Source organism: Pinus tabuliformis, chromosome 5_1 (assembly GCF_031772625.1).
Source record: "Pinus tabuliformis cultivar Carrire ecotype Pingquan chromosome 5_1, CPIR1, whole genome shotgun sequence".
Taxonomy (NCBI): domain Eukaryota; kingdom Viridiplantae; phylum Streptophyta; class Pinopsida; order Pinales; family Pinaceae; genus Pinus; species Pinus tabuliformis.
In genome coordinates this window covers 220502015-220646193 of record NC_142305.1, presented here as the reverse complement: position 1 = coordinate 220646193, position 144179 = coordinate 220502015, and the positions used below count along the sequence as shown (strand labels likewise).

General features: G+C 41.3%; 1 protein-coding gene across 1 annotated transcript; it reads left to right on the top strand.

The window, feature by feature from the left end:
- Window positions 1-78565: 78565 nt before the first annotated feature.
- On the top strand, window positions 78566-81628 carry LOC149164196 (transcription factor VOZ1-like). The gene is made up of 4 exons (XM_089431992.1): window positions 78566-79235; window positions 79636-79800; window positions 79922-80423; window positions 80624-81628. The coding sequence occupies exons 1-4, from the start codon at window positions 79032-79034 to the stop codon at window positions 80962-80964; spliced, it is 1212 nt and encodes a 403-aa protein (XP_089288118.1). The 5' UTR covers window positions 78566-79031; the 3' UTR covers window positions 80965-81628.
- Window positions 81629-144179: the final 62551 nt, after the last annotated feature.

Genomic DNA, 144179 nt, shown 5'->3' with positions numbered 1-144179 from the left:
CTAACTGCAGAATACACTAGTGATGAGTGATGTGAATTAATTGTTAATTAATTCACTAATTATTAACTCATAAAGCAACTAAATAATACATCAGTTAACTCAGTGCATGGACAGTTCAGTGGAGACAAGTGTTAGAGGTGAGTGAAAGGGCAAGACAGCTGTCAGATGTGACTATAGTTGTGCATGAGATTTTCACAATCAGTGGACTGAGTATTTCCAATGAGGATTGCGTGGTTTAGCCAAGGGAAATACGAGTTTGGATCAGCCATTCTCATCTATTCTCATGCATGATTGCGCAGTGGAGGTAGGCAAGCAATGAAGGAGATTTGAACCTGTGATTGATTCAGAGTTGAGCTAGTTTGTGTGTAACAGGTGGAGATAGTACTGAGTACTTGTGAGGAGTATTGTACTATGTATTGTTACATGTTCTCAATCATTATAATATACAGATAATGTGGGGTTTTCAGCTGTATGCTTTCCCCAGATTACATACACTGTTAATGTGCGCATGCGATTGATGTTTCATTGTTTTTAATTCCGCAAAATTGATGATCAACGTAGAGGAGGTTATGTATTATGCATGCATTCCACAATAGTGTATAATCAGGATAATCTCTGTGAATAAGTGTCATATTATTCAAACTTTCTACATTTTCCATTACGTATCTCCCAAAAGGCATGCTCGTTTATAATATGTCTATTTTGGGCTGCCAAATTCCACATTGTCGATCCTTTTGGGGGGTCTCGATATCTCAAGATATCCTCAGTTCTCTCAGGCATATTGTATTTTCTTGTCCATATTTGTTTCCATAGGTCCATCACCCCTCCAATCCATCGCCACCAGAGTTTTTCTCCCATTGTTTGATTCAAGATATAGGGATCTCTGAGACCTAACCCACCATCCATTTTATTTTTTTCCAAGCCTTGCCATGATACTAGTGCCCACTTCCTGATCTGTTGAGCCCCTCCCCATAGGAATTTCTTGAATATATCCACCATTTTGGAGCATGCCCCTTTGGGGATTCCATGCCTGAAAGTTGGTAAATGGGTATCGATTGCAGCACAGCTTTGAGAAGGATTGTTCTACCAGCTATGTTGAGGAATCTGAAGGCCCAACAACTTAGATTTCCTTGTAATTTTTGGAGGATGTGCTGCCAGCAGGATAATCTTAAAGGGTTATCTAATAGGGGCATACCCAAGTATTTGGATGGGATATTTCATGTGCTAAACCCAAGGATATTGGCTAGATGGGTCTTGACAGTCCCTTGTGTATTGAAGAAAAAAATACAAGATTTTTCGTTGTTTATCCTTGTCCTCGAGGCCTCAGTGAAAGGGATGAGAATTTCCTTTATTCGGCGAGCTTCCTTCAAGGAGACCTGACAGAAGAGCATGATATCATCTAAAAACTATTGGTGGGTGATGGTTAATTCATTCCCCCTTATCCATAGGCCTCGAATCCTAGATTCTCTAACCTCATTTTTTATGTACCGGCCTAGCCCTTCCACCACAATGATGAACAAGAAAGGAGATATAGGGTCCCCCTGCCTTAGGCCCCGAGTTGGATTGAACATCGATGTAGGAGTCTCGTTTAGCAGAAGAGAGAAAAAAGGGGAGGATATCACGGCGAGGATCCAGTTTATCCATCTTTGGGTAAATCCATAGGATTTGAGGATGCCCGACAAGTAACCCCAGCTAAGCCTATAATAAGTCTTGGATAAGTCCAGCTTTATCATCATACCTGGAAACCTTTGAGCCTTGAGGGAGTGGACAACTTCTTGAGATGTGATGAATCTGTCTAGGATTTGCCTACCTTCTACAAATATTATTTGCTCCAGAGAGATGAGGCTCGATAGTAGAGGTTTTAGTCGTTATAAAATAAGAGTAGCAATGATTTTGTAAATAGCATTACATAAGGATATATGTTAGAATCCTTGAGTATCTTCAGATTTTGAAGTTTTAGGAATGAAAGCTATAAAAGTAGAGTTCAAACTGGGGCATACATTTTGGTTTCTGCGCGATTCCTTGACTACCTCTAGGATATCCTGTCCCATGAATTTCCAGGTGGCTTGATAGAATTTTGCAGTGAGCCCATCAGGTCCTAGGGCTTTGTTCTTTTGCATTCCATTGACTATCTCTTCCACTTCATCCAAGGTAGCAGCACGCATCAGGGCCATGTTTTAATCTTGAGTTATTAGTTGGGGAATGTGTTGCGTAATTCTTTATATGGATTCCTTTCTATTTTTGGGGGGATATGAGAGTAGCTCTTTGAAGTGGTGTACAAGGATCTCCTCCATCTCTTCATTTTGGAATATTTGTTTCCCTTCCTCGTCTTTCAAGGAGTATATTTTGTTATGCTATCTGTGGTGCACCATGGATTTGTGGAAGAATCTTGTGTTTCGTTCACCTTTCCACAACCATTGAACACAAGATTTTTGTTTCCAGAGAATCTCTTCTTGTTTTCTTCTTTCCTCCATATTGTTTATTAGTGTTCCTTCTTCTCGAACAAGCTCTTTGGATCTCCCTTCCTAGATAATTTGTTGCTAGACTTTCGTCATATGCTTGTTTATATCGTTTCGGTCCTTAATAATGTGTCCAAATTCTTCTTTATTCCATTTCCTAAGTTTCATCTTTAACTCTTTGAGTCTCAGCTAGAAGGTATGCATACAATTCCTGCCATGCTATTCACTCATTTTCCACCATTCCTCGATTCTTTTAGTGAGTCTCATATCTCTTAGCCAAAAGGCTTCGAACCTGAAGGTTTAGTTCTTAGGTCTCGCCTTTAGGTCCACTTCCAGTTGTATCAGCTAGAGATCTGACCCCATAAATGGGAGGATCGAGGCTTCCATGAATACATATTAGCTTATAACTTGCTCCAAGAGGAGGAACCGATCCAGTCGAGATGTGATTTGATGTGCCCCTCCTCTTCGACTATTCCAAGTGTGAACACTGTTGATTGTTGGCATGTCAATGAGGTGCATATTTCTATGGTTTCGGTAAAGGTTTCCATATATACATCCACCCTTCGCCTTCCTCCCTTCTTTTTCAATAAGGTTGTGGTCATGTTAAAGTATCCTCCAACTATCACAGGTCCTCCAGGTAAAGGTTTCTCAAGTTTTCCAACTTTTGTAAGAAGGCTCCTCTTTCTCCAGGGATATGAGGCCTGTAGACCCCTGTAAGCAACACCCATTCTTTGGAACCTATGTTTCAGAATTTTCCTGATAGAATTCTTGGTAGGCTGACCCAGTCTTCGACTTCGTCAGGATTCCATAAGATCATCAATCCCCCTGCATTGCCACTTGCGTCGTGGGCCATGACCTAATACTCAGGTTTAAAGTGTTCCAGAATCTCTTTCAGTTTTCTTTCACTGATTTTGGTTTCTTGAACTATCATAATACTGGGTGTATCTTTCTTCAATCTCTATTTAAGGTACCTCTGTTTGACTCTACTGTTGAGGCCTCTAATTTTCCATGTTGTAATCATCATTTCAACAATTTCAAAGGCTTTTGGAAGACTTCTGACAATGGAACTACTCTTCCATAATTTACTAGCAGCTTTCCAACCATCTGGATGGATTCATTCATTTTTCTCCTTCCCCACTTCTTCCCCCTTTTCCTTGTGTTCCTGTGCCTTGCCCTTGACTGACTTGAGACCCTAGATGGTATGGCTGGGTTATAATCATTAAGCCCTGTTTGTCTTTATACTGTTTGAAAGTTTCCTTATAGAGTTGTTTCTGGTCTTTGGGAATGAACTATTCATCCAAATGCCTCCATTCCTGCAACAAATGTTTCATCACTTGCTCCTCAGCACTTAGGTCCTCTTTCTGGTTATCGATCTCCATTAGGTTTTGCTCCACCATTTTCACGGTATCCTCCTGATCCGGATTTAAACAGGAACACAACAAATTACAGAGATAACCATATACACAAAGATGCAGCGGAAATAATACTTCATTTCATTAATGGAAAATACTGAAATATGCTTACAACCAGAAATGGAAATAAACCAGCTAGGGCGATGGTAGCTTATCTCTGAGAAGAGATGTGATGGCTACCTGCCTCTGAACTGTGTTACAATGAGGCTCGAAGGCCTATTTATTGTTGAGAAACAATGGAAAACCCTTAACATTCCAAAACCTAACCGTAGGAGATGAAAAGCCAAACTTGTGGGCCCCGTTTGGGGGTAAGTTGGTACATCAACTTCCCGGAGTCGTAACTTTGGCATATGATCTCCGTTTGACGCATACAATAGCTCCTTAGAAAGATCTATCCGAGCACTATCATTGTTGGAACGGGCAACATCAATCCATTCCATGGACCCATGTTGCCCCGGATTCCCCAAAAAACGTCGTTTAGGGCCTCAAAACGGCTCCGGAAGTTCAGGACCTGAAAAACTGCTAAAAATAGTAAGTTGTGCTACAATTAAGGAAACTGAAAATGTTGAGAAGGACAATGGTGGGGGTCCAGGTGGACTTGGCAGGTGGCCACCAATATCCACCTGGATCATTCCTCCCCCCTTAGGAAGCAATGGTCCCCATTGTGTTGAGCTCCTCCATGAGATGAGGAAACTTCTGCTGAACTTGTTCCCTGGTGAGCCACTTGTCCTGCTGAAGAAGTTGGCCTGCTTTGACAACTCGATACAGTTGGATATTCTGTTGGCGAGTGTTCTTGATCTGTGTGTCCATGATCCGATCAGTTGCAGCTTGTTCCATGCAATCTGGATTTAATTCTGTGGGTTTGAGCTGTTCTGCAATGTCGGATGTGTCTAGCAATGGTGGAAAGTATGGCCGAAGGCGGTCCACATTGAACACTGGGTGCAGGCCAAGGAATGGGGGAATGCTGAGCTCAAATGCATTGTCTCCCATAGCCTTAGTAATGGTGTAAGGACCATATCGGAGTGGTCTCAATTTCCGATAGGCTCCAGTAAGGCGTTCCTTTTGCAAATGCAACCAGACTTTGTCGCCCACCTGAAACTTGTGTGTCACCCGATGTTGATCATGTCGCTACTTGTACTTGGCATTTGATTTCTCAAGAATGTCATGGACCTGCTGGCAAATATGTTGGATGCGCTCAATGAAGCTAGTGGCCTTATCTGTTTCGGACTGGACATGAGCTGAATTCATGTGAGTAGCTGCAAGTGGCATGGCCACATCAATGGGGCATAGTGGCTGGAATCCCAAACCCACCTGAAAAGGGTTATGGCCAATGGAGCTGTGAAGAGCTTGGTTGTAGCTGTGCTGAACATAGGGGAGGTTCTCGTCCCATGTGCGTGGATGCTTTGAGTTATACATGCGCAGAATGTGCACAATCATCCTATTGACAACCTCTGTCTGGCCATCAGTTTGAGGATGGAAGGCTGTGGACTTCGTGAGTTTGGTGTCCAGCATTGACCAGAGACTGGACCAAAATGTGCTGAGAAACCAACTGTCCCGATCTGAGATGATAGACTGTGGGATCCCAAAGTGCACCCACACTCGTTCAAAGAAGAGTTTAGCAGTGGCTTCTGCTGTGATATTCTTCTTGCAGGCCACCATAATGGCCATCTTCGAGAACCTGTCGATGTTATAGACATTTTTGTGCCTTACAGCATAGAGCATGAAATGTCAATAATCTGAGGGATCCAAAGTCCCTAAACAAGTTGTTCTTACCCTTAGAGGAACAAGGTCAGCAAACCACAGCACTGCAAAACAGTTCTCCACTGAAAAACACTCAAAAACAGGTCAGTTTTGGATCATTGCAGCTGCTCCACTAGGCATCTGCGCTGCATAGCAGGTACAACAAAGGCTACCTGCGTTGCATAGCAAGTAGAACAAAGGCTACCTGCGTTGGGCGTACTTGGACATGTGGAGGAATCTTTTTCTCAAAGTGCCAGTGCCCAGGAAGCTTCTAAAAAGACACTTGATGATAAGATTCGCCTAATGATGAGTTAAGAGCTTCTAAAACTCCAAGTGGAAGACAGAAACTCTGAGTGAAGAATTGAAGAACAACTGGAGTTGAAGAGGACAACAAGTCACACATCAAGCTGACTTATCTTCACTCCAAAACTCTATATAAGGATCTCATCCCATGGGATCTGGGAGGCCGGAATTTTGTGCAAAGAATTGCTGTTGGTTTGCAGTTGAGAGTATTGGGTGATTGCTTGAGGGAGGTGAAGAAGAGATTTCTCTCCGTCGGGAAGGTGATGCTGGATTGGACCTCTCATGGTTGTATCACCGCCTGAACCTTACTTCCATATATTAATAAAGCTTTTGAGGTTCTTCTATTCGCATGTGTTTCAATGATGTATTGTCTTACTTGCGTATTTGATTTATGCTAATCCTTGAATCAGTTATGCATGCATGCTTCTTGTAGTTTCCTTTTCTTGTCTTATTTGCAGGATCTCGTGTAGCTGGGCCCGTGAAAAGACTTGGAGCTGGGAGCAAGCGGCAATCAAAGGAGATTGGATCGACCATTTGCGCAAGACATCGGTAAGTGGATCTCTTCCTTTTATCTCTTGCATGTCATAAAGAAGAAACTTTAGATAGTTTTGCTTTCAGCTGTTGCTAAGGAACTGTCACCCTTAGAGTGGGTTAGGGTCATTCCGAGTTGGATACTTTCCCCCACAACAGACTGGCGACTCCGCTGGGGATCGTGTCTTGTTGGTAGCTTGTGTTTCTTGCTATTCTTTTCTTAAACAAAAGGGTACCGAATCGAAAACTGCATTCGAGTTCTTCGAATGCAAAGTAGAGGGCAGCTACTCTAGCCCAGTGCTGGGCATGTTTATGATTTGAAGAGCTGATCCACAAGGACTCTTTTTAGCTCTTTGTGATAGTGTTCATCTTCCTTTAATCATCCTCTAGAGTATACTTGACTGATAGCAACTGATTTGGCCAAAAACCGCTCATTTTTTAGCAAACTGTGAGCCGGAATCTGAGAGAGACGAGAGTTGTCTCGTTCAGTGCAGCTGCAACAAAGGCTACCTGCACTGCAACGCAGGTCCCGAAGGGGCTACCTGCGCTGCATCTCAGATTGACAGTGCAGCACCTGCGCTGATCCAGTCTTGCCTTGTGCAGCTGGGATTCTCCACTGTCTGTTGCCCAGTTTTCAGTACTGTTTTTGCAGCCTGTTGTCAACCTGTATACCCAGCTGAAACCACTTCTCTTTGCCTTCATTCCACCTCAGTTGTGTGAAGAAACCGTGATTGTTCTTATTGTATTTCTTGCTGTCATTCACAGTTTCCCATAGCAAAAGTGAACTAGTCTTGCTATGACCTCTTGAATCTAGACCTGTGAGAAAGTGTCGTTGTGATTCTAAGAGTTAGTTTATTGTTGTTCATAGCTGCTTGAGCATTTGCTTTTGTTATATGGTTCGAATCTCAGTATTTCTTGTGATTGAAACGAGTAAATCTTAAGGTGTTCTTTTGATTATTGGACAATACTTGTTTGTTTTCGCTTGAAATTGAATTCGAAATCGTACAACAGCTTTCTTTTTGTCATACACCAAACATTAAGAAAGAAGAAAAGAAATACTTGCATTGTGCATGTGCATTTTGACAGTTTGCATGTCGATTTAGGAAAAGTGCATCAGTGTGTGCTCTATGATCTGTTTGAAAAGATGATGTCTTTCTTTTCCTTCAGTAGTTAAGGTTTTCATAAGTTGAAAGAATTGAAAAAGCTTGCTTATCATTCTTAGACTGCATTTAGGAGTTGTCTCATACATCACGTGGTGATCCATAAAGGCAAATTGCTAAGCAAGATCAACCTAAAAAGAACTGAATTTATCTAACAACGCTTTGAAACATAACGAAACACAGTAGAGGTCTAGGTAGAGACGTGAACCGGCGTCGTTAAACATAGTGACTGTCGATCTCTACGAAGGTGGGTGATTCCTCCTGAGGGACGATAGCACTAATACGGACTTGTGCCCCCGCGTACCGTCGCGTATATTGGGGGACCCCTATAGGAACAAAGCCTTTATCCATAGGAAGCCGTGTCGGCCACCCTACTGATCGCGATGCAGTGAACACAGCATTCACGAAGATCGACCACTCGTACCGTAAAACGTATTCTGTGGTTTCGCGAAAGGTCTGGCACACCCTTGCCTAGAACTCCAAAGTAGTTTCTTTTGGCCTTTTTCAAACTCTATAACTGAAAAATTCCATCCGAGCATTTGTCACTTCGGGCTCGTTAATACATCGAAGGAGACTAGAGTCATCTTTAGCTTTTTCTCGACTCTTAAAACATGAAAAAGCAAGTTGTGTCTTAAAAGCGTCTAAAATTAATTCAATTCGAAAACACATTTTACCCTGTGCATTGTTGGTTGATCAAGTAATCCGCAATCGTGGAAGAAAGTCAATCGATGAACCGTCGTTCGCGGAGGAATACGAGACAAACGTCTTTGTCCCCGGAATCGAAAACAACCCGGGCAAAGCGACCTCGTTCAACTGGTTCCAAATCACCTGTCAAAGTTAGAACGAGTGTTCCAACGACATCTGAGGTTCCGGTTACTCCAAACATTTCTGGAAACCCTGCCCCTATTGAAGAAGTTCAACAGCCCCAGAAGGACAGTAACACTGATCCTAGTCTGAGAACAAATACTTGTGTTACTGAATCAGGTCCATCAGTGATCGGTTCAGAGAGTCTTGCTCCTCAGACAACTGTCGCTGTCGAAACAACCCCTTCTTCGGCACCAGAAATATTCTACGGACCTGACGGTCTTCCTCTTCCACCCGGTCTGATCGCAATAGAAGAGATTGTAGAAGATCCGCAAGCAACTACTCCAACACATTTTGGAGCAGGGATCACTCTACTTCCTACTGCATCAAAAGCTAGCCTACCACCCAGAGAAGTTCCTGAAGAATCACTAGGCAATCTACTGGATAGACTAAAAATGTCTGAACAACCGTAGACATCTAGGACTGTGCCAAATGACACAGCGACAGCAGAACTCCCTGCAGTCACTTCGACAATGTTCGCCGGCATACCATCTGTCCCAAACTCTCAACAGCTGGGAGGGGTCCCTTCGGGGGCCATGACGACAGTGTGGTCTGTTCCTGTTTGTTCTCCCGGGATAACACCCGGTAACCCCTATGTTGGAACTCAACAGATTGATCCTTTTGGAAATCCGTTGGGACAATCTGGTCCTCGAGGTGTATTAAATCCTCTCAGTGCTGGACCACCACCGTATGGGGGGCAATATGCTTTTTCATTACCCCCTCCTGGAGGGTACCCATACGGGAGTTCACAACCATACCCAAGTTATACTGGAATAACTGCAAGTGGTTGGATACCTATGCTACCCCAGCAACCAAGAGTTGTGTATTCTATGCAACAATAGATGCCTGTGACGAACATCCCGACGACACCAGCAATTGTGACTATGTCGCAAGTTCAAACGATACCTGTTACATGTCAACCTCAGTTTTCTCAGGTTGTAATGCAACAACCCGTTGACCCTGCAACCCAACCGCAATCGCCGGCTAGCGAGGCGTCACAAACACAAACGGGTACCCTTACCCCTCATCTTGGCCCAGTGGTAAGCATCGCACAACAACCAATGGTATCACAACCATGGTTGGTGCAGTATCAACAACCGCAGTTCCAGCAAGTGTACCAAGGTACTGAGCAACAAATTTTTGCGAATAATGGACAACCGTACCTACAATACGGTCAAAACCAACCACTCTATGGTGGAGCAGTCCATCAACCGTATCAATCATATCAGCATCAATTACATTATGCTGGTATGCAAAGACCAACTGCTCAGGCGATTCCGTCATATCCTGGGTACGCTTCACCTAACTTGAGTCAACAGCTGCCATTCGTGGCAACTCTGGAGTTACCCGATCTACATCGGTTGACAAACGGTCCTATCGCCTACGCCCCTTGGTGGCCCATGATTCCTCACAAACTTCCATCGGACATTCCTAAATTCAATGGAAATCCAGGTGAAGACCCGTCGAATCACGTCATGACCTTTCATCTGTGGTGTTCATCGAACACCCTGAACGATGATTCGATAAGACTCCGCCTCTTCCAGAGGACATTGACAGGTCCGGCGGCCAAATGGTATATAGAATTGCCAAGAGCCTCTTTCGACAATTTCAGCTCCTTAGCCACGACTTTCTTAACCCACTTTCAATTACCTATCAGGTATGAAACAGGAACCGAGACACTGACCAACTTCAAACAGACGATAGCTACTCACATATCTGACCATATACATGAGTGGCGTCATCGACGTAGGATGGTCAAAGCATACGTTCCTGATCAGCTACTAGCTGAATGGTTTATAAAGTCATTACTTCTGGCTATAACAGAAGATGTGGCCAAGGGGGGGGTCGTAACGAAGGAGCAAGCAATTGCTCGTGCTCAGTATTTAGACTTGGTATATACTCAGTCGGGCACGCTCTATGACAAAATACCTGATGCCCCCAGACCTGAATTTTCAATTCCTCCCCCTCCTAAATCGAATATTGACTCTCATGCCGGAGATGGCGTGATTGGCACTGCAAGCGCGAAGTCGAGAAAGGCTTCACCTCAGAAAGCCCGTAAGACTTCAGAAAGAAATGCCCATGAAGAGATTCTTGCTTCGGAAGTAAATACCATATCAGCAGATAAAGGCAAAGAAACCAATCAACCAGGAAGCAAGAAGAAGCAAAACAAAGGGAAGAAGAAGCAACAGGATGATCCGTCACCTGAGAAGGCTTCTTCAAGCTCTCCTAGGAAAGGGAAACAGAAAGAGAAGTCACCTGGTCCATGTTCTATATGTGACGAGGACCATTGGACACGAGATTGTCCGTACAAGGCTGAGCTCAAGAGATTCTTTAAAAGTCCAAAGAACCCAGCTGTGTTGACTGACCCGTTTCCCAACCCAGGTAAAAATATGGTTGATAGTGGAAAAGCTTCCCCGTCGCAAGTACTGATGTTGTCGATCTCTAAGCACCAAAATGATGCTTTGGTTTCGACAAGGAACAAAGATTACGGGAATCCGCAACTGTCAAACGAAAAAGGTAACGATCAACCTAGTAGTTCGACAACAACTTCGTCAAAAGTTGTCCCTCCCATAATGCCGGAATTAACGATAAAACCACCTAAGGGTGTGGTACACAAGTCGACTTTTAATCCTCGTGCCAGAACGGTGCAGCATTATAACATAGTGGAAGATTTGGCTCAATCGCCATTCGCTATGTCGACTCTAGAAGTACTACAAAATTGTCCATCCCAAAGGCAGGCATTGTTATCGGCAATAGGGGGGGTTGATCCTAAGGATTCCAATCTTGTGTCCTTTGATCACAAAGGGTATGACCCTCAGTTACCAGCTCAGCTAGCTTTCCTGATTCAAGTGAAGGCCCTCAACAAAACTGTTCACAGAACAATTATTGACGAGGGAGCATCGACATGTATTATGTCGATGAGCTGCTGGAAAACGCTAGGGTCACCAACCTTGTCGAGATCTTCGACAACACTAAAGGCTTTCGACGGTAGGACATATACCCCTTACGGTATCCTAAGTAACTTGAAAGTTGAACTAGGTGGAAAAACGGTAGAGATTGATGTTGAAGTCATAGATGGAAATCTAGATTACAACATCCTACTGGGAAGACCATGGATTTATGCCATGGCAGCTGTCGTGTCGACTTATTTTAGGAAGATCGCTTTCCCGTTTGAAGGAGGGATTACGGTCGTCGACCAATAGAACTTCCTCCTTAATGGTTCACAAGTTACGGGAAGCATTCCCATGATCCATGAAAGCGACCATTCAATTCAAGATATAGGAGTAGGACTGTTGAAAGACCCCACGATGATGGGGACTTTCTCGCTACCAAATCATATGTACATAGGAAATGTACCATTGGTGGCCACCTGCAACATGATATCTTCCACGAAGGTCGCAAAAGACAAAGTCATCATGGATCGGGCAATGGTGTTACACCCGAGCCCAATCGAAATATTGTAGCAATCAATGTTTCAGGCATGGGAGGCGAGCCCAAATCAATGCTCGTCAAGCGTTTGGGTAGATAGGTCAGGAGAATGTGGAACCCCCTTTGATCCTTTGTCACGAGTGCATGCAAGTGACGAAGGAATCCTCCAATCAATGTGGATTGAGGGGGCGCCATGGGAGGATAACCACCATCGTTCCCTTCCTCAGGAAGATACTCAAGGCAACCTATATCACCCTTCAGTATTTGAATTCCTAACAAATACTGTAAATACGGTGGATTCCGAGAGAAACCTATCCAATATAGAAGAGACTATAGCCATAAATATCTCGACCAAAACAGACATTGTAGAGAATATTTATGTCGGCAAAGGTTGTTCCCCTTCAGAACAAGAAATATATAAAGCTCTTTTCCGCGAATTTAGAGATGTCTTTGCTTGGTCATATGATGAAATGCCAGGCATCGACGCGAGTATAGTTGAACATAAAATTAAGATGTATCCTGATGTCAAACCAGTAAGACAACGGCTTCGGCAGGTGCACCCCAAGAAAGCCGCTGCCATCAAGGCAGAAGTTGAAAAGCTCCTCCATGCTCGTTTCATCTACCCGGTTCCTCTAACCGATTGGGTATCGAATATTGTCCCTGTTATGAAGAAACAAGGAACAATACGAGTGTGCGTCGATTATAGGGATGTAAATCAAGCTTGTCCAAAGGACAACTACCCTACACCCTTCATCGACCAGATAATTGATGAATGCGCCGGATGTGAAATCTTTTCATTTATGGACGGATTTTCCGGGTATAATCAAATTAATATCCGCCCACAGGACCAGTCAAAGACTGCATTTATTTGTCCGTGGTGCACATTCGCTTATCGAAAATTACCCTTTGGTTTAAAGAACGCAGGGGCGACATTTCAGAGAGCAATGAATTATGCTTCCCATGACATCAAGAACATCGTTCAACCTTATCTTGACGATCTTCTGGCTCATTCGCAAAAGTGGACTGATCATCCGCATCATTTAAGAGCAATATTTCTACGTTGCCGACACTACAAGATAAGACTCAATCCACACAAATGTGTGTTTTGCGTTGGTTCTGGTCGTTTACTTGGCTTTATAGTCTCGAAGGATGGGATTCGTCTCGACCCTTGCAAGGTGCAGGCAATCATTAATTTGCCTCCACCTTCGAACTTGCTTCAGATTCAGAAACTCCAAGGGAAAGCAAACTTTCTGAGGAGGTTCATTCCAAATTACGCAGAACTTGCTAAAGGTTATACCCGTCTCCTGAAAAAGGATGTACCTTTCGTCTGGGACTAGGTTGCACAAGCTTCCTTTGATGCTTTGAAAGAAGCGCTAGTCAAAGCATCATTAATGTATGCCCCAGACTATCTAAGGGATTTTAACCTGTATCTGGCTGCAGCAGATACGACCATTGCAATGGTTTTGGTTCAAGAAGTCGATGGAATTGAACACCCTATATATTATTTAAGTAAAAACTTAAATGATACGGAAAGTAGATATTCTCATGTTGAAAAGTTGGCATTAGCAGTTGTTCAAGCGATTCAAAGATTTCGACATTATGTCCTCTTTAGGAAGACCACTGTATTGTCAGATTGCAACCCCATGACTTATATATTGTCGCGACAGTTGCTTGGGGGCAAATATTCAAAGTGGATAGCTATCCTTCAAGAGTTTGATCTGGAATTTGTGAAATCCCAATCAAAGAAAGCTTTAGTTTTCGCAGAATTATTATGCGATCTCCCGTCATCGTACAAAGATGTAACGTCCAAAGAATCGATCGTGGACGAAAGTTTGTTTCTGATATCAGCAAGTGATGAGTGGTATGGAGATATAATAATTTATCTCCAAACCCAAAAGTTTCGGCCAGACACCTCTCACTCAGAACGAAAACGCATTCGATACCAAGCAAAAGACTACATGATCGTCGGTGATACACTTTACCGTCGTGGTGTCGATACGGTCCTGAGAAGGTGTCTAACCCATGAGGAAGCCGAAAAAGCCCTGAATGAATGTCATTCAGGCACCTGTGGGGGGCATCAATCTGGATATGCTACAGCACAAAGAATCTTACGAGCAGGATACTTCTGGCCAACCATGTTCAAAGATTGCATAACTGCGTTAGAAGTTGCCATGCATGTCAGATTTTTGATAGCAAAACCAGAAGACCCCCCGCTCCTTTACAGCCAATAATAGCTGTGGGGCCTTTCGCCAAGTGGGGCATCGATTTCATGCAATGTAACCCCACCTCGACCGGGGGCATGGGTATATTATAGTCGCAGTTGACTATTTTACCAAATGGGCCGAGGCGATGCCTACATTGGATAACACTGGTGAAACAGCAGCCCTATTCTTTTTTAATCATGTAGTCGCCAGATTCGGCGTGCCACAGGCCATAGTAACAGATCATGGATCGCATTTTCGCAATCACATGATGGTTGAATTAACTGCCAAACTAGGATTGTCTCACGACAGCTCTACTCCGTACTATCCGCAAGCTAACGGACAAGTTGAAGCGATCAACAAAGTCCTGAAGCGCATGCTGCAAAGGATGGTGGGGGTTCACAAAAGAAGATGGCATTTGATCCTATACTCAGCTTTGTGGGCCTACCGAACATCGGTAAGGAATGCCACTGGGTTCACACCGTTTCAACTGGTGTATGGCCTGGAAGCGATCCTACCGATCCAGTGCGAAATTTCGTCCCTTAAACTCGCAATTGATCTCCTCCCCGGAACCTCAGAAGAAGAAGCTCGTTTCTTAGAGTTAATCTAGTTGGATGAAACTCGTCGTGATGCCCCCTTGGCCAACGAAGCCCATAAGAAACGAGTCAAAGCGCAGTTCGACAAAAATGTCAAACCCCGTGTCTTCTCGGAAGGTGATTTGGTCTTGCTTTATGACCAAGAATCCGATAAATTGGGAGCTGGGAAATTCAAGTCCTTATGGATGGGCCCTTATATTGTTAAAAGTGTATTAGCAAAGGTGCCTACGAGTTGGTAGATTATGACGGAGTTCCACTGCGCAACCTCGCAACGGGTTGTACCTTAAGCGTTACTATGCCTGTAGTAACCTGTATGCTTTTGTTACATTTTTGTTTTCGCTAAAGCGTTTGTTCCGGTTTAAGTAATCCACTTTTTACACTTATTGCAGATGTCAAATCCATTGGAACCGTGGGTCGGATATGCTGACGGAGCGAGTCGTAGTTCGAGGAACCTATCCTCTGCAGCATGGGCCAGTTTTAACCCAAGCGGCGAGTTAGTGAGTTTCAGGGGGGTATGATTATTGGTCAATCAACAAATAATATCGCTGAGTATAGCGCGTTGATAGAGCTCCTCTCTGATGCCATCACCCCATTAAGAAAGCAAAAGAAATACTTGCATTGTGCATGTGCATTTTGACAGTTTGCATGTCGATTTAGGAAAAGTGCATCAGTGTGTGCTCTATGATCTGTTTGAAAAGATGATGTCTTTCTTTTCCTTCAGTAGTTAAGTTTTCATAAGTTGAAAGAATTGAAAAAGCTTGCTTATCATTCTTAGACTGCATTTAGGAGTTGTCTCATACATCACGTGGTGATCCATAAAGGCAAATGCTAAGCAAGATCAACCTAAAAAGAACTGAATTTATCTAACAACGCTTTGAAACATAACGAAACACAGTAGAGGTCTAGGTAGAGACGTGAACCGGCGTCGTTAAACATAGTGACTGTCGATCTCTACGAAGGTGGGTGATTCCTCCTGAGGGACGATAGCACTAATACGGACTTGTGCCCCCGCGTACCGTCGCGTATATTGGGGGACCCCTATAGGAACAAAGCCTTTATCCATAGGAAGCCGTGTCGGCCGCCCTACTGATCGCGATGCAGTGAACACAGCATTCACGAAGATCGACCACTCGTACCGTAAAACGTATTCTGTGGTTTCGCGAAAGGTTTGGCACACCCTTGCCTAGAACTCCAAAGTAGTTTCTTTTGGCCTTTTTCAAACTCTATAACTGAAAAAGTCCATCCGAGCATTTGTCACTTCGGGCTCGTTAATACATCGAAGGAGACTAGAGTCATCTTTAGCTTTTTCTCGACTCTTAAAACATGAAAAAGCAAGTTGTGTCTTAAAAGCGTCTAAAATTAATTCAATTCGAAAACACATTTTACCCTGTGCATTGTTGGTTGATCAAGTAATCCGCAATCGTGGAAGAAAGTCAATCGATGAACCGTCGTTCGCGGAGGAATACGAGACAAACGTCTTTGTCCCCGGAATCGAAAACAACCCGGGCAAAGCGACCTCGTTCAACTGGTTCCAAATCACCTGTCAAAGTTAGAACAAGTGTTCCAACGACATCTGAGGTTCCGGTTACTCCAAACATTTCTGGAAACCCTGCCCCTATTGAAGAAGTTCAACAGCCCCAGAAGGACAGTAACACTGATCCTAGTCTGAGAACAAATACTTGTGTTACTGAATCAGGTCCATCAGTGATCGGTTCAGAGAGTCTTGCTCCTCAGACAACTGTCGCTGTCGAAACAACCCCTTCTTCGGCACCAGAAATATTCTACGGACCTGACGGTCTTCCTCTTCCACCCGGTCTGATCGCAATAGAAGAGATTGTAGAAGATCCGCAAGCAACTACTCCAACACATTTTGGAGCAGGGATCACTCTACTTCCTACTGCATCAGAAGCTAGCCTACCACCCAGAGAAGTTCCTGAAGAATCACTAGGCAATCTACTGGATAGACTAAAAATGTCTGAACAACCGTCAACATCTAGGACTGTGCCAAATGACACAGCGACAGCAGAACTCCCTGCAGTCACTCCGACAATGTTCGCCGGCATACCATCTGTCCCAAACTCTCAACAGCTGGAGGGGTCCCTTCGGGGGCCATGACGACAGTGTGGTCTGTTCCTGTTTGTTCTCTCCGGGATAATACCCGGTAACTCCTATGTTGGAACTCAACAGATTGATCCTTTTGGAAATCCGTTGGGACAATCCGGTCCTCGAGGTGTATTAAATCCTCTCAGTGCCGGACCACCACCGTATGGGGGGCAATATGCTTTTTCATTACCCCCTCCTGGAGGGTACCCATACGGGAGTTCACAACCATACCCAAGTTATACTGGAATAACTACAAGTGGTTGGATACCTATGCTACCCCAGCAACCAAGAGTTGTGTATTCTATGCAACAACAGATGCCTGTGACGAACATCCCGACGACACCAGCAATTGTGACTGTGTCGCAAGTTCAAACGATACCTGTTACATGTCAACCTCAGTTTTCTCAGGTTGTAATGCAACAACCCGTTGACCCTGCAACCCAACCGCAATCGCCGGCTAGCGAGGCGTCACAAACACAAACGGGTACCCTTACCCCTCATCTTGGCCCAGTGGTAAGCATCGCACAACAACCAATGGTATCACAACCATGGTTGGTGCAGTATCAACAACCGCAGTTCCAGCAAGTGTACCAAGGTACCGAGCAGCAAATTTTTGCGAATAATGGACAACCGTACCTACAATACGGTCAAAACCAACCACTCTATGGTGGAGTAGTCCATCAACCGTATCAATCATATCAGCATCAATTACATTATGCTGGTATGCAAAGACCAACTGCTCAGGCGATTCCGTCGTATCCTGGGTACGCTTCACCTAACTTGAGTCAGCAGCTGCCATTCGTGGCAACTCTGGAGTTACCCGATCTACATCGGTTGACAAACGATCCTATCGCCTACGCCCCTTGGTGGCCCATGATTCCTCACAAACTTCCATCGGACATTCCTAAATTCAATGGAAATCCAGGTGAAGACCCGTCGAATCACGTCATGACCTTTCATCTGTGGTGTTCATCGAACACCCTGAACGATGATTCGATAAGACTTCGCCTCTTCCAGAGGACATTGACAGGTCCGGCGGCCAAATGGTATATAGAATTGCCAAGAGCCTCTTTCGACAATTTCAGCTCCTTAGCCACGACTTTCTTAACCCACTTTCAATTACCTATCAGGTATGAAACAGGAACCGAGATACTGACCAACTTCAAACAGACGACAGCTACTCACATATCTGATCATATACATGAGTGGCGTCGTCGACGTAGGATGGTCAAAACATACGTTCCTGATCAGCTACTAGCTGAATGGTTTATAAAGTCATTACTTCCGGCTATAACGGAAGATGTGGCCAAGGGGGGAGTCGTAACAGAGGAGCAAGTCATTGCTCGTGCTCAATATTTAGACTTGGTATATACTCAGTCGGGCACGCTCTATGACAAAATACCTGATGCCCCCAGACCTGAATTTTCAATTCCTCCCCCTCCTAAATCGAATATTGACTCTCATGCCGGAGATGGCGTGATTGGCACTGCAAGCGCGAAGTCGAGAAAGGCTTCACCTCAGAAAGCCCGTAAGACTTCAGATCGAAATGCCCATGAAGAGATTCTTGCTTCGGAAGTAAATGCCATATCAGCAGATAAAGGCAAAGAAACCAATCAACCAGGAAGCAAGAAGAAGCAAAACAAAGGGAAGAAGAAGCAACAGGATGATCCGTCACCTGAAAAAGCTTCTTCAAGCTCTCCTAGGAAAGGGAAACAGAAAGAGAAGTCACCTGGTCCATGTTCTATATGTGACGAGGACCATTGGACACAAGATTGTCCATACAAAGCTGAGCTCAAGAGATTCTTTAAAAGTCCAAAGAACCCAGCTGTGTTGACTGACCCGTTTCCCAACCCAGGTCAAAATATGGTTGATAGTGGAAAAGCTTCCCCGTCGCAAGTGCTGATGTTGTCGATCTCTAAGCACCAAAATGATGCTTTGATTTCGACAAGGAACAAAGATTACGGGAATCCGCAACTGTCAAACGAAAAAGGTAACGATCAACCTAGTAGTTCGACAACAACTTCGTCAGAAGTTGTCCCTCCCATAATGCCAGAATTAACGATAAAACCACCTAAGGGTGTAGTACACAAGTCGACTTTTAATCCTCGTGCCAGAGCGGCGCAGCATTATAACATAGTGGAAGATTTGGCTCAATCGCCATCCGCTATGTCGACTCTAGAAGTACTACAAAATTGTCCATCCCAAAGGCAGGCATTGTTATCGGCAATAGGGGGGGTTGATCCTAAGGATTCCAATCTTGTGTCCTTTGATCACAAAGGGTATGACCCTCAGTTACCAGCTCAGCTAGCTTTCCTGATTCAAGTGAAGGCCCTCAACAAAACTGTTCACAGAACAATTATTGACGAGGGAGCATCGACATGTATTATGTCGATGAGCTGCTGGAAAACGCTAGGGTCACCAACCTTGTCGAGATCTTCGACAACACTAAAGGCTTTCGACGGTAGGACATATACCCCTTACGGTATCCTAAGTAACTTGAAAGTTGAACTAGGTGGAAAAACAGTAGAGATTGATGTTGAAGTCATAGATGGAAATCTAGATTACAACATCCTACTGGGAAGACCATGGATTTATGCCATGGCAGCTGTCGTGTCGACTTATTTTAGGAAGATCGCTTTCCCGTTTGAAGGAGGGATTACGGTCGTCGACCAACAGAACTTCCTCCTTAATGGTTCACAAGTTACGGGAAGCATTCCCATGATCCATGAAAGCGACCATTCAATTCAAGATATAGGAGTAGGCCTGTTGAAAGACCCCACGATGATGGGGACTTTCTCGCTACCAAATCATATGTACATAGGAAATGTACCATTGGTGGCCACCTGCAACATGATATCTTCCACGAAGGTCGCAAAAGACAAAGTCATCATGGATCGGGCAATGGTGTTACACCCGAGCCCAATCGAAATATTGTAGCAATCAATGTTTCAGGCATGGGAGGCGAGCCCAAATCAATGCTCGTCAAGCGTTTGGGTAGATAGGTCAGGAGAATGTGGAACCCCCTTTGATCCTTGGTCACGAGTGCATGCAAGTGACGAAGGAATCCTCCAATCAATGTGGATTGAGGGGGCGCCATGGGAGGATAACCACCATCGTTCCCTTCCTCAGGAAGATACTCAAGGCGACCTATATCACCCTTCAGTATTTGAATTCCTAACAAATACTGTAAATACGGTGGATTCCGAGAGAAACCTATCCAATATAGAAGAGACTATAGCCATAAATATCTCGACCAAAACAGACATTGTAGAGAATATTTATGTCGGCAAAGGTTGTTCCCCTTCAGAACAAGAAATATATAAAGCTCTTTTCCGCGAATTTAGAGATGTCTTTGCTTGGTCATATGATGAAATGCCAGGCATCGACTCGAGTATAGTTGAACATGAAATTAAGATGTATCCTGATGTCAAACCAGTAAGACAACGGCTTCGGCAGGTGCACCCCAAGAAAGCCGCTGCCATCAAGGCAGAAGTTGAAAAGCTCCTCCATGCTGGTTTCATCTACCCGGTTCCTCTAACCGATTGGGTATCGAATATTGTCCCTGTTATGAAGAAACAAGGAACAATACGAGTGTGCGTCGATTATAGGGATGTAAATCAAGCTTGTCCAAAGGACAACTACCCTACACCCTTCATCGACCAGATAATTGATGAATGCGCCGGATGTGAAATCTTTTCATTTATGGACGGATTTTCCGGGTATAATCAAATTAATATCCGCCCACAGGACCAGTCAAAGACTGCATTTATTTGTCCGTGGGGCACATTCGCTTATCGAAAATTACCCTTTGGTTTAAAGAACGCAGGGGCGACATTTCAGAGAGCAATGAATTATGCTTTCCATGACATCAAGAACATCGTTCAACCTTATCTCGACGATCTTCCGGCTCATTCGCAAAAGCGGACTGATCATCCGCATCATTTAAGAGCAATATTTCTACGTTGCCGACACTACAAGATAAGACTCAATCCACACAAATGTGTGTTTTGCGTCGGTTCTGGTCGTTTACTTGGCTTTATAGTCTCCAAGGATGGGATTCGTCTCGACCCTTGCAAGGTGCAGGCAATCATTAATTTGCCTCCACCTTCGAACTTGCTTCAGATTCAGAAACTCCAAGGGAAAGCAAACTTTCTGAGGAGGTTCATTCCAAATTACGCAGAACTTGCTAAAGGTTATACCCGTCTCCTGAAAAAGGATGTACCTTTCGTCTGGGACCAGGTTGCACAAGCTTCCTTTGATGCTTTGAAAGAAGCGCTAGTCAAAGCATCATTAATGTACGCCCCAGACTATCTAAGGGATTTTAACCTGTATCTGGCTGCAGCAGATACGACCATTGCAATGGTTTTGGTTCAAGAAGTCGATGGAATTGAACACCCTATATATTATTTAAGTAAAAACTTAAATGATACGGAAAGTAGATATTCTCATGTTGAAAAGTTGGCATTAGCAGCTGTTCAAGCGATTCAAAGATTTCGACATTATGTCCTCTTTAGGAAGACCACTGTATTGTCAGATTGCAACCCCATGACTTATATACTGTCGCGACAGTTGCTTGGGGGCAAATATTCAAAGTGGATAGCTATCCTTCAAGAGTTTGATCTGGAATTTGTGAAATCCAAATCAAAGAAAGCTTTAGTTTTCGCAGAATTATTATGCGATCTCCCGTCATCGTACAACGATGAAACGTCCAAAGAATCGATCGTGGACGAAAGTTTGTTTCTGATATCAGCAAGTGATGAGTGGTATGGAGATATAATAATTTATCTCCAAACCCAAAAGTTTCGGCCAGACACCTCTCACTCAGAACGAAAACGCATTCGATACCAAGCAAAAGACTACATGATCGTCGGTGATACACTTTACCGTCGTGGTGTCGATACGGTCCTGAGAAGGTGTCTAACCCATGAGGAAGCCGAAAAAGCCCTGAATGAATGTCATTCAGGCACCTGTGGGGGGCATCAATCTGGATATGCTACAGCACAAAGAATCTTACGAGCAGGATACTTCTGGCCAACCATGTTCAAAGATTGCATAACTGCGGTTAGAAGTTGCCATGCATGTCAGATTTTTGATAGCAAAACCAGAAGACCCCCCGCTCCTTTACAGCCAATAATAGCTGTGGGGCCTTTCGCCAAGTGGGGCATCGATTTCATGCAATGTAACCCCACCTCGACCGGGGGGCATGGGTATATTATAGTCGCAGTTGACTATTTTACCAAATGGGCCGAGGCGATGCCTACATTGGATAACACTGGTGAAACAGCAGCCCTATTCTTTTTTAATCATGTAGTCGCCAGATTCGGCGTGCCACAGGCCATAGTAACAGATCATGGATCGCATTTTCGCAATCACATGATGGTTGAATTAACTGCCAAACTAGGATTGTCTCACGACAGCTCTACTCCGTACTATCCGCAAGCTAACGGACAAGTTGAAGCGATCAACAAAGTCCTGAAGCGCATGCTGCAAAGGATGGTGGGGGTTCACAAAAGAAGATGGCATTTGATCCTATACTCGGCTTTGTGGGCCTACCGAACATCGGTAAGGAATGCCACTGGGTTCACACCGTTTCAACTGGTGTATGGCCTGGAAGCGATCCTACCGATCCAGTGCGAAATTTCGTCCCTTAAACTCGCAATTGATCTCCTCCCCGGAACCTCAGAAGAAGAAGCTCGTTTCTTAGAGTTAATCCAGTTGGATGAAACTCGTCGTGATGCCGCCTTGGCCAACGAAGCCCATAAGAAACGAGTCAAAGCGCAGTTCGACAAAAATGTCAAACCCCGTGTCTTCTCGGAAGGTGATTTGGTCTTGCTTTATGACCAAGAATCCGATAAATTGGGAGCTGGGAAATTCAAGTCCTTATGGATGGGCCCTTATATTGTTAAAAGTGTATTAGCAAAAGGTGCCTACGAGTTGGTAGATTATGACGGAGTTCCACTGGCGCAACCCCGCAACGGGTTGTACCTTAAGCGTTACTATGCCTAATAGTAACCTGTATGCTTTTGTTACATTTTTGTTTTCGCTAAAGCGTTTGTTCCGGTTTAAGTAATCCACTTTTTACACTTATTGCAGATGTCAAATCCATTGGAACCGTGGGTCGGATATGCTGACGGAGCGAGTCGTAGTTCGAGGAACCTATCCTCTGCAGCATGGGCCATTTTTAACCCAAGCGGCGAGTTAGTGAGTTTCAGGGGGGTATGTATTGGTCAATCAACAAATAATATCGCTGAGTATAGCGCGTTGATAGAGCTCCTCTCTGATGCCATCACCCATGGCATACGCCGGCTAGTCGTCAGGCTAGACTCACAGCTCGTGGTACTACAGCTCAATGGTACCTACTCTGTCCGAAATCCAGCTATTTATCGCAAGTTCCTAAGAGTTAAAATCTTGGAAAGACGGTTTGATTTTATCTAATATCAACACATTTCCAGAAACTTAAACACATTAACCGACTCGTTAGCAAACTATGTGTTAGATAGACATCTGCAAAATTGATAAAAAGAGAAGCATCATCGATGTTTCATACATGGATCACATAAAAACTGGAATAAACTCCGAAAATCAAAAATATACACAACTGTTTACGGTTTACATGTAATGTTCTGTAACCAAGACAAAATCGGTCATATGACCCCAAAACTCAAAAATGGCTGGGGGGCACCCTAGCCTAGTGATGCTCATGATAACATGCCACGGCCTGTGCAATCATGCGCAGAAGACGAGACCATCGTCTGGGAACACCAACAGTATGTCGCTGCAATCGTAGAGGCAACTCGTCGATCCGTACATCCGGAATCCCAAGGGTAAGACCCTCGACATGTTCCTGCACAGCTGTAAGAGTCTCGGCCAAGTCAAGGTCACGGAGAATAGCTCTCCCAGGAGCCTCCCCTGCGGGGGTAGCGGCCGGAGCGCTCGGACGAACTGCTGGACGGACAGGGCCCACATCTGCATGCGCACATGAGTTTGATTAGAGTCTTGATAGAGTAAAGCACAAGGACATTATAAATAAAAAACAGTAAACAGTGATAAGGTCAAAATATTTACCAAGATCACCCCACTGCTCGCCATCCGGTAGTACCAAATCCGGATCACCTCGGAAGTCCATGCCAATATATGGATACTCGGAAAAAGCCATATCCTGCCGCTCAAACCACCTAAAGAAGGCATCAGTAAAAGTAATCTTAGATTGACCCGCATGCCTAGCCATGTGGTCAACCCACCTCTGCATGCGTGGCTCAGTAGGAGATGGCAAGTCGAGAATAATGTACTGAGGTTGCATCAGGGGTATCTTCTCCAAAGCGAAGGCAGTCGAAACTGAACCGAAGCCAAAATTCTTCAGTTTCCCGTCCTTTACTTTGGTCAACTGGTTTTTCATCTGAACTAATACTGCATCACACCAGTTAAAAACTTTCGGCTGAAGACACTCCAGGGCGTGCTGCACATATGACCTGTTGGCAACATGAGGGGATGCACTACCGGCCATCCTACAAATCGTGTACAGAATAGACCTGAGAGACCTGTCAGTGACATCACAGATAGAAATCTTGCCGTCTCTGCTCGGCTGAGATCCCTCCCTGCAATACTGACGGATATAATCTTTCACGGAATCACTCCCTCGGGCCGAACCGGACAAGGAAACGGGGGCACCCCGCCTTGACAAACCAGTCAAGAAGTAGATGTCCACTATGGTCAAAGGGATGGACTTGCCCCTAATCTGGAACACTTGGTTAACAGGATCCCAAGCATCAAGCAGGTACTGCAGTAAACGTATCTGTGCCCTCATGCTAGATATGCGGAAGAATTTTAGCAAGCCACAGTTCCGCAACGCGCTCACAGTAACAGGATCATGGAGGGAAATCATGTCCTCCTCTTCATGCTCTCGTTCTCGCCACATAAGAGTCATTCTGCTCCAATAAACTCTGCAAAACAAACAAGAGGAGGAGTAAGATCCCTGACTCAGTGAAGAAAATGGCAAAAATCTCATGAAAAATTGTGCAACCAAGAAGTTTTCTGCGCCCAACGCAGGTAGAGAAGGGTCTACCTGCGTTGGGGAACAAACTGCCTTTGAAAATGAAGGCCCCAACGCAGGTTTCGATATAAGGCACCTGCGCTGATGGCAGAGCGCCCTAGAGAAACCCCAGGGGCTCATGGGGGCAGGAAAACAAGCATGAAACTGAGAAATAAGACCATGAAAAGATAGAGCTGAGGTTTAGCTCCTACCTGGTGAAAACGGCGCTGAAAATCGTCCACAGAATCTCCCGAAATCAGCTGGTGAAAAATCAAGAGGAAGAGGCACCTCCAAAGCTCCAACAAACCAAATGCACATGAAATGGTAAAATGAGGGTAAAAACATCTTTTAATTGCTTTTTACGTAGTTCGAAGTGAAATATTAGTATTTTTACTTCATGTTATCCGTTTCTAACAAAGTTTGTTGCAGCAATTGATGATACAGTACTATCTCTGAAAAAGAAAAAGCCAGTCATGGTAAAATATGAATTTGATCTTATCAAACGAGCAGTTTTGGCAAAGTTCATGCTCGTTAAAAAATAAACGCAAGAACCGAGCAGTTTTAGCGCATAGTTCATGCTCGTTAAAAAATAAACATAAGATTGAGCAGTGTTTTGGCGCATTTAAGCTCTTTAAAAAAAAAATGAACCCAGTACTGGTAAATAAACATCTGAGACCGTAAATTCATCAGCCATAAAAGCCTTGGTCGTGTTTGTGCACCATCACCTCCACTTCTCATTTGGCTGATCATTCACATCCACTTGATTGTTTACCTATTTTGAGGAACAGCTGCGAAGAGTGATTCCACCTAGCCATCCTTGTAATACTGCCGTGATTGGAAAATTCCAACCTGTACCTGGAATCTGCTGCTATCCCTGTTTATCACTCGTTCCTCAAAAGACGAGTCTTCTTTGAGCTCTTTTCACTGACTCGTAAAATATGAAAAGTTTGCCGAGTTTTGGCCTTCCAGCTCGTTAAAAGGACCGGAAGAGCTATCCCTCCTCTAGATTTTAATCTTTTTGGACCTGAGGGATTATTGCACAAAAAGATCGAGCGCTTGTCTAGTTCGGCTCGATAAAGATATCGAACATTCATCCCTTTTGTATTGTTTTATACTTTTTCGGACTTAAGGGATTAGATGACGAAAAAGGACCCCTTGGAGTCTACTTTATGTACACTTTTCAGACTCTCTAAAAATGAAAAGGACCGAGTTGTCTTGTCGCTGGGCTCGTTAAAAATATTAGATAGTGACAAACTTGTCCTTAGACAAGAACGAGTTTCCCTATCGCTAGGCTCATTAAAAACATAGCGATGGGCTTGCCCGAAGGGCAGGTTATAGATCAAGCATATGTTATCCTCCTCAAGCTTGTCAAAAAATAAAGAGGTATTGGTCAGAAATGACTGGGGAAAAATTGGGAAGAACCTCAAAGCTTAATGGTAGCAAGTCGCTCTTGAACATGACACTTTTGCCTCCGTAAATATCGGGTTGGGTTATTATCATTCACCGGTCCCTTCACCATGGTCTCGCCATACCATCCATACATGGGGTAATGCTACCGATCCATCACATCAGTGTCGTTATATGTTCAAGAGATGTCATTCAGAATGTGTCAACCGGGTCCCATCCACTACCATACATCATCTTTCATCCTTCCATGACCGCCACCCTGAATCATATTTCACAAATTGTTTTCACCAATCATCACTAGCTCCGTTCCGTGTCACTGATGTGGGATTCATTAGGGCCCTCCTTTGACGGATCACTTCTTGTCGACATCAGCTCATTATCCAAGAAGTTGATCTAGGAACACCCCCTCAGTACTTTGAAGCTTGCATGCCTCAATGGCAAGTTTCTCACTCCCGGCGATAGGTATACATTAATGACCTTCGACCAGGAGACTTTGCGTGGTGTTCGACGTCAGATCCTATATTCACACCACGTGAATTGTGCTGCAGTACCTTGAGGGTCATCATCATTATCGGTGATTCCTCTCGTGCTTGTTAACAGTTTACATTATTGACTGGTAATCAAGCGATGTCTTTCCATGTTCGACTTCAAGAAATTCTCACATGGATCGACTTGTACTAATGTGAAGATCGGACAAGTTTGAAGACCCCGGATCTAGTTTCATCCATCCGGGCTGCGATATATATTCAGGAGATAAAGACATAGACATGTGCAGCAGATGATCATCCTACTAAAAGGATGATAATTAAAAGCAGAGAATTATCCGTCTATTATCAGACGATCGTCTGTTTATGTACAGCAAATGTATTTATAAAGCTGAGCATGGGAAATGCCCGCCTCAGCTAGATCATGAAAAGAAAGTATGAAAAGATAATGTATTGTATTGTATTTTGTTACAGGTCACCTCCCGGCGATTGAATGAACTTCGGATCCTCCTAATAAAGCATTTCACCCGATAAACGACCTCATACTTTAGGGGGCAACTGTTATAGACATTTTTGTGCCTTACAGCATAGAGCATGAAATGTCAATAATCTGAGGGATCCAAAGTCCCTAAACAAGTTGTTCTTACCCTTAGAGGAACAAGGTCAGCAAACCACAGCACTGCAAAACAGTTCTCCACTGAAAAACACTCAAAAACAGGTCAGTTTTGGATCATTGCAGCTGCTCCACTAGGCATCTGCGCTGCATAACAGGTACAACAAAGGCTACCTGCGTTGCATAGCAAGTAGAACAAAGGCTACCTGCGTTGGGCGTACTTGGACATGTGGAGGAATCTTTTTCTCAAAGTGCCAGTGCCCAGGAAGCTTCTAAAAAGACACTTGATGATAAGATTCGCCTAATGATGAGTTAAGAGCTTCTAAAACTCCAAGTGGAAGACAGAAACTCCGAGTGAAGAACTGAAGAACAACTGGAGTTGAAGAGGACAACAAGTCACACATCAAGCTGACTTATCTTCACTCCAAAACTCTATATAAGGATCTCATCCCATGGGATCTGGGAGGCCGGAATTTTGTGCAAAGAATTGTTGTTGGTTTGCAGTTGAGAGTATTGGGTGATTGCTTGAGGGAGGTGAAGAAGAGATTTCTCTCCGTCGGGAAGGTGATGCTGGATTGGACCTCTCATGGTTGTATCACCGCCTGAACCTTACTTCCATATATTAATAAAGCTTTTGAGGTTCTTCTATTCGCATGTGTTTCAATGATGTATTGTCTTACTTGCGTATTTGATTTATGCTAATCCTTGAATCAGTTATGCATGCATGCTTCTTGTAGTTTCCTTTTCTTGTCTTATTTGCAGGATCTCGTGTAGCTGGGCCCGTGAAAAGACTTGGAGCTGGGAGCAAGCGGCAATCAAAGGAGATTGGATCGACCATTTGCGCAAGACATCGGTAAGTGGATCTCTTCCTTTTATCTCTTGCATGTCATAAAGAAGAAACTTTAGATAGTTTTGCTTTCAGCTGTTGCTAAGGAACTGTCACCCTTAGAGTGGGTTAGGGTCATTCCGAGTTGGATACTTTCCCCCACAACAGACTGGCGACTCCGCTGGGGATCGTGTCTTGTTGGTAGCTTGTGTTTCTTGCTATTCTTTTCTTAAACAAAAGGGTACCGAATCGAAAACTGCATTCGAGTTCTTCGAATGCAAAGTAGAGGGCAGCTACTCTAGCCCAGTGCTGGGCATGTTTATGATTTGAAGAGCTGATCCACAAGGACTCTTTTTAGCTCTTTGTGATAGTGTTCATCTTCCTTTAATCATCCTCTAGAGTATACTTGACTGATAGCAACTGATTTGGCCAAAAACCGCTCATTTTTTAGCAAACTGTGAGCCGGAATCTGAGAGAGACGAGAGTTGTCTCGTTCAGTGCAGCTGCAACAAAGGCTACCTGCACTGCAACGCAGGTCCCGAAGGGGCTACCTGCGCTGCATCTCAGATTGACAGTGCAGCACCTGCGCTGATCCAGTCTTGCCTTGTGCAGCTGGGATTCTCCACTGTCTGTTGCCCAGTTTTCAGTACTGTTTTTGCAGCCTGTTGTCAACCTGTATACCCAGCTGAAACCACTTCTCTTTGCCTTCATTCCGCCTCAGTTGTGTGAAGAAACCGTGATTGTTCTTATTGTATTTCTTGCTGTCATTCACAGTTTCCCATAGCAAAAGTGAACTAGTCTTGCTATGACCTCTTGAATCTAGACCTGTGAGAAAGTGTCGTTGTGATTCTAAGAGTTAGTTTATTGTTGTTCATAGCTGCTTGAGCATTTGCTTTTGTTATATGGTTCGAATCTCAGTATTTCTTGTGATTGAAACGAGTAAATCTTAAGGTGTTCTTTTGATTATTGGACAATACTTGTTTGTTTTCGCTTGAAATTGAATTCGAAATCGTACAACAGCTTTCTTTTTGTCATACACCAAACATTAAGAAAGAAGAAAAGAAATACTTGCATTGTGCATGTGCATTTTGACAGTTTGCATGTCGATTTAGGAAAAGTGCATCAGTGTGTGCTCTATGATCTGTTTGAAAAGATGATGTCTTTCTTTTCCTTCAGTAGTTAAGGTTTTCATAAGTTGAAAGAATTGAAAAAGCTTGCTTATCATTCTTAGACTGCATTTAGGAGTTGTCTCATACATCACGTGGTGATCCATAAAGGCAAATTGCTAAGCAAGATCAACCTAAAAAGAACTGAATTTATCTAACAACGCTTTGAAACATAACGAAACACAGTAGAGGTCTAGGTAGAGACGTGAACCGGCGTCGTTAAACATAGTGACTGTCGATCTCTACGAAGGTGGGTGATTCCTCCTGAGGGACGATAGCACTAATACGGACTTGTGCCCCCGCGTACCGTCGCGTATATTGGGGGACCCCTATAGGAACAAAGCCTTTATCCATAGGAAGCCGTGTCGGCCGCCCTACTGATCGCGATGCAGTGAACACAGCATTCACGAAGATCGACCACTCGTACCGTAAAACGTATTCTGTGGTTTCGCGAAAGGTTTGGCACACCCTTGCCTAGAACTCCAAAGTAGTTTCTTTTGGCCTTTTTCAAACTCTATAACTGAAAAATTCCATCCGAGCATTTGTCACTTCGGGCTCGTTAATACATCGAAGGAGACTAGAGTCATCTTTAGCTTTTTCTCGACTCTTAAAACATGAAAAAGCAAGTTGTGTCTTAAAAGCGTCTAAAATTAATTCAATTCGAAAACACATTTTACCCTGTGCATTGTTGGTTGATCAAGTAATCCGCAATCGTGGAAGAAAGTCAATCGATGAACCGTCGTTCGCGGAGGAATACGAGACAAACGTCTTTGTCCCCGGAATCGAAAACAACCCGGGCAAAGCGACCTCGTTCAACTGGTTCCAAATCACCTGTCAAAGTTAGAACGAGTGTTCCAACGACATCTGAGGTTCCGGTTACTCCAAACATTTCTGGAAACCCTGCCCCTATTGAAGAAGTTCAACAGCCCCAGAAGGACAGTAACACTGATCCTAGTCTGAGAACAAATACTTGTGTTACTGAATCAGGTCCATCAGTGATCGGTTCAGAGAGTCTTGCTCCTCAGACAACTGTCGCTGTCGAAACAACCCCTTCTTCGGCACCAGAAATATTCTACGGACCTGACGGTCTTCCTCTTCCACCCGGTCTGATCGCAATAGAAGAGATTGTAGAAGATCCGCAAGCAACTACTCCAACACATTTTGGAGCAGGGATCACTCTACTTCCTACTGCATCAAAAGCTAGCCTACCACCCAGAGAAGTTCCTGAAGAATCACTAGGCAATCTACTGGATAGACTAAAAATGTCTGAACAACCGTCGACATCTAGGACTGTGCCAAATGACACAGCGACAGCAGAACTCCCTGCAGTCACTCCGACAATGTTCGCCGGCATACCATCTGTCCCAAACTCTCAACAGCTGGGAGGGGTCCCTTCGGGGGCCATGACGACAGTGTGGTCTGTTCCTGTTTGTTCTCCCGGGATAACACCCGGTAACCCCTATGTTGGAACTCAACAGATTGATCCTTTTGGAAATCCGTTGGGACAATCCGGTCCTCGAGGTGTATTAAATCCTCTCAGTGCTGGACCACCACCGTATGGGGGGCAATATGCTTTTTCATTACCCCCTCCTGGAGGGTACCCATACGGGAGTTCACAACCATACCCAAGTTATACTGGAATAACTGCAAGTGGTTGGATACCTATGCTACCCCAGCAACCAAGAGTTGTGTATTCTATGCAACAATAGATGCCTGTGACGAACATCCCGACGACACCAGCAATTGTGACTATGTCGCAAGTTCAAACGATACCTGTTACATGTCAACCTCAGTTTTCTCAGGTTGTAATGCAACAACCCGTTGACCCTGCAACCCAACCGCAATCGCCGGCTAGCGAGGCGTCACAAACACAAACGGGTACCCTTACCCCTCATCTTGGCCCAGTGGTAAGCATCGCACAACAACCAATGGTATCACAACCATGGTTGGTGCAGTATCAACAACCGCAGTTCCAGCAAGTGTACCAAGGTACCGAGCAGCAAATTTTTGCGAATAATGGACAACCGTACCTACAATACGGTCAAAACCAACCACTCTATGGTGGAGCAGTCCATCAACCGTATCAATCATATCAGCATCAATTACATTATGCTGGTATGCAAAGACCAACTGCTCAGGCGATTCCGTCGTATCCTGGGTACGCTTCACCTAACTTGAGTCAACAGCTGCCATTCGTGGCAACTCTGGAGTTACCCGATCTACATCGGTTGACAAACGATCCTATCGCCTACGCCCCTTGGTGGCCCATGATTCCTCACAAACTTCCATCGGACATTCCTAAATTCAATGGAAATCCAGGTGAAGACCCGTCGAATCACGTCATGACCTTTCATCTGTGGTGTTCATCGAACACCCTGAACGATGATTCGATAAGACTTCGCCTCTTCCAGAGGACATTGACAGGTCCGGCGGCCAAATGGTATATAGAATTGCCAAGAGCCTCTTTCGACAATTTCAGCTCCTTAGCCACGACTTTCTTAACCCACTTTCAATTACCTATCAGGTATGAAACAGGAACCGAGATACTGACCAACTTCAAACAGACGACAGCTACTCACATATCTGACCATATACATGAGTGGCGTCGTCGACGTAGGATGGTCAAAACATACGTTCCTGATCAGCTACTAGCTGAATGGTTTATAAAGTCATTACTTCCGGCTATAACGGAAGATGTGGCCAAGGGGGGGGTCGTAACGGAGGAGCAAGTCATTGCTCGTGCTCAGTATTTAGACTTGGTATATACTCAGTCGGGCACGCTCTATGACAAAATACCTGATGCCCCCAGACCTGAATTTTCAATTCCTCCCCCTCCTAAATCGAATATTGACTCTCATGCCGGAGATGGCGTGATTGGCACTGCAAGCGCGAAGTCGAGAAAGGCTTCACCTCAGAAAGCCCGTAAGACTTCAGATCGAAATGCCCATGAAGAGATTCTTGCTTCGGAAGTAAATACCATATCAGCAGATAAAGGCAAAGAAACCAATCAACCAGGAAGCAAGAAGAAGCAAAACAAAGGGAAGAAGAAGCAACAGGATGATCCGTCACCTGAGAAGGCTTCTTCAAGCTCTCCTAGGAAAGGGAAACAGAAAGAGAAGTCACCTGGTCCATGTTCTATATGTGACGAGGACCATTGGACACGAGATTGTCCGTACAAGGCTGAGCTCAAGAGATTCTTTAAAAGTCCAAAGAACCCAGCTGTGTTGACTGACCCGTTTCCCAACCCAGGTCAAAATATGGTTGATAGTGGAAAAGCTTCCCCGTCGCAAGTACTGATGTTGTCGATCTCTAAGCACCAAAATGATGCTTTGATTTCGACAAGGAACAAAGATTACGGGAATCCGCAACTGTCAAACGAAAAAGGTAACGATCAACCTAGTAGTTCGACAACAACTTCGTCAGAAGTTGTCCCTCCCATAATGCCGGAATTAACGATAAAACCACCTAAGGGTGTGGTACACAAGTCGACTTTTAATCCTCGTGCCAGAGCGGCGCAGCATTATAACATAGTGGAAGATTTGGCTCAATCGCCATCCGCTATGTCGACTCTAGAAGTACTACAAAATTGTCCATCCCAAAGGCAGGCATTGTTATCGGCAATAGGGGGGGTTGATCCTAAGGATTCCAATCTTGTGTCCTTTGATCACAAAGGGTATGACCCTCAGTTACCAGCTCAGCTAGCTTTCCTGATTCAAGTGAAGGCCCTCAACAAAACTGTTCACAGAACAATTATTGACGAGGGAGCATCGACATGTATTATGTCGATGAGCTGCTGGAAAACGCTAGGGTCACCAACCTTGTCGAGATCTTCGACAACACTAAAGGCTTTCGACGGTAGGACATATACCCCTTACGGTATCCTAAGTAACTTGAAAGTTGAACTAGGTGGAAAAACGGTAGAGATTGATGTTGAAGTCATAGATGGAAATCTAGATTACAACATCCTACTGGGAAGACCATGGATTTATGCCATGGCAGCTGTCGTGTCGACTTATTTTAGGAAGATCGCTTTCCCGTTTGAAGGAGGGATTACGGTCGTCGACCAACAGAACTTCCTCCTTAATGGTTCACAAGTTACGGGAAGCATTCCCATGATCCATGAAAGCGACCATTCAATTCAAGATATAGGAGTAGGACTGTTGAAAGACCCCACGATGATGGGGACTTTCTCGCTACCAAATCATATGTACATAGGAAATGTACCATTGGTGGCCACCTGCAACATGATATCTTCCACGAAGGTCGCAAAAGACAAAGTCATCATGGATCGGGCAATGGTGTTACACCCGAGCCCAATCGAAATATTGTAGCAATCAATGTTTCAGGCATGGGAGGCGAGCCCAAATCAATGCTCGTCAAGCGTTTGGGTAGATAGGTCAGGAGAATGTGGAACCCCCTTTGATCCTTGGTCACGAGTGCATGCAAGTGACGAAGGAATCCTCCAATCAATGTGGATTGAGGGGGCGCCATGGGAGGATAACCACCATCGTTCCCTTCCTCAGGAAGATACTCAAGGCGACCTATATCACCCTTCAGTATTTGAATTCCTAACAAATACTGTAAATACGGTGGATTCCGAGAGAAACCTATCCAATATAGAAGAGACTATAGCCATAAATATCTCGACCAAAACAGACATTGTAGAGAATATTTATGTCGGCAAAGGTTGTTCCCCTTCAGAACAAGAAATATATAAAGCTCTTTTCCGCGAATTTAGAGATGTCTTTGCTTGGTCATATGATGAAATGCCAGGCATCGACTCGAGTATAGTTGAACATGAAATTAAGATGTATCCTGATGTCAAACCAGTAAGACAACGGCTTCGGCAGGTGCACCCCAAGAAAGCCGCTGCCATCAAGGCGGAAGTTGAAAAGCTCCTCCATGCTGGTTTCATCTACCCGGTTCCTCTAACCGATTGGGTATCGAATATTGTCCCTGTTATGAAGAAACAAGGAACAATACGAGTGTGCGTCGATTATAGGGATGTAAATCAAGCTTGTCCAAAGGACAACTACCCTACACCCTTCATCGACCAGATAATTGATGAATGCGCCGGATGTGAAATCTTTTCATTTATGGACGGATTTTCCGGGTATAATCAAATTAATATCCGCCCACAGGACCAGTCAAAGACTGCATTTATTTGTCCGTGGGGCACATTCGCTTATCGAAAATTACCCTTTGGTTTAAAGAACGCAGGGGCGACATTTCAGAGAGCAATGAATTATGCTTTCCATGACATCAAGAACATCGTTCAACCTTATCTCGACGATCTTCCGGCTCATTCGCAAAAGCGGACTGATCATCCGCATCATTTAAGAGCAATATTTCTACGTTGCCGACACTACAAGATAAGACTCAATCCACACAAATGTGTGTTTTGCGTCGGTTCTGGTCGTTTACTTGGCTTTATAGTCTCCAAGGATGGGATTCGTCTCGACCCTTGCAAGGTGCAGGCAATCATTAATTTGCCTCCACCTTCGAACTTGCTTCAGATTCAGAAACTCCAAGGGAAAGCAAACTTTCTGAGGAGGTTCATTCCAAATTACGCAGAACTTGCTAAAGGTTATACCCGTCTCCTGAAAAAGGATGTACCTTTCGTCTGGGACCAGGTTGCACAAGCTTCCTTTGATGCTTTGAAAGAAGCGCTAGTCAAAGCATCATTAATGTACGCCCCAGACTATCTAAGGGATTTTAACCTGTATCTGGCTGCAGCAGATACGACCATTGCAATGGTTTTGGTTCAAGAAGTCGATGGAATTGAACACCCTATATATTATTTAAGTAAAAACTTAAATGATACGGAAAGTAGATATTCTCATGTTGAAAAGTTGGCATTAGCAGCTGTTCAAGCGATTCAAAGATTTCGACATTATGTCCTCTTTAGGAAGACCACTGTATTGTCAGATTGCAACCCCATGACTTATATACTGTCGCGACAGTTGCTTGGGGGCAAATATTCAAAGTGGATAGCTATCCTTCAAGAGTTTGATCTGGAATTTGTGAAATCCAATCAAAGAAAGCTTTAGTTTTCGCAGAATTATTATGCGATCTCCCGTCATCGTACAAAGATGAAACGTCCAAAGAATCGATCGTGGACGAAAGTTTGTTTCTGATATCAGCAAGTGATGAGTGGTATGGAGATATAATAATTTATCTCCAAACCCAAAAGTTTCGGCCAGACACCTCTCACTCAGAACGAAAACGCATTCGATACCAAGCAAAAGACTACATGATCGTCGGTGATACACTTTACCGTCGTGGTGTCGATACGGTCCTGAGAAGGTGTCTAACCCATGAGGAAGCCGAAAAAGCCCTGAATGAATGTCATTCAGGCACCTGTGGGGGGCATCAATCTGGATATGCTACAGCACAAAGAATCTTACGAGCAGGATACTTCTGGCCAACCATGTTCAAAGATTGCATAACTGCGGTTAGAAGTTGCCATGCATGTCAGATTTTTGATAGCAAAACCAGAAGACCCCCGCTCCTTTACAGCCAATAATAGCTGTGGGGCCTTTCGCCAAGTGGGGCATCGATTTCATGCAATGTAACCCCACCTCGACCGGGGGGCATGGGTATATTATAGTCGCAGTTGACTATTTTACCAAATGGGCCGAGGCGATGCCTACATTGGATAACACTGGTGAAACAGCAGCCCTATTCTTTTTTAATCATGTAGTCGCCAGATTCGGCGTGCCACAGGCCATAGTAACAGATCATGGATCGCATTTTCGCAATCACATGATGGTTGAATTAACTGCCAAACTAGGATTGTCTCACGACAGCTCTACTCCGTACTATCCGCAAGCTAACGGACAAGTTGAAGCGATCAACAAAGTCCTGAAGCGCATGCTGCAAAGGATGGTGGGGGTTCACAAAAGAAGATGGCATTTGATCCTATACTCGGCTTTGTGGGCCTACCGAACATCGGTAAGGAATGCCACTGGGTTCACACCGTTTCAACTGGTGTATGGCCTGGAAGCGATCCTACCGATCCAGTGCGAAATTTCGTCCCTTAAACTCGCAATTGATCTCCTCCCCGGAACCTCAGAAGAAGAAGCTCGTTTCTTAGAGTTAATCCAGTTGGATGAAACTCGTCGTGATGCCGCCTTGGCCAACGAAGCCCATAAGAAACGAGTCAAAGCGCAGTTCGACAAAAATGTCAAACCCCGTGTCTTCTCGGAAGGTGATTTGGTCTTGCTTTATGACCAAGAATCCGATAAATTGGGAGCTGGGAAATTCAAGTCCTTATGGATGGGCCCTTATATTGTTAAAAGTGTATTAGCAAAAGGTGCCTACGAGTTGGTAGATTATGACGGAGTTCCACTGGCGCAACCTCGCAACGGGTTGTACCTTAAGCGTTACTATGCCTAGTAGTAACCTGTATGCTTTTGTTACATTTTTGTTTTCGCTAAAGCGTTTGTTCCGGTTTAAGTAATCCACTTTTTACACTTATTGCAGATGTCAAATCCATTGGAACCGTGGGTCGGATATGCTGACGGAGCGAGTCGTAGTTCGAGGAACCTATCCTCTGCAGCATGGGCCATTTTTAACCCAAGCGGCGAGTTAGTGAGTTTCAGGGGGGTATGTATTGGTCAATCAACAAATAATATCGCTGAGTATAGCGCGTTGATAGAGCTCCTCTCTGATGCCATCCCCCATGGCATACGCCGGCTAGTCGTCAGGCTAGACTCGCAGCTCGTGGTACTACAGCTCAATGGTACCTACTCTGTCCGAAATCCAGCTATTTATCGCAAGTTCCTAAGAGTTAAAATCTTGGAAAGACGGTTTGATTTTATCTAATATCAATACATTTCCAGAAACTTAAACACATTAACCGACTCGTTAGCAAACTATGTCTATATAGCATGCTTAGATCTGATCTTGACGATTATGGATCACAGAACTAAACTCTATTAGCAAACTATGTGTTAGATAGACATCTGCAAAATTGATAAAAAGAGAAGCATCATCGATGTTTCATACATGGATCACATAAAAACTGGAATAAACTCCGAAAATCAAAAATATACACAACTGTTTACGGTTTACATGTAATGTTCTGTAACCAAGACAAAATCGGTCATATGACCCCAAAACTCAAAAATGGCTGGGGGGCACCCTAGCCTAGTGATGCTCATGATAACATGCCACGGCCTGTGCAATCATGCGCAGAAGACGAGACCATCGTCTGGGAACACCAACAGTATGTCGCTGCAATCGTAGAGGCAACTCGTCGATCCGTACATCCGGAATCCCAAGGGTAAGACCCTCGACATGTTCCTGCACAGCTGTAAGAGTCTCGGCCAAGTCAAGGTCACGGAGAATAGCTCTCCCAGGAGCCTCCCCTGCGGGGGTAGCGGCCGGAGCGCTCGGACGAACTGCTGGACGGACAGGGCCCACATCTGCATGCGCACATGAGTTTGATTAGAGTCTTGATAGAGTAAAGCACAAGGACATTATAAATAAAAAACAGTAAACAGTGATAAGGTCAAAATATTTACCAAGATCACCCCACTGCTCGCCATCCGGTAGTACCAAATCCGGATCACCTCGGAAGTCCATGCCAATATATGGATACTCGGAAAAAGCCATATCCTGCCGCTCAAACCACCTAAAGAAGGCATCAGTAAAAGTAATCTTAGATTGACCCGCATGCCTAGCCATGTGGTCAACCCACCTCTGCATGCGTGGCTCAGTAGGAGATGGCAAGTCGAGAATAATGTACTGAGGTTGCATCATGGGTATCTTCTCCAAAGCGAAGGCAGTCGAAACTGAACCGAAGCCAAAATTCTTTAGTTTCCCGTCCTTTACTTTGGTCAACTGGTTTTTCATCTGAACTAATACTGCATCACACCAGTTAAAAACTTTCGGCTGAAGACACTCCAGGGCGTGCTGCACATATGACCTGTTGGCAACATGAGGGGATGCACTACCGGCCATCCTACAAATCGTGTACAGAATAGACCTGAGAGACCTGTCAGTGACATCATAGATAGAAATCTTGCCGTCTCTGCTCGGCTGAGATCCCTCCCTGCAATACTGACGGATATAATCTTTCACGGAATCACTCCCTCGGGCCGAACCGGACAAGGAAACGGGGGCACCCCGCCTTGACAAACCAGTCAAGAAGTAGATGTCCACTATGGTAAAAGGGATGGACTTGCCCCTAATCTGGAACACTTGGTTAACAGGATCCCAAGCATCAAGCAGGTACTGCAGTAAACGTATCTGTGCCCTCATGCTAGATATGCGGAAGAATTTTAGCAAGCCACAGTTCCGCAACGCGCTCACAGTAACAGGATCATGGAGGGAAATCATGTCCTCCTCTTCATGCTCTCGTTCTCGCCACATAAGAGTCATTCTGCTCCAATAAACTCTGCAAAACAAACAAGAGGAGGAGTAAGATCCTTGACTCAGTGAAGAAAATGGCAAAAATCTCATGAAAAATTGTGCAACCAAGAAGTTTTCTGCGCCCAACGCAGGTAGAGAAGGGTCTACCTGCGTTGGGGAACAAACTGCCTTTGAAAATGAAGGCCCCAACGCAGGTTTCGATATAAGGCACCTGCGCTGATGGCAGAGCGCCCTAGAGAAACCCCAGGGGCTCATGGGGGCAGGAAAACAAGCATGAAACTGAGAAATAAGACCATGAAAAGATAGAGCTAAGGTTTAGCTCCTACCTGGTGAAAACGGCGCTGAAAATCGTCCACAGAATCTCCCGAAATCAGCTGGTGAAAAATCAAGAGGAAGAGGCACCTCCAAAGCTCCAACAAACCAAATGCACATGAAATGGTAAAATGAGGGGTAAAAACATCTTTTAATTGCTTTTTACGTAGTTCGAAGTGAAATATTAGTATTTTTACTTCATGTTATCCGTTTCTAACAAAGTTTGTTGCAGCAATTGATGATACAGTACTATCTCTGAAAAAGAAAAAGCCAGTCATGGTAAAATATGAATTTGATCTTATCAAACGAGCAGTTTTGGCAAAGTTCATGCTCGTTAAAAAATAAACGCAAGAACCGAGCAGTTTTAGCGCATAGTTCATGCTCGTTAAAAAATAAACATAAGATTGAGCAGTGTTTTGGCGCATTCAAGCTCTTTAAAAAAAAAATGAACCCAGTACCGGTAAATAAACATCTGAGACCGTAAATTCATCAGCCATAAAAGCCTTGGTCGTGTTTGTGCACCATCACCTCCACTTCTCATTTGGCCGATCATTCACATCCACTTGATTGTTTACCTATTTTGAGGAACAGCTGCGAAGAGTGATTCCACCTAGCCATCCTTGTAATACTGCCGTGATTGGAAAATTCCAACCTGTACCTGGAATCTGCTGCTATCCCTGTTTATCACTCGTTCCTCAAAAGACGAGTCTTCTTTGAGCTCTTTTCACTGACTCGTAAAATATGAAAAGTTTGCCGATTTTTGGCCTTCCAGCTCGTTAAAAGGACCGGAAGAGCTATCCCTCCTCTAGATTTTAATCTTTTTGGACCTGAGGGATTATTGCACAAAAAGATCGAGCGCTTGTCTAGTTCGGCTCGATAAAGATATCGAACATTCATCCCTTTTGTATTGTTTTATACTTTTTCGGACTTAAGGGATTAGATGACGAAAAAGGACCCCTTGGAGTCTACTTTATGTACACTTTTCAGACTCTCTAAAAATGAAAAGGACCGAGTTGTCTTGTCGCTGGGCTCGTTAAAAATATTAGATAGTGACAAACTTGTCCTTAGACAAGAACGAGTTTCCCTATCGCTAGGCTCATTAAAAACATAGCGATGGGCTTGCCCAAAGGGCAGGTTATAGATCAAGCATATGTTATCCTCCTCAAGCTTGTCAAAAAATAAAGAGGTACTGGTCAGAAATGACTGGGGAAAAATTGGGAAGAACCTCAAAGCTTAATGGTAGCAAGTCGCTCTTGAACATGACACTTTTGCCTCCGTAAATATCGGGTTGGGTTATTATCATTCACCGGTCCCTTCACCATGGTCTCGCCATACCATCCATACATGGGGTAATGCTACCGATCCATCACATCAGTGTCGTTATATGTTCAAGAGATGTCATTCAGAATGTGTCAACCGGGTCCCGTCCACTACCATACATCATCTTTCATCCTTCCATGACCGCCACCCTGAATCATATTTCACAAATTGTTTTCACCAATCATCACTAGCTCCGTTCCGTGTCACTGATGTGGGATTCATTAGGGCCCTCCTTTGACGGATCACTTCTTGTCGACATCAGCTCATTATCCAAGAAGTTGATCTAGGAACACCCCCTCAGTACTTTGAAGCTTGCATGCCTCAATGGCAAGTTTCTCACTCCTGGCGATAGGTATACATTAATGACCTTCGACCAGGAGACTTTGCGTGGTGTTCGACGTCAGATCCTATATTCACACCACGTGAATTGTGCTGCAGTACCTTGAGGGTCATCATCATTATCGGTGATTCCTCTCGTGCTTGTTAACAGTTTACATTATTGACTGGTAATCAAGCGATGTCTTTCCATGTTCGACTTCAAGAAATTCTCACATGGATCGACTTGTACTAATGTGAAGATCGGACAAGTTTGAAGACCCCGGATCTAGTTTCATCCATCCGGGCTGCGATATATATTCAGGAGATAAAGACATAGACATGTGCAGCAGATGATCATCCTACTAAAAGGATGATAATTAAAAGCAGAGAATTATCCGTCTATTATCAGACGATCGTCTGTTTATGTACAGCAAATGTATTTATAAAGCTGAGCATGGGAAATGCCCGCCTCAGCTAGATCATGAAAAGAAAGTATGAAAAGATAATGTATTGTATTGTATTTTGTTACAGGTCACCTCCCGGCGATTGAATGAACTTCGGATCCTCCTAATAAAGCATTTCACCCGATAAACGACCTCATACTTTAGGGGGCAACTGTTATAGACATTTTTGTGCCTTACAGCATAGAGCATGAAATGTCAATAATCTGAGGGATCCAAAGTCCCTAAGCAAGTTGTTCTTACCCTTAGAGGAACAAGGTCAGCAAACCACAGCACTGCAAAACAGTTCTCCACTGAAAAACACTCAAAAACAGGTCAGTTTTGGATCATTGCAGCTGCTCCACTAGGCATCTGCACTGCATAGCAGGTACAACAAAGGCTACCTGCGTTGCATAGCAAGTAGAACAAAGGCTACCTGCGTTGGGCGTACTTGGACATGTGGAGGAATCTTTTTCTCAAAGTGCCAGTGCCCAGGAAGCTTCTAAAAAGACACTTGATGATAAGATTCGCCTAATGATGAGTTAAGAGCTTCTAAAACTCCAAGTGGAAGACAGAAACTCCGAGTGAAGAACTGAAGAACAACTGGAGTTGAAGAGGACAACAAGTCACACATCAAGCTGACTTATCTTCACTCCAAAACTCTATATAAGGATCTCATCCCATGGGATCTGGGAGGCCGGAATTTTGTGCAAAGAATTGCTGTTGGTTTGCAGTTGAGAGTATTGGGTGATTGCTTGAGGGAGGTGAAGAAGAGATTTCTCTCCGTCGGGAAGGTGATGCTGGATTGGACCTCTCATGGTTGTATCACCGCCTGAACCTTACTTCCATATATTAATAAAGCTTTTGAGGTTCTTCTATTCGCATGTGTTTCAATGATGTATTGTCTTACTTGCGTATTTGATTTATGCTAATCCTTGAATCAGTTATGCATGCATGCTTCTTGTAGTTTCCTTTTCTTGTCTTATTTGCAGGATCTCGTGTAGCTGGGCCCGTGAAAAGACTTGGAGCTGGGAGCAAGCGGCAATCAAAGGAGATTGGATCGACCATTTGCGCAAGACATCGGTAAGTGGATCTCTTCCTTTTATCTCTTGCATGTCATAAAGAAGAAACTTTAGATAGTTTTGCTTTCAGCTGTTGCTAAGGAACTGTCACCCTTAGAGTGGGTTAGGGTCATTCCGAGTTGGATACTTTCCCCCACAACAGTCGACGACCACAAAAACACATTCATTTCCATGCTTAGTGGAAGGAAGGCCTGACATGTAATCCATGGAGATGGATTCCCAAGGTCGACTAAGGGTAGGCAACGGGGTATAGAGGCCGTGCTTCTTAATGGCCGGTTTGGCAATGGCATAGGCAATACATGATCGGATGTACTTCCCAACATCCTATCGAAGATTCGGCCAATAGAAATAATTTTGCAGTACTGCCACTGTTTTCTCGACCCCGAAATTCCCAGCAGCCCAACTGTAGTGTGCTTCCCAAATCATCTTGGCACGCTCGCTTGAAGGAACACAAAGGTGACCTAGGTGGCATAATAGGGCATCCTGGAGGTGAAAATCTGCAACCTGCCGACCCTCCAAGAGTGTCTGGTATGTGTGGCCGAATTCTGGGTCGCTTTTGTAGAGAAGTGGCCAATCAGAAGTCTCGTGCCCACAAGAGTTGAGCACGGTGGTTAGCGCCATGATCGGTGGTCGACTGAGGCAATCTGCAACATTATTGGTGCTGCCCTTTTTATACTTTATATTCAAGTGAAACTGTTGCAGGTATGTAGACCACTTCTGATGGCGATCATTCTGCAATTTCCCTTAGGTCTGTATGAACTGCAGAGGCCAGTGGTCTGTGTGGATGATCGTTTCCTTCCCCAAAATGTAATGCTTCCATTGTCGGCAGGCCTGTACAATGGAATACATCTCTTTATCATAAGTGGGGTACTTCCGGACTGTGTCTGAAAGTGTTTCACTGTGATATGCCACTGGATGTCCATGTTGAGTAAGGACTGCCCCAATAGCATAGTCAGAGGCATCTATCTCGACCTCGAATGGTTGTTGTAAATCTGGCAACGCGAGCACTGGTGTCGTGCAGAGGCGATCCTTCAACTCCCTCAATGCCTTCTGTTGAGATTTAGACCAAAAGAATTTTGCTTTTGCCCCGCCCTTGGTGACTTGACTCAAGGGCCAAGAAATATGAGAAAACCCCAACACAAACCTGCGGTAGAAGTTGGCAAGACCTAGAAAGCTACGGAGCTCTGTTAGAGTGGTTGGAGAGGGCCAATCCCGAATGACTTGGATCTTGGCTGGATCGACATGCACCCCCCGTTCATCAATGATGTATCCCAGATACTGAACCTGGGTCATGCCAAAAGTGCATTTCTCCAAATTGGCACATAGCTTGTGTTGCCGCAGTGTTTGGAGAACCTGTCGGATGTGGTGGAGGTGCTCTTCCCAACTCTGGCTGAAGATCAGAATGTCATCCAAATATACTACTACAAAGGAGTTGGTGAATGGCCACAAGATGTCATCCATTAGCCTCATAAAGGTTGCAGGAACATTCGTCAATCCGAAAGGCATGACCAACCATTCGAAGAGGCCCTCCTTGGATTTGAAGGCAGTCTTCCACACATCGGAGGGTTCGATTGGTACCTGGTGATATCCCGACTTCAGGTCGATCTTGCTGAAATATTTCGCCCCCTTTAGTTGGTCTAGGAGGTCATCAATTCGCGGGATCGGGTACCTATTTCGGACAGTGATCTTGTTCAGCGCCCGATAGTCAATACAGAGTCTCCATGTCCCATCCTTCTTCTGTACCAACACGATCGGGCTCCCACAGGGCGATGAACTCGGACGGATGTGACCTTTCTGCAGGAGCTCCTGAATCTGCCTCTTGATTTCATCGTTCTCCAGAACGGAGCGCCGATAAATTGGTCCATTGGGTAGCGGCACACCTGGGGTCAGATCGATGGAGTGCTTGACTTGACAGTGCAGAGGAACCCCTGCCGAGGAGGTGAAGATGTCCTCGTACTCCTCCACAATCTTGTCCATCTGTAGTTGTCGTGCAGAGGGGCCCCGTTTGGAGGTCGCGGCCACTGTCTTCTTCTTTCCTTGAGGGCGTATCATCAGGAAAAAAAATTTCCTGGTTTTGGAAATGATCTTACTGCATTGTTTTGCAGTAATCAAAGAGAGGGTGGCAGGTGGTGCTACCTCTAGTATCCTGAACAACTTATTTCCCAATGTAATAATAACAGCATGGGGCCTTGATTCATACACAGCATGTCGCTTCCACAAGTATGGTTGTCCTAGTAATACATCACAAACTTCAAGGGGAGCAATGTCACACAATACCTCATCCGTGAAGGGCTTGATGTTGTATGGAAGGCGACACTGCTGGCTCACGCGAAGATCTCGTCCTTGGTGAAGCCACCCAATGGTGTATGGTTGTGGATGTGCTGTGGTCGGTAGGCCCAACCGCTTCACGACCTCTGCCGAAATGAGGTTCTTTTGACTCCCGCTATCAACAATGAACTGTATCGGGGAGCCCTTTACCCACATCTGGGAGTGGAAGAGACGCTCCTCCTCCTCTGGATCTTCGGGTTCATTTTTCTGGATCTTTGCGGTAGCAACCGTGGCGCTGGGGTCCGCATCAATGATCTGCTTCCCTTTTTCATACCCCTTATTGGGTTCTGACTCAGAGTCGGAACATGCATCTGATTCTGAAACCTTTAGCTCAGCCACCAGTGACTGCTTGGCCCGACACTCACTTGTGTTGTGAGTGGAGCTCTTATGGAACTCGCACCATTTTCCAGTGTCCTTTCTCGGCTTCGCGACACTGTTCTTTGCTTGCAGCTTCGGCTGGTTGTCTTGGGCTATCCCGCCTTGGCTTTGTCCTTTATTCTGTGGTTTAGGGGCACCTTTCCCCTACTTTGGATTTGCAGATCCAAAGTCTCGCTTCTTTTGTTTAAACTTCTGCTCGACCTTGACGACATACCGGTATGCTGCACCGAGCGAGGGGATGTTTAGGAATTGTATTTCTTCCTGGATGTACTTGTGCAGGCAGCCACAGTATTTGAGTATCAAATGTTGCTCCGAATCCTTGATACCCAACTTTGTGCGAAGGGTATGGAAAAGATTGGTGAACTCCGGCACGTCTTGGTCCCTTCCCTGCCGCAGCGTGGTCCACTTTATGTATTCATCCTCATAGCTCCCGACAGGGTAGTACTGCTCCTTGATGGCATCCCGGAACGAATCCCAGGTGGGTGCGGCTGAAAATAGTGAGCCAGTACTTTCATCCTTCTGCTCGCAGTAGGTTTCCCACCAGTCCTTGACGTGGGGGGCTGCTTTGAGGAGAGCAAAAACAATCTTTTCCCGACTCGAAAATTCATGAACAGAAAAATAACCCTCTAGAAGATTTAACCATTTATATACGGCATCTGCGTCTATCTGACCCTCGAATATGGGGATTTCAAAATTAACTTGTACCTTAAAGGGTGTGGCGTTTCCAGAGTAGCTGCTGGAAGCCGATGCGTTGCTTCTGGGTAGCCGCTGAAGGATCTGGGCAAAGCTGTCCATCATCGCGTTCCGTTGTCGCTCGAGGGCTTCTTCGAGCAAGATTTTGATGGGATCTCCTGCCCCCTCGTCTTTCTTCTCGTCCGCCATGGGAGGCCGTCGGGATTTGCGAGGCTGGTCTTGCAAAGGTTCAACCAGTTCAAGCCCTAACTCCTTATATCCCGACCTTGTTGGGGACATGCAAAGAAAAACAGAGAAAAAGCAGACCGCTCTGATACCACTGATCCGGATTTAAACAGGAACGCAACAAATTACAGAGATAACCATATACACAAAGATGCAGCGGAAATAATACTTCATTTCATTAATGGAAAATACTGAAATATGCTTACAACCAGAAATGGAAATAAACTAGCTAGGGCGATGGTAGCTTATCTCTAAGAAGAGATGTGACGGCTACCTGCCTCTGAACTGTGTTACAATGAGGCTCGAAGGCCTATTTATTGTTGAGAAACAATGGAAAACCCTTAACATTCCAAAACCTAACCCTAGGAGATGAAACGCCAAACTTGTGGGCCCCGTTTGGGGGTAAGTTGGTACATCAACTTCCCGAAGTCGTAACTTTGGCATATGATCTCTGTTTGACGCGTACAATAGCTCATTAGAAAGATCTATCCGAGCACTATCATTGTTGGAACGAGCAACATCGGTCCATTCCATGGACCCATGTTGCCCTCGGATTCCCCAAAAAACGTCGTTTAGGGCCTCAAAACGGCTCCGGAAGTTCAGGACCCGAAAAACTGCTAAAAATAGTAAGTTGTGCTACAATTAAGGAAACTGAAAATGCTGAGAAGGACAATGGTGGGGGTCCAGGTGGACTTGGTAGGTGGCCACCAATATCCACCTGGATCACCTCCTTTCCTTTATTCGCTCCTACCTCCATATTCTTCAGCTTATTACCCTCCAGTTCCTTTTCTTTTTGGCTTTCTATCTCCATGGTACTGTCAGGAGTGAGCTCCCCCATTTCATCCTCCTGAAGAAAAGCAAACCGATTAGGGGTTCTTTATTCTTTCTCATTTTGGTTTGCTCTCTGGTTCGATGTTTGTCTCTGATTCTGTTTCCTCCGTTGCACCTCTGGAAAACATTCCCCATCTTCCTTTCCCATCGATCCCCCTGCCCTTTTCTTTGTAGAGGGGTTCTCCTTATGGTTGAGCTGGCATCCCCGATACAAGTGTCCATATTCATGGCATCGATGACACCTAAAAGGAATATGTTCATAGCCTAAAGGTTGTTGCCATATCTCGTCATGGTATTCATGTTCTATATAGTCTGGAAGTGGCTATGTGATATTCATGTACACACAGATCCGGGCATAGGAAGTATATCTACCTTTTTGTGTCGAATCTACCACTTTGACAAAGGTTCCAATAAAGTTACCAATTCTTTCCAAGATTTCTGGATCCCAGAAATCCATTGGTAAGCTAAACAACTGTACCCAGATTGGGGTGGACAAGAGCTGTTCCTGGTCTGGGTTGTAGCATTCCTCCCAATGTCTAATGAAGAGTCCTACATTATCTTCGAAAACCCTCTCTTTATCTTCCAGATTAGAGAAGATCACTGTGAAAAACCACTTTTCCCCCAACTTGAGATCGATGTTCCCTTTCGGCTGCCACCGTTGCTAGATCCATTTTATCAGCTCTCTCTATGTTGGCCATGCCCAGATGACCTTGCAGATAAGGGCATGGTCCTTCATGTATTTTCGATATTCCTCTAGCTTGTTGTTTGGGATAACGAATCTTGGTTTTTTAGCAGCTCTCAGCAAGCATTTCCCTCCCAAGCCTGCTTTCCATTTAGCTCCCAAGACCAGTATTCCTTTTCCTCTTCCTCCATTGTCGTCGGTTGCTCCATGCTTGCTAGATTCACCTGCTGCAATATTCCGATAGGAGGGGATCTCTCCCCCCTGCCATTCCACTCGTTGCTTCTTCAACAAATTCTCCGTGGGTCGATTTTGCAGTCCTTTGTCCGGTTGTAAGCTCGTAGGGATGTCAGGGCGAATCCGTAGAAAACCTGCCTACTTCTGCTATTCGCCATTTCCGCCATCTCAGTGGTGCCCAAAGTGTGTGTGTGTGTCTATATATATATATATGTGTGTGTGTGTGTGTGTGTGTATTATTTTATTGTTATTTTAATTATGTTCTTTTGGATATTTTTTTATATTTGATTTTTTTTATAGGTTTTTTTTTTGTTTTTTTTTTCTTAAATTTTTTTGTAGCGTTTTTTTTATAAAATTTTTATGCTTGATTTTTTTTTGCCATTTTAATTGTTTAATTATTATTATTATTAATTTTAGTTTTTATTATTAAAAAAAGAAATCTTTGTTTGTTTTAATTTTTATTTATTTATTTATTTTTAATCTATTTATTTGTCAATTTGATAGTTGATTTTAAGTTTTTTATTACAATAGATCAAATATGCCCCTTCTATGTGTTAATTTCATGGTTTATTTTTAAGTTTTCATTGCAATGGGTTAAGTGCGCACCCATTGCGCGTCAATTTAATAGTTGATTTTAATTTTTCATTGCAATGTGTCAAGTTTTCTTAAGCTAAGGTTTTAAAAGAGCTATACATTTAGCATTTTAAAATAATTTACTCTTGGTATAACAACTCTTGATTTAGGTATTCCTTTTAAGGTTTTCTTTTAGTCATGATATTTCACTTTAATTCCATGGTTGAAAAATGTCAAAATTTTAAGGTTTTTCAGAATTGTGATATTTTATCTTTAATGTTATGGTGAAAAATGTCAAAATTTTAAGGTTTTTCAAAGTTGCAATATTTATCTTTAATGCCATGGCTGAAAATTGTTGGAATTTTTAGGTTTCTTGGATTTATCATATTTTATATTTAACGCTAATGTTGAAACCTATTGGAATTTTAAGGTTTTTTAGAGTCATGATACTTTTTCTTTAATGCCATTGCTAAAAAATGTTGGAATTTTACCTCCCCCCCATGATATTTTTTCATGTTTATTGCACAAAAATAGGGGTTTTTAGGCTAGAGTTTTCGTTTTGTGGCTACAATTCTCATTAAGTTGGTAACTTTGTTGGGGATGCCATCCAGAATAATGACTTTATCTACAACATTCTCAAAGAGAAAGGTATAAGATCCTCACTACAATGGTCAGATCCCTTCCTTCCCTTTCACAAATGCACTCCATAGCAAGATGATCCATGGAACCAACTTAGTGATATGGGGTTTTACCTACTAAAGTACCCAATCAATGCCCTTTGAGCTAATTCCTTAGCTCCATTGATAAGTCATTCAACTAACAAATAAATATTGAGAGATTCGAACAAAGGAAAGCATGGATTCCTTCTAGAATCTTGCTTCCTTGCAAACACTAGATCCTCCTCACTCTTATTTTCTTCTTCTTCTGTCTCCCTCTCAATACCTCAATCTATACAAATTTATTGTTGGTACAAGGATAAGTGTATCGATTATTTATTTATTGTATTAAGTTTTTTAAAATTAAATTCATAGTAACTATTAGCTTAAAAATATATATGGTTCATTTCACATTTCCATGGACCTTTCTTTTCTTACCAATGTAGTATATCCTCAGAGTTTAATGATAGTAACAAAGTTTTGCAGAGAAATTTGGAAGTTATGCACTTTCTTTCATCTCCCTAAAGCACCATACATCACCCAAGGTCTAGAGGAATATGTTTAGCTATTGGAAGATGTTCAAAAGGAACATTTAAGGTATGGTTACATGAACTCCATTATCTTTTTATTGTTACATCATTTGATGGACAACCTTATCCCTAGCATCAAGCAAAGGCATTGGATGACATGGATGGAAAATATGAGAAAGAATGATGCCTTAGAAAAAGAAAAAACTACCATATTGGAAATCCAAAGCATAACTTATCATGAAGTCAAACAAAGTCTTAGAAAATGAATGCCCTTGATCAAAAGTTGTCCAAGGATGAACATTAGAAAGCCAAAGGATCAACTATAACATAAAGCAGATACTCCTTTAAGGAAAAGGGGTGAGAAATAACTCTAACGGAGGAGTCTCCAAACATTTGAAGGTATATTTCACCTTTTTGAGATATTTGAGATAAAAGCACATTGTTGAAACTATTTTCTATATATTTGTCAACAAAGCTTTTTACATGAAGAGATGCCATGTGACATATGACATGATTAAGCCCTAAAAAAGGAAGTGTGTTTTGCTTATAAGAGTGACAAGTGGAATTATGATCCATTATATTGATACAAAGGCAAAAGGAGGAAAATGTATTGTATTAAAGGAGGCCTAAAACATAGTGTGTGTCAAGAAAAAAACTAAAAATATAATGCCCTAACTTAAAATGAAGACATGTGACCATAGACATATTTACATGGTTAAAAGGAAACCCTTCAATAATATTTATTGAACAACTACCATTTTTAATATCTTATTAGTACATGGAAGACTAAAAATAAAATGCCCTAACTTAAAATGAGGACATGTGACCATAGACATATTTACATGGTTAAAAGGAAACCCTTCAATAATATTTATTGAACAACTACCATTTTCAATGTCTATTGGTACATGGAAGACAAAAATATCTTTTGAAAAAACACACTTTAATAAACCATATTAACTAGACCAAATAATACTAATATAATTAATTTGAAAAACATACTTACTAAAATATCTCACTTATACTAATCGAATAAATATCTATTTAATTTCTAATCAAATATTAGTAATTAATTTAATTAATATTAAAAAAATCATGAATATACCTAATTAACAAAATTACCTAAAATATTGATCACTTATTAAATATCCATATTAAAAAAACACAAAATCATCTTGACCACTGAGAACCTTCCCGAACATTCAACCAAATTATGCCTCCAAAAATAAAGTGAAAAATATTCCAATCCTTCTCATATATAATATAAATATTTTCACTTTACCACGTATTACACTTTATTCTCTACCCTTGCTTTATCAAAAGGCTTGTCGTTTGGCTCAATGGGTGGGATTTAACTTTTTAAATCTAGAATCTTCGAAGCAACACGTGTTAAAAAGTTAAGTACATTTCAACTAAAACTAATAAAATAAAACCATAAAATAAGAATATACGTGAAAAGAAGTGTTAAATTATATATATATATATATTTTATTTATTGATTTTATGACACTTTTAAGTGGACCTCCTCTTCGTTACCTTCGTGTGCTAAAATTGGTATCTTTCTCCAAAAACCTATGCATTATATTTCTTGGGCCCTTGCTTTTTCATGGGGTGGACCGTATCATATTCCCATTCTCCAATCAATCTCAACTTTGTATGCAGACAAAATTTAAAAGAACAAATATTCTTCAACTTTTTTGGATTTTATTTTTTAATTATTAATTCATAATTTAAAATTTTAATTATAATTTGTATATGCATAGAAGTTTATAAGTATAAATTAGCATATATAACAAATCCAGTAGAAATTAGCATATAAGGCACATTAGGATGGGTTGTATGGAAGATTTTGAAATAAATATTTAATAAAATATAAAAATGTGAATATAAATTAATGGTTTAGTTTAATTTATAGATTAAACAGGTGTTTTTATTTGAATTTACTGAAATTTGGCAATACAATTTTAAGATTTTTCGTTATTTAAAATATATTTTTGAATGGATAAATAAATTCAACATACTTGAAAATTCTTAGAACACTAGAATTATGTAGATTAAACAATTTAAACTCAAATTTTAAAAATCTGAATTCCTTTTTTATTAAAATTAACCAAAAAATAATCCTTAAAAAAATCATTTCGTAACTTAAACTATATCTAAATTAATTTATTATTATTATTTAAAAAATAATATTTATCATTATTACTTAAAAATTTAATATTATTCAAAATAATTTATTAGTAATTTAAAATAATAATAATAAGAATAATATTTTTTAATTTCTTTTAAACTTTTTTCCTTTTGAAATCAAACTTACTCTTAACCACAAATTTAAACCCTACTACAAAATCAAAAAATAATTTTAATTTAATCAACATTACAAAAAACCAATATCCCTTCCCTTGTATTTATTATTTCATCTCCCTTTAAATTCATACAATAATTAAATATTACTTCTATTTATTATACAACTTTTTATTTCATATACTATATAAATCATTTTTATTTTAAAGTTTAATATTTTAACAACATATTGTTTTTATTAAAGGTTTTTAACTCATATTAATTTTAAAATATTTACTAAAATAATTTAACATTTACTAAAATAATATTTTTTTTTTCATTTTAAATTAAATTATTTTTTAAAAAATTACTATCTTGATAATTTAAGTTAAAATTTAACAAAAAAATTAAAATCTCGACCAATATATTAACATATAAATACCAATCACATCAATATCTTTAACAATCATGAGAATGTAATATTAACAAAATTTTGATAAAAAATAAAATATCAACAAATATATTAATAATATATAAATACCAATCACATCAATATCTTTGACGATTATGGGAATGAAATATTGACAATCCTCGCAAGTAATGGATAAGATCAGCTTCCTTTAACTAACATTATCTTTGGAATATTGGAATATTTGGTTTATATTCGATCTTAAATAATGTTATTTTAGAATTTAATATTTTAAGAGATGTATGTTTTTTTTGTTTTTTCCTGAGTTTATTAAAATAATGTTTTTTTACTTTTTATTAAAGTAGTGTTTTTTTTGTTTTTTTTAATCCCTTGAACTGTTGTGCGCTTCTCTAAACAAATAGTGTTCGGTTTTTTTTGTACGCAGTCCTCTACGTTTGCCCCTCTGAGAATCCCCTCCTCACATCCATGGCTTCAGAGGGAGGCTCTGAGCCTCCCTTCCCCCTCCCTTCTGAGCTTCTTGCCTTTAAGAAGCTAGTGGGCGACTGCAGCAAGTGTCCAATCTCAACCACCCAACAGAAGTTCGTCAAGAAGATGGAAGCAATCCCAACCGTCGCTCTTCCAGCTGAAGAACTCTGTCGGGTTGCCCTGAACATCGCAGAGAGAGGACTCATCGGCCAACTCACTGGGCTATGGCCATCACCAAGAGCCATCGAATCGTGGGTGCAACGCAACTGGCGACCACTGGTTTCAGAAGGAATAAAATGCCATTTTGTTGGTAAGGGTTGTTTTGTTTTCATATTCGACTGCATTGAAGATAGTGTCAGGCCAGGGTAACTCCAGAATGGCAGAGAAAAACTGATTGCATAATTTATTAGCTAACTATCATTTATATACATAAATGGGACGGATAAGTTCATCTTCTTGATGACTGTTTGCGTTCCAGTTTACCCATCCGTTGAGGATTAGGTGTCAACATTCCCCCCCTTAATCTGAAGGGATGTTGGTGAGTCCAAGCATCATTCTGAATCTTTCAAGCTTTTCTCTTCCAAGCGCTTTGGTGAAGATGTCTGCAATTTGCTCGTTTGTGGAACAATGACGGAGATGGATTGTTTTGGCCTCAACATGATGTCGGATCAGATGATATTTAGTATTGATGTGCTTAGTACAATCATGGAACTTTGGGTTCTTGGCCAACTTTATTGCAGAGGTGTTATCAATCATGAGTGGAGTTGATTGTATTTGTTTTACCTGCAAATCTTCAAGAATTTTCCTGAGCCACACAATTTCTTTCGTTGCTTCAGCTGCTGCCACATATTCTGCTTCTGTTGTGGAATCTGCTGGTACTGATTGTTTGCGTGATCTCCAGGAGACAGCTCCTGATCCAAGACTCATAGCATATCCTGAAGTAGATACCCCAGTTTCTTTGTCTCCATCGAAGTCTGAATCAGAGTATCCAATCAAGTTGAAGTCGTCCACCTGTGTATACTTGATTCCAAGGTCTTGAGTTCCCTTCAAGTACCTTAGAACTCTTTTTGCAGCAGACCAATGTCCCTCACAAGGCTTTTGCATAAACCTGGAGAGGATTCCAACAGCAAATGAAATGTCTGGTCTGGTAGTAGTGAGGTAGATGAGACTTCCTACAAGCTGTCTATACTTTGTTGCATCCTCAAATTCCTTTCCTTCAATAGATGTGAGCTTCAAGTTTTGTTCCATTGGAGTAGAAAGAGGATTGCACTCTGTCATGCCAAATCTGTTTAACAAATCCCCAATGTATTTCTTTTGAGAAAGAAATATGGACTTTGGATGTTGGGTTACTTCAATGCCAAGATAGTAATGAACATAGCCCAAATCAGTCATTTCAAACAAATTTCCTAATTCTTTCTTTATGGATGCAATATAGCTTTCATTGTTCCCTGTCATTAAAAGATCATCTACATATACCACAAGATATACAACTGTTTTGCCAACTTTCTTGACAAATAAAGTTGCATCATCAAGATCAAAATGATTGAAGTTGAGTTTCAGAAGATGCTCAGTTAGTTTTTAATACCAAGTGCTTGTTTGAGGCCATACAAGGACTTCACAAGTTTGCATACTTTATGTTCATGTCCTTTCACAGCAAATCCTTCAGGCTGGGACATAAAAACATTCTCTTTTAGATCTCCATTCAAGAATGTAGTTTTTACATCCATTTGATGGACTTTCCAACCGTTCTGAGCAGCTAGTGCAAAGAGTGTCCAGATGGTGGCCCATTTTGCTGTGGGGGCAAAAGTTTCCTCATAATCGACCCCTTCCTTCTGTGCAAAACCTTTTGCCACAAGCCTAGCTTTGTGCTTGTCAAGTGAGCCATCAGCTTTGTATTTGTTCTTGTAGACCCACTTGCAGCCAATTGGTTTGGTTCCAAATGGAGGATCAACCAGCTTCCAAGTGCCATTCTTTATGAGGGCATCATACTCCTTCTGCATCGCTTCTTTCCATTCATCATGAGAAGCAGCTTCTTTGAAGGAAGTTGGTTCAAAATCTGTAGACAAGTTCAATTCACAATCATAAGTAACATCCATATCAACAGAATCTAGAGAATTCATGGAGGACGCTCTGCTAGGGTTATGCTAGGGTTCTGCGCGATCCTTCAACGACGCCGACAGTCCACCAGGAAAATTCTTCTCAGAGAGCGAGCAGGTAGCTGCAGAGCCCCAGATCTGCAGCGCATCAGGGCTTCGTAATGGCCCAGCCCCTGGGGGGGGCGTCAGAGCCCTCCCCGTCGCAGCAAGATCCTGCGCAACAAGTCATTTTCGGTTCAGTGGACAAAGAGATCCTGAACAGGGGAAAAAAACCCCAAAACAACTCCAAAGGAGATGGAAAACGTAAAGAAGGAGATAGCGATCCACAAGAAGGAACTGATAAGCCGGGAGAAGGTCCGAAGATTACCTCAACCACGTGCAGACCAGTAGCTAAGGAAAGACCAAGAATCGAGCTGCCTGGAGACAAGATTGATCAAAGAATAGAGTTCATGAGAGATCATGCCCTCATTGGGAAGTTCATAGGGTTTTGGCCAACTGAGAGAGCCCTATATGGATGGATAGCGGCAAAATGGAAACCAAAAGGGGATGTCACGCTGCAGCTAGGGCCGAAAGGCTTCTTCACTGCAATTTTCTACTGTTTGGAGGACAAACACAGAATACTGGTAGGAGGGCCCTATTTTTTCAATTCGGCTGGATTATACTTGCGAGATTGGATCCCCAAGTTTAACCCGGACAAGGAGGATTTAACTTGGGCACCAGTATGGATCAGGTTGTATTCTCTCCCGGATGAGTACTGGGAGGAGGATTTACTCAAAAGGATTGGCAATGGGGTGGGAGAATACATCAGAGTGGCAGAAGAAACCTTATCTCGTAAGTACATCTCCTACGCTCGAATATGTGTATTCATTCGCCTCAATGAAGCTCTTCCAGAGTCAGTAACTCTTGCCCACCGTGATGAAGAATGGATCCAGCCTCTCGACTATGAACATGTTCCTTTTCGTTGTAGAAAATGTCATACCCTAGGCCATCTCTTTAGGGACTGCCCTCAAAATATCCAAAACAGTTCACCTGACTCCTCTGATTCCCCTGCCCAGGATGGCTTCACTAAGGTCTCAAGCAGGAAGCGCTCTCACAAAAAACCCCATAATGGGTTCAGATCCCAGCCCAACAAATCTCATGGTCCAGTAACCAAGAACAGCTTCGATATTCTTGGCCAATCCTCGGAGGATCCCCCTTCCATTAACGATGCCATCCCTGATCACCCCTCCTCTTCTTCTCAGCCCCCCTCTTCAAACCCTCCTCCCAAATCTGCCGCCCCTGTCATCAGCCCTTCCATCCTTCAAAGGGATCAGAGCAAAACTGCTGAGAATCTCAAAGAAATGGAAGTAGATGGTAAAACTGACCCCCCCCAGAATCCAGAGAACAGCATCGAAGACAACGATCAAGTGCAAATAATGGATGAAGAGCCAGAGAGTATAGATCTGCATGGCTTAGATCTCTTAGAAATGGAGGCGGCTTGCAGAAAGAAAGCTTATGATTCAATCCCAGAGCTCCAACTCAATAAACTCGAACTGGTCATTTCCCGAGCCTACTATCAGAACCAACTCGGGATACAACCAGGCAGCCAATGGGATGGAACTTTGTGCCCAAAGGACTCGAAAAAAAGAGGAAGAAAGACAGATCTACAAAGAACGATAGAGATTGGGAAAATCCTGGTAGACTCAGGCAGATATGCTAAGTTGACAAAGTATTACAAACCCTCTGTCAACGGTTAATCATGAAGCTGGTATCTTGGAATATAAGAGGGCTTAACAGCCCCGGAAAACTCAGGATGTTAAAAAACATGATAAAAAAGGAAAAGCCACAAATATGCTTTCTCCAGGAGACTAAGTGTAACAGTTCAACGCTAGGCAGCATTCTTACGAAAGCCTGGCCCGGAAGTCGTTCAGTAGCGGTAGACGCCTCTGGAGCCTCGGGAGGGCTGGCTATAGCATGGAATACCCAAGCGGTCTTCCTAACAGACTTTCATGCAGCGCACCATCTGATACAGGCTACCTTCCACATTCTAGGAACCAATATTCGTGGCAACCTATCAAATGTTTACTTCCCACAAGACACAGGAAGTAAGGTGGCGCTCCTTGACACGATTGAAGCTCTAAGCAACAGCAGAAAGTTCCCACTCTGGATCGCTGCAGGAGACTTCAACATGATAACCAAATCTGAAGAAAAGCTAGGAGGAAGGAGGCGAATGGAGCCTGAAGTCAACCGCTTCAAGGATTTCATTCAATCTACATCTCTTATCGACATGCCGTTCTGCAATGGCACCTTTACATGGAACAATCGCAGGGCAGGCAAGCACCAAATTGCCTCCAAACTGGATCGTTTCCTCCTCTCAGACAATGCGGTCCACTTAGGAGGAGATATCTCTGCAGCCATTCTCGCTCATACTGGATCGGACCACTGGCCAATAGCTCTTCAATGGCAAAGACCAGGTAACTTAACCAAAAGACCCTTCAGATTTGAAGGATTTTGGCTCACGCATCCCACTTTCAAGGAGTTTGTCAAGACAACCTGGGCCTCGTTCATCCCCCCAGAAGGAGCGAAAATGTATCAATTCCAGCAAAAACTAAGATTTCTTAAGAGCCATCTGAAAAGATGGAATAGGGAAACTTTTGGGAATATCTTCGAGGAGAAGCAAAAGCTTACTCAGGACCTGGAGACTCTTCACCAGAAGATCATTACGGAGGGGCACACGGAAGCCACGCTGGAGCAGGAACGTCTCATCCATAATCAATTGGAGGATAGAAGGCAGCAGGAAGAAATCTATTGGAAGCAAAAGTCAAGAGTCAGGTGGTTAAAAGAGGGTGAGCGTAACACCAAATTCTTCCATAGAACCACAGTTCAACGAAGAATGCATAACAACATACCCTTCATCCAAAACCAATCAGGGGCAAAGGTAGAAACTCATGAGGAAATTGAAGAAGAACTCCTCAATCACTTCCAACAGGTCCATCAAGAGCAGAGAGAAGATAGGCGACAAGCCATAAGCAAAATCACCAGCAACATTCCAAAGATCATTACAGAGGAACAAAATGAACTCTTAATGCGCCCTATCAGTACTCAGGAAGTGGATGAAGCTATGACACAGCTCAAAGAAGGCAAAGCTCCGGGACCAGACGGATTTACAACCACTTTCTTCCACGCTTTCTGGGACATGTTAAAGGAGGAAGTCTGGCAGATTGTAGAAGAATCCAGAGCAACGCGTTGGCTTCTCCCCTCTCTCAACTCTACCTTCATCACTCTCATCCCCAAAGAGGAGGAATCCATCACCCCTGATAAGTTCAGGCCTATCGCATTATGCAATGTCATCTACAAAGTGATTTCAAAAGTCATAGCAAATCGGCTCAAACCTCTCCTTCCTGCACTCATCTCAAAGGAGCAGTCAGGGTACGTGGAAGGTCGGCACATAATGGATGGCATCCTACTCTCTCACGAAATCATTCATTCTCTCAAGAACTCAAAGCAAGCAGGTATGCTTCTCAAATTAGATCTCTCTAAGGCATTTGACAAACTAAGCTGGAATTACATCCATCATATGTTAAAAGCTTTTGGTTTCTGTTCTTCATGGATTCGGTGGATCATGAGCCTGATTACATCCACCCATTTCTCAATCCTTGTTAATGGCATTCCCTCCCGTCCCTTTAATCCCTCCAGGGGTATCCGGCAAGGGGACCCCCTTTCCCCCTTTCTTTTCGTCCTTATGGCTGAAGGGCTTGGGAGGCACATTAAACAAGCCCTCCATTCACATCAGATCAAAGGCATCTCGGTGCATAACTCCCCTGCCATCTCCCATCAGCAATTTGTTGATGACACGATGCTTTTCGGCTACCCCTCTGCTCAAGAGGCCCGTCGTCTGAAATCCCTCCTCCAGGATTTTTCCATTGCCTCTGGCACGCATATCAATTGCTCTAAATCACAGATTTTCTTTTTCCATACTCCGCCCTCTGTCAAAACTGCTGTCTCTCGTATCCTGGGCTTCCCCTCAGCGTCCCTTCCTTCCAAGTACCTGGGCGCCCCTCTCACGGCTTCAGCTATCAAACATCCTGCATGGCGCATCCTTCTGGAGAAACTCGAAAACCGTCTCAACCTCTGGACTTATAGATCTCTAAATCTAGCAAGTCGAATTGTCCTCATCAAATCGGTTTTGCAGGCAATGCCTCTGTACTTGTTCTCTACATTAGCTGCTCCAAAATGGGTTTTAAAAAGTATTAGAAACCTTCAGCGAAATTTTTTGTGGAGCAGCTCTGCCACCAATCGCAAATGGGCCTTGGTGAAATGGTCCAATGTTTGCATGCCCAAAGACAAGGGTGGCATTGGGTTAAGGGACCCGGAGCACAGCAACTCCATCATGAATGCCAAGATCTGGTGGCAGTGGATTACCAATCCAGATAAGCCATGGGGGAAAATATGGACAGCCAAATATGCAGGAAATAGACCTCAAGAAGATCTCATAAGATTCACTCCCACAGAAAAAGGATCTATAATATGGAATGCAGCCAAGCAGCACCATCAGATAATACAACAACACAGCTTCTGGGAAATCAGGAATGGATGCAATGCAAGATTTTGGACGGATGCCTGGAATCAAATGCCTAAACTCATAAATATTCTTCACCCTTCTCTGATTCCAGATAGGCAGGAGCAGCAGCAGGAAAAAGTTCACCATTTCTGGTTGCCGGCAATAGAACATGGCTTCAGAAAATGGAAACCAAGCAACCAAATTCTCAACAGTACAGATGCCAGGATGGAAGCGGAGCTGGGGACCGAGCTACGGAAAAGAAGTATTAGACAGGATAACGGAGAGGATATTCTCAGATGGGGATACCTGCCCAAGGGATCCTACACCACCTCAGAAGCCTACAAGCTACTATGCAACTTTTCCGCTCCTCCAGACCCTATATGGAGTAAAATATGGGAGCTCGGACCCTGGCCAAAAATATCCTACTTTCTCTGGTTGACAGGACATAAAAAGATTCTCACTTGGGATAAGCTTAGGAAGCGGAATTTCCATGGCCCCTCGATCTGTCATAACTGCTTTCAAAGTGAGGAAACTCTCCAACATCTCTTGGACACCTGTCTCCTAGCCAAGCTACTCTGGGACAAGGTCAGTTTCAGATGTCAAAGAAGATGTAAAGAGGAGGAAGACATCATCAACTCCATAAGACAATGGCCAAAGCATCCCTACAAAAGCAAGATTCTCAACCAATTGTGGAGCATCATTCCGGGGATCGTCCTTTGGAATATTTGGAAGGAAAGAAATCAGCGCATCTTTAAAAACAAAAGATCTCCTATAGATGTAATCTGGAGCAGGATTCAGAGGAACATTCAAGAGACGATGGCGCTCCAGGTTTGGACTAAAGAAGATCTCCCATCCATGGACAATGAGCATAACATTCTAAGTAATTGGCAGTTGCAGATACCTCAAGACTCTCTGAAGATCAGCACTCCTAACAGCAACAGTAAGAACGTCTGCCATTGGAAAGCACCCCCCAAAAATTCATACAAGCTGAATTTTGATGGGGCTTCCAAAGGCAATCCAGGAGCCGCTGGATTCAGAGGAATATTCAGGAATCATGAAGGCACTCCTATGCAAATCTACTTTGGGAACATAGGGTGGGATACCAACAACTCAGCAGAGTTGGAAGGGCTTTGGCAGGGCCTTCAGCAAGCCTGGAATCTCAACCTCCAACCCTTGATCGTCGAAGGTGACTCCCAGATTCTTATCAACATGGCTACTCGTATTCAGAATGGCTCGCAAGCAAGGAAAATAGCACCCAGTTGGAGGCTAGAAGCAAGGTTAAATGACATAGCACAAAAGCTCAGTAACACTAGAGCCATCTCATTTACACATACTAAAAGGGAAGGCAACAAAATCGCAGACCTTCTGGCCAACATTGGAGTAGAGACTGATCTACCCCTGGTTTTTGGAAGCACAAACATCATCCCCAATAGGCAACAGCTCCAGGAATGCGAGAGCTTGATCCAAGAAGAGGCTGTCGCCCCGGATGCGGGTGCTATCTTGCCAGCTCAGGGAGAGCCACTTGCCCAGCACGGGCTGCCACGTGAAGGCTGGAGGTCTTTAATGCCTCTCGCCGCCAACACTCCAAGCCGGGAAACGCAGAGTAATTGCCTTAATGAAGGCGCTGGGAGCGATGGAGAGTACGCAGAACGCATTCAATGCGAGCGAGTTTCAAAGGAATGTTGATGGGTTTAAGAAGGTGGGAATGTTGGCGTGCGGAGCTCAGTTCGATGTGGAATTTGCCCAGAACCCTGAGCAAAGCTGTGTTATTGCTGTTGAGAGCTTGGGCGAGGCTTGTCCCTTGCTGGTTATTCCCGGTTCTTGCCTGTGTTCAATTGAGCTCTGTTTCGAGCCAATTTGGAGGGGAAAATTATTTGGGGAGGAACGCGGAGAAAGCAGGCCCTCATCCGCTTTGGAGAAAGTTAAGGAAGCCGAGGACAGCATGGTGCGAGAGAGGATGCCTAGCAGAAGAGGAAGGAGCTCAGGGCGTGGTAATTCCTCCCGCTCACCTGCAGCGGACACTCACCACCACTGCTGCTGCTGTTATTGTCATCGAAGAGTGGGAGCTTCCCCTGTTCAAGCTAGTCAGTTTATGGAGGCAGGTGGATCCAGTGATGGTGCGCCTAGACTCCCTGCGTTCGGATCAGTTATCTTCACCTTGGGTAGCTCCAGGGACAACGCCGGCATTAATGCCCACATTTCAGTACTATTTACCAAGGTCCCTGAGGAGAGTGAAGAAGGAATGCAGCGGCTCCCTGCTGAGGAAAATCAAGAGGTTGACAGAGGGAAACGTCCAATGGGGGAGTCTTCGAGTGCGGGGGGCAACTCACTGCAGGGGCCTCAGCAAGCACCTTCCCGAGCTCGCGAACCAGAATTGCCAGCCCCAGCGCATAATCCCATGGCAATGTGGGATGGATACCCAGAGGGACAAGGCTGGGCTACAATCGTGGAAGAAGAACCAGAGGAGTAACCCCCAGCGGCACTCCCTCGCTTTTTTCGGACGGATATGGGATCGCGGTTGGTTTCTGATTTACACCTCTTGTCTTATGTCTTATGTCTTCTGTCTTATGTCTTAGGTCGATACTTGTTTCTTTCTCTGTTTTGGGTCATGTTCACGGCCAATGTAGTCTTTCTGTTTTGGGTCATGCACGAGGCTTATATAGACTTCTGGGTCATGTGTCATTTGAAGGATGCCCCTGCGTGGGCTTTTTTAGTACTATATGGGATCATTACTGTGGCTGGTGTACTGGTCAAAACTGGAAATATAACCCTGTGCAAGAGAATTTTGAGTCTGTTAGAGCTGCCCACGGAGCCACAGTTGGACCTGGGCAGCCAGTCCTCTTGAATGTAAGTTTTACCTGTACATATTAATATAAAAGTAGTTAGTGTTGCTGAGAAAAAAAAAACATCCATATCAACAGGTGAATTAGAGTTATCTACATCACCTCCATCTTGTCGGTTTGTATTTCTGGTTCCTGTTTTTCCAATTTCATCAGGATGAACACTTTCAAGTGTCTTTGTCAGCCACTTTGGGGGACCTTTCTGAGATGGTCCAGGCTGCTCTGTTGATTGAGTTGGGTCTGAATCAAGATTGAGTCTCCCAATTCTATCAATTACATCACTTAAAGCATCATCCGTTGTTGGAGTGTCATGAAGGGGAGATTGTTCTTCAGAAGAAGATTCCACATGTTGATCTAGTATAGGAATCCCCCCTTCAAGATGTGGAATCTGATTATCAAACTCTTGGAATGATTTCAGTTTTGTGAATCTATCCAAGCGATCAAGTTGCCGCTCAACAACGCTATCAGATTTGGATGATTCAAGAAAAATGACATCTCTAGATACAACAAAATTTTTATTTACTTCATCATAGAGACGGTATGCTTTAGAGGTGTTTGAATACCCCATGAAGATACACTTACGACTTCTAGCACCAAGTTTGTTTCTATGTACCTTTGGTATTAAAGCATAACAGGTGGAACCAAAAATCCTGAGATGTTTTACTGAAGGAACATGTCCATACCACAATTCATAAGGAGTCTTGTTTCTTATAGCACTAGATGGACATCTATTCTTTATATATGCAGCACATAGAACAGCATCAACCCAAAACATTATCTTTACATTTTTGAAGAAAAGCATGGATCGTACCATATTCAAGATTGTTCTGTTCATTCTTTCAGCTACACCATTCTGTTGAGGATTATAAGGCACAGTTGTTTGATGTTTAATCCCATGTTGGCGAAGATAGTGTTCAAATTCATTTGATGTATATTCTTTTCCATTATCAGTGCGAATAGACCCAATATGAGATTGTGCATCATTTTCAATCCATTTATGAAAATTCTTGAATGTTTGAAAAGCATCAGATTTGTTCTTCAATAAATAAACCCAACACATTCTGGTGTAATCATCAATAAATGTCATGATATATTTATTTCCATTTGCAGAAGGAACAGGCATTGGACCACATAAATCTGAATGAATGAGTTCAAGCTTCCTATGTGCTCTTGAATGTGAATCATGAAAAGACTGTTTGCTATGCTTTCCTAGAATGCAAGCATCACATTGCTTATGTTTTCTAGGAATTGTAGGCAAACCAGCAACACCATTTTTCTTCAACAAGTGGAGACTATCATAGTTTAAATGTCCAAATCTAGCATGCCATAATAAACTTGACGGAAGTGTACCTTCTTCATGATGAGAAATATATGAGAAATGTTGTGCATGAGCAGAGGTTCCTTGCAGTTTAAGAAGTCTTTCTTCTTCTATACCCCTCATGACAAGTGAGTGGTCAGATGCCTTTCTTACCTCAAGCTTTCCATAGAACATATGAATGGAGTGACCTTGCTGGCGGATGTGGACCAAGGACAGCAAGTTTCTCTTGAGCTGTGGGAGATATAGAACATGATCCAGAAGAAAGTCTGGAAGACCAGGCAGTTTAAGCCTGATTGTGCCAAGCCCTGATGGCTTGATTTTTGACTGATCTGCAAAGTATACTGCTCCATCAACATTGTCAGTGAAATCTTCAAAAAAATCTTTCCTATGAGTCATATGACAGGTTGCTCCTGAATCAAGCAACCAATCATTTTTTGAAGAAGCAAGTGAAGCATTAAACAAGTCTTCATTTACTCCAATGTTACATTGTGCCTCAATATACTGAGCGGATTTAGGTGCTTTACCTTTGTCTGTGTCATCAGTTTTACCGTTCTGCCGATTTCTTCTCTGCTCAATTTTGTCCCATGGTAGCTTGCATGTAGAAGCATCATGTGATCCATTTCGTTTGCAGCGAATGCAATGCAGATCTGCCTTTTCTACTTGAGAATGTCTGCCCCCCCTGCCTCTGAAGTATCTTCCTCTTCCTCTTCGTCCACCTCTTCCTCTTGTAGAATCTTGAGCATGATGCTTTTCTTTATGAGCAAGGCAAACAGTCTCTTCAAAAGATTTAGGGACTGTTTTCTTTCCAAAGGCTTTCTCTCTTTCAGCAAACTTTTTCACAAGAGACTCAAAGGTTATGTCTTTAAGATTTCCATTTGCTTGTAAAGACTCAAGATAATTGGAGTAGGTAGGATAGAGTGCTTTGAGAAAGGCAATAAGAGAGATATCCAGCTCAACCTTAGTGGATTTAATATCATGCATTATAGACTTTATTTCAGATGCAAGAGCAAGAGGATCATTATTTTTCAGTTCAAGAGTGAAGAGTTTAATCATGAGCTAAACAACTTCAAGTGCAGAATGTGAATCATGGAGTTCTTTCAGCTTTTGTAAAGCTTGAAAGGCAGTGGAATAGAATGAAATATGACGACTTACTTCTTCATTTACAGATGCTGCGATCAATGCATAGGCTTTGCTGTTCTTGTTTTCCCAAATGACAAGTTCTTTATTTGATGTAGGCTGCACAGGGTCTTTGTCTTCTTCTCCGACACACACTCCTTTCCACAACTCATTGTAGATGAGGGTGTGTTTTACCATCCGAGACCATTCAGAATAGTTCTCCTTGCCAGTGAGAACTATTCCTACCATAGAAATGATTGAATGCATTCTGTAAAAAAAATACTCCTGCTATAAAAAAAACTTCTGCTGATAAGAAATTTCTGCTGATAAAAAACTTTACGTTACAGCCTTCAAATCCTTCTGATATTTGCTAAAAGCATCAGCATTTCATCACTGTAATACTACTATGTTTTGAAAAAAAGCGCAATGGATCACTTCAATCTATTAATATATCACTTCAATATATTAAAAATGCGCAAGGGATATATCACTTCAATATATATATCAATGCAAAACTGTTATGAAAGCAGCGCAATATATAAAACTTTTGAATGATACAAATGTTTTGAACAATACTGAACACTTTCAACTATCCCAGCAGCTTCGTGTCAAGAATGCATGGAAAACGACCCTCTCGATCCTTTCCGCTCCAAGTATAAGCATCTGTGTGGCATAGATGATATTGCATACTATAATCTTCAATGTCTATACAGCTGACAGCTAATAACTCGTTTCAAATACATAGATGATAATGCATACAATAATATCATCTTTATGAATCACATACAATATCTTTATGTGTCAGGGTTATATACACAGAAGGGGCTCCTCTGAATGTAAATTTAAGCAGAGATTGTTGACGTTTCCTAAGCGTTTTCAAACCGCATATCACATAATGCAACACAATACACATACCACTGCTCTTCTGGATACACAGAGCACGACTCTCTTGGAGACACAGGCTTTCGACTCAACATATCACAATTAGATTCAGCCCTCACACCGCACTCCACGACATGTTTGAAATCAAGACAATTATGAGGTTCAGTACCACATTTTAACAATTATAAGGTTAGCTCGAGTGTTATTTCACACCTCCTCGCAGAAGGAAATGCGCTGTCTCAGATCCAATACCTCCTCGCTGCGGAACTTTCAATTCAACGATGAAAAAGACTGCAGCTCAAACTAATAAATCTCCGAGCATCATTCACCCGTGAATAAAACTTCAATCAGCCGCTTTAGAGGAAAATTTGAGTTTTTCCACCAAATCCCGTGCCCGTGAGATCTCAGGTCACTTATGAACAAGAGTTCGATGACGATGAGGTTACAGTGAGAATTGAGTGAGATTAGAGATAGGTGCCAAGAGGAATCGCGGAGTGTGATACCAAGAAGTGATACCAAGAAGGGATTCAAGGCGGTATTGGGACCATCCCTGGTTTTTCGTGGTGTATACGGTGTGGAGAGGCAGCAAAAACGGATGCGCAGAGAATCAATGTCAGACCAGGTAGAGGCAGAGCAGGTGTGGCAGATGCAGGTCAGAGGTAGAAACGCTCAGGTATTCAGCGCAGAGACTGAAACGCATGATAGAGGCAGCGCTCAGGTATTCATGCGCAGAGAAAAGGAGTTACGACTATTCTAAGGACTGGGACCTGTGCTCTGATACCATGTCAGGCCAGGGTAACTCCAGAATGGCAGAGAAAAAATGATTGCATAATTTATTAGCTAACTATCATTTATATACATAAATGGGATGGATCAGTTCATCTTCTTGATGACTGTTCGCGTTCCAGTTTACCCGTCCGTTAAGGATTAGGTGTCAACAGATAGGAACCTCATATTTAGAAACAGGCCATACTTCATGGGCCCCCAAGGTCTGTATCTGAATAAATGGACACCAGACTTTGACCGAGGCCAAGATGTGCCCTCGGCAGTCCCAATCTGGGTGCGCCTTCCTCATTTATCACTGCACTGCTGGAGTCCGAAGACCTTAGAATCCATCGGAAACACCCTTGGAAAATACATTGACAGAGCAAACAGGAAGGGACAATACTCCTGTGCCAGAATATGTGTTGAGGTTGACCTGGAAGTGGGGCTTCCAGAAGCCATAAAACTAACAGTGGCAGAATGGTCTCACGTGCAAGAACTGGATTATGAGCAATTGCCTTTCAAGTGCAGGCACTGCCATGGATACAGACACTTTGCAAGAAACTGTAAAAAGAAAACTGAGGAAGAAGCAGAGAAAAGGAAAGGAGACCAATGGACAACAGTGCAGAAGACGATCTCATCAAAGCAGCCTAGCAAACCGAGAGGGAAAGGGGCTCAAGCAGGACCCATAGCACCATCCACAGAGCCACAACCGGAAGGGGCAGCAACCCCTAGAACAGACTTCCCCTCAAACTCCTTCGCAGCCCTCAGCACACAGGAAGAAACCCCTGTTATAACAAGTGACGCAGAACAACAGGCTGATCCCCCATTAAACGAGGAAGGAAACACAGAAGCTTCCCTTGCCCAAACTGATTCCTCAGAAAGAAGCTCTTCATCAACCTCTTATGCAGACATGATAAGAAAGAAGCCCTCGGAAACGACAGGCTCATCGGAAGAGGAGACATTTGAAAGACCACCAAAGCGGACAGGGAGGAAATCCCTCAAGGAAGCAAGAGAGGAAGAAACAGAGAGGCAAAAAATGCAAGGAAGTCAATCCACTCTAGAAATGTCTATAAGCCGAAATACCAGAACATGACCACCAAAGGGAGGCCTCTCCTCCACTACCCCAATTAAATAATGTGTATAGTCTCTTGGAACTGTAGAGGCTTGGGGAACCCCATGAAGGCAGCAGCTGTTAAAGATCTTATGAAAATAGAAACCCCAGAGATCCTCATGCTCCAAGAGACAAAAATTGAAGGGGAAGCCCTTCTAGATTTAAGCAGAACAAACTGGAAGACCAAAGCTAGGATGGCCGTAAGCGCAAGGGGAACCTCAGGAGGAATTTCCACGGTCTGGATGGAGGAAATGTTCCAGCTGGAAAACTCTTTCGAAACTCAACATTGGATTTACACCGAGCTTCGACATAAAGCAAGTAAGCTCACTTTCGCCCTGTTTAATCTTTATGTTCCCACTCTTTACCTTGAGAAAAAAGAGTGTTGGCAAACACTCTTCGACTTTGTAGATAGCTATTCTCCTATGAACATCGTAATAGCAGGAGATCTAAACATCGTCCTAGATCCAAAAGAAAAAAGAGGGGGTAATAATAGCAGAGATCCTTTGTTACCCTTTGTGGAGGACATAATTCAGTAGTGGGATCTTCTTGATCTTAAACCCAAGAAAGGGAAATACACTTGGACCAACAACAGAACAGGGATAGCACACATCTCAGCCCAACTAGACAGATTCCTAGTGCAGAGCACTCTTCTGATGGAAAAGAGAATAGTGTCATCGAGAATCCTACCAAAGCTCACCTCGGACCATAAACCCATCCTCTTACAACTGGATGAGGAAGAAAATATGGGGCCTATACCGTTCCGCTTCAACCCTTTGTGGATAAAGCAGGAAGGGTTTATGGAAGTTGTTACCAAGGCCTGGTCTATCATGGTCACCGGGTCACCCAATTATGTATGGGAGAAAAAACTGAAAGCAACCAAAATAACTCTGAAAGAATGGGTCAAAATGCCTCCCAACACTTTCACCACACATAGAAAAGAAACTGTCCAACAGTTAGCAGAATTACAACTGGAGATGGAGGCAAAGATATAACCATGCAAGAATTGGAGAAGGAACAAGCTGCCCAACTTGCTTCTTTCAGCTCCTTCAGAAAAGAAGAATAATTTTGGCAGCTTAAGTCCCAAAGCCTATGGTTGAAAGCAGGTGACCGTAACACAACCTTCTTCCACAGGCAGTTCAGAGCCCGCCTCTCCCGGAATCACATTTCAGAAATCACCTCAGCAAAAGGGACAGTCGTCAAAGGTTTTGCCCAAGTTAAAGAAGCTGCTGAAAATCACTTCCAATGGTTATATACAGAGGATGGAACAGGAGATGAGGCGATCTCCAATGACTTCCTCTCCCAGATCCCTTCCTTGGTTAATGAGGAAAATAACTCAAATCTTATGAAGCCCTTCATGGAGGAAGAAATCAGTAATGTAATATGGGACATGGAGCCTGACAAAGCCCCAAGCCCAGATGGTTTCTCAACACATTTCTACAGGTCTTGTTGGACAATCATAAAAAATGACCTTCTAAGAATGGCAAAGGCTTTCCAGAAAAAGGCAAAAGTGGGAGGCAGCACCAAATCCACCTTTCTTGTTTTAATACCCAAAGAAGTGAATACAGATACCTTTAACAGATTTAGACCCATTTTTTTATGTAACGTCTCTTACAAAATACTAGCTAAATTTCTCGCAAACAGAATGAAGCCCCTGCTAAGAAAGCTTATTTCTCCCAGTCAAGGAGGGTTCGTGGCAGGAAGGCATATTTTGGTCAATGTGATACTTGTACAGGAAACCATGCATTCCAAACATCAAAGGAAGGAGTAAGGGATGTTGATCAAGTTGGACATGACCAACGCCTTTGATAAAGTAAAACTATCATTTCTCTACAAAGCCCTCATCTCCTTTGGATTCAGCCTAGCCTTTGTGAACCTGATCAAGGCCTACACTGACAAACCTTGGATAGCCTCGCTAGTAAATGGTCGACCTGCATCTTATTTCCAAGCTTCAAGGGGGATAAGGCAAGGATGCCTGCTATCACCGTTTATGTACATTATAATGGCAGACACCTTGAGTAGGAAACTAATAGCGGAAAGAAACAAAGGTTCTCTCTCGGGCATCCGACCAACGACCGGAATAGAATCAATCAACCATGCCTTGTTCGTAGATGATTCTCTTCTATTGGGAGGAGCTTCCACACGAATAGCAAAAGAATTCAATGAGACCCTGCAAAGCTTCTGTATCATTTCAGGAGCACTTATCAATAAAAGAAAAAGTGCAGTGTATAGTTGGAATATAGAGGAACAAACCATCCTTCGAATTGCTAGAATCCTGGACTTTTCGGGCTATGCCTCCTGGGACAAAATACAATACCTGGGACTACCTTTAACCCTAGGGACTAACCGAGCCTCACTCTGGACTGAAGTCATCAACAAGATCAAAACCAAGATAGCTATTTGGGGTGGGAAGTAGCTCAACTATGCTGGGAAGCTAATCCTCATAAAGTTTGTCCTTTCCTCCCTCCCCACCTATCAGGCCTCTTTCCTCCTGGCTCCAAAGACAATCACGGATCAGATTTCACAGCTACTCAGAAACTTCCTATGGCAAGGAGGCAAAGGAAACGAGAGGAAATTCCACTTAGTCAGTTGGGACACAGTGAAAAGGCCAAAGCTGGAAGGAGGTCTCCAGATTAGAGACCCTAGCCTGGCCAATATTGCCTTAGGTGGAAAAATCCTTTGGCAGATCTACTCCAACAAAAACCATCCAGTCAGCTAATTACTTCGGAATAAATACTTCAAAGGAGTCTCATTGAGAAACCTCCAAGCAGATAGTATTCCCAAAGGCACGCCGCTGTGGAACCTATGTAGAAAAGGGCTTGCCACCTTCCAAAACCAGCTTTACAGAGTGCCTAGAAAAGGAGCAAATACTTTGATATGGCAAGACAAAATCATGGGCAATCCCCCTCTAAAACATTCAGTGGAATTAGCCAACCTTCGTGATTGGCTCTCCTAGAACGGCCTGCTAAGTCTTGTCGACATTTCTGCCTGGGACAGACAAGGAAAATGGGAGGACTGGGTCCTCCCCAATCTACCAACACATTTACTTCACCAAAAGAACCTTCTCTTGGACAATTTGAAGGGCTCGACACATGTTAACATACATGCTTCGGATCTTTGGAGGTGGGGGAAGACTGGAGTCTACAACCCTGCGCTTGCTTTTGGAGCCTTGCTTCCCACACAAAATCAAGTTCGCAACCCTTCCATCTAGTAGCGTACATGGGACACATACGGAATCCCCAAGGTGAATTTTTTCACTTGGCTTCTCATTCACAGGAAAGTGTTGACAGGTGAGAATCTTGCCCACAGAGGCATAATAGGGCCGCATTGGTGCACCATGTGTAAATCCGCACCTGAAAACGTGGACCACCTCTTTGTAAGTTGTGCCTATGCCCAAACGGTATGGGCCCTTGTCCTTCATGGCCTCAACGCACCCGCCCCTCTCCAGGGTACAGTCGTGGACCTCTTCTCCACCTAGACCGCAAGGTATCCTAGGACTCTTAGCACACACTCACTGTGGAACTAGATCTGGCACTCCATTCCGAAGTTCATTTGCTGGAAACTTTGGCTCGCCCGAAATAACTAGATATTCAACAATGTAAAGTCCTCACCCTTGATAGTGGTGGCCAGAGCTAAGGCATCCTTGATGGAAGCTCTTGTAAACTACCCCAACAAGTTAGATGACAATCTCATAATTGAGGAACGAAACTGGTTGGGAACCCTTCTCGTTCGGAAAAATAAAAAAGCACCTACCTGCCCCACATTCAACCCTGACTGGAACAGTAGAATAATAGATGCAAAGTTCCAAACCTAGTAGAGGAAGCAAGGAAAGGTAACAGTTTTCTTCGATGGTGCCTCTAAAGGCAATCTAGGGATCTCTGGTGCAGGAGGTGTGGTTTACTCTCAGGACAACTCCCGAATAGACAACTACAGTTGGGGACTAGGGCAGAACACAAACAACCAAGAGGAAATTCTCGGGCTTCTTAAAGGCTGCCAGATCGCACAGGAATAGGGACACAAAGCTCTTTAGGTCTTCGGGGACTCAGAACTCTTGATAAAAACATTAAACTCAGAGGAGCATTTTAGCAATCCGGCTCTCAACAATACTCTCCAGAGGCTGCGGGGCCTGCTGGTTCATTTTACCTCCTCCTCCTTTTTTCACATCCTCCGCAGCTCAAACAAGGAAGCAGACATCAAAGCCAATGAGGGATGCAGGCTGGCTCAAGGTTTTAAAAAAAAAACTCAGAAGAACCAGTGTGGACAACCATACCATAGCTCAATTAGCATTGCGTAGACCAAACTTCACAGATATCGAATACTTCGACTTCACACTCTGGGTCATTTTGGTTCAAAACAAAGAAGGGAAGGCTGCTTGGTGTATTATGGATTTGTGTATTCATGCCTCCATGTAATGTTGGTTGATTAGGTTGCGGCCCAACCGTTGATCTATCAATATATTAACCGTTTTAGTTAAAAAAAAAGTAGTGTTTTTTTACTTTTAATTTGTAGGTTGATGCTATATTATATATGATTACATAGTTTACCCAAAGAGAATTTGAACCCAGAATTTCGGGGACCAAAGCCCTCACACGGTCATAGCCAGTTGAAATGCCTCACTTGGAAGTTCATTAAAATATTGGTTATATGGATATGTAAAGTATATAATCTTGGATTTCAAACTTTTGTGATTAGTAAAAAAAATCCTAATGATAGATCCCCTTTGGGATTCAAAATGTCGACAAAATATGATCACTATTGTAGATAGCTCCAGTATATAATCTATTTTATTTTAAATATATATTTTATATGCACTAAAAAGTGGGTTATATATATATATATATATATATATATATATATATATATGAGTTATAATAGTGTTTTTTTCAAGTTTGAAAATTCATACAAAATTTAAAAAGTTGTTACCTATGGTTGGTGTGTTATATGATAAACCATACTCATGGTAATATAACTATATAGTCGTAATAAACCATTTAAGTGTTGAAAGTAGTTGTAATTGCTTATAGAATTTAATAAATTTCCCTATTGTGAAAAAACTAGCTCGTAACAAAACAAAAGTTGTAAGTATAATCTTAGACTTTATAGGGAAACATAAAAATATTGAAACATAGAAATCAAGAGGACAATGAGGCTGCTACCTCGATTGAGCAACACCATTAATGTGAGGACCTGAGGTTGAGCCTAGAGGTGAACCAACCTCAATATGAGCTAGGTGCCCTTCGATATCCATCAACAACATTTTCATATTGTTCATTTTGGTCAGAATTTGCTCCCTAACATCCCCATGATCCAACAATACCTTACCCAGTAGAGTTTTTCAGATGTCAATATAGGTCAATTGAATATAACTAGTGATTTTTCCTTTGTTGTTCCTAATGTCTTGTATTCAATATTCCATCATTCTAGTACCAAAATTCCTTGTCTTTTGTGCCTAACTTCTACCTCAACCACGTTAAGCTCATCCTTGACCTCAAGAGGGATTTGAATATAAAAATGGTGATTTGACACCTCAGCGCTACACCAAGCAGGAAAACCACCTGTAGCACCATGACTTCCACCACCCCTAAGATAGTGAGCGTGTTGACCAATCATGGCCATTGAGGGAAGGAAGAGATGTGTGTAGTTGGAAGTCCATAAATATGGAGGTCTAAGAGAATGAGACCATGCAAATACTTTTAATCCTTTTGAGCAGGTGAGCAAGTCAACAACATTAGTATAGGAATGCGGGCTCTAGATTACAAACTCTGCATAGGGCGGGAGGAAAGAGATGAGAAGGCTAACATGAAAGGTTGTGAAGAGAGTAAATGCAGAAAAGAAATCCATGGCGAATAAGGGAAACAACTACAAGGTAGATGGAAAATTGACAAACATCATCAAATTGGAGATCACTACCAAGAACCCCTTGTCAAAGACTTTGGAGGGTGAGACGATTCGTGTGATATTAGATTGTGAACCCATGTGAGTTGATCTGCAAGTCAGCCAAGGTTGGGACCATAAAAGCATCGGGTTGCTTGGCACATTGTGGCATTATAATTCATAAGGATGAGGTTGTCCGACCCTCCACCACCTCTGTGCCAACATTAATCACCCACATTGAGGATTTTAAAAAGGGGGACATGGGGTGGGCTTTGATACAGTTATGTATGCACAACTACACATTTGACCACTACCTCAAGGTGCCCCTATGGCTCCAGGCTAAGCCCTCGTAGGCATTGAACCTTTCCTAGTGATGAAAAACTCTTAGCTTTCCACTATTGAATCTAATCCCTTTGGACTACAACTCATGATAATTAATCACTTTATTAAATATAAATAATATATAAAAATTAATTAAATCCAATATATATATATATATATATATATATATATATATATATATGAAAGAGAAATTTGATAAATATATATGATATAAATTGTCATATAAAAATGAAAGTATAAATAAACATATTTATCTAATATAAAACTATTATAAACAAATATTTGCATATTGTTATTTTTTTTCATTTGATCTTTTATCCATATTAAAAAAATAAAAAATAAACAAAATAAACAAAATAAACAAAACAAAACACACATTTCAAAAGCTTTGAATCCTTTTTATGAATTTAAGATGAATTTATATTAGTTTTACTTTTACATTGATTTTGATTTGTTTTTAAGATGAAATTGACTTTAATGAAAATGATATATGATATTGTGTCCATTAACAACCTATCCCATTAATACTGTAAGAACTTATTATTGGCTCATTGAACCGAGAGACTCATTCTACAACCCAGTATGAGGGGATGTGTAAGCATGTCCGTCCGTAGAGTTGACATGTGCCCCTTTAAAATAAAAATAAATTATGCTCTAAATAGAAAAACAATGTTGGCTATAATAAAACAAATAATTAGAAGTAAAAACAAATGTGTGATTAAGATGTTTAAACCTTATACTTTTCAAAAATATTTCAACAAGAGATTTAAATAAACTATTTGAAGATGTATGTTAACTAATTTATGCCAATATCAACTTCGTATATATCTATATATAGAAAAAATTGTTAAATAAAACATTTTAATGTTGTATAAAAAATTATTCAATGTGGGTTATTAATAAAATATTTTAATACGAATTAATATATATATATTTTTTGTAAGTCAACATTCTATTCATTCAGAAAAAAATTTGATACTTCAAAAAGCATGTGGTCTCACCCTGACCGAGTTTGTTGACCATAGTCTGCAGAAGGTGGCAAAAATACAAAAGAGATGCCAGTAACATTGTCCACAAACGAGAGGGCCATAGGCTCCAATAGACAAACAAAACATAAAGAAAACCAGAGGACATACTAATCATCTAAGGTGACTGAAGTTGGGTTGTCTAGCGCAGTGCCTGGAGGAGGCGCAGGACGGAAGTTGCACTGAATGTTCCCTTCGAAGTGCGCCATCCAATTATTTAGTTGTTCTACATTCTCCGCTAGATGGTTTTGTCCCCACCATACTACCACCACTTGTTCCCTGACCTGGCACTAGAAGTAATGCATGTGTTCTAATGTTTCCATCAACTCATCATGATTTTCCCGATTAATTCATTATACCGCATCTACCCGGTCCACCAAGGATTGGATTAGGCCTCAATAGTTTTCCAAGCAGTAGTGTTGTAATCCCTGTGGGTCCAGGGGGTCACAACAACCATCATTTTGAGTTGCATGAGCCCTCCTGCCCCCACCACCTCTCCAAGAGACAAGAGTCTGCGTACTACTACCAGTGTGGGATGTTTCGTGCTACCACTATTGCCACGATGAGTCAATTGCCCCTGACTTCTTCCACCTCCTTGGGAGGTCGAGCGTCGACCACCACGAGGTCGGCCACCTCGCCCTCCGCACACTCCAGTACCTACACCCCGAGCCTTGCCCACTGGTTTGCTCCCACTTCCATCCACCATGGTTGCCAATGCAAGGGCCTCCTCCCTCCCCGTCCCTGGCTTCGCTGGGAGGCTAGACCACCCCTGTCGAGGATTAAGACACATCTGTTGCCGCCCAAGCACGCCCAATTCCACGGTAGTGCTGCGCCATCTACTAAATTGAATTGTTGACCCCCCGTCCACCAGACTGCACTTAAGGCACCATCGTTTGCACCACCTTCACATTCCTTGCCACACCAGTTCCTCCACTGTGCAGAGCCGACTACCAGGAAGACGACAGTTCTCCAGAAGCTTAATGCCTCCCAAACACCGCCCTCACCATGACACTGCCAGCTTTTACAGAGACACTCCTTACCCCAAATGAACCATAAATAACATTTGCCTTCACACAATGCCTGCCAACCTAGTCAAACCCTGCAAGATCCGAGAAAAACAAGGAATTGGGCTCTGTTATATTTAGCAAACCACAAGTCCCCAAAGAAAATCAAGAAACCACCAATTATGTCTCGCCTACAACGCCTCTTTTGTCATCGAGCACTGAAACTAGTTCCACCACCAAATCTGAGCACTGAAACGAAATCCCGACACCTTCCTCATCCCGCTTATCAACCCGTTGTCGCTTTCCATTCCCAATGCACCGTAAATACTCACACCCTTGAGATCTAAGGCTCTTGTACACCATCCCCTCCTCTGCATGGTATGAGGGACCGAGAGGTACAACCGTCTCCAACTACCCATTTGTCACTCCTCATGGAGCTCGATGACCATGTTAGTCTCGGTACTCACTCCATCGGGGTAATACGAATTAATATTGACATATACTTAAAAATATATTAATAATAAAAAAATCATTTTAATTGATAAAATGTCTCGATGTACATGTCATGTAAAATATTTTAATGGAAATTATGGATATATTATATATCATTTAAAAACAATTATATATATATATATATATATATATATATATCTTGAATTTTTTTTTTTAATGGTTAAAACGTTTATTTAGTCCTATATATACTATATATAGGATTCAAAAATACAATTTAAGCAATGAGAAATTACAGATTGTATTTTACACGCTAAAGAAGTCTGCATGTGACGAAATTTGATCGCTCAACTCATGTTAGATTGGTAATTAAGATGGATCTATGCTAGTATAAATATAATGAAAATGACAATATAATTTATAGATGAAATGGTCTTTTCACCGGAATCTAGCTATACAATTTCTAGCAAGATTGTGATTTTTTGTTGTTTAAAATACATTTTTGAATGCATAAATGGATTTAGCACCCTCGGGGAACTCAAATTTTACAGATTAAACAACTTAAACTCAAGTTTTTAAAAATCTTTAGATTTTGATTAAAATTAACCAGAAAAATGCAAGCTTTCAAAAATCTGTCAGATTTTGATTAAAATTAACCAGAAAAATGCTTTGAAAAAAGGTCATTCGTCTATAAGTTAGACTATGCCATATATTTTTTCTTATTTATTAGAGTTAAAATAATTTTATTTAAATAAAAAAAAATTATATATATAAAATTCAAAATTATTAACTTACAAAACAACATGTCATAATGTGAGCTTTGAATGCAAATAGAAAAATAATAACAATTATTTCAAATTTTAGAAACTCAATTTAAAAAAAAAAAAAAAAATTCATATTTTTTCAAAAAAAAAATTCTCATTTTTCCTAAATCATTTTCTTAAATTATATAAAATAAACTTAAGTATTTTTAAAAATTTCCAAAATTTTATAAAAACTATATAGTATCATTAAAATTTGAATATCTTCACCAAAAATTTCTCTATACATTTTTCAGCATACATATTTAAAAATAATAAAATTAATCAATATAGTAATTATATATTACAATATATAAGTGTAATATGCTTCACCTCTTATTCAAAAAGTAGAGAACCCTTATGGGGTGCACAGAACCTTTATGGGGTGAATGTAATTATATAACTTAATTATATTAAGTGAATGATTTAAGCACCACAACTTTGGTGGAGGGGAATCAAATTGTTAATAATCTACTAGTATATGAAAAATCTATATATTTAAATTTTTTTTGGGTAATTCATTTATAGCACTTGGAAAAGAACTGTCGCACTATGAGTTCTCCGGAAAGGTAATAAAGAATTCTTATCCAGCTCATATCAATTTTTTATGAATTCTGTTAAAATTGTTGCACTTGATTATAACGGATGTTGGCAAATTTGACTTTTTTTTTTCTAAAATTTTCAAATTAAAAATAATTGAATTTTGTTTTTAGTGGAAATAGATTCAACATCATCAAAATCTTGGAACACCCAAACTCTTAAATTTAATACTAGATTTATAAAAATTTCCATTATTTTCACAAATTTAAATCCTGATTAATCCAAAATCTTAAAGCTAGATTTTAACAAAATCATATAAGTATTTCCATTATTTTCCCGGCAAATTTAAATCCTCGTTAGACTACGCGATTATAAGGTACATTTCAAAACCTTGGCGGTCTCCAGATACTCGCACATTCGCCCTTTCTCCACGTACATAGATCCTACGAAGACGGCAAAATACACCGTAAAATCACGCCCGAAATTCATGCGTACATACAGAGCTCCGATCTCTGCGTCCCGCGGACCTATTTTAACCGGCGAGTTCGGCACTCTTTTGCGTTAGATCCTGCGTTCGAATTTTTATCATTTGAAAGCGTCTTTCACTTGTTTACATCCTGAATTTCTTCTTGGATTACGGAAGAAGGGATTCATGGTCGCGAAGGAGAAAGCTCGGAAAATGGAGCAGAGCAACCACAATACGAGGTTCTCCGTTTTGTTTTTCAAGTCTCATTTATTTCTCCAACTGAGTTTTTGGGATACAAAAGCTCAAAGTTGTTTTTAATTTGTATAGGAATTACCCCGGATTCAAATCTTGATTTTATTTACATTATCAAATCCTGAAATAATCGTTACGAATGAAGCCAAACTGATTTTTTTTGGTTTTGTATAACAGTCTAATGTTTTGAAAAGGATTTGGTATTTTATGGGTTTCTGCTACCACAGACTGATACAGAGTTGGCCTCAGCAGATTTTTTTTGGCTTTTATTTCGAGTCCCAGAGCAGTTTGAATTACTTGTGGGTCTTGGATTAAAAACTTGTTATAAGGTTGTAATAAATTGGAGTGTATAGTGGCACTGGTTTTTGAAGATCATTTCTGAGATTGTATGTATATTAGCAGTGGTTTGTGAAGACCTTTGCAAACGTGTATGAATACCTGAGGTGGGTTATTGGGGTTATGTCTACAACATATGCTACTGCTCCCTCATGTGCCAAAAATTTCTATCTTTTTGAAATATTTTTGGTCATCCAAAAGCAAGGGGATTAATGCATTGAAAAGACCGATTCAGGCACCAGTCGATTTTAACAACCTATTGAATACTCGATAATTCAGGCCGAAGATTAGTCAAGCATCTTGCACAGATTATATCAGTGGGTAGCAAAGTTTGCATCAGTGTGGTGTTTTTGGGTTAAGAACACTTGAACATCAGTCATTTAGCAGAGCAGAGTTGATGTGCGAATATCATGAATAGTTCGGGTAGGAATTTATGAAGATCTGCTGAAAGCTGCCTCAAGACAGATCAAGATCAATAACCCAATAGAAATTGTTTTGAAGAAGAGATGAATATGTCTAAGTAACAATTTTGCAGAGGTTGCATGGCAATTAGACCAGTCAAATCAAAGGGATCAGAGTTCATTTCCACTAGAAAATTTATTAAGAAATTTGCAGAGACCAATCTCTGAGAGAGTCTCTAAGGTGTTAAATAGATCATCAAACACCTTAAATGAGGAGCAGTATCTGGTGCTAGTACCGTTTCAGTAAGATTCTTCTAATGTTGTGCATTTCATAGTAGTTTTAGATTGTGCAAGAAGGAATAAGGTTCAGCTAATAGGGAAGAGATCGAAGAGCATGTCAAAATCAACAGCCCACCAGTTACTAAAGACTAAGGCCAAAAATAGGGTTGATGACTTGCAGGGAATGTTCACTGACTTGCAGCAGGCCAGGAAAGAGAGCCGAGTCAGCGATGCAGTAGTTTTGGAGGAGCAGGTTCATCAATTGCTGCGGGAATGGAAAGTCGAGCTACATGAAGCATCGCCTGCTACATCTCTGCTGGTCACTTTCTAACATCCTTTACGAACTTTGCTTATTCTTATTTGTTTTCATTCACTGAAAAGAACGAAGTGTCAATAAATTTTAGAATAATTCCTCGAATTGTGTTGGTAGCCTATTTAAGTAAAGTTTTTAAGCTTCTTGAGTTAATGGATTTCGGTCTTCAGATGAAGGTACCATTGCGTTGTTTCGCTTGTATTTTTTGTTTGTTCTGTTAACTTCTTCAATCTCCATTCAACCTAAAAGATAAAGTACAGAGTTTGCGACAAAGAACAGAATATGTTATTTTGACTCTTGAGAAATCAAACTTCATAATTTTTTTTGTATTCTTACGGTTTGAGATTGATACCAAAAAGTAACATGGCAAATATTTCGATATTATAATTGGGAGTTTGTTATACAGGCAGCGAGCCTATGTTCATCAGATTTGTCTTCTGATATGTGGCGTTTGTTGCAACTTCATGAAGAGGAAGATGATGCTACCAGTGTTCTTGCAGAACCATGCAGCCCCAAGCTTCAGCTTAGTAAAACTATCCATGAAGCTTCTAATCCTGCTAGTCTACAGGAGGTATATGCCTACCCATGAATTAAGAAAGGCGTTTCCAAAGGATTCTTCAGAATCTTAATGCATTGTTGTTGGCAATAATTTGAGATCTTTATGACTAATTTTACATTTTGGTTGTCTTCAGGACTTCTTTGTAGATCACGTGAGTATGCAAGCACAAACCATCGATGGGACTAGTATGTCTGAAAATATTCATGCAGAATCATTACTGCAAAGTATTGATGAGGGCTTCGAAGCAGTGGCTCAGATGGATCGAGATTTTAACCATAACCTATGCCTCTCTTTTGACCCCGATGTTGAGGAAGAAACTATACATGAATTTCAAGGTCCATGCCCTGGAATTTCTCTTCCACCTGTGGCTTTCCTAGGCCCCAAATGTGCGCTTTGGGATTGTCCCAGACCCGCTCAACGATCAGAATGGTGCCCCGAATATTGTAGCATTTTTCATGGGATTGTGGCATTGAATGAAGGCACACCAGGGATTGGACCTGTTTTACGACCTGGAGGAATTGACCTTAAGGATAGCCTTCTCTTTGCAGCCCTTGGTGCCAAAATTAAGGGAAAAGCTGTTGGGATTCCTGAATGTGAAGGAGCTGCAACAGCAAAATCGCCTTGGAATGCACCTGGTATGTTATTCACATTTTGCAGTATGACGTACCTATTATATGTACTTACATGTTTATGAAAAACTACGAAGAAACAGGACTGTGTGCGTCATGGATAACGTGAATTTTTTAGGAGATTTAAGTCTTTAGAGAATAAATTTGTTGATACGTGTGGTCTTACAGTTTCTTCATTGACTGGTATAATTGTCTTATTTTTGCAGAGCTCTTTGACTCTTTTGTCCTTCCAGGTGAAGTTGTGAGGGAGTGGCTCTTTTTTGATAAGCCACGAAGAGCTTTTGAGAGTGGAAACAGAAAGCAACGATCATTGCCAGATTATAGTGGCCGTGGTTGGCATGAATCAAGAAAGCAAGTCATGAAGGATCTTGGCGGGATTAAGAGGTCCTATTACATGGATCCTCAGCCATCAAGTCAGTTTGAATGGCATCTATTTGAATATGAAATGAATAACTGCGATGCATGCGTATTGTATAGGTTGGAGTTGAAGCAGGTCGATTCCAAGAAGAATACAAAGGGGCGCTGGGCTGCAACTCTTGATCGGTAGGCTAGGATACAATCCTTCATAGGAAGCTGGTAAAAATGTCAAATATACCACTAGGCCCACGGGCTGCAGCCCAGTCCAAATAATTGACTGAAATTCTTCAATTCATCACACCATCATAAGGGCTATTACATGGATCCTCAGCCATCAAGTCAGTTTGAATGGCATCTTTTTGAATATGAAATGAATAACTGCGATGCATGTGTATTGTATGGGATGGAGAAGCAGGTTGATTCCAAGAAGAACACAAAGGGGCACTGGGCTACAACCCTTGATCAGTAGGCTGGGATACAACCCTTCATGGGAAGCTCGCAAAATTGTCAAATGTACCACTAGGCCTATGGGCTGATGCCAAATAATTGAGTGAAAAATTTTTAATTCATCACACCATCATGAGGGCTATTACATGGATTCTCAGCCATCAAGTCAGTTTGAATCACATCTTTTTGAATATGAAATGAATAACTGTGATGCATATGTATCGTACAGGTTGGAGTTGAAGCAGGTTGATTTCCAAGAAGAACAGAAACGAGTGCTGGGCTACAACCCTTCATGGGAAGCTGCTAAAAATGTCAAATGTACCACTAGGCCTGTGGGCTGCTGCCCAGTCCAAATAATTGACTGAAAATTTTCAATTTATCACACCATCATGAGGGCTCCAAGTTATGATCCACTCTTGTACTTACACTCAAGCTATCTCGGGAAAAAAGGAGGGATACAATGCCCATCCTTCAATCCATAAACATGCTACATGGTTTTCGTAAATGCATAAAAACTATTGATATCAGAAAGAAACCTTTGGACTCCACGTGAGAGATATTTTTATCTATAACCTCCTAACTAGACTAGGGGAGAAAATGAGAGTCACCAGTCAATCCAAAGGAGAGGTTTACACAAGCAACATCCCAAAACACAGTTTTCCATATGTCAATTCCCTCACACCTCTTCCAAGTTCACAAAAAACCAACTCAAAATCTACAACAATTTGTTGATATTCCCAAGTGGAGGTTAGAATAGGGAATTCTTTCTTGATAAATTTAATTTCTCTGTATATATAGCAAGGCAAGATGCATCTTTCAACCAAGTAAAAGCTTTCATACAATCACACCCAATAATAATCATTCCCATGGGCTTTCTTATCGGCAAAATAAAGAGACAAATCATACTTGATAAACGTGGTTGTTCTATATCTTCAGCAAGGCAAGATGCATGTTTCAAGTTTCAACCAAGTAAAAGCATTCATACAACCACACCCAATAATGATCATCATGGGGGATTCTTATCAAAGAAATTTTTTTATATAGAACACCATGAAGACAATTCACCCAGATAATATTTGAAAAAAAAAGGAATGATGAGGAGTGTTATAGACAATGGCATTTTCGAATAGTTCTCGTCCACACACCTTGACTTTAATTAGTAGGAGGTGCTATGGTAAAGTCATGCATCTCTCCCTCATAAATTGTATATTCTTCTCTCTTTCTACTATTTTAATCTACTATTTTTATTTATTTTCAAGTAGAAAAGCATTTCTATTGATCGAAAGATAGGCAGATATAGAATCCAAACATGAATAAAGAAAGATAGACAGATATAGAGTCCAAACATGAATAAAGCATGGACAGATCTATAGGCCTGTTTTCCAACCAAAAAATATTGTTGATCCCATAAAGTATGACTTCTTTGGGACTGAATGCCCTAATCCAGACACTTAGATATCTAAAAGCCAGCCCTATAGAAAACCAAGCTGTCCAAAATCTGAAAAGGTTTCCATTAGGCATATATAAATTGTTCAAATTAAAGGTTAGGCCTCGCCATAGTTGGAAACCATGACCCCCTGATTTTATATGTCCTGAAGCTCTCATTTCTCCTTGACCAACTTTCACCCGATCCGGAATATTCAGTTTCTTCTTTCGCTGTATATGACTTCTCCCATTATTTTGTATTATCTCTTATAATAATTTTTCATTATTTCACCCAATGAAACGAGGTGCACTAAAATAACCAATAAAGGAATTGTAGTCTTTGTAAAAATCTATCTTAAGGAATTGAGCTTCAAGGCCTTCACTTCTAGCCCATTGAACAATGACACTATCTAAAATGCATATGGCTTTGATAAATCTCATATATTCCAATCTATGATTTTTAACAAGGCAAGCTCTTTGGCTGAAAATTTGTAAGATACATTCATCAAAGTTAATGACCACCGGCTTGTGATTAGTTCTAGGTCTCTCAACTTAAGGAATGAATTTAATTGTTTTCTTGTTGATGTCGTTGCGAAGTGTACAAGCTACAAGACTTCTTTGTACACTTGTAGTAGATTCAACCCCACAAAATCCGATGGCCTTATAGAATTCACATTGATAGGCATCCTAATTGATCACTATCACTTCATCTAACATCAGTCATTGCTTGCACGCTCAATGTCATCATTATGTCAATATTTGAGGGACCATATCAATACAAGTTCACATGGAAATCTTTCATTTCTTTGCCATACTTGAGATTGAAAAAACATTTTATAATGGCTAACAAACTCATTTAATATATTTAAATCATTTTTAAAGGTCATATTGCATTTTGTCGCTTCTTTGGAGGTGAGGGTTGTGAAGAATGCCTTGGTTGACCAATATTTGATTTTAAGCCATTGTAGTCAGGTAATGATTTGGATTTCCCTTGCTTTGTATGTCTTCTCTAGCTTCGTTGAGTATTTTAACTGTCACCCTAGCCTAAAGCTTCTCACTGAATGGGCTAAGTTGTAACATCCTTGACACTTGTTCCGTTATGATGCATTGCATTCTCTTTTAAATGCATCTAGTTCTCTTTTATAACCACAAGAAAACATAGACTTGACCCTTCTTATGGTATCCCTCAATTGAGTACATGATATCAAAATTATTTTGATAGCTTCAATGCATGACTCATGTTTCCAATGGGTTGTGTTCAACATGAGTGACCAAAAATACCAAAAAAGTAATCAATTAATGATTGGATAGGGTGAATTCTCCAAAACCCTTAAATAAGCCTACCGCTCTCATTCTCAAAGAAAAAGAAACTTTGTTCAAATAGCATAGTTATGTGTAATATTTTTAGGAGGCACCTGTTGCCCCTTTGAAATTTAACCATATGAAGCATATTTTAGGCAAGCTTTTATGTGCAAATTTTTATCGTTGTAAAGGTTGAATTTGGTCAAATTGGTTGTTCTAGGGCATATATTCTCAAGAAGGCATATGCATAAACGAGGTCCTCAATTTCTTCTTGTGTTTGTACATTGTTGAAGTCTGTAAAATAACCAACAAGACTTTGCTCTTCAACCACCTGGTTTGTTAGGGCCACCCTTTTGCTTACATCAATCCATGCTTATATGTTGATCAAGGCTAACACATAGTCTTTGGAATCAAACACAATCCAAACAACATGGTTTTTCAAGTTCGATCTTTGTTGAATAATGGCTTCTATGTAGCTTACCAAGATTAGGATTGCAATTCAGGTTTTGCTTTCATTGTGGTTAGTGAAAAAACAACAAAAATCTAGTCGCATTATTCAAAGGGCTTGTTACCACAAAATCTAGCAGGCCTAGTGCAAAGCCTTACTAGGCAACCTAGCTCTTATGGAAACAAGCGATTAGCCACCACTATTGCCTCAGTGGCCTCTCTACATCTATTTAGAGTTGGATGTTATCCCCACAAGGGAGGCTTCCTTACAAAAATCACCAAGAATGTATTCAAGGGCTTAAGGGTGATATGAGGTCTAATGATTGAAAGGAGAGGTATCTCCAAAACTTTGAAAAAATTGAAATAAGAGTTGCTAAAGTTCAAGTACACTTTCTTAAGACCTTTAGGATATAGAAAAGCGTTGTTATAATTTAGGGTTTTTATGATATACAGATTCAGGATATGCAATGAGATATAGCATCTTGAGAAATAACCTATCAAAGGTAAGATCAACATTTAAGGGACAAAGACAATCAAAGAGGCAAGAAAGGGTTACAATTAAGTTTTATGTCTGAAAATGAATATAACAACAATGATTATCCAAACATCAACCTTAATTTTGGGGTGAAAATATGGAAATTAATATAGATTTTGCTTTTAAATGCAATCCCTATCAACAGGGCAACAACAAATAAACAAATTTGCAGTAGAATGTGGATTTAAGCTAACCCTAACCCTAGTTACCATGAATTAAGAAAAGAGATAAGAAATTAAGATGATCATCACCAACTAGTCTAGTTCCTTCTCTCAATTGTCCAATGGAGTAAAATAAAGATGAGGTCAAAGGTAGAGGGACTTGGATAAAGAGGGTGGACAGCTGGAAATTATCTCTTAGAAACACTAGCGTCTTCTTCAAAGTGGAGATTTAAGATCAAGTAATGCATATACCAAGTTCCATTGATGGATTCCTAAAAGACATATTTTGCATAACATATAGAAAGAACATTTCATGAAAGATTCTACACTTTCTAATATGGCACAATTGGAACCCTAATTTCATAAAATTGCATGCAAAATGGAAGAAAATTGGCAATAAAATGACACTATTCAATCAAGAATCACTTCATCAATTCAAGATAGTCTACTCATCCAAAAATATCCCTCCCAAAACAATTCGCTCCATCATTCATCCATAGCGACAAAGAAAAAAAGATAAGGGAGCTAGTGTGCACTTCTTAAGAGAGAGACATGCAATGAAGTGTGATGATATAAATGAAAGTGACTTCCCTCTATTTATATGATGGCAACCAAGTCACTTTTCATAATTTTACAAGTAAAAGCCCTAAAAGTTTTCTTGAGCATTCAACTAGGCCTAAAGGTCACAAGCTAACCTTAAGATAGCTTTAAAACATAATAAATACTCAAAGCCTCCCACATGAGTGGGAATAAATGCTCTCCATGATGACATCATCCCTTCAAAATGGACAATCTCCATCAAGCAAGTGATAAAGCAACTCATGAGTGCTCATCACTCCAAGAAAATCATCAAAGTGCATGGGTACATCTCCAATAACTCCTCCATCATGATGTCATCTCCAAGAAGGCTCATGTCACCCTTCTAAGGTATGTGTGGATGATGTGGCATGCTTTGAGGTAAGTGTTGGCATCTAATAATGTCTTAGCGCTCTCAAATCATCTCAGTGATTACCATTCTCATTTGGGCTATGGAACAAGGCAACCTCCATCAAACAGGGTCAAGGCCGACCTGAGGGCGTCCTAGGTCCATCTGGGCACACCATCAAATAAGCTAACACCTTAGCTTCCTGATACAATGTTTTAATGTTATGAACATAAATATGTATAAATAATAATGAATAATAGTTAATGATAATAATTAATAATTATGAAAAAAGCATGTCTCAAAGGACATGACTATTCATGAAAGGGCCATGCCTAGGTATATAAACAAGGGCCCTCATTTGTAATGAACCATATCGATTGTACATTTAAACATTCATATATAAATATATTTTTGTCATGTGATGGATATTCTCATATTCTAGATATTCTGAATATCCGTGTGTGCACGAAACTTGTTTGTTATATTGGTATCAAAGTCACATTTTCTTATCACCAAGCCTTTGGTCAGGCTTTAGACACATTCTCAAAAATTATGGAGTCTCTCCAATTCCAATTTTCATGATGAAGCAAAAAAAGAAAAAAAAAATAGAAGAAAAAGGGAATATATATATATATATATATAGGGTATAAATATATATATTAATTTTATTTTATAAAAATAATAAATAAAATAGTATTAATAAGCCAACAGGGCGTAAGAGCAGATGGTCTAGGGTGTTCTGTTAATGCACTCTGTGGTGTAAAGGTCACTGGTTCGAAACTCCATGGGAAAAAATCCAACCATGCTAAGGGTTGGTGTGGCCCTTTTCAAGTGCAATCCTCGAGTGATTTTGACAGTTTAGAGACCCTTGGGTTGCGACTACTCAAGCCACAAGTTAGGTATGCCAGTCAACTCAAGGCTTACATAACCTAACAAAAAAATAAAATAATATTAATAATAAATAAATAAATAGAGTAAAAGTGGTTCAACATACCCGCAACCACCACCACACTTGCCATTTTCGTTTTATGGACACCCGCTAGCAAGTTGTTGAGTTTAGTAGCTTGGGAGGTACTCCAAACCCTAGGGTATAGGGTTGTTGAGGAATTGGTGCCACAAGGTGGGGGTTTTGCACCCAAAGGAGTTGGGCAAAAACCAAGATGAAATTTTATGATTGGACCCTTGGAGATGGAAGAGCATCCTTAGAGGAGAAAGGGGCAACTTCAAGCACCAAGAGAGGAGGTCTAAAAATAAGGATATTAATTTTTATGTGCTTATGTGGGTGAAAATGTTTTAGAATTCAAGTTGGCCTTAGCATCAGTGACCCCTAATGGAAGGGCTAGAAAACACCCTAAGAAACATATAAATAGGAGAGAGTTGGAGGATCATTTCCTCATCCAACAAGTGCATTTCCTCTCCCAGGAAAGACCTCGCATACCTCATATAATTGAGCTAAATAGGAGCATAAGGAAAGACCAGTTTTTGTCTTTCGTTATGGTTTGGTTTGGAACAGGTAAAGAGGATAATAAATTGAATTTTGAGAAGCCTATTAGATGGAATGGATGCTGAGTTTACTAACTCTATTTAGAATTGAAGAAGAGTCCTACAGGGCCAAGATATTAAGCCACCTTACCTTTGATCTATGGTGAAAACATGGTCGTAAATCTAAAGGTGATCTTGTGTAGGATTGAGTCACAATAGTGTTGGTTGTAGGGATCTTGTACTTGGGAAGAATGTGAATTAGTAGGCTGAGTCTAGTCATGGAATGAACAAGGTGAAGTGTGGAAGGAAAGGAGGTTATGTTGGACGCGTTGAAGCAGCGATAGTCTGAGGTTCTGACATGTGGTTTCACAAAATTTCAGAGAGGGTCGAAGGCAAGTAAGAAGGAAAGAAAAAGGGTTGCAAGGGTGCATGGTATGTGGAGGAGGATTGCTAAGTTGGAGGGTTATTATAGAGGATCTAGAACAACAATTTATTGTGATTTGTGAAGGCCATATTAAGGTTGAAAGGAGGGAAACAAGTAGATGATCTTAGGAGCCCTAAGTGAAAACATTGAAGGAATAATGAGATGTTAGGAGAGGCAGAATCAAAAGCCCTAAGTGAAGCATTTTGTGAAGTACTACAAGGGCTACTAGAAGGGCAGATGTGTTGAGCCAAAGAAGTTGATCCTTGAAGTGAAGAGCAGCTAGAAGTGCTAGTTGACAAGCCCTATATTGCTTGTAAGAGAAGGACATATTCAACAAAAGTGGGCAATTCTCCATGCCCTAAGTTTGTCTGCATCGTTCATCACAAGAAGTTAATAGTGGGAAGAAAATCCTTAAGAGTTGTGTCCTTGAAGGACTAAGTAGTAGCTAGTGGGAAAGAAGTCTCAATGGTGTTGACTTCTAGAAGGACTAAGGAGCAATAGGTGGGAAAATGAGAATACTCGAGATGTTGAGTCATTGATGGATGTATTATCAACTAGAGGGCGTACTGGAGTCGTGTTCAGTGACCTAATGGACCTGAATCATTGATAGAGGCAGAGTTGTGTTGTTGTAGATCGAGAGGCAAAGGACTATGCAGGTGTGTTCAAGGTATGACCAAGGCAGTTGTGATTATGCACTACATCATCCAGATGGTCAGTGTATCATGTTCAAGGTAGATTGGTTGTTGAAGCACTGACACCAAACATTAGTTTGTATAGTGTATCCATGATTTTATGAGGGCCATGATCTCTGTTACGGGAGCCCTAGACAGTTGTATTACAATTTGTTAATATAACAAAGTTGGGTAGTTGAAAATTGTAAAAATTTGTATATTTGTGCATGTGTTGATTTATTGTTTATATTTTGTTGTTCAAAGTAGTTTGTTGTGTTATTTGGATTGGTATTGTTAGCAATTCTAAGACCCTAACCTATATTCTAGTACCATGGAAAAACAACATGGAATCAGAGCTACTTTGAAGGGCTAGTGAATCAGAGTGTGCACATCGAAGCAACTTAGAGGGAGCTGAGATTATCTAGATCATGGAGCAGAGGTTTCAACTAAAGACGTGGAGATGTGGTCTTGAATGGCTTCATAACGAGATTAGATGGGAGTTTTGGTGGATTAGTGGTGAACCTGGTGAATCACAATTTGTTGTAGGGTAGGTTGTTGATCATGTAATTCCTTTGACTTGCCATGGATCATTGGGACAACTCTAGGATTGCTTTGGCATGTACGAGATTGGTATGGTCAAGATTGCTTCATGTGATGGATAAGATGTTGGAAGTCTAGTTTCTTCATTTGATCATGACGTTGCACATCTGATATTAGAGGGATGTGCACGAGTTGTACTTGACCCAAGAGGATGAGTGCTTGTAGGACTGAGTTGTGGTGATGATGGCCCATGTTCGACCACAGTTCAGATTGACCTTGTAGGACACGAGATCAGTAGTAGGCTGATCCAGTGGAGATCATGTAGACTCAGAGGGAGTCTAACTTCAGAGGGAGCATCCTTATGGAAGTTTTAGGTCTTCATGTTCAGATGAGATGAGGTAGAGGCACTACTGAAATAGTGTGGTTCATTCTACAAAGTATATTGCAGTGGTGGATGCCAGATGGGCTAGTGTCGCCGATGATTATGATGGAGACTTCCAAGTGTTGGAAGTACCTCCCTCGCTAAGAGGAAGTGTTGATTTTGGTAGCTTGGGAGGTACTCCAAACCCTAGGGTACATGGTTGTGGGGGAATTGGCACCACAAAAGTAATTTGTGGGCTAGAATCCCAAGGTGGGGGTTTTGCACCTAAAGGAGTTGGGCCAAAGCCAAGATGAAATTTGATGATCGAACCCTTGAATTTGGAAGAGAACCCTTAGAGGAGCAAGGGGAAACTTAAAGCACCAAGAGACGAGGTCTAGAAATGAAGATATTAATTTTTATGTGTTTATGTGGGTGAAAATGTCTTAGAATTCAAGTCAGCCTTAGCATAAGTGACCCCTTTTGGAAGGGCTAGACAACACACTAAGAAACATATAAATAAGAGAGAGTTGGAGGATCATTTGCTCATCCAACAAGTGCATTTCATCTCTCAATAAATACCTCGCACACCTCAGATAGTCGAGCTGAACAGGAGCATAAGGAAGGATGAGATTTTCTCTTTGGTTATGGTTTGGTTTGGCATAGGTAAAGAGGAGAAGCATTCGATTTTTGAGAAGCCTATCAGCTGGAATGTATGCCGAGTTTAGTACCTCTATTCTGAAGTGAAGAATAGTCCTACAGGGTCGAGATATTAAGCTACCTTACCTCTGATCTGTGGTGAAAACAGGGCCGTGAATCTGAAGGTGATCTTGTGTAGGATCGATTCACAATAGTGTTGGTTGTAGGGCTCTTGCACTTGGGAATAATGCGAATTAGTAGGCTGAGTCTAGTCATGGAAGAAATGAGGTGAAGTGTGGAAGGAAAGGAGGTTTTGCTGACATGTTGAAGTAGCCACAGTCTAAGGTTCGGACCTATGATTTCACAGAAAATTTAGAGAGGGGCGAAGGCAGAAAAGAGGGATGCAAGGGTGCATGGTCTATGGAGGAGGATTTCTAGGTTGGAGGGTTGCTCTAGAGGATCTAGAACAACAAATTTTTGTGATTTGTGAATGTTACCTTAAGGTTGTGAGGAGGGAAACAAGTAAATGATCTTGGGAGCCCTAAGTGCAGACATTGAAGGACCAGTGAGCTGCTAGGAGAGGCAAAATCAGAAGCCCTAAGTGAAGCATTTTGTGAAGGACTACAAGGGCTACTAGAAGGGAAGATGTGTTGATGCAAACAAGTTGATCCTTGAAGTAAAGAAGGGCAGCTAGAAGTGCTAGTTGACAAGCCCTAGATTTCTTATAAGAGAAGGACATCTTCAACAGTAGTGGGCAACCCTCAATGCCCTAAGTTTTTCTTCATTGTGCAACACAAGAAGGAAATAGTGGGAAGAAAGTCCCTAAGAGTTGTACCATTGAAGCACTAAGGAGAAACTAGTGGGAAAGAATTCCCAAAGGCGTTGACTTCTTGATGGACTAAGGAGCAGTAGGTGGGCAGATGAGAAGACCCGAGGTGTTGAGTCATTGATGGATGAATGATTAGCTAAAGGGCAGATCAGAGTCATGTTTAGTGACCTAAACAACCTGGATCATGTAGAAATTTTGAATAATTTAACACACATTCAACAGAGATTATCCTGATCATGTACTATTGCGGAATACATACACAATACATAAGCTCCTCTACGTTGATCATCAATATAGCAGCATCAATAACAATAAAACATCAAGAGCATTCACATATTAACACAATATGTAACCCGGGGAAAGCATCTCGCTAAAAACCCCAACTATCTGTATATTAATGATTGAGACCATGTAACATTACAAAGTACAATGCTTATCACAAGAAATCCAGTACCAGCTCCACCTATTACACACAATACAGCTAAGATCTGATCTCCAAATCTATTCCACTGCTTGCCTGCCTCCACTGCTCAATACCTGCTCAAGAATTAAATGAGAATGGTTTACCAAACTCGTATTTCACCTCCAAAGAATCACTCACACTGTGTAAGACGTGAGCAGAGGCTATAATACTGGGCAAATACATGAGCAAACTCATTGGCATACTCAATCCCTTGATTGTGCAAGATCTGATGCACAACTATAGTCACAACTGATAGCAATCTGATTCTCTAACACCTGTCCCTGCTGAACTGAACATGCACTGACATGCAACTGAGTTAACTGATGTATTTTATAGTTGTATTATGAGTTAATAATTAGTTTAACAACTCATCATTAGTCTATTTGTATTTAGACTAACTACAACTAGTTTAACCAAGTCAAACTGAACACAACTCCACCAACTCCACAATCAACTCCACCAAACTCAACTGATTGAGTTCTAACTGAAGTCATGCATGAAACAACTCAACTGACTCATAAGAAAAGCGTACTTCCTTCTGACAGCTGCATGGGCCACATCTGTAGCTCAAACTGAAGTGCTCCAAGAGAATAAGATCAAGTTTGTAGTCCAAATATTATTATGAGACAATAATATTTGACTTTTCTATTTTTGACAGCCAGTCTAAAAATAGACTTTGATCACTCATACTGTGATCACCCACACTGTGGTCACCCACACTGTGGTCACCCACACTGTGGTCACCCACACTGTGATCACTCACACTCTGATCATCCCTGCTGGGATTAAAAATAGAACTTGCGCCATAATTTGCCTGCGGGCCCACTTAGTGAAGGTGACTCTTTTCACTAAGCTCCATCATCTTGTTGCAATCTCAACACTCCCTCTCGACAAGATATGGATTATCAGCAAACCCTATCCTGCCTCGGTGGTACTCGAATTTGCTCCTGGTGAGAGCCTTCGTCAAAATATCAACATCTTGATCCTCCGTTGGAATGTATGAAAGCAACATGATCCTCCGCTGCACACAATCTCTGATATGATGGTACCTGATGTCAATATGCTTAGATCTATCATGAAATACAGGATTAGCCGAGAGTTTAATGCAACTCTGGTTATCACAGTAAATCACAGTAGGATCCAAATGAGAACCGAACAAACCAACCAGGATCTTCCTCATCCATATAGCCTCGCATGCAGCCAAAATTGCTGCCATATACTCGGCCTCCGCTGAACTGAGTGCCACGGATCTCTGCTTCCTGCTGTACTAAGAAACTGCTGTCGATCCAATACTGAAGACCCCTCCTGATGTGCTGTTTCTGTCCGTTGGGCTCCCTGCCCAATCTGCATCCGTGAAGCCACATAGCTTCACCTCATCCTCCTGTTTGTACCACAAACCATATCCCGATGTGCCTCTCAAGTAGCGCAATACATGCTTGCCCGCCTTCCAGAAGAGCTTGGTAGGCTTAACCATAGCTTGTGAAAGCTGGTTAACTGCATAGCATATATCGGGTCGTGTATTGACCAAATACATCAGCGGCCCCACCAACTGTCGATAAACAATGGCATCCACTTCTTCTCCCGAAGTGGCATCCTCCTTCCTCCAACCTCCAGGAAGAGGAGTATCAACAGGCTTGCAGCCATGCATGTTGAACTTCTCCAGTATCTCCCGAGCATACTTGCCCTAAGAAACAAACAGTCCACCACTGTGCTGCCATATTTCCAATCCTAGGAAATAGTGAAGGAGGCCCAAGTCGTTCATCTCAAACTCTGTAGCAAGATCCTTCTTGCATGACAGTATCAACAGCTCATCACCCGTTAGAATCAAATTATCAACATACAGTACAATGATAAGCAACTTACCCTCCACCACAATCTGGTATAGGTTAGGATCCGCCTCGCTCTTGGCGAATCCAAGTCCTGTGAAATAGATGTCTATCTGTGTGTACCAAGCACGTGGTGCTTGCTTCAACCCATACAACGCTCTCTTGAGCCTACACACATGCGACTCGCTACTAAAGACCTCAAAGCCTTCGGGCTGCTCAATGTACACCTCCTCCTCAATGACTCTGTTGAGGAACGCAGTCTTCACATCCATCTGATGAATGTGCCATCCCATCTGCGCTGAGAGAGCAAGAATCGTCTGTATGGAAGAATACCTTGCGACAGGTGCAAAGGTCTCCTCATAATCGATCCCCTCTATCTGTGAAAAGCCTCAGGCAACAAATCTTGCCTTGTACTTCTCCACACTCCCGTCAGTTGCCTGCTTAACTTTGTAGATCCATCTCGAACCCACCACTGATTTCCCTTCCGGTCTAGGAACAATCTCCCATGCACTGTTTCCGACAATAGAATCATACTCTTCCACCATGGCGTCTACCCATGCGGGTTCCTCCACAGCTTCCTCGAAAGAGGATGGCTCAGTAACAACACACTTGCTCATCAGAGCCATGTATCCAGTGTACCGATCAGGTGACTGTCTCTGCCTGCGTTGGGCTGTAGGTGGTCCTACAACTTTCTCTACATCTTGAGCCAGTCGCTCAGCTTCTGTCAAGCGCTTTTGCCCTCTGATGGTTGGCGCTGCATGAGTGGTCTCTTCCACTCCATGAACCTCATCATGTGGCTGATCCACGTCCTAAAGCTCATCCTTAGGAACTAACAACTCCTCATCTACATGCAAGTGTAGCTCCCTCTCAAGCGAACACTTCATGGCTTTCTCCTCTTGAAATTTTATATCCCGTCGCACAACAGTTTTACCACTGTCTGGAAAATACACACGATAGTTGTGGGGCGTATCAGTGTACCCCACAAATATCCCAACCTCTGCGGTCGGTTCCAGCTTCTTCCTGGCATCCTTCGTCACATGCATGTAAATGTTAGCACCAAAAATACTCAGATGAGAAAGATCAGGCTTCTTACCAGAATAAGTCTCCTCGGTTGTACTCATGCCAAGTATCCTATGAGGACAACAGTTCTGCACATAAACTGTTGTATTGCATGCTTCAACCCACAAGTGAAGGGGTAGGCCCTGATCATGCAACATTGCCCGTGCAGCACCCAAAATTGTTCTGTTCTTTTGCTCAGCTACCCCTTTCTGCTGTGGGTTATGGGGAGCTATGAGCTCTCTTCGAATCCCTTCTGCCTTGCAGAAATACTTGAACTTGTCCGAGATGTATTCACCACCATTATCGCTCCTAAGAGCCTTCACCTTCTTCCCCGACTCCTTCTCGACCAGTGCTTTGAATTCACAGAACTTTGAATATGTCTTGCTCTTCTTCTGCATGAAGAAGATCTAGCACTTACGAGAGAAATCATCAACAAAAATCACATAATACCTGTGTTTTGTTGTCGAAGCAACTGAGAAAGGTCCACACACGTCTGTGTGAATTCTATCAAGGATTGTCGTGGTGCGACTATCCTTCTCGTGAAAGGTGGCTTTCACAAACTTCCCCAAAGTACACCCCTTGCACTGATCTGACTACGCAAGTGTGCCTTTAGGAATCCCTGTAGTGATCTGCTGCAGTATTTTCAAGGCTCCATGGTGAAGGTGACCCAATCTCCTGCGCCACAACTCGCCATCATCCCGGCTCACCAATCCTTCTGCCTTGCCCGCCATTGTTGCGCATCCATCTACATGCAACTGATAAAGGTTCCTCACTTGAACCCTTATCTTCCGGGTCTCACCAGTTGTCTTGCTGCGCAGGAAAGCCTTTCCCTCGCTGAAAACAACATCATACCCCTTGTCTTCTAACATCGCCATTGAGATGAGATTCTTCGTCAATCCTGGAACATGCATGACTTCCTTCAATACGAAGGGTTTACCAGACTCCCTCTCAAAGGAAATGGTACCGATACCAGTCGCATTGTATCTACCATCATCGCCCATCTCGATGTGCACTCCAAGATCTTTGTCCTCCAGATCAGAGAACAAATCTCTATCTCCCGTCATGTGAAAAGACGCACCACTGTCCAAGAACCACATCGATCCCATCACACTTGAAACCAAGCATACGATCAATGAAAAATCAAGCTCAAACTGTGAGGCTAGAGCCTCTCCTGCTGAAGATCCAACACCTTGCTTGTTCTTCTTCTTCTGCGGACAATTAGTGGCATAGTGTCCGTGTTGGTGACAGTGAAAACACTTTACCTTGGACATATCCTGCTTCTTACCTTTCGCACCAGACTGAGAAGCTTTCTTGCTCTTCCCTTTCTTTGCTTTGGCAGCCAAAGCACAATTCTCTTCATCAGCTCCCTTTGACGAAGATTCGTCCCTGGTACTCCGCCTGATCTCCTCCTGCACAAGATCTGACCATAGTCTTTCCCATCCTGGAAATTTCTCCCGACCACTGACAGAGTCCTGATAGGAATGCCAACTCTTCAGAAGACCAAGGAGATCCAAGCTCACCAAGTCCTCATCATCGACAGTAACCCCCACACTTCCCAACTCATCTCGACACTGAGTGAACTTCGTGAGATACTTGTGTAAACTGTCACCCTTCTCGCATTTGATGTTTCTAAGTTTATCTTTGAGCGCCAGCTTCCTCTGATCGCTCTTGCTTTGGAATAATTCTGTTAATGATTTCCACATCAAATATGGAGTAGCCTTTCCATGGAGGCTAGACACAATGTGATCCTTCACGCCCTCCAACAGAATCCTTCGACATTTTACGGTCTTCTTTTGCCAAGAATCAGCTTGAGTAGCATCAGTAGGCTTTGGGACATCCGTCTCTATGAACTCCTTCAGCCCGTTATCATCCAATACTGCCTCCATCCTGTCCTTCCATGCAATATAGTTTGAGCTGCCCTCAAGAGCATACTCCAATCGCAATCCGTTGAAAGACATTGCTGCGTTGTCACCAAGAAAACACTGCTGCAAATTCGAATTCCACCAGCAACCAACTCAACCGCCTCGGATCTAAGATTCGTGAGAACACAATATTTCTCGTACAGAGATTGACTGTATGGGCATTCACCGGATATCTCACCTTCCAAAGGAAGGATGAATCCAGAGGCTACCTGGCCCGATTACAGACTCTGCCTAAAGAAATAGAATGTAAACACTTCCTGAATAGTAGATCTGATGATCAACAACTCTGATACCATGTAGAAATTTTGAATAATTTGACACATATTCAACAGAGATTATCCTGATCATGTACTATTGCGGAATACATACACATTACATAAGCTCCTCTACATTGATCATCAATATAGCAGCATCAATAACAATAAAACATCAAGAGCATTCACACATTAACACAGTATGTAACCTGGGGAAAACATCTCGCTAAAAACCCCAACTATCTGTATATTAATGATTGAGACCATGTAACATTACAAATTACAATGCTTATCACAAGCAATCCAGTACCAGCTCCACCTGTTACACACAATACAGCTAAGATCTGATCTCCAAATCTATTCCACTGCTTGCCTGCCTCCACTGCTCAATACCTGCTCAAGAATTAAATGAGAATGGTTTACCAAACTCGTATTTCACCTCCAAAGAATCACTCACACTGTGTAAGACGTGAGCATAGGCTATAATACTGGGAAAATACATGAGCAAACTCATTGGCATACTCAATCCCTTGATTGTGCAAGATCTGATGCACAACTATAGTCACAACTGATAGCAATCTGATTCTCTAACACCTGTCCCTGCTGAACTGAACATGCACTGACATGCAACTGAGTTAACTGATGTATTCTATAGTTGTATTATGAGTTAATAATTAGTTTAACAACTCATCATTAGTCTATTTGCAGTTAGACTAACTACAACTAGTTTAACCAAGTCAAACTGAACACAACTCCATCAACTCCACAATCAACTCACCCAAACTCAACTGATTGAGTTCTAACTGAAGTCATGCATGCAACAACTCAACTGACTCATAAGAAAAGCATACTTCCTTCTGACAGCTGCATGGGCCACATCTGTAGCTCAAACTGAAGTGCTCCAAGAGAATAGGATCAAGTTTATAGTCCAAATATTATTATGAGACAATAATATTTGACTTTTCTATTTTTGACAGCCAGTCTAAAAATAGACATTGATCACTCATACTGTGATCACCCACACCGTGGTCACCCACACTGTGGTCACCCACACTGTGATCACTCACACTGTGATCATCCCTGCTGGGATAAAAAATAGAACTTGCGCCATAATTTGCCTGCGGGCCCACTTAGTGAAGGCGACTCTTTTCACTAAGCTCCATCATCTTGTTGAGAAGACCCGAGGTGTTGAGTCATTGATGGATGAATGATTAGCTAAAGGGCAGATCGGAGTCATGTTTAGTGACCTAAACAACCTGGATCATTGATAGAGGCAGAGGTGTGTTGTTGCAAATCGGGAGCCAAAAGGACCTGGCAAGTGTGTTTAGGGTATGCCCAAGGCAATTGTGATTGTTCACTACATCAACTAGACGGTTAATGTATCTTGTTCAAGGTAGAATGGTTGTTGAAGGACTGACACCAAACCCAGTTTGTATCTTGTATTAGTGATTGAATGAGGGCCATAATCCCTAGTACTGCAGCCCTAGACAATTGTATTACAATTTTTTAATATAACAAAGTTGGGCAGTGGAAAATTGTAAAAAGTTGTATATTTGTGCATGTGTTGATTTACTGTTGTTTACATTCTGTTGTGAAAAGTAGTTTGTTGTGTTATTTGGATTGGTAGTGTCAATGATTTTAAGATCCTAACCTAGATTCTAGTATCATGGAAAAACAACACAAGAAAGTGATCAACTGCCATCCCACATGCCCTGTCTGTCATCCACATGTCGTCGTCAACCATCTCCACCCTCTGTAACCAACTATGTTGTCGTCATTATATCTTCTTAACCTTACACTCACCCTACCACAACATTGTTCATACAATTCTTTAGCAACAAATTGACAATTCATACAATTGTTGAATTGAGCCATATAGTTGTTGACTTGAATCCTTAAACCGCAAAACCATATGCTGCCACTATATATTTCGAACTCAAGATTGGAATTTGAATTCCTCTTTACCCTTCAGAAATACTTTTTTTGACGTTTTGGATCTTTATACTTCTTGTCGAGGAACATTATGTTTAAAATTTTTCCCTTCAAGAGTGATGTTTTGATAATAAATTAACCCTTCATCAATAAAGTTTTGATTAAAAAATTTCCCTTCAATAACAGTTATGTTAAAAATTTTCACATATTTATCATAAGGAAAAAAACATAACCATAACACACAAATGACTTATTGAATCTTATTGTTCCTTTATAATTAATAATGATAACATATTTTCTATTTTAAAATCCATTTTCTATATTTAAATTTCTCAATATTAATCAAATTAATATTAAAATTAATTGTCAAAGATTAAAAGTACTTGATTGTAAGTCTTGTTCAAAACAATTATACACAATGGACCATGCAATGGGGCCTACTTTGGCAATCTTGTTATAATTTTAAACTTAAAACAAATTAGAAGAATGATTGGTTGATTTCAAATTAAAATTGCTTTGACCCGGATTAGAGAAGTAAAGCAACTCTACATCATTGAGTGATTGTCGTGGGTTGGCTTAGGTGAAGAACGATATTGGGTGATTTTAGACTAACATATGCCATAAAGCATAGTAGAGGCACATAATCTTTACATTATATAATGATTTGTTTTAGATCAAACGTTGTTGATATTTTTGGAAAAAGACTACAAATATTGTTTTCATCAAAATGATAGGACAACAAGATATAGATTACCTAAGAATGTCATAAGAGCGAACAAATCATTGTATTGTCGTTAGTACTTTTTCATATGAAGAGGTGGTTCGGAAAAAAAGAAAAAAACACTTTTTTTTGTTAATTAGTTTGAACCTAGGTTGGGGTCACTTAGTCTATTAAATGGAAGTACCTAGTTTATGTTATTTTTATTTTTATTTATCTAATTTGACCAAGTCAAAATGTTTACATAACATGATAGGATAAGATTTGATCCCTCTCCGTGCTTGATAGATGACTTCAGAGGGATCTAGGCTTGTTTAATTTTATTTTAAATTCTATTTTTATGTAATTTGACCAAGTCATAATGTTTTAGTCAATAAACTAATTTCTATTTTATTTTATTTTTATGTAATTTGACCATGCCAAAATGTTTAAATAACATAACATAACATTACAACATCTCTTCCATACTGGGTTGAAGAGCGCCTCTCAGTGCAACTAGGATTGTGTGAAGCTTGATTAAACTTGGATGCCCCTTGGGATAATTTAATTCCCCAAAAAGTGGCTTCCATCCTCAACCCCTACCATAAAATTTGAACTAAAACATGGTGTGATTTAAACCCCACTCAAACCAACAAGTTTAGTCTTCATGATAAATTTAAATTACTAAACAATCAAAGTACAACCAATGATAATGAGCATGTTTCTCTACAATAACTTTGATTGACTTTTTTTTTTTTTACAAGAACGGGTATGGGATTATATTAGACTTTGGCCAAAATGCCTTTCACCGGTTACATTTGGTCGGGCATAGCCCTTAAACTTTCTTCCACTAGCTGATCAAAGGCCCCAAATCCTGGGTACCCGCAAGATTTATTCAAGACTATCGAGTCTATCTCTGTTATTTTCCCTATCTTGAATAGGCAAACAAACTGTTTCAGCAAAATGCAGAAAAACATGACAATCTTTATGGAATGGAATCCCAACTCTCAATTCCGTCTGCCAAGAGACAGCTCGCGGAAAGAGGAACTGCCCTGTTGGCTTCCAAATCAACAGCTTTATTGTTTTCCCTCAAGACGTGGAGGAAAGTTGTAGTTCGGAAAGATTTCATCAAGGTTCTGATTCTTGAAATGATTCTTGCCAGTCTAATGTTTACACGAGAGGAATCCTCTACTAAGACTTTGATAATGGATTGAGAATATCCTATAATGCTGACTTATGAGAGACCAATAGCCTTTTCTTGCTTAAGACCTTGCAGAAGTGCCAAGGCTTCAGCTTGCATGCTGGTGGACTGCCCTAATCCCCAAGCGAACTTCGCCACTGTTATGCCCTCTTTATTTTTTATAATTCCTCCTACCCCTGCCAATCCAGGATTGCCTTTCTCTGCTCCGTCGAAGAACAAAGAGAATCTGGATTGCCTGAGGAGCAAATCCAAAAGATCATTCTCCTTCCCTCTGAATTTCCATTCTTTTATGGCCTTGTGATGCCTAATTTCGCCAGAGAAATGGAGGTCCATCGAGGCACCCCAATCTAAGTCATGCTGGCTCAGATTCAAATCTGGCAGATAATCCCCAAGACTTTCTTTCCAAAGGCATTTTGTTTTGATGATGATGAGCTGTGAGTTTAGACTTTCATCTCTGAAAATTCTTCTATTACGCTCGAGCCACATCTGCCAGCAAGCGAATTTCGGCAAGGAGAGGCATGCAACTATGAATCTTTCATTTTTCTGGGAGCGTTTCTGGGTAGTAATTCCTCCAGTTTGCAAAAAGATCTGATATAGACGTGGGTAAAGTGAATTCAGATTTCTAGTAACTCAGAAGGCCTTGCCAGATTTCTCTTGAAAATTTACAGTCCAGAATGATATGCTGAGCATTCTCCTCACTGTCACAGCATAAATGGCATCGAGAGGTATCGTGAAATCCTTTCTTCTACAATCTGTCAGCTGTTAAAATCCCTCTGTGGCATAACAGCTAGCAAAAAGAATCGACCTTAGGCATGGATTTGAAGTTCCAGATCCCGTTCCAAACAGCAGGGTTAGGGGGGACGTAAGGACGGTCATGAAGGCTCTTGTAACCTTGCGCCACTGTGTACAGCCCTGGGGCGGCTCCCCATCCACGGATGTCCTTCTTACCCACGATCAGAGGTGCCATCCCGTTTAAAAAGGTAAGAAGAAGGTCGCGTGCTTGAGACAGCTCAGGAGGAACGGGAGGGAGTCTCCAACGCAACTAGGTTCTACCTTCCCATTGCGATATGTCCCAAAGAGTGATGCAACCTGCGTTGTCCAACCACAAACGCGGCGCATGAAGAGAACTGTGAGACGATAAAGGGGGTTGCATCATAATGATGTCTTCTCATATCTTACATTCTTTGTCGTTTCCAGGGATCCAATACGCTCTGTCTCTGATTAAAGGGACTTCTTTTTGGCAGAGTTTGATCAGCTGCGAGCCTGTGGTGGGTAGAAGGGCGTCCAAACATCTCTTCCTCTTTCCCATGAAATATTTCCTCCAAAGAGCTCTTTGCGCCCAACCTGGATGTGGTCCAATGATTCTCCAGAAGATATTGGCTCCCATGGCTATGTTTTGGAGGCTGAGATCCTTAAAGTTAAGGCATCCTTCGCTCTGAGGCTTGCAGATTTTCTCCCAACTTACCAAAGGGATTTTCTTGTCATTATGATTGCCCCCTTTCCAGAAGAACTTGCGAATGAAGGCTTCCATTTTTTTTATGATGCCTGAAGGGGCTAGAATTATAGAGAATTGAAAAATGGGGAGGCTACAAAGAACGGATTTGATGAGGACAGTTTTTCCAGCGAGATTTAGCCATGAGAACCCCCTCGCTTGGATTTTGGCCTTAAATTTGTCCAACAAAGGGACCCAATCTCTGCTGTAAGCCAATTTACGGAATATGGGGAGGCCCAAATATGTAAAGGAGGACCAGTTGAGGGAAGCAGTAAAGCCCAGAATTCTTGAAATGGCAGAAAGGGTGGAAGCCGAAATATTCCAACAAAAGATTTTACACTTACCACTATTTAAACTGTTGCATGTAGCTTCACTGTAGTCGTCTAGGACCTCCTTGAATCTTGAAGCAGATCTGGCGGAGGCAGCCCCTAACAAGAGGGTATCACCCACGAACAGGGTGTGATTAACATTTTTAACTCCTCTTGCTATATTCAGCCCCAAGATCTCTTGGTCAACCAGTTCCTGATCCAGGTAGAAACTCAGGACAGAAACATGAAGAACGAAGAGAAGCGGAGAGAGGGGGCAACGCTGCCTAAGCCCTCTTGAGGCTTTAAAAAAACCAGCTACTCTCCCATTTACCAGAGGGGCGATCCAAGGATCAGCAATACAAGCATGGATCCATTTTAAAAAGCCCATTCTGTTATCACTTAGAACTAAAAATTTGATGCATATAATTGTCTGTCCTAGTCCGATGACAAAGGTTTGTGTTAAGTTGATTTCATTTTATTTTTCCTCACTTAGGATTTGGAGTTTTAAAAGTTTTTAACTCAAACCATACTCGACTCCCATTGGTTCTCCTCCACCTATCATTGTTCCATAGTCATATCTTGTCTTATCCGAGTCACCGTGTCTTTTAGTGATTTCGCAGCGTAATCCCATTTGCCAGTTTCGCAGCGCAATTATGGTTAAGCAATTTCGCAGCGCGTCATGATTAGGTCGTTTCGCAGCGCATCATTAGAATTTAAAACTAACAGCGCTGCGAAATCATGGATTCATGCATTCCGCAGCGAATCTTTCCCGAAATGTTAAGTCCGTTAGGTGAGTCACCAGTTGTGTCCACTCATGTCAGTTTATGTACCTCTCATATCACGTTTGAACGCTCATTTGCCACTACCCCACCACTAGATCTGTTGATATGCACAAAAATATCATTCCCAAGGGATTTTACCATGCATAGACCTTAATGATAGTCGTAAGTGCTGCATGAGTGACCAATCTCCCTGATTATGTATTGAAGCGTTTTAAATGAAAGAATTTGAATTTCAAGCGAGGCTGAATTAAAAAGGAGCTGAATCACCATTTCAACCAAAGCTGTTAGACTTTGTGTGTGAAGATCTCGAAGAAAAAATGGAGAAAAAAGAGCACAGATCCGGTAAATGCCAGAGGACTGAACCTGAGGGCTTGGACATAACACTGAGGGATGAAGGTGTGAAGAAAGCGTTCAAAGATGCCGGGTGCTGGAACTTTTGTAAAAAGCTACAAGGAGGACATGCGCAGGTAACTAAAGAATTTGCGCTAAACTTCACTGGTTTAAATTCAAAGGTAGCCATGTTAGAAGTACAGGTTTCTCCAGAAGCAATATCTGCTGTGACAGAGATCCCAAGAGGACGAGAAGAATGGTTTAAAATTTTTAAGTTTGACATGAATCCTTGTAAGGAGTTTTTAAAGGAGGCATATGTAAATGAAGATTTAACAAAAGCAGTGCCCAGGAATTATGTCAAGGAACATTATGCTCTTCTTCTCACCTGCATACAGAAATATTTGACCTGTGAAGGAAGGTACAATAAGGTTTATTCTTACCATTTCAAACTGCTTTTGCATTTCACGGGGAAAGTCTCCATAGACATTCCTTTTTATTTGTTTCGCAGTTTGAGGAAAGAGGACTGTGAAACCTCTTTGTTTCATCATGGTTTGATCAAGTTGCTAGTTTTAGATGGCCTCCAAAAGATAGGCAGAGACTGGAATTCGTTTATTTTCATGGCTGGATTCCAAAGAAAGACTGGCCTTACTCCACAACCAGCCAGAGAATTCACAATAGCTGAGCTCCAAAAAGAAGCAAGAGCTAAAAAGCAAACCAAGTCACAGCTAAGAAAACCAGTGAAGCCACTAATCATTCAAGATCAACCTCAGCAATCAACAAAGGAAAAAACTCATGATAAGAAGATTATACATGAACAAGCAGATCTGAAGCAGTCTCAAGGGTAAGGACAAGAAGCCAGATAAATAAGGAAAAAGGTAAAGCCATAGCAGTTGAAGAGAGCCCAGTGTCTAAGGCAAGTTTGAATGATTTATTACAGGCCATTGAATTCGAGCAGTCTGAACCAGTCCATATTGATTTGACACAGTCACCGCAAGAAGGTACCAAGAAGTCTAAGGCCTCAAAAAGGCTTAAATTCGATGAGCCAGGTGAAGAATTTATTTTTAAACCCAGAAGACCTATTACAAGGAAGCAAGTAAAGGAAGCGCTGCCAAGAACAGAGGAAACCGGGAAAGTTAGGCAAAAAGATACAAGCAGAACAGTCATCACATCTCAAGGAGATAATATAGCAGCCATAAAGAGCCAATTAGAAGCAGCTAAATATGAGATTGCCAAATTGAAGAAAGCCGCTAGAGAACATGCAGTCGTGTATGCAAATTATCGTAAAGCTCTGTGGAAAGGGAGTGAAACCCTAGAAAACCAGTTGAATTCAGTAGTTGATGGCCATGCACAATTTCACACATGGACAGTACCAGAAATCAGAGAGGCCAGGTACATTAGAAGGATAAATATGCAACTAAGAGCTGGGAATAAAGCTATGAAGAAGAAAATTGAAGACCTGAAGGCACAGCTAGGCCAGTTACCTGCTAATTAAATTTTCTTTTCAAGAAAGGTTTTGCTCCAAATTTTGTCAAATTTGCTTAGTCTTATTGTTCTGAAGAAATGTACATCCCTGTTATACATATGAAAAGTTGAAGGGAGTTTTTGGCAATCAAATGTTTGGGTGATAAAGATCTCGGGTCAAAGGCAAGCTGTTTCAAATAATTCAGCAGTTTCGTAGCGCGCTACGAAACTGCTGTAGGTAATGATTTTAACACAGACAGGAAGTTTTGTATTATGAGCGGGAATTTTGAAAGGGAAACGCCAAAAGGGTATGCAAGACATCAGCTGGAACAACAATAGTCAATCAGATCAAGACAGGTGGATGCTTTAAAAAGGTGGAATATTTCGACCCAATTTTAAATTTCTGTTGTAAAGTCCCTTTATCACCGTTCAAGAGGTATCAAACGATTTGCATACAAGGAACTTTTGCTTGCACACATGTCCATCGATGCAGCTTACAACACATCAAGAACGTGGCAGTGTTCCATATTTTGGGTTATTAAAGGCTAGAAAACATGCTTCTGTACATTCGAGCATTTTGAGGAAAACTGGAGCCGAGAAGCAAGGGAAATCTCCTAATACTTCTGAGCAGTTAAAAGATTCAGCGTTTAAGGTCAATATGGAGTATTAAACATCCAGCTCAGCCAAATCGAAAGAGGACCAGGTGTCAAAGAACAAGGAGAAGCCATTATGCATGGAAAATGGAGTTAGAGTCATAGTTAATTTAGAACTCTTTAAAAACTCCAGTCAGCACTTTATTGTATTTATTAGTTAGTTAAATAGCTGATAGGTGTCATTAGAGGTAGTTATCGAATTCCCCTCATGCTGGAGGAGGAAGCTCGAATTAGTTAGAATAAGGATTCTATATATAGCTGAAACAACAATGTAATGAGGGTTGGAAATTTTATAACAGAGTACTGTTTTGGCTTATGTAAAGAGAGAGTTTCAGTAATATAATTTGGCTGCTTTTCTTCTCAGGATTCATGAAGGATTTCCATGTTCAGAATGTGTGATTTTATTCTTTCCTTAATGTCTTTTACAATTGCATAGATGTGTAATCACTCAAAATTCACTGATTGTGCTCTGATTTCCTGTATGCATTTATGAACTGTGGTTTTATATGAGTTGTGTTCTGAACATCCAAATGCTAAATGCCATGACTTCTATGTAAAGGCAGTATCATTGTTTACTGAGGTGTTATTGACTCCATAGGCCCAATGGAAACTTGTTTAATGTATTTCCAGCATTCATTTTTATCACTATTATTTCACAAGAGTTAGCCATCTTATTCTTAATCAAAATCAATAACCCTATGAGAGAGCCCTCTCAAGCTAAGGAGGCTAAGCCTTAGTCAAAAGATTGGTTTGAAACAGTTACTTGAAGTCTTCCTGGTCTGCAGCCTTCCAGGGTCTGATTTTGAGATAACACATTCCAAAGCCAAATTTTTTCAGGACTTCCCAAAGAAAGCTAAGTCTGACCCGATCAAAAGCATTAGCTAAATCTAATTTAATTACCATACCTTTCTCTTTGCGAAGCTAGCTCGAATGAATTGCCTCTTGCACCAAGATGATGTTGTCAGCAAGCTGTCTCCCCTGAACAAATCCACCTTGGTTCTCCGGGATGATGGCTGGAAGAATGCCTTTTAGTCTGCTGGCAATAACCTTTGTGATTAATTTGTATCCAATATTACAAAGAGAGATGGGGCAGAACTGATTGAATTCTTTAGCACCCTTTTCCTTGGGGATAGGGAAAGGAAAGCTGAATTGGTGCTGCCCCCAATTTTCTAGCAAGTTTGGGATTTCAAAATCATTTTGTAGAGGTCTTTCTCCACAATCTACCAGTAGGTTTGAAGGAATCTTGCAGTGAAGCCATCCAGGCCCGGGGCTTTGTCAGGCTCCATGTTGGAGAGAGCATCTTTTTTTCTTGTATAGAGATATTCGCCTCGAGCTATTGATTCATTGAAGGAGAGATCCTAGGGGGAACCGCCTCCAAAAATTTGGAGTTTGGGTCCGTCACGCCCTCTTCTCTATACAGGTTTTGAAAGTGATTGAAAGCTGCTCTTTTTATGCTATCAAAGTCTTTGTGAGTTGAGTTGCCATCTTTGATTTCTGCGATAGAATTGAAGCTCTTTCTGGCTTGAGCTTGTTTGTGGAAGAAGGTAGAATTTCTGTCTCCTGCTTTAAGCCATAAACTCCTAGACTTCTGTCTCCAATGCTCTTCCTCCGAAAGGCAGGCTTTATGGAAGATTTGCTGGAGCTCAGCTTCCTTGTCTAGAACTTCTTTAGTGATTTCTGCATCTTCACTTTGAGCATGGTGATGGGCAAGATTGTCTTGGGCTTGCTTTCTCTCTTTTGCAGGGGAGGGGAGGGATTTGGCCCAAGTTTTAAGGACCGCTTTCAGTCTTCTAAGTTTTTCTTCCCAAATGAAGAAAGGAGAACCTTTCACTGGAAAATTCCAACAGTCTTGAACCAGCTTCAGGAACTCTGGTTCCTTAACCCAAAGAGGGTTGAATCTGAAGGGGATGGGTCCAAGATCTTTGTGGCCCAACATCTCAAGCAAAATGGGCTTATGATCTGAAACACTGCATGGGAGGATATGCAATCTGGATTCTAAGCCCAGCAGAAGGAAGGAACTCTGCACCAAACATCTATCAAGTCTAGCAGCAATGTGACCAGGACCTATTCTTTTGTTAGACCAGGTGTACTTACCATTTTCTGGGGGGATGTCAAGCAGATCCCAGTCCTGCATGAGGTCTTCCACCCATTCCCTTGCAGGATCCCTTATGATTGTGCCTCCTCGCTTTTCCTCCATGCGCATGGTGAGGTTTAAATCCCCTGCCACAATGATGTTTTCCAAATTTTCTGACTCCGACAGTTGTCTGATGGAGTCCCAACACTCCCTTTTCTCCCCTATATTTGTTGGAACATAGACATTGAAAAGGCTGACTGCCTCCCTCGAGTCCAAAGGCTGGAGCTTCAAAAACAGCCAGTGGGTGTTGTGCAACTCGGTGACCAGCCTATACTTGAGAGGATTCCAGAGGGAGCCCAGACCCCCAGAGGCTCCCCGTGCTGAAACTGCATGTCCGCTGCTTCCTTTCCAAAAATTTTTACTGATTTGGAGAAACTCCTTGTCCTCCATTTTGGTCTCTTGAATCAGAAGAATGTCTGGGGCTTCTCTTCTTATAAGGCTTCTCGTTGCTTCTTCTTTCACTTTGCTCCCCATTCCTCTGCAGTTCCAGGAGACAATCTTCATCATTTATTTTTATGATGATGGGCTCCCTTGGAGCCCTGCACTTGGTTTTTGGTCATCTTTGGATTTTTTCCAAGGAGTTTCTCCAGAGTGGGCTGACTACCCTGAAGCTTGTCTTTGTAAGTTTCCTGATATCTCTTTTCTCTAGTAGATTTGTGGCCTCTTGCAGATCTTCTGACCGATGTCTGCATGTCTCCTATTTCTCCATCCTCCTCAGACTCCTCTGAGTCATGTTCCTCCTTGGATGCTTCTGTTTGCTTTTCCTTGTTTCTTGTCGTGGTGCTTTCTTCAGGTCTTGCTTTTGCTGAAGTTGTTTTTTCTGGAGGTTTATCTTGCTTATCTTCTTCCTGGGGAGTCTCTTCAGCGGAGCTTAAGACCTCATATCTGTTTTCTTGGCTTTTTGGCGGGGGAGCATTCTGGGTGGAGGCAGGTTGGGGGCCATGTACCCCAGATTTCTTTTGGGATGCCTTTGACCTCTTGACCTGGTTCCAGCCCTCTTCCTTACCTTTCTCTGCTTCCCCTTTGTTCGGGCACCCTCTTGCAAAATGGCCATAGATATGACATTTTCGACATTTGAAAGGGAGTTGCTCATAGTCCAGCACTTGCACATGCATCCAACTGCCGACCTTTAATTTGATGGCCTCCGGAAGCCCCACCTCTAAGTCCACCTCGACACAGATTTGGGCGCAATCGTACTGGTCATTGTTGTTTGCTCTATCAATGAATTTTCCCAAAGTATTTCCTATGTGCTTGAGGGACTCCCAGTTCCAACAATGCACTGGAAGATTAGGGAGCCGAACCCAGACAAGGATCGCCATTGGGACATCCATGGTCGAATCGAAGTCAGGGGTCCATTTGTTGAGGTAGAGACCCTGAGGTCCCATGAAATATGGCCCATTCTTGAAGATCAGGTCTTTGTCCTCCTTTGTGTTGAACTCGAACAGGAAGAAGCCTCTACCCAGAAAATAAGAGGTGACATTGTTTTCGATCAGCGGAACCCAGTTCTTGATGACCCAGTTTTCCGTCGATTTTGGTGAGGGCCAAAGGCCCGTGAATTGACCCACCAGGGCACGATCTGCCAGGGACAAAGCGACCTGGATCGGGCCCTCAGGAGGGAGGTTTACCTCCGGAACATCGTCGAGCCTTTTGACGAATTTAGAGACTTCGGGCTTCTTCTTTTTAGGCAGCGAAGCAAGGAGAGAGGAGAAGGCTGCTTCAGCTTCTGGGGATGGAGCTTGCGAGGGACTGATAGGCGAGCCTTGGGCCTCCATGGCAAAGCACAAATCAGCAAACCCGATCTGCACCAAGCAAGAACAAGAAGCGAGGCATCTCAAGACCGGAAAGAAGGAAAAGGGATCCGATCAGACCCTGCAGGAGCCGAGGGCCGATCCAAGCAGATCTGACAAGAGCAGGAGGCTCAGCGAGGTCTTGGAGAAGAGCAGGAGGGAGGGGCCTAGCAGATCCGAGCAACCTTGCAGTTAGGAGGACCAGGGGTCAGGGCGGAGTCAACCGAGAGGGCAGCAGCGCTCGAAAAAACAACTCTGATTGACTTTTACCGTGGCTTAAATATGCAATTTACTCCCCCCCCCCCCAAGGGGGTAGGTGTCACAACCACTAGTTTCTCATAAATTTCAAGTGTCCTAGTTTTTCCAGATATCCAATATCAAATTACTCCAGCTCTCGCTACAACGAACCCATAAGATTCAACCAACCTTTCTTTTTCGTAGAAAGGTTGAGCCTAGGACAGGGCTAAGCCATTTATTTGAAGGAAGAAGACCGATCCAACCATAATGAGATTCTTATCACTAGGATAGTGTGAGGCTTGGGTGAGCCTTTACACCCCTTGGGAATTTTAATTCCCCGAACGTGGTTTCCATCCTTAACCCCTCCTCATAAGGTTTGAACCAGTGACGTGGAGGGAACTAAACCCCATGCAAACCAATTGGTCTACACCTCATGGGTTAATTACCCAATATCAAATGACGATCTAGAACCTATCAAGTGACCAAAGTGAGTACCTCCTAGTCATCGAATCTCATTTAAAGCAGCAACCTGCTATTGGAAATCAATGAAAGTACATTAGGGTTTGATTCCTCTTACTTGATAATTACTTGTGAGTTATGTTGGCTTCTTTACTTCTTTATTATCTTATCTTTCATCAAGAAATTACCATATTATGTGTGTATGAAGATCATGAAACAAGAAACACAAGATTTAGGCACTATGCCAGGGTAAAACCCCCCTCGAGGGGAAACCCAATAAAAATTTATCTTCCTTTCAATAGTATTATTTGAGACTCTTCTCCCTAGATAAAGACCAAACCTTCCCTCCACACCAAGTCAGCCTCCCAGATCTTCGACCCCTTTCCAGTAGCACTTCTACCCAACAACTTCAACTATGTAGTAGCTTCCGGCATTAGGCAGCAAAAAAAATTGGAAGACTTCGATCTACCAAACTAGGGCACGAAACAGAGAGAGAAAGAGGCTCAAAAAATTCAACTTTCTTCTTCTCCTTAGACTTGATCCAACTCGCACTTTCTTTTTCTTCTTTAGACCCACTTCGCACTTCTCCAGCTTCCTTAGGGATATCGAACTAGCTTGAGATGAGATGCTCCAAATGAATTCAACTTCCTTCTATTTATAGGCTCTAAGTGAGGTCAAATTGGTGTCCTTAGGCTGACTTGGTGTAGATTATATTTGACCCAATAGCAAACCTTTCTACATGATTCAAAAGCTAAAGAAGGGTCTCTTGAATGTACAATGACTCTATAAACTCAATATTAATCCTAGGAGTCCTTGATGGGGACTTTGACTAGTATAATCATGATCCAAGCATGAAACCCATAATTTAATAAGTCACTGATACAATAATAAAAATTCTTTTCTTTATTATTTTGACAAGTACATTTTATGATGACTCAAATACATTAATGAAGACCGAACCTAGTTACATTTTCCAACACTCCCTCTTAACTAGGGAGGTATTCATAATATACAAATACAATGGAAGATCTCAAACTATGTGAACAATGAAGAACTTTAGTCATCACAATGCCATGGACTACATTCCTGACCAGGGAAATCTATCCAAGTGGGAATAAAGTGGACTCAAGCTTTTAGCCTCTCTAGGTACCATCAAACTTACTTGCTAACCACAAACCTAGGGACCTAGGTGCATATGCACGGTCAGAGCTCTACGACCCATGCCACCTTCCCTAATTTGGGACCTAGACATCAACACAAAGTGTCAGCCAGATGTCCTTCCAGACAATGCTTCACTCGCAAAGCCTCAACAAATCTCTTCCAATCTCTTATCATCAATACAATCAACAATATCTACTAAACCAAGCAGGTTTCTTAGATATTCAAACTTATTATTAGGAAGATCCTTTGTTAGTATGTCCGCTACCTGTCTATATATTAAGACATACTCCAACTTCACGATCCCATCCTGCACTAGGTTCCTAATAAAGTGGAACTTATTGTTGATATGCTTCGTTCTAGCATGAAACACAAGATCTCCAGACATCTTGATACAACTTTGATTGTCACAATTAATCATAGTAGGACCCAGAGACTTCTTGAACAAATCTGTCAGAAGCTTTCTTAACCAAACAATCTCATTTCCTACTTCACATGCAACCACATATTCTTCCTCAACACTACTTAAAGCAATGAGATCTTACTTCCTACTCATCCATGAGATCATAGTAGCCCCCAGACAAAACATCCTCCAGTAGTGCTCCTACCATCGATCTCACTTCCACCCCAATCAGAATCTGTGAAGCCAATTAGCTTGACTTCCTTACTATCATACTTTAGGTAGTGATGTATAGTGCCACAAAGATACCTCAATATATGTTTGGTAGCTATCGAGTGACCATGACGAGGCTCCAACTGAAACTGACCAAGAATGTTTACCACAATATATGTATATGGCCTAGTATTTACCAGATACATTAAGGAACCCACCAACTGTAGATAGGAGGTAGGATCCATGAGACTAGAGTCAGAGCCCCTTAATTTCTTAAGATTGGTGATCATTGGAGTAGTCACCGGCTTTGAATCCATCATCCTGAATTTCTGCAACAACTTGATGATGTACTTTCCTTTCCCATAATATATCTCCCCAGGTCTTTGCCATACTTCTAGACCCAGGTAATAACGCATTAGTCCTATATCCTTCATTTCAAATTCATCAATGCCAACATCTTCTTGTATTCTTTGCTCCACACCTGTGATGAATAGATCATCCACATATAGTAGACTAATGATGAGCTCATTATTCATGACCTTGATGTAGAGATTCAGATCAGAAAAACTCTTCACGAACCTAATTCTAAGTATATATGAAACCATCCTTGCATACCATGCCCTAGGTGCTTGCTTCAAACCATATGTCTTCTTAAGTCTGCAAACATGAGAGTCCAAGATATTAACTTCAAAGCCTTCGGGTTGTTCAATATATACTTCCTCATCAATGGTCCCATTTAGAAATATGGTCTTCACATCCATTTGACGGATATTCCAAACCATTTTAGCAGTCGATGAAACCAAATATCTAATGGTAGTGTACCTTGTTTTGGAAGCAAAGGTTTATTCATAATCAATGCCTTCCTTTTGAGAGAAACCCCTTGAAACGAATTGTTGTGGGGAAAAATGCCTATGCAGGACGATCCTATCCACCTAAGGTGTGATAGCGCCTTAGCAACAAACGAATACAGCGACACTGGTTTCTTCCTTTATGAAATGTGAAAGAGGGGAGATCGATAGAATTACCGTTGTCTTTCGTTTGTCCCTCGATCTAGATCCTCTTCTCTTTGGGTGTTCACAGCTACTTGCCTCCTCGCTTGCTCAAGAGAACAGCTACTTGATTCCCACGAGATCACAAGAGAATAGCTACCTGTGACAAGAGAACAACTACTTGCGACAAGAGAAGAACACAACACAAAGGCAAATATTCATATTCATAAATGATTCAGGATTAGAAGTAAATCAAATACACTAATGCAATCATACAAAATACACCAGCATATAGGAAAGAACCGAGATAGCTTTATTGATTGATAACAGGGTTCAGGAAGAGATACAACCCAAAGGGCTCCAATCCAGCATCTCCTTCCCAGCAGAATGGAATTCCTTCTTCAGCTCCCTTCAAAGCATTAAGCACCCAATGTCTCCAGTCTCAAACCAACAGCAATTCTTTGCAATAACAAAATTCCAGCCTCTAAATCCCATGGAGGAGAGATCTATATATAGTTATTTTGGAGAGAGGATGAGTCAGCTTGAGATCTGACTAGTGTCCTCTTTCTCTCTCGATTCTTGAGTCCACTTGGAGGTTCTTGCTTCCACTTGGAGATTTGGAACCTCTTACTCATCACCAGTCGAATTCCTTGATGCAAGTGTCATTTTGGAAGCTTCCTGGGCATTGACACATTGAGGAATGAGACTGCCACTTGTCCAATTACGCTCAGCGCAGGTAGCCTTTGTTGGAGTTGACATTCAACGCAGGTAGACAGTGGAGCAGTTGAAATTCAACGCAGATGCTCAGTGGAGCAGTTGACATGATCCAGAATTGGCTTGTTTTTGAGTGTTTTCAGGTGGAGAACTTCTGTGAATTGCTGTGGTTAGTTTGCCTTGTTCCTCTAGGGGTAGGAACAACATGTTTAGGGAATTTGGATCCCTTAGATTATGGACATTTTATGCTCCATGCTGTAAGGCACAAAAATGTCTATAACAGTTGCCCCCTAAAGTATGAGGCCGTTTATCGGGTGAAATGCTTTATCCAGGAGGGTCCGAAGTTCATCCATCTGCTGGGAGGAGACCTGTAATAAGATACAATACAATAAATTATGATTCATACTGCTTTCATGATCTAGCTGAGGCGGGCATTCCCATGCTCAGCTTTATAAATTCATTTTTGTACATAGAACAGACGATCGTCTGATGGTAGACTGATAATTTTGGCGAAATTATCATCCTTTGAGTAGGATGATCATCTGCTGTAATGATGTACATGTCAAATGTTTTTATCTTTCCTGAATATATATCGCAGCCCGGATGGATGAAACTAGATCCGGGGTCTTCAAACTTGTTCGATCTTCACTCTAAGTACAAGTCGATCCATGTGAGAATTGCGCTGAAGTCGAACATGGAAAGACATCGCTTGATTACCGGTCAATGATGTAAACCGTTAATAAGCGCGAGAGGAATCACCGATAATGATAATGACCCTCAAGGTACTGCAGTACAATTCACGTGGTGTGAATAAAGGACTTGGCGTCGAACACCACGCAAAATCTTCTGGTTGAAGATCATTGATGTATACCTGTCGCCGAAAGTGAGAAACTTGCCATTGAGGCATGCAAGCTTCGAAGTACTGAAGGGGTTGTTCCTAGATCAACTTCCTGGATAATGAGCTGATGTCGACAAGAAGCGATCCGTCACAGGAGGGCCTTAATGAATCCCACATCAGTGACACAGAACGGAGCTAATGATTTTAATGGAGGTGAAAACGGTCTGTGACATATGATTCAGGGTGGCGGTCATGAATGGATGAAGGATAATGTATGGCAGTGGATGGGACCTGGTTGACTCTTTCTGAACAACTTCTCTTGAACATATGGCGACACTGATGCGATGGATTGGTAGCATTACCCCAAATATGGATGGTATGGCGAGACCATGGTGATGTGACCGGTGAATGAGACAACCCAACCCGATTGTGGTACGGAGGAAAAGTGTCATGTTCAAGAGCGACCTGCTACCATCAAAGTTTTTCTCGATTTTCTCCCAATTTTTCCCCAGTCATTGCTGACCAGTACCTCTTTATTTTTGTCAAGCTTGAGGAGGATAACATATGCTTGTTCTATAACCTGCCCTTCGGGCAAGCCCATCGCTATGTTTTAACGAGCTTAGCGATAGTGAAACTCGTTCTCGTCTAAAGACAAGTTTGTCGCTATTTAATAATTTTAACGAGTCTAACGACAAGGATAACTCGGTCCTTTTCATTTTTAGAGAGTCTGAAAAGGTACATAAAGTCAACTCCAAAATTCCTTTTTCGTCATCTAATCCCTTAAGTCCGAAAAAGTATAAAACAATACAGAAGGGATGAGTTTTCGATATCTTTAACGAGCCGAACAAAACAAGCGCTCGATATTTTTGTGCAATAATCCCTCAGGTCCAAAAAGATTAAAATCTAGAGGAGGGATAGCTCTTCCTATCCTTTAACGAGCTGGAAGGCCAAAACTCGGCAATCTTTTCATATTTTACGAGTCAATTGAAAAGAGCTTAAAGAAGACTCGTCTTTTGAGGAACGAGTGATAAACAGGGATAGCAACTGATTCCAGGTACAGGTTGGAATTTTCCAATCACGGCAGCATCACAAGGATGGCTAGGTGAAATCACTCTTCGCAGCTGTTCCTCAAAATGGGTAAACAATCATATGGAGGTGAACGATCGGCCAAATGAAAAGTGGAGGTGGCAGGTGCAAACACGACCAAGGCTTTAATGGCTGATAATATAACATTCACAGTGGTTATTTACCGGGATAGGTTCATTTTTTAGTTAAAAATGAGCTTAAACACTGGAGGAAACTCTGCTCACTGCTTATATTTATTTTTTAACGAGCATGAAGACCGCGTTAAAACTGCTCGGATCTTGCGTTTATTTTTTAACGAGCATGAACTTTATGCTAAAACTGCTCGAAAACCCAGTCATAAGATAAGAGTGTCTCATCAAGATTCTATTTTTTATGGAGCTTCATCTCACTAAGCTTTGCTCCTGATCCTTTCTTTATGCAAGTTCGGAAACGGCTAATCCTACGAGTTTAAAGGGTTAGACCTACAGGTTTAAAGGGAGGACCTAAAAATTTAAAAAAATAAATAGTTGCCCCTTGCTTGCACTCCAAAAGGTTTGCATGCCCCCAGGTATAAAACAGAGTTTCAAGGTTACCTCTACTTCTCTTCCGTCAAAACATTTGTTTTAACGAGAGAGGCTTACCTCTTTCAGGTTACCCAAAGATTGTCTCGTTACTCTTTCAAACAAAACACTTCCTCAGCAATGTCTACCGAAATAGACAAGGGTGAATGACTTTGGTGCCAAACACGTAACTTTGACAAAAGAATCCTATTCTAGAACAACCCCTCTTCCATCCATGGACGGGGTACGGACTAGTCATATTCTCCCGCGGAAACCTACCCTATACCCAAAGTTTTCCTGCCGAAGCAGGCCAGGATGCATGCCCCCTGGGTTCCGGTCATATCCTCCCAGATTACTCGCGCTCATCAGGAGGACGGACCGTGGGTTGAGACACTCCTTGCATGAATAGACCATTTAGGGATGGTGCATGACAATTTGCGATGTGTGATCCGGGAAACGAAAGTTGGTCTACGAGCTTGACCATTCTTCCTTCATGCGGAAAACACATTACTCTAAAGAGTGAGGAGACTACAGCTCCCATGCAATATATATAGTCTCGTCCAGGGAGTAGGTTATAATCCAAGGGTCCTTGAACGACCATCACGTTCATTTGAACGGTCTTCCCTTTCAATGTTATAGGCACATTGGGAAGGATCCCTAAAGGTCGACTGGTTCCTTTATCAAAACCTGATAGACTTCTCATCTCAGGTAAAAGCGCTGGCGAACCAAGCTCTTTCCAAGCAATAGAGGAAAGGATACTCACAGATGCCCCCTCATCAATGATAGTGCCAGCCATTACCATTCTGTATATTTGACAAATAATTCTGAATGGTATACTGGCTGGCAACCGGGGTCTGCCTAGTTGGTTCCAATCAAAGGACACAACCAGGTTGCTTGGTGGTGGGACCGAATATACGGCCGGATATCGCTCTGACGAACTTCCTTCCTGCGATAAAGGAATGGTGGCATTGCCCCCTTGATCATCAGAGTCAGTGCTGATGAAGAGAATCTGGACGGTGTCGTCTTTATTCTCCTTTGTGATGGTGTCATTCGAAGATGGAGCCTCTGAAGGCAAAACCGGGTCAACTGCCATATCAACCTTTTGAATTTCGTCAGGCATGGATCCAGACGGTTCGTCTTCAATGACAGGTGCTTCGGTTGACCTCCTGGGCGGGTCGGCCGGGTTCTCAACTAGTGAGGGACTTGGCAGGAGTCTTTGATATCCAGGAGGGAGATGCGCTCGTAAAATCGGGCGATCTTCCAGAACTCTTTTTGCCTCGTCTAAGAAGGGACAACGGTGGATGGCGTGATCGCCTTCACACAGTCTGCAGGGAAATTTAGCTCTCCCGCTCTGTCCTGTGGCTTCACTCCCACTAGTTGACGGTGAGCAGTTGACATGGCTATCAGAGGTCGATGCTACCGAATTGTGCAAACGGGGAGACCAGTCTCTTAGTATCCGCGGGATACAGGGACAATCTCTATGGAAGTGGTCTCCCTTGCATACGACGAATGGCGATTTAGGCCTTACGAGTGCTGTGTGGATTTTTGTTAGATGACACTTGTTTGCCCCCAGTTGCCTTAGGCTCCTTCTTCTTCTTTTCTTTCTTCTCCTTAGGAACCCGGTTTTTTGTTCGACCAGTTCCGTTAAGCGAAGAGGAAGGAGGGGAGGAAGATGAAGTGGAAGGCTGGGAGGAAACTCTTGTCTGATCTAACTGTTGACTCGACTATTCAGGAATGGTGGTATTCTGAACGACATTGGTTGAAAAGAGCCAAACTGGTAGGCCAATTGTCAGTCCTGGAAGCGACAATGTGGCCATGTGGGGCGCACCAACATCTCCCCAAGAGGAGAAGGGACTAGGATTTCCACCAAGAGGAATTCCTTGGTTGGTGTGCTCCATCTTTTCAACCTAAAGATCAACGCAGGATAAAAGGGTGATTGTTCCGTTTAAAATAAATTGTTAACGACGCTTTAGACACAACTTGCTTTTTCACTTTTAAAGAGTCGAGAAAAAGCTAAAGATGACTCTAGTCTCCTTCGATGTTTTAACGAGCCCGAAGTGACAAATGCTTGGATGGACTTTTTCTGTTATAGAGTCTGAAAAAGGCCAAAAGAAACTGCTCTGGAGTTCTAGGCAGAGGGTGTGCCAAACGTTTCGCAAAACCGCAGAATACTTTTTAGGGTACGGGCGGTCGATCTTCGTGAATGCTGTGTTCACTGCATTGCGATCAGTAGGGCGGCCGACACGGCTTCCTAAGGATAAAAGATATATGCCTATAGGGGTCTCCCAATATATACGCGACGGTACGTGGGAGCACAATCCGTACTAGCGCTATCGTCCCTCAGGAGGAATCACCCACCTTCCACGAGATCGACAGTCACTAGGCTTAACGACGCCAGAACACGTCTCTAGCCTAGACCTCTATGTTGTGCGTTATGTTACAAAGCGTTGTTAGGTTCATTTAGTTTATTTTAGGTTGATCTTTTTAAAGTTTGCCTTTCAAGTTTCACCACGAGATGTATGATACAAATTCCTAAATGCAATCTAAAGATGATAAGCAAGCTTTATTATCTTTCCAACTTTGAAAATCCTAACTACTAAGGGAAAAGAAAAACACTATCTTTTCTCAAAGAGCAATCAGCACACTCTAATGCACTTTCCCTAAATCCAACATGCAAACTATCAAATGAAAAATGCACAATGCAGGTGTTTGTTTTCCACTTTCTTAGTATAAATGCCTACAAAGAAATCTTTTTGCACAACTTTGAATTTGCTTTTAAAATGATCAATACAAACAAGTTCACTTTTTTCGAAATCAGAGAAGGTAGAAGAGATTACACTACTTAACGATTTTCGAAATAAAGGCTTGTTTTGAAACTTCAAAAGAGACAAATTCAAACCAATAAGCAAAAGTAAAACTATAATCAATCTGCAATCAGCCAATGAACTCTCTTCTAAGATCACAATCAATCAGATCTGAATCAAAGGCTACAGGATGACTACTTTACTCATGCAAAGGAAAACTGTAAATGACGCCACAAACACATAAAAACATTCACAGTCTTTTTGTACAAAAGGAGGCAGAATCTAAGCAAAGAAAAGGAGTTATCAGACTGGTACCTATGCTGGTTAAAGGCTACAAAAAACAGAGATCAAAACAGGGCAATAGACAGCAAAGAACCCGAGCTGCACAAGGCCAAACTGGTTCAGCGCAAGTCTAACACTGTGGAGTTGACATTCAGCGCAGGTAGCCTTCACGGGACCTGCGTTGAAATGCAGACTGCCTTCACAGTGCCTGCGCTGAAGGAGAAACTCTCGTTTCCCCTGGGTTCTGGGTCACAAAATGCTCAAAAATCAACTGTTTCAGGCCAAATCAGAAACACAAGCAAGGTATAAACAGAGGGATGCTTTGAGAGGGTACTAAAGACTATCACAAGGATCATCAAATCATTTGTGGATCCATTGTTTAGATCATAGACAAGTCCAACAACTGGATCAAAGCAGCAACTTTCTACTTTGCATCCGGGAAAGATGCAGTTCGATAGTTGCTGTCAAGTCTATGAAGTAAACAAATGACAGAAACACAAAAGAAATGAATAAACAAGTTCTTCCCCAGCGGAGTCGCCAATTTGTTGTGGGGAAAAATGCCTATGCAGGACGATCCTATCCACCTAAGGTGTGACAGCGCCTTAGCAACAAACGAATACAGCTACACTGGTTTCTTCCTTTATGAAATGTGAAAGAGGGGAGATTGATAGACTTACCGTTGTCTTCCGTTTGTCCCTCGATCTAGATCCTCTTCTCTTTGGGTGTTCACAGCTACTTGCCTCCTCGCTTGCTCAAGAGAACAGCTACTTGATTCCCACGAGATCACAAGAGAACAACTACCTGTGACAAGAGAACAGCTACTTGCGACAAGAGAAGAACACAACACAAAGGCAAATATTCATATTCATAAATGATTCAGGATTAGAAGTAAATCAAATACACTAATGCAATCATACAAAATACACCAGCATATAGGAAAGAACCGAGATAGATTTATTGATTGATAACAGGGTTCAGGAAGAGATACAACCCAAAGGGCTCCAATCCAGCATCTCCTTCCCAGCATAATGGAATTCCTTCTTCAGCTCCCTTCAAAGCATTAAGCACCCAATGTCTCCAGTCTCAAACCAACAACAATTCTTTGCAATAACAAAATTCCAGCCTCTAGATCCCATGGAGGAGACATCTATATATAGTTATTTTGGAGAGAGGATGAGTCAGCTTGAGATCTGACTAGTGTCCTCTTTCTCTCTCAGTTCTTGAGTCCACTTGGAGGTTCTTGCTTCCACTTGGAGATTTGGAACCTCTTACTCATCACCAGTCGAATTCCTTGATGCAAGTGTCATTTTGGAAGCTTCCTGGGCATTGACACATTGAGGAATGAGCCTGCCACTTGTCCAATTACGCTCAGCACAGGTAGCCTTTGTTGGAGTTGACATTCAACGCAGGTAGACAATGGAGCAGTTGACATTCAGCGCAGATGCTCAGTGGAGCAGTTGACATGATCCAGAATTGGCTTGTTTTTGAGTGTTTTCAGGTGGAGAACTTCTGTGAATTGCTGTGGTTAGTTTGCCTTGTTCCTCTAGGGGTAGGAACAACATGTTTAGGGACTTTGGATCCCTTAGATTATGGACATTTTATGCTCCATGCTGTAAGGCACAAAAATGTCTATAACACGAATCTCGCTTTGTACTTGTCTATACTTCCATCAACAACATGTTTGATCTTACAGATCCATTTCGAGGTGACAACCAATTTGTCACTAGGTCTAGGAACAATTTCCCAAGCCCCATTATTCATGATGGATTGATATTCTTCCTGCATTGCTTTCTTCCAAACCTCTTGATGAGCAGCTTCCTTGAATTTTGATGGTTCGACTTCAATTAACTTTGTCATGTATGCAACAAAACCATAATATATTTTTGGTTTCTTACTTTCCTTGAAGGTTCCTTTCACAACTTCATGTCCTTCATCATCTTCTAATGTATTTTTGAACCAATTTGGCCTTTTCCTTGTGGTTGGGATGACCACCGATTGAATAGGCTCACTTGGTCCTTCTTCTTCTTCTTCTTGATTTGTAGTAGTGTTTTCATGACGAACTTCTTCTTCTTCAAATATGGGAACTTCTTCTTCATCAGAATCAATAGGAATATCCTTTTATTTCTTGTATGCTTGATTTTCATCAAATATGACATCCATGTTTACTTCAATATGTCTTCCTTCCTTAATGTAGATTCTATATGCTTTTGAGGAGAGACTATATCCAACGAATATTCTCTTGATACTTGTAGATCCCAACTTCTTTTGCTTGTCCTTTGGAACATGGATGTATGCTGGACTTCCAAAGATTCAGAGGTGATCCACACTTGTCTTCTTTCTTGTGAATACTTCTTTGGTGTTGTATTATCAAGACTTTTATGAGGACTTCTATTTTGAATGTACACAACTGTCATTGCTTCTTCTCCCCATAAGAATTTTGGTAGGTCATGATCAAGGAGCATAGTTCGAATGCCTTCTTCAATTGACCTATTCTTCCTTTCAACCAATCCATTTTGTTCAGGATAATAGGGAACAATGAGCTCCCTCTTAATACCTGCTTCCTTACAATATACAATCAATTCCTTAGAAGTGTATTCCCCACCATTTCCAGACCTTAGATTTTTTATCTTTCTTTTGGTTAGGGTTTTCACTTCGGACCTAAACTCCTTGAACTGATCAAATACTCCATATTTTGTTTTGAGAAGGTAGAGCCATGTCGTTCTACAATGGTCATAAATGAATGTTACATAGTAGAGATGACCTCCAAGTGATTTTTCAGACATGGGCCCACACAAATAAAAATGGATGAGGTCTAAGATCTCTTTAAACCTAGTTTCACTATTCGGAAATGACTTTCTTATATGTTTTCCCAAAGAGAATCCCTTGAACACACCTTCATGATCTAACTTCATATTGGGGATACCATTAACCAATTGACTAAGAGTAGGGATGACCTTATAATGTAGATGGCCATACCTCCTATGCCATAGCTCAATGGGATTGATTTCCATTGAGGAGGTGGTGCAATGACTCTATAAAGGCTTCCTTCACAAACTCCAAAAACCCTAGCTTTATCAATGCTAGAGTCTTTCCCCAATCCAATAATTTTCCATCAACAAAAACAACTCTTTCCCCTTTATCTTCTAACCAAGAAATAGAGAGCAACTTATTTTTCAAACCTAGAACGTAAAGAATGTTGTTGAGGTGCAACTTCGAATCATTTTTGAGCTTCAGCGATGTTTATCCCAGGCCTCAAACAACATAGCTTTTGCTGTCACCCAATTCCACTGCATGAGAAGATGGCTCCTTTGATAGTGTATGAAATTGTTTACTTTCTCCTATCACGTGTCTTAATGCTCCACTATTAATGATCCATGCATTGTCATCATTAAGAGAACCTATAAGAGTAGCCAAGAATCCTTGACTTTTGACCTTGTTGAATAAGTAATGGATGACCTTCTTGATCCAGCTTCTAGCAGTGTTGATACCCATTCTTATGTAGTTCATCAACGAGGGAGAATGCAAGCCAACAAAGTGATCTTCAACATTTCCTTACTGTAGCTCTGATACCATGTTGGAAATCAATACAAGTAGATTAGGGTTTGATTCCTCTTACTTGGTAATTACTGTGAGTTATATTGGCTTCTTTTACCTTTTTATTATCTTATTTTTCATCAAGCAATTACCATATTATATGTGTACGAAGATCACAAAACAAGAGGCACAAAATGTAGGAACTATGCCAAGGAAAAACCCCCTCGAGGGGAAAACCCAATAAAAAATTCTCTTCCTTTCAATAATATTATTTGAGACTCTTCACCCTAGACAAATACCAAACCTTCCCTCCACACCAAGTCAGCGTCTCAGGTCTTCGACCCCTTTCTAGCAACACTTCTACCCAACAACTTCGACTATGCAACAACTTTCGGCTTCAGGCAACAAAAAAACTTGGAAGACTTCGATCTCCCAAACTAGGGCATGAAACATAGAGAGAGAGGCTCCAAAATTTCAATTTTCTTCTTCTCCTTAGACTTGACCCAACTCGCACTTCCTTTTGCTTCCTTAGACTTACTTCGCACTTCTCCAGCTTCCTTAGGGATATTGAACTAGCTTGAGATGAGATGCTCCAAATGAATTTGACTTCCTTCTATTTATAGGCTCCAAGTGAGTTCGAATTGGTGTCCTTAGGTCGACTTGATCTCTTCTAGGCCGACTTGGTGTGGAGGTTACACAAATTATATTTGACTCAATATTAGACATTTTACATGATTCAAAATCCCAAGAAGGGTCTATTTTAATGTATAATGACTCTATAAACTCAACATTAATCCTAAGAGTCCTCAATGGGGACTTTGACTAATATAATGATGACCCAAACATGAAGCTCATCCTTTAACAAGTCATTAATACAATAATAAAAATTACTTTCTTTATTCTTTTGATAAGTACATTTTATGATGACTCAAATACATTAATGAAGACCAAACCTAGTTACATTTTCCAACACCCGCCACCACAATAAGTGTTTAGAATTAGTTCATAATGGGTGGCTATACACATGATGAATAGAAAATGCTAGCGCTCATAGTGATCTGAAATTCACTCGTGAGTGACCTCAATTAAATAATTAATGAATGAAGGTATTACAGACTCATGTGCTGGTGTGTGTCTATGTCATTTTAGGCAACGGATCGATCATATTGCAAAATACACAGACACTGGAAAATGGAAAACAATAAGGAAAACACAGTAAGCAAATACAAGAACACAACAGTTAATAAGGAGTTCACCCTATTCTCTAGGGCTACATCTCTGGTCCAGCTTTTAGTGGTGGCCTTCTTTTATTGTGTCTTAAAAGCAGAGATTTACAGTGAGGAGCTCAATTTGAGTCTCCTAAAATAGAGAATGTTTGGTAGGGTGGTTCTTGGATTCCCCAAGCCACTAGAGTGCTAGATTCTTTTCCTTGCCAATTATTGACCTCTCTGGTCTTTAATGGGAGGAGCCCAATGTGGTGCTCAATTCTCGACAGATCCTCATAGGGATTACTTGTCTGCTCGATGTTGCCTTACACTACGGGTCAGCTCAGCTTTCTGTTTTTCTGCTTCTTGATTTACTGTCTTCTCTCTCTGGTTCTTCCTTCTTCTCTCTCGGTCTTTTCCTTGTTCTGCTCTCTGGCTGTTCATGGCTTAAAGCCAATCTGTCTCATGACTGCTTGTTTCCTCTTTTTCCCCTTTGGTTCTCCTGCTACTATTCGTTTGGAGTTCCTTGCCTCTGCATCTTCGCCAACGTCTCACAGGGAGTGGCCACTTGTCTTCTCACGAACTGCGCCAACTCTTCCTTGACGGTTCAGTATTTTCGGTTACATTGTGGAATGACTCATCCGCCAACTCAGTGGTCAAATCGGACGCAATCTCCACCGTCAGATCTGGAGCCCCCAGATCCTACGACATTCGCTCATTTCGTGTGGTTGACTTGCTCGACCGTTAGCGCATGATGAGCGGTGGCTTTCTCTCTCATCTACCAGACACGAGTCGGGCGTTGAATGGAATCACTCATTTTTCTCAAAATCTGCTTACCGCCCAAGGATGCCTCCGATATATACCGCCGGTTTTGGAGCGCGGGTCCTGCCTTTTGCCTTAGTGCCTTCCCCACGGTTTCCTGGCTTCCATGAGACCGACCACTTCGGGGTTTTTCATTTTCGAGGGGTTTTGCCCAAAGCATCAGAAATGCCATCTGTTTCCCGTAACATGGGCCTCGGTCAGCGCGCTTTGACCAAGGTCCTCGTCGTTCCTTGCTAGCTGCAAACTGCCACTATCCAAAGGTTTTCTTGATCGCTCTTTGCATAAATTTTTAAGTCTATCCTGATTCGATACAGTCATGGCACCTTGATAATATTCATGGATCTAATTCGGATCACGACATTCCCACTGAAAAAGATTTTGGACCACAAAAATTTGGTTTCAAGCATCGACTAAGTGAGGGTACAATTGTCTCACTTTTCCAATCTCTATCCACTTTGCATTTCTCGGCTTTGAACCTTGGGTCCAAATCTGAGGTACTCAACATCTCCTCTACACGTTGTCCTCACCTTCCTGTCCAGAATTGTGACTTCCTGCAATTCATTAAATATTTAGGTAGCAGGTCATCAATAGAAGGCAATTGAATCATCTCTTCGGGATCTTCAATCAATGAGGGTTCAAACAATCTCAAGCAATTTGCATTTACGACTGAGTAGATGTGCATGTAAGCTGGTAGATCAAGGCGAAAAGCATTCTCACCAATCTTCTCAAGTATCCTGAAAGGTCCATACCTGATAGGTTTTAGCTTTTTACCTTCACCTTGAATCTTGTCCTTGCTGATGTACAGTCAGACTTGGTCACCAACTTGGAAACTATGCTCCATACGATGCTTGTCATGCCTTGTTTTGTATTTGGATTGGCTCTTTTCCAGTTGTTCCTGTGCTGCCTGGTGGATCTCTTGGACTTGTTCAATGAACCTAGTTGCCCTGTCCACATCACTGTGTCCCTCAACTGTGGTGTCTTTACCAAAAACAGAATCCAAAGGAGACCTTGGTGTGAAACCAAAACAAGTCTCAAAAGGAGATCTCTGTGTAGAAGAATGTTTTGCTTTGCTGTAAGCATGCTGCACATAGCACAAATGTTCATCCCAAAGCTTAGGATGTTTGATGCAATATACTCTGAGTAACTGGATCACTGTCTTGTTAACTACTTCTGTCTGGCCATTAGTTTGTGGATGAAAAGTTGTGCTTTTCTTCAGTTTGGTGTCCATCAGTTCCCACAGACTTGACCAAAACCTCCCCACAAATCGGGTGTCTCGATCAGATACAATGGAAGTGGGTAATCCAAAATGAACCCATACATGTTCAAAGAACAATTTTGCAGTTTGTTCAGCTGTTATCTACTTATTACAAGGTATCAAAATACACATTTTTCTGAACCTATCCACAACAACATACAAATAATCATGACCTTTCCTCGGTTTAGGCAGTCCTCCAACAAAATCCATGGAAACACTTTCCCAAGGGTGAGAAGGAACTGGTAATGGAGTGTACAAGCCTAGTTTTCTATTGCTGGGCTTGCTTTTAGCACACATAGTACACCCTCTTACATATCTAGAAACTATCTCATTCATTTTTGGCCAATAACAAAATCTTTGCAGCTGTGCAACTGTTTTACTTATCCCAAAGTGACCTGATATCAGAGAAGTGTGTGCTTCTCGAATTATCTTTACTCTTTCAGTTTGTGGAATGCATAACTTCCCACAATGGTATAAGAGTCGGTCCTTTACATGATAGTCCAATTCTTCTACTCTTTTTCCTTGACTTAAAGTTGCATATACATCTTTAAAGTCTATATCTTGAGCATATTGTTCAATGTAACTCTCATGTAACACAGAATTATGCTTAAGTATAGTAGATGCATTTATAATGGGTCTAGATAACATGTTTGCAACTTTATTATGTATGCCTGTGCCATTTTTATATTTGATGACTAAATGAAACTGTTGTAGAAAACCCATCCATCTATAGTGTCTTGATTGCTGCAACTTAGTTTGAGAGTGTAGATATTGAAGTGGTTGATGATCAGTATGTATTACTGTCTCTTTGCCCATTAAGTAATGTTTCCACTTTTTCACACTCTGTACTAATGCATACAATTCTTTATCATATGTATGATAGTTAACTACTGCAGAATTAAATGTCTTAGAATGATAACATATGGGTTTACCGTGTTGTGTCAACACTGCTCCCATGGCATAGTCACTGGCATCTGTTTGGATCTCAAATGGTCTTTGAAGATCAGGCAGTGCTAGTACAGGTGCTGTACTAATTTTTTCTTTCAAGGTGTCGAAGGCTTTCTGCTGTTTGCCTCCCCACTGAAACACCTTGTTTAATCCTGTTAAAGCATGTAAGGGAGCTGCAATTAAGGAAAAGTTAGAAATGAAATTTCTCTAATATTGTGCTACTCCTAAGAAGCTTCTAACTTCTGTAGCAGATTTAGGTTTAGACCAGTTCACAATGACTGCCACTTTAGAGGGATCTATTTTCAATTCACCACCCCCTACTATATGACCCAAATAATTCAGAGATGTTTTGCCAAATTCACATTTTGAGAGTTTAACATAAAGTTTTTCTTTTTTCAAAACATCTAGTGTCTGCTTAACATGCTTTAAGTGTTTTTCCCATGTTTTGCTAAATATAAGAATGTCATCCAGATACATAAAAACAAAATCATCAAAAAATGGTATGAGTACATATTCATTAATCTCATGGAAGTAGCTGGAGCATTAGTTAAGCCAAAAGGCATAACCAACCACTCATACAATCCCTGCTTTGTCTTGAAAGCAGTCTTCCAGGCATCTTGTTCTGCAACTCTGACTTGATGGTATCCCCTATACAAGTCTAACTTGGAAAAATAAACAGCTTCTTTCAATTGATCTAAAAGATCATCTATGCGAGGAAGGGGATAACGATTTTTGATTGTTATCTTATTCAGTGCTCGGTAATCAATGCACATTCTCCATGAGCCATCTTTCTTTCTCACCAAAACAATTGGTGACCCACATGGTGATATGCTAGGTCTGATGAACCCTTTCTCAAGCAACTCCTGCACCTGCTTCTTGATTTCAGCATTCTCTAAAGAAGACAACCTGTACATTCCAATGTTAGGCAATGGAGCATCTTGCTGCAAAATAATATCATGCACTATTTCCTTTTTGGGTGGCAGACCTTTAGGTTCTTGAAATAATATATCGTACTCTGAAACAACCTTTTCTAAATCAGCTTGCTGTTTAGCATTACAACCCTCAAATACATTGGTTTTAGCATGTTTCCTTTCCTTTACAACCATTAGTAAGAATTGTTTGCATAAATTTATCATTCTTTTCATCTGCCATGAGTTTATGAGAGTATAATTATTCTTGAGCTTATGAGCTCTTACAAAGTATTTGATTCCATCTTTAACAAGTAGATACTTGTTCTCAGTTCTATAGAAAATAGTTTTTTTGTCATACAAGTAAGGAATTCCTAAAACAATTCCACATATATCAAAAGGAATTATGTCTAACTCAACCTCATCTACAAATGCTGACCCAAAAGAAAACTTGAGTTTGCATTGTCTAGTCACTTGTAGTTGTGCTTTATCATTCAACCATCCTAATGGGTATGGTTTCTTGTGAGGTGTAGTTACTAATCCCAACTTCTTTACAATTTCTTTAGAAATTAAATTTACTTGTGAGCCACTATCAAACAAAGTATCAATCTTTTGATGTTTGGAAATAACTCGAATATGAAAAAGCTCATGTCTTTTTCTCTCATTTTCTTCATCAATAGTAGATTGTGCAGAATTACTAGTAGATGCTTCAGAATTCTTACCTTTTATACCTATGGCTGCAATAGTTGTTTCATCTCCTGAGTCTGACCCCAAATCTTTCTGAATAGCTGCAACAGTCTTCTTCTTCTTTCCCTCGAACTTCTTAGGTCTCAGCTCTAGATGCAGAATCCAACAGTGCTCATCATCATGCCCATCCTTTTTACAGTGAGTGCATGAAGCTTTGCTCTTCTGTGTAGTGTTAGCCTTCCTTGCTTTCCATTTCTGCTTTCTTTTCTCCTTATTTTTGCCTGCAATGGGTTGGGATGATCCCTCAACTTCTGGACTTCCATTCTTTCCTCTAGCTTCTAGATGAGTAGCTTGTACAGATACCTCATCTATACTAGTGGAATTGAACATGAGGATAGTGTTTCTCATGTAGCTGTATAGACCACCAATGTACTTCAACAGAGTCTCAGGTGAGTCTAATGAGATTCCTAGAATCAATGCTCTCTTTCTAAATTCTTGAGTGTACCCTTGCACACTTTTCCCTTTCAACTGTCGAAGAGTTTTCCAACTCATCATGGCTTGCTGCATGTAGGTCAATGGATAGAACTGCTTTTTTATTGCAGTAAAAAATTCACTCCAGGCAGAGATAGTTTTACCATGTCTCTTCAGATCAGCTTGGGTCCTGCCTTCCCACCAAACCAAGGTAGTGCCTCCAAGACATAGGCTTGCCAGCTGAATCTTGCTCTTGTCTGATTCAATACTCTGCACTCCGCAATAAATATCAATTTGTCTAATCCAACTGTCCAGCTTTTCTGCATTCAACTCTCCATCATATATAAGTAAATCAAATTTAACATTTAGTTTGATCAAAGATGCTTTCTTTTTGTGTTCAGGGCTATTAGGAGGTGTGAGGAAGCTTTCTTCTTTCCCCTTGCCTTTTGAGTGGTCATGGAAATGAGACTCATCTTCTCCTTTTTCTTGTTTAGAGTCTGATGCATCTTCTTCCTTATGTTTTCTGAAGTCCTTATACATTTCCTCTACCATGGACTTTATGGCTAGGAAATTATCTATGAATTGAGGGTCTGGCCCCATAAAACCTTCTTCTGACATTGTCTTCTGAGGATAGACTCTCCCAATTTCAGGATTAGTTTCGACCAACTCTCCTTCTCCTAATTTGAGCTTTGATCTAGTTAGCATTCAACGGCTAAACCAACACAAGCGTGTCTAACCTTATAGCCTAGAGCTCTGATACCACTTGATCTAAAATTCACTCGTAAGTGACCTTAGTTAAATAATTAATGAATGAAGGTATTACAGACTCATGTGCTGGTGTGTGTCTATGTCATTTTAGGAAACGAATTGATCAGATTGCAAAATACACAAACACTGGAAAATGGAAAACAGTAAGGAAAACACAGTAAGCAAATACAAGAACACAACATTTAATAAGGAGTTCACCCTATTCTCCAGGGCTACGTCTCTGGTCCAGCTTTCAGTGGGGGTCTTCTTTTATTGTGTCTTAAAAGCAAAGATTTACAGTGAGGAGCTCAATTTGAGTCTCCTGAAACAGAGAATGTTTGGTAGGGTGGTTCTTGGATTCCCCAAGCCACTAGAGTGCACAAACTTTTTTCCTTGCCAATTCTTGACCTCTCCGATCTTTAATGGGAGGAGCCCGATGTGGTGCTCAATTCCCAACAGATCCTCACAGGGATTACTTGTCTGCTTGATGCTGCCTTACACTGCGGGTCAGCTCGGCTTTCTGTTTTTCTGCTTCTTGCTTTACTGTTCTTCCTCTCTGGTTCTTCCTTCTGCTCTCTGGGTCTTTTCCTCATTCTGCTCTCTGGCTGTTCATGGCTTAAAGCCAATCTGTCTCATGACTGCTCGTTTCCTCTTTCGCCCCTTCGGTTCGCCTGCTGTTGTTCGTTTGGAGTTCCCTGCCTCTGTGTCTTCGCCAACGTCTCACAAGGAGTGGCCACTTGTCCTCTCACGAACTATGCCAACTCTTCTTTGACGGTTCGGTATTTTCAGTTACGTTGTGGAATGACTCATCCACCAACTCAGCGGTCAAATCGGACGTCAAACTTCTCTATGCACAGCTTAATTCCCCTGTCAAATCCGGTTTCTCCAGCAGACGCAATCTGATCTAGAGCCCCCAGATCCTACGACATTCGCTCATTTCGCGCGGTTGACTTGCTCGATTGTTAGCGCGCGATGAGCGGCGGTTTTCTCTCTCATCCGCCGGACACGCGTCGGGCACTGAATGGAATCGCTCGTTTTTCTCCAAATCCGCTCACCGCCCAAGGATGCCTTCGATATATATCATCGGTTTTGGAGCGTGGGTCTTGCCTTTCGCCTTAGTGCCTTCCCCACAGTTTCCCGGCTTCTATGCGACCAAGCGCTTCGGGGCTTTTTCTTTTCGAGGGGTTTTGCCCAGCGCATCAGAAATGCCCTCTGTTTCCCGATCCGGGCTTCCCAACTGCCAGTTTTGCCTCCTGCGTGGTCTCCATGGGCCTCGGTCAACGTGCTTTGACCGAGGTCCTCGTCGTTCCTTGCTGGCTGCAAACTGCTACTGTCCAAAGGTTTTCCTAATCGCTCTTTGCATAAATTTTGAAGTCTATCCTGATTCAATACAATCATGGCACCTTGACAATCGTCATGGATCCAATTCGGATCACATAGAATTTTTACGTATCAAAATAAAAATTAATATATTGTAAAAACAAAATTTAAAATATAATTAATTACTAGGCGCACAACTTATAATGTTCGCTTGCATGGCTTTTTACACTATTAATTTCATAAAAATTAAACGATTTTAGAAGAATAATAAAAAATATTTTATATTTATTTGTCCATGGATGTAAATAAACAATACACCTAACGAATTTATATAAAATTTAAAATTCACATAAAACATATCATTTGAGGCAACATGCCTAACCTTGTTGTCTATGCTAGCTTGTAAGCGAATTAAGGAAAATATCATAAATTTAATTTATAACATTGCGCTAAACTTGTTCGCCGTGAGCGAATTAAAAGCATAATTTTAAATGCGATAAAATTCAAAGTGAAATTCCGACTAACGGTCATATGATAGGCTATAAAGCTGAAATTCCGACTAACGGTCCTATGATAGGAAGATTAAGCCTTATAAATTACCAGCAGATTCTCGTATTTGGTAGGATTCAAGCATTTTCCAAAACTACAGGTCACACATCGCAACTCATATTAATTAAAGTATATGGATTCATATTAATTAAAATATAATTATGTGGTAAATCGTGGAGGAGTTGGAGGAATTGTTGGGATGGCTAAATGTAATGGGAATCCGGGCAAAATAATTTCAAAAAATCTTGTAGATGTAGTGTTTGAATCATGTTTTTGATGGTGGTAATGAATTCAACATTATCAAAACCCTCTAGGCACCTAAAATTATGAAATTTGACAGTTTTTACTTGAATTTACAAAAATTCCTACCAGAGTTTTTCAAAATATAACCAAAATTTCCATAATTTATCGGGCAAAAAAACATAATCGTTAAACTACAGCAATCGTAGCACATTTAAAAAAAAAAATAGAAGTGATAAGATTAAGTTGAGAAGGAATTATGTAAAGTGAACTAATTGTTTTGAAGTCGGTGTAATTAATTCTTAAAATATAATAAGAAAATAAATAAGAAGTTAAAAAATATATTTGAGAAAAATCAATTAAAAAAAAAAGATTTATCTAAAATTTATTAAATTCCAGTTAACTAAGGATATCAAGGTCTTTGGCAATTTTAAAAATAAAATAAAAAAATAATTAAGAAGTTAAAAATTATATTTGAGAAAATCAATTAAAAAACAAGAAGATTTATCTAAAATTTATTTAATTCTAGTTAATTAAGGATATCAAGGTCTCATATATATATATAATCAGTTTCAACTTATTTATTTTTCAAAATACTTAATTAATTGAAAAAAGGATGGAAGGAAGATTCTCTTATAAAAGTGGCATGATTTCATGTTATAGATTATGTACCTTAAAAAGGAATATTCAAGAAAAATATATTAACATTATTATTAATGAGAATAATGACAAGAAAATTACATTAGTATCACTTTACCAAAATAAATTTTAATTTCATAATCAAATATTATTGAGAATGAAAATGTCTCTTATTTCGAAGCATAATACAAAATATAATTATGTGGTAAATCGTGGAGGAGTTGGAGGAATTGTTGGGATGGCTAAATGTAATGGGAATCCGGGCAAAATAATTTCAAAAAATCTTGTAGATGTAGTGTTTGAATCATGTTTTTGATGGTGGTAATGAATTCAACATTATCAAAACCCTCTAGGCACCTAAAATTATGAAATTTGACAGCTTTTACTTGAATTTACAAAAATTCCTACCAAAGTTTTTCAAAATATAACCAAAATTTCCATAATTTATCGGGCAAAAAAACATAATCGTTAAACTACAGCAATCGTAGCACATTTAAAAAAAAAAATAGAAGTGATAAGATTAAGTTGAGAAGGAATTATGTAAAGTGAACTAATTGTTTTGAAGTCGGTGTAATTAATTCTTAAAATATAATAAGAAAATAAATAAGAAGTTAAAAAATATATTTGAGAAAAATCAATTAAAAAAAAAAGATTTATCTAAAATTTATTAAATTCCAGTTAACTAAGGATATCAAGGTCTTTGGCAATTTTAAAAATAAAATAAAAAAATAATTAAGAAGTTAAAAATTATATTTGAGAAAATCAATTAAAAAACAAGAAGATTTATCTAAAATTTATTTAATTCTAGTTAATTAAGGATATCAAGGTCTCATATATATATATAATCAGTTTCAACTTATTTATTTTTCAAAATACTTAATTAATTGAAAAAAGGATGGAAGGAAGATTCTCTTATAAAAGTGGCATGATTTCATGTTATAGATTATGTACCTTAAAAAGGAATATTCAAGAAAAATATATTAACATTATTATTAATGAGAATAATGACAAGAAAATTACATTAGTATCACTTTACCAAAATAAATTTTAATTTCATAATCAAATATTATTGAGAATGAAAATGTCTCTTATTTCGAAGCATAATACAAAACTAAGAACTTGCAAGTGAGAATTCGGTATATTCATGTCAAACATGGACACAAATATTTTAATGTTTCCTTATAAGAAGAATATGATGACATTCCAAGACATGACAATGAAATCAAAATCGATAATAGCTTCATCAAAGACTTTAGAGATATTTCAAAACACATGCTTCAAGAGAATCAAAAGTCAATATCAAGAATGGAAAAAGAATTTGATGAAATTATTTAAGATAAAAACAAAAACAATCCTAGCTTAAATGGTCATGGTCAAAAATTACTTGCACAAGTTAAAAAATCTAAAGTTACGAACCATTCATTGGAAAATAGAGTAAAACAACTTATTCTGACAAAAGCATCGAAGTCAAGTAAAAATTTCCATGTTGAGGAGAAGGGAACAAATACATATCCCGTTAATCTAATTGAAGTCAAAACATACTCAAATGTTGCAATACAAATGATGGAACTTCCAATTGAAGATTCTATAATCAACTCAGCAACATCAATACCTAAAGTAAATCAAGAAATCACCATGAGCATGGCAAGGGAAAAACAAGTTACAAAAATACCTTACAAAAATTACTTGCCCAAGTTAAAAAAATCTGAAGCGAATAAAACAACTTATTCTAACAAAAGCATCAAAGTCATCAAGTAAAAATGTCCATGTTGAGGACAAGGTAACAAATACAGATCCCATTAATCTAATTGAAGTCAAAACATACTCAAATTGGGCAATACAAACAAGAGAACTTCCAAGTGAAGATTCCATAATCAACTCAATAACATCAATACCTGAAGTAAATCAAGAAATTAATATGAAAATTTACGAATCTAATAAACCAGAAATCCTACTGCAGTAAATGGATTTGCATTACCTACTTGTGTTCTTCATTTAACAAGTTATTTTCAAAATTATTCATAAAATATTAATGCAAATAAACTGCAGCCTACACCACTATACAGATCAAATATTGAAAAAAAAAATGAGACAACCACACAAAGGACACACTTATTTTTGGACTAAATGTCTCCGGAAAAACCCAATGTGGGAAAACCGGTGCAACATATATGAGGGTTTTATTATTAAACACATTTCTAAATACAACTAGGGTTCCAAATCTATCTCATCCAATGATCTAGGAGGATATTGTCAGTCCAGCATGAGCAGAGTCTTCAGTGGTTCAAAGTCAAAGTGATCTTCAATTGATCATGGTCGATGAGGTCTTGAACTTTATCAAATTCGCGAGTATTCGTCGTGAGAATTCAATGTTCGGTGTCTTCAGTTTCGACAGTGATGTTATGGTTCATGTTGTCCGGTGTTGGTTTCAGTTCTTCCAGTGATGTTAATGGTTGATATGGTTTTCATGGTGTTCGAAGGATATGGTGTTTGCTACTTGGTTTTCAAAAAAGGAATAGGTATCGTCATGCGGGGTTATGTCACATAGTGACAATTTGTTGTACATGGGTTTTAGAATTAAAATCAAAGTGACGTGAGACTAACTCTAAATCATTGCTAATACCTATGCTACAAACCTAATTCAAACCTCACATTAACCTAGACCCTACAACCATGCACTTAAAACTACACCTAACACCTAAACCCTAACCTATACCTAAAACCATGCATTAAAATGCATTAACCCTAAGACAAAACCCTCTCAGGCCATGTTAAATGCATTACAAAACCATATAACATTGAAAAATGCACATAAAACATTACAATGTATTACAAATGACCCTAACCACGGGCCTAACCGCGCAGGAAGAAGACCGCAGCGGGCACATGTGAGTAGGTAAGAGTTGGCAGTTCACTGGGCATAGTTTGGAGTTAACTGTAGTGCTAACCGTATCAGAACCGTGAAGGATTAACTGTGTACATCTAATTGGCTAGCGGATACGGGTAGCAGGTGAGTCATCGTAGTTTGGTAACCGCAGCAGCTAACCAGGCGGGGGAACGGAACCATCGAGCAGAGGTTATCACATGCAGTTCAGTTGATTGCAACCGCGGGCCTAACATGCAAGGTGGCGGCTTATGACAAGACCGCAACAGAACTGCCTGTTCACATGCGGACAATCAACCTATTCCACACAGTTTTTTGACTGGCAGCAGGCCAACGCTAATCAAAAATCCATTTTGAGTTTTTAGTTGAGTTTTTGAATATTTTTAATTCAAATTCAACCACCATGAACCATTAGCCTAAGGTGTCCTCTAGTGGTAAGACCGAGACCATATGATGATTAATGCTTAACTAGATGCTATGTTTAGCCATGGAAGCTCGAAAAAAAACATGGAACTCTTTAAATTCATCCTTTTTCCCATGGAGAAAGGGGAGAGTGGTTTTAGAGTTTGTATGCAGATTCTGGAGGTTATAGGCAGTTTTGTTTTTAGTGTAACAGGAGCATCCAGAGTCAGAATTGGGAACTGTGACAGACATTGGAAAGATAATTTAGAGAGCTTTCTTGTGACAGTGACTAGAAGTGCCTGCATGCATAGTAAGTCTGGTTAATTTTCTATGTAATCAACCTCCTCAGATTTAATCCTAATAAAGCGGACGCCCATCTTGAAAGCAGACCCAGAGATGTAGTCCATCAGGGAACAACTCCGTAATCAATATTGGTGTCTGGTATCATTGTGTTTTTTCTGCTTATTACTTTTGTTTTCATATTTTTTATGTTTCAATTTTGTCGTAAATTCATTCCTTTTTAATCAGTTCTCACGGTTAAAGCACCTTAAGTTAACATTCAGTTCACTGATGGCATTAATCAATTCTACTTCAGTTTAATGTATGATCATTTCAGATCATATAATTTGGTATCAGAGCAGGTTGCGTTTGTAGAATTTTGCTAGTGAATGTTAACTAGGTCTAAGTCGCAATGTGGAGAAGGAATCCTCGAGGAGATTGATCCAGAGATTGGAAAGTGAAGAGTCGCTCATAAGTTGACCATGACAGGATCTGATACAGGTGAAATTCCCAAAACTAAGATGAGCGAGGAACAATTTCAGAAAGAATTCTTGAGTATGCAGTAGATGTTGGAATAACTTTACGAAGATAAGAAGGCGAGGGATGCAGCTTCTTCTTCCAAGACATCAAAGAAGGACAAGGGTAAAGGCAAGGTTGATAAACCTCCTACACCTCCATCATCTCCATCATCATCTTCTTCTTTTTCTTATTCTTCTAGTTCAGAATATGAAACAAAAAAGAAACATAAGAAAACATCTCTTTTGAAACTTGATGTAAAATTTGAGTTACCTATTTATGATGGTGAAATGAATCTTGAAAAGTTAGATAATTGGATTAAGCAGTTAGAAGTGTATTGTCGTATTCAGAGAATTTCTGACGATAAAACAAAAATTTAGTTAGCTACACTTAGAATGGGGGGAAAATCTTTAATCTGGTGGGAAAGTAAAACTCAAATAGATGTAAATCAGAAAGGTAAATTCATTTCTTCATGGTCTAAGTTTTTAAAATATCTTAGGAAACAATTCTATCCTTTAGGATATATGCAACAAGTTGTTATTGATTGGCAGCATTTGAGGCAAGGTAAAGGGCAGAGTGTTTAGGAGTTTACTCAGGGGTTCAGAAAGAAAGCATTGGCGCTTGGTATTTCATTGGATACACGTGAAACATTATTAAAGTACATCAGCAGTTTACATTCATATTTGCAGCATACGTTATTGATATTTAATCCTGATGATTTTGATGAAGTGTGTGTTCAAGCCCTACATATTGAATCAGGTGCCAAACCATTCAATTTTTCACCACAATCATCCAAAGAGTTGGAAATCAAGGATTCCAATGATAACAAGAGGAAGAACAATTCGAAGGGAAAGAAATTAGTGACAGCTTAGAAGGAAAGACCTACTTGTTCTCATTGCCATAGAATCGGTCATGATGAATCTAGATGTTGGAAAATTCATCTCAAACTTAAGCCAAAGAAGTTCCTTAAGGATAAGGATGAAAAGAAAGCAAATGCAACAATCCAACAAGATCTAGGCTCCGATTCAGGCGATGAAAGGAGGATAAATACCATAGTTTCGACAGGTAAAACTTCTGACACTAGTTCAAGTTCTAATATTATTGCATCTTCATCAAACATAAATCCTTCAAATGAGGATAAAAGAGTTGAACTATTTCACATAAGGATAACTTCTAAGCATACAAAGATAGATACAATGCTTGACAGTGGATCACAAGCAAATTTAATATGAATATTTAATTAAGAAATTGGGTTTGGAGACACAGAGTCATCCAAGACCGTACCCATTAGGTTGGCTGAATAAATCAACTCAAATAAAATTCACAAAGCAGTTGCAATTAAAATTTGCCATTACAGCTAATTACATTGATGAAGTGGAATTAGATGTTGTTCCAGTAGACATATGTAGAGTTGTCTTAGGAAGTCCTTATATTTATGATCCTGATGCGGTATTTTATAGGAGAGAGCATAAATATCACCTTAAGGAAGATGGGGTTGAATTTATTTTCAGGGCACATAAAAGTAAAACTCACTTGAATTTAGTTGTTGCTAATCAGATGAAGCGATTAATAAGTTAAAATAAGAGATTTGTGCTCATGTGTGTAAAAGAACAACATAAGAATCGACATGATGTTTGTTTAGGTTGTGAGTCTCAGTTTAAATATAGTTTGGTCAAGAAGGTAGAAATTTTTTCAGTTCTATTTAAAGAACCCAAAAATCTTACTCATAAGCAGGGAATTCAACATGTGTTACAGTTGATGTCCAAAGCTCCTCTTCCTAATGTCAGAATGAATCATTTCAGTCCAAGTTTGGAAGTTATAAATTATAGGGATGCAGGTTAGTATTGGGGAAAGTTAGTGTTACATTTCTCTTGTATTATATCACCATTTCATGTTTCAAACAATTTTGAAACCTATTTTTAAGTGGAGAGGAAGCCTATTTGTTTTCATATCAAAGCCTTTTCTAAAGCAGTGTCAAAATATCCAGTACATGAAAGGGAAAATTATGAATTAAGGGAAAATGTTAATCAATGGAGACATCATTTAAGGGATGAGGAAACAATGATTCAATTAGTCAATAGCCACTTCAATACTTTCAAAGACAAACTAAGTTGCAACAATTTTCACACTACAGTTTGATGGGTTTATTGCAGCAAGTTCACTTCGTAATAAGGAATCAGGAAAGTATATCAAGTCAAGTAGCTGGTATGAGGTCAAGAATGTCTTTGAATGTTTCTGTTATTCTAAAAAATAGATTGTTAGTACATGTCAATAGTATTGAACGATATGCTGCAGAGGTTGTTTTCAAAGATGTTTATGAATCACTAATTCATGGTACCTTGTGGAAAGAAGTCAATTTCCATGTTCATAACAGGTTGTTTAACCATATTCACAAGTTGTGCATACTGCAGATGGATGGAACAGTTCACGGATTCAAAATGTGCCATGATCAAATCATCAAGGTCATCACTTTCAGGTGGTTGATCGAATGTATTGGTACACCATCAGGGCAAGGTGGAGAGTGAGGGAGCTCTACCCTCACCTGCTATCTGTCTAGTCAAACTTTTGTGGTCCAAAAGCTTTTAAGTGGAGAGGATTGATCATGGTCGATGAGTTCTTGAACTTATTAACTTCGCGAGTATTTGTTGTCAGTATTCAATGTCCAGTATCTTCAGTTTCGACAGTGATGTTATGGTTCAGGTTGTCCGGTGTTGGTTTCAGTTCTGCTAGTGATGTTAATGGTTGATATGGTTTTCACGGTGTTCAAAGGATATGGGGTTTGGTACCTGGTTGTCGACATGTGTTTATCATCAGTTTTGCTCGGGTGGTTGTCAAAAAGGGAACAGGTATCGTCATGTGGGGTTATGTCACATAGTGACAATTTGTTGTACATGGGTTTCAGAATTAAAATCAAAGTGATGTGAGACTAACTCTAAATCATTGCTAAAACCTATGCTACAAACCTAATTCAAGCCTCACATTAACATAGACCCTAAAACCATGCACTTAAAACTACACCTAACACCTAAACCCTAACCTATACCTAAAACCATGCATTAAAATGCATTAACCCTAAGCCAAAACCCTCTCGGGCCATGTTAAATGCATTACAAAACCACATAATATTGCAAAATGAACATAAAACATTACAATGTATTACAAATGCCCCTAACAGCACAGGGAGAAGACCGCAACGGGCACATGTGAGCAGGTAAGAGTTGGCAGTTCATCGGGCGCAGTTTGTAGTTAACCGTAGCGCTAACCGTATCAGAACCGCGGAGGAGTAACCATGTACATGTGATTGGCTAGCAGCTACGAGTAGCAGGTGGGTCATCACAGTTTGATAACCGCAGTAGCTAACTTCATAGGGGAAAGGAACCGTCGGGTGGAGGTTATCACATGCAGTTCAGTTGACCGCAACCATCGCGCCTAACATGCAAGGTGGCGGATTATGACAAGACCGCAGCAGAATTTCCTATTCACATGCAGACAGCCAACGCTAATCCAAAGTCCATTTTGGGTTTTTAGTTGATTTTTTGACTATTTTTAATTCAACCACCATGAACCATTAGCCTAAGGTGTCCTCTAGTGGTAAGACCGAGACCATATGATGATTAATGCTTAACCAGACACTATGTTTAGCCATGGAAGCTCGAAACAGAACATGGAACTCTTTAAATTCATCCTTTTTCTCATGGAGAAAGGGGAGAGTGGTTTTAGAGTTTGTATGTAGATTCTGGAGGTTATAGGCAGTTTTGTTTTCAGTGTAACAGGGGCATCCAGAGTCATAATTGGGAACCGTAATAGGCGTTGGAAAGCTAATTCAGAGATACTTCTTGTGACATTGACCAGAAGTCCTGTGTGCACAATCAGTCTCATTAATTTGCTGTGTAACCAACCTCCTCGGATTCGATCCTAATAAAGCGGATGCCCATCTTGAAAGCGAACCCGGAGACGTAGTCCATCAGGGACGAACTCCGTAATAAATATTGTTGTTTGGTATCACTGTGTTTTTGATGCTTATTTTTTTTGTTTTCATATTGATTATGTTTCAATTGTCGTAAAGTCATTCCTTTTTAATCAATTCTCACAGTTAAATCACCTTAAGTTAACATTCAGTTCACTGATGGCATTAATCAATTCTACTTTAGTTTAATGTATGATCATTTCAGATCACCCAACAAAGAATAAACCCAACAGAAGTACCTCTATCCAGAGACAAATATTTTGGTGAATCTAGCAACTTTATGAACAAACTCCACAGGTAATTGCACTATCACCAGTGTTGTGCAGCAATCGCCACTCCAAGCTCTGCACTGGAACTGCGTCACCCTCCCAGTGATCCTTCTCGACTTAGAAATCGATTTGTTGAACTGCTGCTTGATTTGCCTCATAGAAACCCCAACACTGCCTATAAGTGACCATGCCAACCCTCAAGCCTCTATGTCACCCTTTCTAGAGTTGCATTATCTCTCCCTAGTGCTGCTCTGCGTCTCTGCTATGTATTCTCGACCTCAAACTGAAGTCCCTCTACCAAAATACCCCTTTGCGCACTAGAAACTTACTTTGAAATTCTCAGCAAACCACACCCTGGAATTTCGAACTAGCTTAAGTGTTGCTCTCACTGTGTGTTCTCTAACTGACCCCAAGTCTTCCTTTGTAATTTTCCTCTTGAGAAATCAATGGTTGTGATCTAATCTCTAATTAACAGCTCAGATTAAATTAGACTTGATCCTCACCTCTTAGAAACTTGTCACCCATATTTTCATTAATACCCATTAATATTTTAGTTTTCCTGAGTTTAGACTTTGGAACCCCATTAAAAATATTAATTATTTTAATAAAATACAATCTGGGTGTAATTTCACTTAACTATTTCTGGGTCTTGGATATCTCCTGTGTTCTAGCCCCTACACAAAATTTTGGAGCTAGAGCACATCCGATGTTACCCAAAAATTAACACTCCAGGAATGTGCTCTAGCAATACTTCCCAGTAGATGTATCAAACTGATCCACGACATCGGTCCTTTGTGCTACTGATGCTTGGCCTGCTTCCCCTTATCTACTGCACTGCTGTAATCTGTACTACTTCCCATGACACTACCACTGTCACTATTGTATCTACATTGCATCTCCCGCTCAATATGTTGCATCATGCTACCCATAGAACTGCCACTGCTAACTGCTGAACTGCAACTTAGTTGATAAGAAGTAATCAACTGAAAATCCACCCAAAAGCTGACATGTTGGTTAGTCTAGATGCCCCTTGATGTTGAATCTACCTCTGCTGCTAATATGTGTTGACCCTTTGATGCTACTATGTTGTTGTTGTATTTTCCTGCCGCACAAATGCAACATTCCACTATGTTGCTTCATACTTTGTCACTCTAGATCTGCCACTGTTTCTCCATCATCCCTTGTACCGAATTCTTCTACTGTCATTAAGGGCTCCCGTAGTCGTATGTGATCCAAGAGTTTGGGCACCTCAAGGGTCCTGCCCTTTCTATAACTCCTTCAAACTACAGCTCAATATCGCCCCACCTCTTCTCTAGAGGCACATGAGCACTCATGGCGCAATCATCATCGACCTCTTTGTCAACTTGCGCTGGAGCAGCCTTTGATTCAAACTTCTCTTCTTTTCCCTTCTTCCGAGAGCATTGCATGGCGAAATGACCCATTTCTAGACATCTGAAGCATCTAACTTTGGATATGTGTGTCTTCTTTCATTTATGCTGCCCTTATTGTCCCACTGATGCGAGAGCTGTGTCCTCCTCTTCCTTGACTCTGATCCCTTTGGTGTTGCTTCCTACCTTGGTCAACTGTCTGATCTCTTCCTGTCGAAGAGCTGCCCACATCTCCTCCCAACTGGGAAGAGAAGCCCTACCCAAGATGATTTGGACAAAAGTTTCCTAGTTTTCAGTGACTTCATTCAGGGCAGTCCTAACCATAAATTTAGGATATGGTGTAGCCCCTACAAAAGTTAGCTGGTCACAGATCCTTTTCAACCCAAGAAGGAAGGGATCAATTTTCTTCTTCCTTCTGCATCTGAATCTATCTCAGCTAACTATCAAGAAAAATATTCCGTTGAACGAAAGTTCCATCATACAATATGGTCAAGGCCTCCCACATTTCCTTTGTTGTGTCATTCTCAGCAATATGTGGGATCGCATGATCCTTGACCCCGTCCAAGATCATGCATTTTTTTCATTTGCTTGGGCCTCCTTGTACTTCTCGAGAGGATAAGCAACTAGAACAACAATTGTCCTCAAGGCATAATCCTTGATGCAATTTTTATCCAAAATTGCCAGGATCTTGGCCTTCCAGATGATGAAGTTGGATGCTCCATCCAACCTACCCTGATCCCTCGGTCCGTTAACTACCATCGCTGCTCAAATAATGTTGAACCAGTTCTCTTCTCCCTCTTTTGTTGCTGCCCCAACAGATCTCAAATCTAAATTTCTTTGGTGCTAGAAATCTTGTAAGGAACAAGATCCCTCTGAATTTCAATTTCCTTCATGGAAATCCTTTTGCCAACCAATGTTGAACCACCCCTCTCTCATCTCTCTTTGTTGTTTCTCAACATTGGATCTATATTTCTTGGCAAGAAATCTTTTGAGGAATTGATTCACTCTACTTTTCTTTTGCCCCACTAGGTATTTTTCTGCACCAACAAAACCAACACCCCACCAGCAACTCTAGATGAAATATGCACTGCACCTCTAGCCACGACAACCAGAAAAACGAGACTCGACAGTCTCTGCACTAGCCAAGTAAGTAATGTGTTACCTTCTACAGCAACAACGTCACCTAATCAGGATGAGGTAAGCTTTGCATGAGCCTCCCTTGGTGATTGTGTCACCCCTCCTTTGCTCTCTCGGCCAGAAATTACGTTGTCTCTTGGGACAATTGTCTTCACATAGATTTTCCTCCGTCCTTTCGTCGATGGCTTCAATCCTGCTTGATCTACAATTGCTCTAATACCATGTGAAAATTTCTGAATCTAATAAACCAGAAATCCTACTGCAGTAAACTGATTTGCATTACCTACTTGTGTTCTTCATTTAACAAGTTATTTTCAAAATTATTCATAAAATATTAATGCAAATACACTGCATCCTACACCACTATACAAATCAAGTAATGAAAAATAAATGAGACAACCACACAAAGGACACACTTATTTTTGGACTAAACGTCCTTGGAAAAAAGCAATGCAGGAAAACCGGTGCAACAGATATGAGGTTTTTATTATTAAGCGGAATTATGAATACAACTAGGGTGCCAAATCTAGCTCACCCAACAGAGAATAAACCCGACAGAAGTACCACTATCCAGAGATAGATATTTTGGTGAATCTAACAACTGGATGAAAAAACCCCACAGGTGACTGCGCTGTCCCCAATGCTATGCAACGATGGCTGCTCCAAGCTTTGTGTTGGAACTGCATCACCTCCTCTAGAAGTTGCGTCACCCTCCTAGTGAGCTTTTCCGACTCAAAAATTGATTTGTTGAACTGCTACTTGATTTGCCTCACAGAAACCCCTGCGCTACCTCTAAGTGACTGCGTCAACTCTCAAGCCTCTGTGTCACCCTTTTTGGAGTTGCAATGTCTCTCCCTGGTGTTGATCTATCTCTCTGCTATGTATTATCAGCCTTAGACTGAAGTACCTCTACCGAATTGCCCCTCTGCACTAGAAACTTACTCCGAAATTCTTAGCAAACCACACCCCATAATTTTGAACTAGCTCAAGTGCCGCTCTCACTATGTGTGTTCTCCAACTGTCCCCAAGCATT

Bases quoted from the DNA above. Each gene is read 5' to 3' on its own strand.
- LOC149164196 (XM_089431992.1), top strand. From the start codon at position 79,032: ATGTCAAAATCAACAGCCCACCAGTTACTAAAGACTAAGGCCAAAAAT. The intron at 79,236-79,635 runs GTCACTTTCTAA...TTTGTTATACAG, and splicing joins CGCCTGCTACATCTCTGCTG to GCAGCGAGCCTATGTTCATC. The intron at 79,801-79,921 runs GTATATGCCTAC...GGTTGTCTTCAG, and splicing joins ATCCTGCTAGTCTACAGGAG to GACTTCTTTGTAGATCACGT.